Source organism: Artemia sp. Qi Xiang Cuo, chromosome 18, assembly GCF_049724085.1.
Source record: "Artemia sp. Qi Xiang Cuo chromosome 18, ASM4972408v1, whole genome shotgun sequence".
Taxonomy (NCBI): Eukaryota; Metazoa; Arthropoda; class Branchiopoda; order Anostraca; family Artemiidae; genus Artemia; species Artemia sp. Qi Xiang Cuo.
This window is the reverse complement of record NC_142811.1, coordinates 14,871,432-15,015,610: the sequence shown is the minus strand read 5'-3', so window position 1 is coordinate 15,015,610 and position 144,179 is coordinate 14,871,432. Positions and strand designations below refer to the sequence as shown.

At 35.4% G+C, this 144,179-nt stretch overlaps 1 protein-coding gene, 2 non-coding genes and 2 pseudogenes across 3 annotated transcripts; 1 reads left to right on the top strand and 4 right to left on the bottom strand.

The window, feature by feature from the left end:
* Positions 1-990: 990 nt before the first annotated feature.
* Positions 991-1,181, bottom strand: LOC148941240 (U2 spliceosomal RNA). Its single transcript, XR_016143315.1, has one exon. It is a non-coding gene; the product is annotated as a U2 spliceosomal RNA (small nuclear RNA).
* A 4,351-nt stretch (positions 1,182-5,532) lies between these two features.
* Positions 5,533-5,650, bottom strand: LOC148941239 (U5 spliceosomal RNA; annotated as a pseudogene).
* A 17,964-nt stretch (positions 5,651-23,614) lies between these two features.
* LOC148941238 (U2 spliceosomal RNA) lies at positions 23,615-23,805 on the bottom strand. Its single transcript, XR_016143316.1, has one exon. It is a non-coding gene; the product is annotated as a U2 spliceosomal RNA (small nuclear RNA).
* Positions 23,806-27,904: 4,099 nt separating this feature from the next.
* LOC148941237 (U5 spliceosomal RNA) lies at positions 27,905-28,022 on the bottom strand (annotated as a pseudogene).
* Positions 28,023-51,703: 23,681 nt separating this feature from the next.
* Positions 51,704-135,277, top strand: LOC148941236 (uncharacterized). Its single transcript, XM_089104509.1, has 6 exons — positions 51,704-51,836; positions 76,934-77,023; positions 80,629-81,052; positions 100,502-100,624; positions 119,173-120,390; positions 131,424-135,277. The coding sequence occupies exons 2-6, from the start codon at positions 76,955-76,957 to the stop codon at positions 131,657-131,659; spliced, it is 2,070 nt and encodes a 689-aa protein (XP_088960635.1). The 5' UTR covers positions 51,704-51,836; positions 76,934-76,954; the 3' UTR covers positions 131,660-135,277.
* Positions 135,278-144,179: the final 8,902 nt, after the last annotated feature.

Here is a 144,179-nt window from a genome sequence, read left to right as displayed (position 1 = left end):
TTAGTAAAATTTGGTACTAGACTATTGGAAGCAAGCCATCGATTAACTGAAGTAGAAGTTGCAATCAAATTTTTCGATTAATATAGTTGAATCCTTCACTTTAACGGATTTAGCTGGGTCATCTGCAAATAGAATAGCAAGACTAATATTCCCCTGCAAACTTTACCAAAGATCGTTAATATAAATCAGAAATAAGAGCAGACTTAATGTAATACTGAACCTTGAGGGACACCAATATAACTAAGGGGTTTTTAATCAGACAGTTTTCCATCGACATCTACCGCGATTCTATGTCCAAACAGGTATAATTTTACCAAGTCTAGCCCTATCCCTCTTATGCCTATATTTTCCATTTTGTCAGAAAGAATTTCATGGTTTGATGTGTCAAATGCTTTCATGGTTTTCATTAAAAGCATCAAGAACTTCATGATTTGATATAGAAGTTAGAATCAAATTTTCAATTAATGTAGTTGAATCCCTCACTTTAATATATATAGCTATGTCATCAGCAAATAGAGTAGCAAAACTAATATTCCCCTTAAAACTTTGCCAAATATCGTTAATATAAATCAGAAATAAGAAACGACCTAATACTGAACCTTGAGGGACACCAATATAACTAACACCAATATCACCATCAACGCCAATGTTGATGGTGATGAGGTGGTTGAATATCTAAAAATGATTCTCTAAACTTTTTGTTGTGGTAAGTAGATAAAAACAAATTTAATAAGTTGTATAGTTGAACATTATTCATGCTTATTAAAGATTTAAATCATTACGTACACTGTGTGGATAAGTTTCTAAGCACTAGTTAGCAACAACAATAAAAGAACTACAGAACGAGTAAAATCGAAACTATACAAATTATATTTTTAATAACATTATATATTCAAGGACTAGGAAATTACAAGGATGGTTTCTATTAAATTTGAAAAGTGTATTATTCACATAATTGATTTGGTCTCAAATACTTTGGTTTCCCCTCGATAAGGATGCGCGAATCCCGGAGGTACTTCAATACCAGCCAACGCGTTAAGGAAGCGAAGGAAACCCCCACATCCCTCCGGTTTCCAAAAATCAGTTTAATAATCTGGGTCCCATGTAGGGACTGTATCAGATATTAAGCTGATAAGAACAGATTCTACACTTCGATCTTAGTTAAAAGGTCGAGAAACGATAATTGAAAAAGGATTGCAAAGTGTTTATTAGAGTACGAGTAACAAAGTTTCTTGCAAACCTATTTTGAGTTGCAACACTCAATTAACATTCAATAATCTTAACAGTTTGTCTTTAGTTTTTCTAAAAAGCCAAAAACGTTTCCCATAATATCAAAGCTTATTTCAAAATTTTAATGGTAAACGGAAAATTTTCCAATCAACACTTGGACAAAATTACTCAAAAAGTACCCAAGAAAAACACGCTCATTTTCAATGGAAATTGTCACTCCGCCAGTTGCTGCCACTGGTATTGATCAAGAGCGTCAATTCATGGAAATTAGGGGGGGCAAGACCGGATGCAGTGCCTCCCTCCCCCGATATTTTTGCCCGACTTGTTAAAACGTAACGCAATGCATTTAAACAAATTTCTGATGATTTTTCTAACTTTTTTCTTTGTTCTCCTTTCTCCAAACAATATTCTAGACACGGCCCTAGAGGGGGGGAGGGAAAAGAAGTATTCTTCAGATTCCAGGGAGGGGAATTTCGTTGTTTTTTCAATTTCTTTAGCAAACATACGTAAAAAAAACAAGCCTCTTCTCAATGATATTACCACGAAAATATTATTCTTAATCTAAGAGGGGGACTACAGGAAAAACATCTTGTATAAAAATCCCCCTTCTCCAATAACAGCCACCGGTATTTATATATTGTACTTGGTGGCAGTGCAAGTTGTATTGTTAAATCATTAAGTTTGCTTCAAATATAATAAGCTGAATTTTGAATCACCAAAGAAAATTACACAGACACGAAGCAGTGAGACTTTATCAGATAAATTATTAATTAATTTAATTTCATTATTTTGTATCCTTTTCATTATTATATTTACTTGAATAATTCTGTATTTCTATCTTGTTACTAACAATGCAGCCAAAAGATTGTATTGAAGAATAGATGGCCTTCAAATATAGTTAGTAAAATTTGAGCATAAACTTATCAAAGCCCCCTAAGGTTTGAACCCTGGAAGAGCAATAGAAAACGAAAGAAAGTCCTTAAAGATGAACTTTTGGCTACTATGGCCGTGTCGTTTTTGTCGAAAATTGCATTTTATTTAATATTTAAGTTACTATAGGCAGGAGTTTATTCTTTGCATCAATTTTTATTGTTACTCAGGGCTGTGGTTCGTTCTTTACTAGGTTGCAGCTACCACTGCAACCATGATGTTTGTAACCTGTGATTGTGACGTCATGCTCCTCCCACTTATTCATGGATTAGCGGGGTAATCTGTATGCGTCAATCAATGAGAAATGGTTCGAAATTGTATCATTCATAATTGTGAAAGCAGAAAAAAACTTGGTGAGCCAGCCAAGTGGTTTGCAAGTGTTCCATCTCACAGGTATGACTTAATTTATATACAAATTATTAATTAATATATTATTTACAAACAGTGGACTCAACTTATTGGCCTATTTAGTATTTTATAAAAAAGGGGGCGGGGGGTTGATGAAATTTGTGAAAATAAGGAATTTTTTTTCTTCTAATAACTGGTGGAATAGGTGTGATGGTTTCAGGGGCGGATCCAGGATTTTTTAGGGGGGGGGCGCAAAATAGGTTGATCCGATAAACTTACGTTAGGAGCAAGTTTAATTAATGCAAACTTGCATTAATTAGGTAAATTACTGCTACTTTAGACTACTATATGGGGGCCCCCCTCGCCCCCCCCCCTCTGGATCCGCCACTGGATGGTTTATCATTTTTTTTTCACGTCGTGATGTTTATTTTTTTACGATATTTATTTTCTAGATAAGACTACTTTCGTTTTCAATCAATGTTTTCGTATGAAATGGGCAGACCTTTCCTGAACTTTAAACAATAAACACCTCTGTTTGAAAATCTTTGCACTTTGTGAATTTAGATAGCGATAAGGGCTCCTGATTGAGACCAATTTAAGGACTTGGGTTCTAATTATTGGTTGCTATGGTAAAAGTTGCCACAATAGCCCTATCCAAGAAAATACCAAACGTCTGTTAAGAAGTGTTTTTCGTAAAATTCTTAGGGAATTTTCAGAAATTGAAGGACATTACACATTTTAGTGGTAGATCCAGAATTTTATGGGGTTTTACGCTAGAAAAGCTCCTATTATAGAATATTCTTCCAGTTTGTATATATACAGTTTATATATATATATATATATATATATATATATATATATATATATATATATATATATATATATATATATATATATATATATATATATATATATATATATATATATATATATATATATATATATATATATATATATATATATATATATATATATATATATATATATATATATATATATATATATATATATATATATATATATATATATATATATATATATATATATATATATATATATATATATATATATATATATATATATATATATATATATATATATATATGGCACGTACAAACAGCTCCTCTCATTTGATCTACCATCAGCGGTCCAATTACCCTGGAACACGTATTTTGGCAGAGACTTTCTCAAAATGCCTTTGAAACCAACTTGAGACTTCGAAACCTATTTTTAATTCCTAAAAACATCTAATAATAACATTGCACTACTAATTACCGATTTTCATGTATGTATTGGAATAAATTAATTTAAAATTAGTTTCTTCAAAATTAGTGTTCCAACGTTGAAGCCAAGTTTCGCGTTCAAGAGAAATCTGACTTGTCTACCCGTGAAAAGACCTAATGCCGCTTATGTTGTTACGTTCTTCGGAGCACTTGCGCCTCGGTCCGGGTTTTTATAATGGGTGAGATAGGGAATGATCATACTGCTAATTCTATAAACTGTGCTCAGGGCTGTGGTTCGTTCTTTACTAGGTTGCAGCTACCCCTGCAACCATGATGTTTGTAACCTGTGATTGTGACGTCATGCATCATTTTGTTTGTGAAATCATGATGTGTTTGATAATATGATTTGCAATAACAGTTGGCGTAGTACAACGGTAACGAGACGATCCCTATGACATAAAGGATTTGATTTCGAACCTGTCTACGGTAACGGTTCTAATACAAAAAGTACACCAGAGTAGCTAGTACCTAGTTCGGATACGGAACTACTCATATCCAGAGTACCTAGTGTCCGAACTAGGTACTAAGTACTTTGGTGTACTATTTTTGTATTAGAACTGTTACTGTAGACAGGCTTCAGAAAATTTTTGAAACGAATTGAAAACAACTAAAAGACAAAAAAGGAAATTTTATTTATCTGGATATTACGGATTATAATAAAAGAGGAATGAAAAGTGGTCAAAAGGTAACCAGTCCCCTCCCATGTTCTTTTTAGCTGTTCTTCTCCCAAAGAGGGAAACGAAAAAGAATAAATAAAAAGCACTTTTCAGAATCCAGGGAGGCTAAATTTGTTGTCTTTTCAATTTTAATATTCATTCAAACTATTCAATTCTTGAAAATGCCACGAAAAGATATATTTTTTTTTTTTAATCTGGGGCTTACAATGCAAACAAATCTTGCAGAGAAAATGCCCAATCCGTCAGTTGACACTATTAGTATTTATCAATAGCATCAATTCATGGAAATTAGAGGGCCTAGCCCATATCCTGTGCCCGCTCCCCCCCCGCCCCCGATATTTTTCTCTGATACGTTAAAACGTAACGCAATGCATTTAAACAAATTTTTGGTGCTTTTTAATAACTTTTTTATTTCCCCCTCCAAAACAAATTCTGGAAACGTTCCTGGAGAGGGAGTGGGGAAAAAGAGTATTCTTCATAATCCAAGGAGGAAAAATTCGTTTTTTTTTCAACTTCTTTGACAAAAATACGAAAAAACAAAAACAAAAAAAACAAGCCCTTTTTCAAATAATAATAATAATAATAATAATAACAATAATAATAATAATAGCACGAGAAGATTTTCTTCAGTCTGAGAGTAGGAATGCAGAAAAAGATCTCGTAGGAATATACCCCCTCCCCCCAATTGAAGCTACTGATATTCATATATGGTACTTGGTGATAATACAAGTTTTACTGTGATATTATCAAATTTGCTCCAAATATGGACACAAAAGCTGAATTTTTAATCACCCAAGTAAAATAAACAGCAACAAAACAGTGAGACTTTATCAGGTAAATGATATTAGGTAAATTTCTTTAACAAAGATTGAATTTTTGTTCATATATGACCAATTATCCTGCATTTTCCAGGGTTACTTGTCTGACCGCTAATCAAGGTCGTTTTTTCAAGTAGTAATCCTACTGACCTCTCATGTCATTTACGTCTCGTGCAACGCTAAGGGGAAGTAATAGGGCTTGTCAGAAAAGTAATCTTGGAATTTTCAAACTTACAACAAGAGTATAGGCTAATCTGCCTTTCGGTTTTCAAAAAATGTGTTAAGACTCATTAAGTACCCCTCCCCACGGTAATCTTTACTAAAAGACGAAAGATTAATTCTATGTGAGGAGAGGCCAGAGCTATGAAAATTGTTAGAGTTGACTTGAGTATTTAAAAATAAAGCATAGTAAATCCTTATCGGTTTTTTAACAAGGTTTGAAATCAACAAGGACTTTAATGTTCAATCAATTAAATACGGGCAAAAAATCATATGATGAGAAAACATATACAATGAGCAGCAATGCATGGGCAACTCCAATGACAAGGTACTAAAACTACATCCGCAAAAAAATAACAGAAATATTCAGTAATCAGGCTCAAAAATAATTGTAATGTAACTGAGTATTTAAATCTTCCAAAAAGCTTAACAGTAGTGAAAGAATTTTCAGTTTGATATGTTGCAACATAATTGACTTGATGAAATGTATGGTGACCAAAGGGGAATCTATAGCATTTTCATTGGGGGGGCAAGAGGGGTCCATATCCGGCCATTCAAGGAGCATGGGCTATATAATAATTTTTTCTCCACATTATTTGAGGGGCAACTGCCCCCCTTGCCCCTCCCAAACGACACCCAAGATGGTGACCAAGGGCATTTCACTCTTTCAGACTAGCCTCTGTGACTTTATCTAAATTTAAGCAATTTGATTCGAATCCTAGTTCAATTTAAAAGTCGGTATTTAATAATTACAGAGTATTTTCAAAAACAAAATGCATCAGGAATTTAATCAGTTAAGGCAATTTAATTTAATTATGGTGACTGGTCATTGGTACCATCATTTGCTATAACACAAGACTAAGAAAAACAAAATATGTTAATTTAAGAGATTTTTCGGAGAACTGGATTATACAGTATACGCTCAACTCTTTCATATGCTTGGAATTTTAGACAAAATTCGTCAGTAATACCTTAAATATATAAGTTAATCAAGAAATTAATCTTTTCAAAAGGGCCCAATGATCAATTTTTATGTGTCCCATTATTGTCTTTCCAATGTCAAATTGAATACCTTTTCCTTTCAACGGCATAATGTCTGACAGCCTATACAAGGAGCGCAGAGGAAATTACTTTTCAATTTATAGGCAGAGGTCCTCGCAAGCGCAATAGCGCATTTCACCAGCATATCAGTCAGATACAAAAAAATCTTGAACACAGGGTTGCCACCCTGACCTGGAAGAATTTACTAAATTGGAGCGGAAAAATTTACTAGATCGCATCTGTTTTTACTAAATGCTCAAAAAAAATTTTCCGCGTGTGGCTACGCCGCACGCGCACCATCAAGCATCGATTTTTACTATAGGAGGATAATCAGTACGATGTTCACAATTCCTTTTCCTTTTTTTCCTTTTTTCTTCTTTTTTTTCTCTTTTCCTCTTTTCTTTCCTTTTCATAGTATGATTAAAAATTCCGGAAACCTACAAGTTCAAAAAATCCTATTTTGTATATATATATATATATATATATATATATATATATATATATATATATATATATATATATATATATATATATATATATATATATATATATATATATATGTAATGTTACATTTCTACTTACTTTTAATTTCTCTCAGCAGGCTCCTTTTTACTCAATAAAAATTTTCAAACTGAGGAGATTCACCTAATAACCTTGGGTGGTTGGCTTTTGTTTTGATTCCAATAGATTCCCAATCATCACAAATCCAAGTGTCATTATAGCTTCATTTTTAGTTGGTAAGATTTGATACACAGAAATCTGATTTTGTCAACCTTTAGACGCCGGAAGTGAAGTGTATATTTATGAAAATAGGTGACTGCTTGTCTGGCTCTGAGACAGACAAGCAAAATTGTAAATTGTAAAACAGACAAGGAAAAATTGTAAATTGTCATATGTTTACGATAATTTTTTTCCCTGAAATCATGGAATATAAAAAGAAATTTTGTTTACTAGAAATCATGACTTTTTACTAGTTTTTGGGAAATTTACTAGATCCTCTAAATTTACTAGATTTTTTTTTTTACTAGATCTAGTAAAATCCTACTAACGGTAGCAACCCTGCTTGAACACCAAACACCACTGCCTGGGACGCAGACGTATCACCAATTTTTATGATAAAATCACCAACGGTGGCAACCCTGGTCATATTCAACCAAACAAATTTAGTTGGATGAAATTGTTGCTAGCTGAAACCCGAAATAGTTACCATCTTTCAAGGCACGTCAGGTTTTCAAAAATTGTTTATTTAAACAAAACAGAATTAAGATACTTTATTCTTACTTTTCGCAAAATATTTATAACTATTTAAGACAAAAATAGTTTCAAACTTTACATCGTATTTCACTAATAATGATGAAAAACAAATAGTTTAAATGTACGTTTTACAATAACATAATTTTGTGCAATTTTTTCAATCATACAATATTACAAATTCCAGCACATGAAAAGACTAGTAATAAGTAAAACGCATATAATCGAAATATAGAAGCAGAAACAAGGAGTAATTTGGAATTACCATAAAATCCTAATTCCTTTATATGTATATTAAATAAAAAAAAAACTAGATTTTTCAATTGAAAGTAAGGAGCAAGATTAAAACTTAAAACAAACCAAAAATTATTACGAATACGACGGGGGTTGCTCCCTAAATACCTCGCTCTTTACGCTAAAATTTGACGTTTTGTACCAATTATCTAAGAATGTCTCATGAAACACAAGGGCCGTTTAATAAACCTTATATTCAAAATAATAATCTTTGGTACTGTTCTATTAGCTGTGAACCACGAGAGATAGATGATAAAAGAAACTAGTCAAACAGGTTCTTTCAACGGAGTATTGGATTGCAAACAGTGGTTTCTTACTGTGTTTACAATATTTAAACTTTAGTTTTTTGTGGTTTAGGGGGGGGAGGTACCTAGGTTAGGTTACGCATTTAATATATTCTATGCTTTACCCCCCCCCCCCCCCTGACCCCACTGCCACCCCCTAATATGCATATTTGTTTCTAAACTATTATATATTCATCATATTTTGTTTTATTTTATTAGCAATAACCAAACTTCACTTCTCAAGTGGCTTACAGCTAATGGAACAGTACCTAATGTTTTTTTAAAGGGTCACAAAACTTTAGCGTGAAGAGTGAGGTATCGAGGAGGGCAATCCCCTCATATTCGTGATAATTTCTTTTCTTTTTAAGTTTTAATGTTGCTCCTTACTTTCAGTTAAATAAAAAAAAAATTTTTGGTTATCCTGTATCAAACGCACTCTTTTATATACTGCAATGGATACCAGTCACGAAAAACTGGTTTTGACGTGTTAATTTAAGACACCGCTATATGGTAATACAATGTATAGCGTGGTTTTTATTGCGTATACGATATTTAAACTGTTTTTTTTTGGTTTGGGGGGGGGGGGAGAAGGTACCCAGGTTAGGTTAGGTTACGTAATAATATATACTATGCTTTATGCTTTGTGTTAGGTTTTTACGAGTCGGATAAACATTTCAGGGAGTTCAAACCCCTTTACCCCCTGGATATGGCCATGCTCCCATGTAACACCTCTGGAAGAAAATCCCCCCTCCCCACGAAAAGTATCTGTATGCTTCCCAATATCAAATACTAAGCCTATATGTAAACAATGGGCAAAGTTCATAGCTTGTACCCCTTCCCCCGGGGCTGTGGGGGATAAAGTCATCCTCAAATACATAGTTCTTAGATCCTTAGATTCTTTGCTGTTGATCATGAGTCCTCGTGATCGAATCTGTAATCCAGTCGAAATTGATGACCTTCTTTCGGCTGAATTTCCAAATACCAACGATCCTTTACTAAGAGAATTAGTTTTAAAGTGGATTATTCATAATCTGCGTATGCTGAGCAAAATGACTATCTCAAATTTTGATCGGAAGACTTTGGGCGCAAATGGTCGTGGGAGGGGGGCTATTTTACCATCTAATCTTATTGGTCACTTAAAAAGAGCACTAGAACTTTTAATTTCCTTTTGAATGAGTCCTTTCCCGATATTCTAGGAATATTCGTTTGATTCGATCACTCCTGGGGGAAAAAAACAGCCAGAAAAAAATGAAAAAAACAACAACAACAAAGAAATAAACACGCATTCGTGATCTTATTCTGGCAAAAAATACAAAATTCCACATTTTTCTCGAAGGGAGCTTAAAACTTCTACAGTAGGATTTTCGGATACACTATATGTGATGGTGTAAATTTCATTAAGATTTGTTTAACTTTAGGGGGTGTTTCCCCCTTGTTTCAAAAATAAGCAAATTTTTCTCAGGCTCGTAGATTTTGATAAGTAACACTAAACTTAATGAATCTTATATGTTTGGAATCAGCATAATAAGCAAATTCTTTCGATATATTTATTGATGTCAAAATTTCGTTTTTTAGACTGTCGCGGTTACTATTGAGCCACATCGCTGGTTACTTACAGTTCGTTACCACGAACTGTCTGATTGTTTCTCAAAACTTTCTTCTTCCTTGATTCCATGTGTAAATTAAAACTGAAGTTACTAGCCCCTCAAGACATTTTAAAAGATGTATAGCATGAAAACACTTATACCTACAGAATAAACTAATTGATTCAAGTTATTACTTTAAAGCTACCAATCGCTTTTTTATAATCAACCTACTATTTGGGGTGCTGTTAAAAATACAAGAAAAGCAAATAAGTCATTATAAGTACGTACCCCATCATTCCGGGTGACAAAATCTGATTCAAAATTAAATGTTCTTTGCAATTGTATTTTTTAATGAAAAATTTTTGAAAAGCTGACGTGCCTTGAAAAATAGTAACTCTGATTTCAGGTTTCAGCTAGCAATAATTTCATTCATCTAAAAATGTTTTGGCTTAACATGACTAGGGTTGCCACCTTTGGTGATTTTATCATAAGATTTGGCGATTTCACTACGTCTGCGTTCCAGGCAGTGGTTTTCGGTGTTCAAGATTTTTTTTTCTATCTTACTGGTGTGCTGTGTCCATGTTTGCCAACTTTTTGGTCAATGAATATGTCCCTTAAATATCCAAAAATGTGTCCTTTTCAGCCAAATTATGGCCATATTTTGTCTATAATATGTCCATCTAGCTACAGGAAATATGAAATTAAAGAACTCTTTGCCCTAGACTTACAGGAAAATAGTATCTTTAGAATTACAGGAAAATAATCTTCTATATATATTTATTCGTTGTAATTTCTGTTAGTTTTGAGTTTCGTTTGTTTGTTGGTGGGGATTTGTAGGGGTTTACGCTTGGAGGGTGAGCTTACGCTTGGAACTACTTTCGCAGAAACTAGTTTTTTTACGACTGGTAAACCTCTTTCAAAGTGGTCAGTTAACATCGAATATAATGAAAAATGAAAAAGATTTAGTTAGTACATCCATAAAAATGAACTAGTGTGAAAGCACAAGTCATAAAAACATGTAAACAGTAAAAAACTAATTGTCGGAGCTTAAGGTTCATTATCCTACGTGAGTTCCACTTGACAGGTATGGTCGGCATGAGGGTCAGCATTTTCACTTCTTTTGGTAGCTTTTTGCCAATCAGAGTATTTCTTGCGCATGTCATAAGGTACAATCCAGGAGTCAAGCGACGTTGCGGAGCGCTAGGTAATGTGGGTCGCCCTTCAATCAGGGGGGTGATATCCCCAAAGGCATTATTACTGGACCTTTGAACAATGCTGAACAAAATAGATGTATACAAATTCTGATTGTATGCTGATTTTCAGAACTGATAGGTGCGGGGGGGGGTTGCACTCAAATCACTTTTGACTCTTATAAAGGGCACTAAGTTTCAATCAAATGAGCCCCATCTGAAGTTTATACGACTATTCATTCCATAAAACCTTATATGCCCCTGGGACATAACTTACAACCCTTGTCCCAGGGCTTTTATGGGCTATGTAGACGCTGAGGACATTGCTATATGCTCTTTACACCATTTTTAACAAAAGTTTCTAGTTCAAAATTTCTGTTGGATGCATCTAGGGAAAAGAATACGTGTGTGGAGGGGATGGCTCCATCCCTCTCCAACAAGGGTGGAGGGGGGCTTACTCCAAGGGTGGCACGGTCCTTGTGTTTCAAGAATCGTTCTTAAAAAAAATAGACAAAAGCTTGAACATTAGCATAGAGAGGGGGGTATTGAGGAGGGAGTAGCCCCCGTCATATACAGGATAGTTTATGTACGTTCTAAGCTTTAATGTCATTCCTTACTTTCGGTTGAAAGATCTATTGTTTGTGTTTATTTCTGAATGTTTTTCAGATAATCATAGGAAATCCACCCCCTCTGTGGAAAATTTCCCCACTAACAATTCCTCTATATAAAGGTCCTCCCATGTAAAATTTTTCCGCTGGGAAATTACCCCCGGACAATTCCATCTCTGCTATGAATCCTTCCCAGAAAATTTTTGCTTACGATTCTGCCTCAAAAATACTCCTTCCCATACTTTTATTTGAATAAAGAATTGTATTCATTTAGTTTCTGATCCTTTTTAAGGTAATTGGGGACAATCCCTGTTTGGAAAATACCTCTTCCCCCCTGAAAAGTTTATCCCCCAGAAATTTTCCATGGAGAATTTCTACTGGTGATAATTTGACCATGGAAATTTCTCCCGTGGAAAATACCCCCCCACACACAAAAAAAGAAGATCCCAAGAGAATTCCAACTCCTCTCAAAACTTCCCCCTGAGAGTTCCCTCAGAGTGTCTCAACATGTACAATGGGATCAACAAAGAGAAAATAGACAAACAGCAAACATTCTGTATACAAATTCTGGCAAATTCTCCCCATGTAAATTTTCACCCCCAGAAGCTTCCATCCCAATGAGAAATTCTCCCCATAGAAAATCCATCCCCAGAAGATCTCGTTCCTCCCTTTGAAAGTGTCAGTATACTTCCATATAACGAATACTATATGTAAACAATGGGCAAATTTCATAACTTGTAGCCCTTCCTCTCGTGGTTCTGAGGGGTCATATCATCTCCAAAGACATATCTATTGTACCTTTCAACAATACTGAACAAAATGGCTATCTCAAAATTTTGATCAGACGACTTTCAGGAAAAAAGGGCGTGGGACAGGGGCTAGTTGTCCTCCAATTTTTGGTCACTTAAAAAAGGACACTAGATCTTTTTATTTTCGTTTGAATGAGTCCTCTTGCAAAATTCTATATTCTGTACCATTGGGTCGATATGATCACCCTGGAAAAAGCAACAACAACAAATAAACACGAATCCGTGATGTTTCTTCTGGCAAACACTATAAAATTTCATTTTTATAGTTAGGAGCTTGGAACCTGTACAGTGAGGTTCTCTGATACGCTGAATCTGATGGCGTGATTTCCATTAAAATTCTTTGACTTTTATAGGGGTGTTTTTTACCTTTTTCGAAAATTTGGCAAATTTTCTCAGGCCCACTATTGGGTAACACTATACTTAAAACATACTATATTTAGTTTAGTCGGCAAAAGAAACTAATTTTTTGGTACATCTATTGATATCAAAATTGATTCCAGATCATCAAGAATCTATTTTTTTTTTCTTTTGCTAACTTTTCATTTTTAGTTTGTAATACTTGATAAATAGATATATGTTTTGGCCTGACTATTGGAAGCCAGAAGCGATTGTTAACTAAAAAGGTGCCTGATTCCCTATTATCTTGACTGTAGCGTAAAAGCGTTTAGTAAAAGCTTAGCGTAAAAGCGTTTAGCGGAGAAATAAAATCGTTTAGTAGATGAAAGAATACAAACTTGTAAAGAATTTCAAGAGTATTTGCAAATAGTTGTCTGCGGGAAAGTGCAACAATTCCGAAAAATAATAACGTTTGTAAAAAAAAAAATAACTTTTGTACAAAAATTAGTAGAAAATATAGATTTAGTGTAGTTAAAATACTACACTAAATTTATATAAATTAAGAAAATATAAATGAAGTAGTTTTAATACTGATTTTGTGACAAATAACATTTTATTTTTACAAAAATATGTTTCCAGCCGGGAAATATTCTATTTTATGTCATAAATTTGCTAAGTATGTCCCTTTTGTGCCCCAAATTTCTAAAATATGTCCCTTTTTTGCCCTATTATGTCATTGTGTCCCAGCACACAGGAATGACCTCTTGATGTGGCTTTTCTGGGAAAAGCTTTGGAATATGGCCTTATCATGGCTAGTGAAGCTGTCTAGTTTGAAGTACAGGAGACTTGTATGTCTTGAGAGGCTACACCTCCCTCTTCGTCAGGAATTGAGAAATTCATGTTTTCATCTCACGGTTCCGATGTGGGCTCATCCAATGGTCAGTCGATTACAGCTAATGGCGAAATTTGTAATCGACGAAAATGTCATCATTAAATGAGCACAGTTGCTTGAAAACCTTTAGTGATGATCGAAGAAGTGAATGAAAACGGATAGACAACGCCTAAAATACTTGGGGGGGGGGGGTTCATGCAGATAAACTGGAATGCCTGGATGATTCGCCATCCAGAGGCTTTAAGACCAAGTAGATGCAGTTTTTGTCAAGAATGTAGATATGAATGAATGATCTTTATTACCCGTCTATAACAAAGAAAATAAAACGATGGAGTACAATAAAAGAAAGGAAAACAATACAAACATGTCGTAAAGATACATACAAATTACTAATAATACCAAATCTAAAATAGTACGCCCTTCCACGGGTGAGAAGAGGACTGGTTACATAGTTTATGAGACTGCTCATCCCCGGCCTGAACCGGTTTCAGCACACCAAAACGGTTAACGATGTACCTGCTCTTGAACCACCGAGGAGCCTGAAGCAAAAACTTAGCATACTTAAAATAGCACTTTCGCAACACTCGCCTATTAGATTCAGTATAAATGTCCCAAAATGGGGTCAAGTATAGAATATGCTGGAGAGCCACACTATTATAGGTTCACGAAAGGGCTTTCCGTTCCAGATTAAGCTCCAAAGTAACAGCACTAGCATAAGCAATTGCAAAGCATAAGCAAAAGCTTTTGTGTTTTTTCTAATCGAAGACCCATTCCGGAGACCTAAATACGCAAGTAGTGGGTGCCACCTCACTATCACCTAGACAGACACTACCAGGCACATAACTCCCGTTTAAGTTAAAGAAGAGGACTTCGCAGCATTCATACTTAGTCCTATTTGTCGATATCTATCGGGCAGGTTATTGTAGATAATCGGTGATGTGATGGCTCCTTGCTTTATTCCGACTAATGCAGGAAGCTCACTTCCCAAAAGTACATTTCCCAACTTCAAACGAACTTTTAGATGCCTATACATATAATATAACGGAAAAATCACCCGAAGACTCACACCACGGCTATACAACTCCAACATGGCATGCGAGTGTATAAGGGAACCAAAAGCATTCATAACATCTTATGCTCCGAGAACCGGAGTGCTCTCAGATGTTTCTGTATCTCTTAGTATATTACAGAGACTTCTAACGGCATGGCAGCAACCCGACTGGAACCCGAACTGGAATGGTGGCATAATATACTTTTCTTTTAAATCGTCAACTATCATAAGCTCAAATATCTGCGAAAATGCTTGACACACTCACTGGCCTATATGATGAACATGATGATTTTGGTTTATTCTTTTTCAGAATTGGGTTTATCACTCCAATGCATTAACTGTCAGGAACGACATCAACGTTAACAACCGTTTGAAAAAAAATGCAAGGTGGTTATAGAGGAGGTCACTTGCGGCAATAAAATGCTTAGCACAAATACTGTTGGCGCCAGCTGAGAATTTCTTCTTTCTAAGCTTCAGCGCAGCCACCTTAATAAAAAAAACGGTGGTATCATAATAGAATTTAGTTTTTGACTAGAAACAAGCAACATGGACGCCCATAGACTGAATTTTATGGGGGGGGGGGCATACCTGGTCTAATGAGCATTTCCAGTGCTGTATAATTGAAATCTCAAGATAGAATATCATGGGCAGCGCGATAGCGCTTCCTAAGTGAAGAGCGATCCCGTTCCCCCACGTTAATCACTTCCCCAAACACATCCAATCAAAATTTTGAGATAGCCATTTTGTTCAGTGTAGTTTAAAGGTCCAGAAATTATGACTTTGAGAATGAACCCCCCCCCCCCACAAACCTCAGAGCAAGGATTGTAAGTTATGCCCTGTGGGGATATAAGGTTTTTTATAGGAAGGGGGCTCATTTTAATGGTAATCAGAAGTTCTACTGTCCTTTTTAACAGTCGAAAGTGATTGGAGGTCATCCAGCCCCCTCCCGATACACCAATCATTTCCCCAAACACATTCAATCATAATTTTTTAGATAGCCATTTTGTTTAGTGTTGTTGAAATGTCCAGAAATCGTGTCTTTGAGGATAACTCCCCCCCCCCCCATATAGGCCTCAGGTTAAGGATTGTAAGTTACGTCCTGGGGGCATATAAAGTTTTACAGAAATGATGGTCGTATAAACTCTAAAGAAGGTTCATTGTATTGGTAATCAGAAGTTATAGTGCTCTTTTTAAGATCCAAAGGGATCAGAAGGCAAATAGCCCCAGCCCCCCACTCCAACACATCATATTTTCCAGAAACGCATCCAATAGAAATTTTAAGATGACCATTTGTTGTCGTAGAAACTTCGAAAAGGGCACAGTCGGTTGGTAATTGAAAGGGATAGTACCTTCTTTAATAGTCAAAAGTGATTAGAGGGGACCCCCCCCCCCACTTCCCACATTTCCCCAAACACTTCTAGTCAAAATCTCGAGATAGTCATTTTGTTTGACGTAGTTTAAAAGTCCAGAATTTATATCTTTGAGGATGAGACCCCCCCCCATGGTCCTCAGGGCAAGGGTTGTAAGGTATGTCCCGAGGGCATTTAAGGTTTTTATGGAGACAGGGGTCGTATACACTTCGGAGGGGGCTCATTGGATTGGAAATCGGAAGTTAAGGAGCCATTTTTAAGAGTCAAATTTATCAGAGAGCAGGTAACCCCCCCCCCTTCAATATATATTTTCCCCCAATGCATCCGATAGAAGTTCTAAGATAGCGATTTGTTCAAAAATAGTCCAAAGATCTCATAACATGGCTCTTGGGGTTGACATAACCCGCCCAAAGTATGGGGATAAGGGTTTTAAGTTATGCCCCGGAGGGATATAAGGTTTTTATGAAGAGGTGGTCTTGTGAACTTTAGAGGAGGCTCATTTGATTGGAAATGCTTACTTCTAGTTTTATTTTAAGAGTCAAGCGTGATGGAGTGGAAATAACCCCCCTCTCCCTGATATCCTCTTTTACCCCAACAAATTCGATCGAAATGGTGAAACAGCCATTTTGTAGCCAATAGCCCAAAGACAATATAACAATATCTTCAGTAATCAAATATAAGAAATATTTAGGCGAACGTTGAACTAAATCAAAACAAACTATGAGCATGTGAGCTTATAAAAAGCTGACAAAGCAATATCCCGAGAACAATTTGTATTATTAAGTTAGATCTTTAAGAGTAAGTTTTGGGGGATTTTGAACTAGCCAGAAAGCGCTATGTGTATACTTTTAGTACTACAATTACAGTTACTGTAACTAATGACGCTTAGAACATTAAGGTAAAACTTCTAGGAAGTGTTTAGGGGGCGTTCCAATTAAACGAAATAACCGTATACATGTAGTTTTTCAAAAAGACATATAAGCAATATCATAGGCAGCACCACTCTATAATAGCTAGATATATCATTGAAACATTTAAAGAAGCTAATTCGACTAAAAATTAAAAGTTATAGGGTCATTTCTAAGAGTAAAAAGATATTGGAGGGAAATCAGCTCGTCTCTCAAGCCGATTTATTTCCCAAACACATCTAGTTGAAATTTTGAGACAACTATTTTGTTCAGCATAGTAGAACGGTCCAGCGATTATGTCTTAAAAAACTTTTTTCCTCACTTTTTTTTTTACCGATTTTTTATTTTAAGAAATAAACATCAGTATAGGGAAATTAAACTGACAATTCACGGTCATTTGTTTTTTAGTAAAGTCTAAGTTATGTTTTGGTCTTGAGAAGGCATAGGGGTCGTCAGCCCTAGTAATGTTAGTTTTTGCTCGTTTTAAGTTTGACTCGGCAATTTATTATAATTTCTGTTCGTTTTGAGTTTCATTTAATTGTTGATAGTGATTTGTGGTAGTTTTACGCTTGGAGGATTATTTGACTTTATTTCTGCCCATTTTGGATTAATAGATCTCTTTACTTTTCTTAGAAAACTTATTCTGCGGAAAGTTTTTTTTTTAAATTAATACAAATATATGACACCATCATTCAGCCGGGGGGGGGGGCATGCCCCCCTTCCCCCCCCCCCTTAAGGGCGCCCATGTCAAGCAACGAAGCCATCTCACTATCGAAAGAAATTTCTACACTGCTGTTGGGTTTTACCATTTGACTTCTGTAATGGGCAACCCACTCAGACTATGGGATGCTATCGGGACCCTCATGATTCTGCTTCTCAGAAAGAGGACGAGATTTTCAAAGGTAATTAGGTGCATTAACAATCTTCTCGGCAGTAATTGACTTGACCGCCATTACATGCTCCAGTAGAGCATTCCTAAATTTTCTCTTAGAATAAATCCGGACCGAATTTAGAACCCCGGTCCTAGGCCTCTCGCACACGTCTCAGAGCCACAGCCACCACTTCGCAGAAGCACAGGCTGACACTTGAACTGGGTTACTAGACCACCTGTATTTCTCACTCTTGCAACGTATCCACCTCACTGGAATCACCACCTTATCAGCACATTTCAGTATATATTATTATTTGCTCATAGTACATGTTTAGTTGTAACCTTAACTCATTTTCACTTAGGTTGATACTTGGCTGTAACAGATGGTATGGGACCTTCAGTTTCACTAGGATGCAGTCGCAAGACTCACGAAATTCCGGTACGTATAAGTTACTCTACATCTTCTTTAAGAACCACTTGGGTTGAGAGTCATCGGCTTTGGTCCCCACGACGGGTATCAAGACACATACAGGGAGATGGTCGCTGGCGGTCTGATCGTCCATTACTGTCACACATTGGCCTGGGCTGCCTGAATAAATTACATGGTCCAGATTTGACGTAGTGCTAGCCTTTGGTATATAAAGTCCTTGTTCTTTCAGAACGCGGGCATTCAGAACGGGCTAGATCACAATTAAGATCACCTGTGATAACACGTCTATGAAAAGAACAGAGCGTTTTCCTAGCACTCTGACAAGCTTCTGACTTAACTTTGCTAGCCTCTGACAAATGGAGGCGAAACGGCCCTCAGAGGCTTGGTCACCATAGTTAGTAGGTAAGTACACATTTATGACAGCGAGATAATTAAAAACTACGGCGACAAAGCGTTTTCTTGAAGAAATTCAAGAAAGAAAATTTTCTTGAAGGCATACGATACCAGATTGCTCTACCAGTGACTCTAGAAAAAGGAAGCTTCTCACAAACCCCACCATTTATATTCCATGATACAATTGAAATGCCCCCTATTACCCTGTTATGGGTTTTCTCAGACAACAATTTCTTATTTTCAGGGCAGTGAAGTGAATAGCAGTTATGCCTATTCGACTTCCAAGACAAATAGCTAAGGTTGCTTTCGCACAAAGAATCGCACGAGCTCATATTCCCCGGCTGAGGACAGTGAGAACAAATCATTGCGTTCTTACGGTCTTTGGGCAGGTGACTATCAATTTTGTGACACCTGTTCCTTCCTCCTGAGAAGGAACAGAATTCACTCAATACTTCGTACCTTGTTTTTGATTGGTTTGCGTTTGTATGTTCCAAGTCCACATGATCATGGAAGAATACCTTGAAAGTTCGTGAGTCACCACATTTTTCTGCCTTGCCACACTTATGAATGAAAGAGCACAGATCATTCTGAAATTCAGGTGGGATGGGCTTGATAATTCTAACATATTGTTTAGACTCAATACTCAAATCTGCTTCTTGGTAGGATGCCTTGAATGATCTCGCTATCTTTTCAGTTAAGGGCTTGTTGTTTACAAGTACCTTAAAATCAGATCTATTTTGTCTGACCTCGATCGTATTCTTATCCTGAGTTGCATCACAGACGGAGTCAATTATGTTTTTTTGTTGCTTCTGCCGTTGATAATCACCTAGTCGGGTTTTTTACCACTACTGGGTAAAGAAGAGGAGACTTACTTCTGGGTTCTTTTCTGGACCCCTCCTGAATGCCAAGTACAGGTACTTGGTTCAACTTATCCAGGGTCTTATCAACTTTCTTGCGTATTTCTTGAATTTTTGATACTACATACACTCCGGTCAATTCTGAGGGAGCTGGAACCTCTTGAAGTTCTTAAATCGCAAACTTTGGCAAGATTTTCCGGTTCTTCGCACATCTTGTCACCAGTCTTCCTATGTCAATAACATTATCCTCCTCTTTTACTTGTCGAATACATCGCTCATCATATCCGGATTCATCATACAGCACTTTTTTTGCTTCCAAAATCACACCTTTTTCAAAGAACTGAACGCATGATTTAATTAGCGAGTCAGATTTTATACCAGTCTTCATAATAGTTCAGAATAGTTCAAAAAGACTTCATAATACCAGCGATATTATGTTTTTGAGTTTTGTTTTTGAGTTAAGTTTTGTTTTTGAGGAGGGTTTAGTTGCAGCTGAATACGATTATAATTATTATAATTTTGTTGGGTGTTGTTTGGAGGTTCGTTGGTTTTCGGGTCCGGTAAGTTGAGCTCTAATTATGTTTTTTTTTTTTTTTTTTCTTTTTTTTTTCTATTTCTTTTTTTTCTTTCTTTTTTTTTTTGGTTTATTGGTTTTTTGATTTATTAGGTGGGTTTTCTCCCGCACAAGCATTGCTTCAGGGAATCGATGATGTATATATATTTTTTTTTTAAATAAACCCATTGTTACTTAATATAAATAGTTCAGCACTGCGTTATGCAATAATTTGCACTCCATCATAAGCCGAGAGAAAGTCCGTTTCCAGTTTCAATTCGATACTATAAGAACCAGATACCAATAAGCGAAGGAAGCGAGGTTTCTTGCTACCTGATCCCTGCAGTTTAAGGGAGTCACCACTCCCGGCAGGTATAACGGCCCTTACAAAAAAAACTGCCATCTTCTGTTCGCTTATCAGTAAAATTTAATTATATTCAGATTATTAAGTCAAGTTAAAAAGATAACACGATAATACAGTACCTTATGTAAGTGAGCAAAAATATCCAATGGTAAAATAGTCCATAAATATCAATTTGTTATTTCACTTATTGCGAAACTGACGGTCACTGCAATCCACTGTAATGTATTCCAAATTTAATCCGGCTTAAAAATCATATACATTTTCATAGATCAATGCCAAATGAGAACTTATATATACATATTACTAATGTGTATTACCAATGTTTACATTTATACACAACATATATTACGTGTATGTATACCCCCTATATGTATATTAGGGGTCATTTGTAAACGAGTCATTTGTGATAAGAGACACTGAAGAATAATCGCCCCTCCTCGTCAGTTGGTGTACCTGCGAGGCTTAGGTAGAGAGCATATTTTCTTTCTACTTGTAAATGTGCTGAAGGATATCGAAGTCCGAATTGATTTCTTGATTTTATGTGCACTCGATGTCGCAAGAGATTTTGACTCGTACATATTTTCGCAGGTTTTGCATGAGGCCCTTATGAAAGGTGCTGATGCTGAGGTTTGTCTGTCTAAGATATAGAAATCTGAAAGGTAAAATTAAAGATTGCAGTCTGCAATTTCGTATTCTGAAAGGTGTGCGCCAAGGAGCTTTTACTTCTCCAGTTTTATTCAACAATTGTGTTACTTGTGCTCTGGATAAGTTGAACTAAGCAATTGTTTTCAAATGAGCTTATCTCTCGCTAATTATGTTTGTGGGTGACTTACTGAGCCTTTCTTACACTTTTCAAGGATGTTCCTTGACTTTTGAGCTTCTCCAAGAAGAGAATGAACAAATTGATTTGTTCATTCAAATTGATTTGTCCAAGAAGAGAATGAACAAATTGAATGAACAAATTGGTTAACTGTGGCTCTAATATATGTGGCACAAATCGTTGTTCATCTTCAGGAATGGCAACTATAGAAGGTGAGGAGTAGTGTATCTTCCTCAACTATAGATGGTTACTAATATAATATACTAGTTATCGACGGTTACTCATATACTCTTATAATCATATAATCAATTTTAAATAATTTGGGTACTTTACTTTATTCAATATACTTAAAATACAAACTGAGAGCAGACAATAGAGAGCGGAGCTCCTAAGGTTGGGTGTGTAAATAATAGGACATACACAAAACAAAACATCTCGTAATATTAATAATATTAATAGCAAAAATAATTTAATTTAAAAAAAATAACAGCAAAAACCTAGAAAACAAGGAAGGGAGAAAAGAAAGAAGGAAAAGGAAGGGCAGGAGATGTATGGGAGGTCGTCCCTTCGTGGAGAAAAAACAAAACATATAAAGAAAAATATCATAAATTTTTAAAATTCCATCATTAAAGGTAAATAAACAAACATTAAAAAACAAGCTTTAACAATTGCTTCTCAAACCAGGGGGCAAGATCAACAGAGACTTATTATATAAATAATTTTTAGGGTTTTGAATTTGAAAATGCCAAAAGGAAATATTTACATCACGTATACGTTTATAATCCGGCATTTTTAGGGAAAAGAACATCGTTTTTATTTCAGATGTATTTTCAAGTGTTGATGGTTGATGTAAAAAATTTTCCAGTATTCTTACTGCCCTGTTGTGTAGTACCTGTTATTATTTTAAATGCGTCCAAAAGGCATTAAGATAAGCAATTGAGCAGTAATTCAAATGCGAAGCAATTAAAAGAGTGGTAAATTATTTTTAGTATGAAAAAACATTTTTCACGCAGAACATCGACCCAATATTTTGAGAAGTTTAACCCTTAAATGATCAATGTGATTAAGAAAAGACAGCAATGGATCAAGAAAAACTCCTAAATAACAATATGACTGAACCCTACAAATTCTATCCTCACCAACCTGAAGCTCCTGAAAAAAAAGTCAATTGAGTGACGTGTCTTCAACGACCAAATACCATAAATTCAGTTTTAGTAAAATTTGGTACTAGACTATTGGAAGCAAGCCATCGATTAACTGAAGTAGAAGTTGCAATCAAATTTTTCGATTAATATAGTTGAATCCTTCACTTTAACGGATTTAGCTGGGTCATCTGCAAATAGAATAGCAAGACTAATATTCCCCTGCAAACTTTACCAAAGATCGTTAATATAAATCAGAAATAAGAGCAGACTTAATGTAATACTGAACCTTGAGGGACACCAATATAACTAAGGGGTTTTTAATCAGACAGTTTTCCATCGACATCTACCGCGATTCTATGTCCAAACAGGTATAATTTTACCAAGTCTAGCCCTATCCCTCTTATGCCTATATTTTCCATTTTGTCAGAAAGAATTTCATGGTTTGATGTGTCAAATGCTTTCATGGTTTTCATTAAAAGCATCAAGAACTTCATGATTTGATATAGAAGTTACAATCAAATTTTCAATTAATGTAGTTGAATCCCTCACTTTAATATATATAGCTATGTCATCAGCAAATAGAGTAGCAAAACTAATATTCCCCTTCAAACTTTGCCGAAGATCGTTAATATAAATCAGAAATAATAAACGACCTAATACTGAACCTTGAGGGACACCAATATAACTAACACCAATATCACCATAAACGCCAATGTTGATGGTGATGAGGTGGTTGAATATCTAAAAATGATTCTCTAAACTTTTTGTTGTGGTAAGTAGATAAAAACAAATTTAATAAGTTGTATAGTTGAACATTATTCATGCTTATTAAAGATTTAAATCATTACGTACACTGTGTGGATAAGTTTCTAAGCACTAGTTAGCAACAACAATAAAAGAACTACAGAACGAGTAAAATCGAAACTATACAAATTATATTTTTAATAACATTATATATTCAAGGACTAGGAAATTACAAGGATGGTTTCTATTAAATTTGAAAAGTGTATTATTCACATAATTGATTTGGTCTCAAATACTTTGGTTTCCCCTCGATAAGGATGCGCGAAACCCGGAGGTACTTCAATACCAGCCAACGCGTTAAGGAAGCGAAGGAAACCCCCACATCCCTCCGGTTTCCAAAAATCAGTTTAATAATCTGGGTCCCATGTAGGGACTGTATCAGATATTAAGCTGATAAGAGCAGATTCTACACTTCGATCTTAGTTAAAAGGTCGAGAAACGATAATTGAAAAAGGATTGCAAAGTGTTTATTAGAGTACGAGTAACAAAGTTTCTTGCAAACCTATTTTGAGTCGCAACACTCGATTAACATTCAATAATCTTAACAGTTTGTCTTTAGTTTTTCTAAAAAGCCAAAAACGTTTCCCATAATATCAAAGCTTATTTCAAAATTTTAATGGTAAACGGAAAATTTTCCAATCAACACTTGGACAAAATTACTCAAAAAGTACCCAAGAAAAACACGCTCATTTTCAATAGAAATTGTCACTCTGCCAGTTGCTGCCACTGGTATTGATCAAGAGCGTCAATTCATGGAAATTAGGGGGGGGGGCAAGACCGGATGCAGTGCCTCCCTCCCCCGATATTTTTGCCCGACTTGTTAAAACGTAACGCAATGCATTTAAACAAATTTCTGATGATTTTTCTAGCTTTTTTCTTTGTTCTCCTTTCTCCAAACAATATTCTAGACACGGCCCTAGAGGGGGGGAGGGAAAAGAAGTATTCTTCAGATTCCAGGGAGGGGAATTTCGTTGTTTTTTCAATTTCTTTAGCAAACATACGTAAAAAAAACAAGCCTCTTCTCAATGATATTACCACGAAAATATTATTCTTAATCTAAGAGGGGGACTACAGGAAAAACATCTTGTATAAAAATCCCCCTTCTCCAATAACAGCCACCGGTATTTATATATTGTACTTGGTGGCAGTGCAAGTTGTATTGTTAAATCATTAAGTTTGCTTCAAATATAATAAGCTGAATTTTGAATCACCAAAGAAAATTACACAGACACGAAGCAGTGAGACTTTATCAGATAAATTATTAATTAATTTAATTTCATTATTTTGTATCCTTTTCATTATTATATTTACTTGAATAATTCTGTATTTCTATCTTGTTACTAACAATGCAGCCAAAAGATTGTATTGAAGAATAGATGGCCTTCAAGTATAGTTAGTAAAATTTGAGCATAAACTTATCAAAGCCCCCTAAGGTTTGAACCCTGGAAGAGCAATAGAAAACGAAAGAAAGTCCTTAAAGATGAACTTTTGGCTACTATGGCCGTGTCGTTTTTGTCGAAAATTGCATTTTATTTAATATTTAAGTTACTATAGGCAGGAGTTTATTCTTTGCATCAATTTTATTGTTACTCAGGGCTGTGGTTCGTTCTTTACTAGGTTGCAGCTACCACTGCAACCATGATGTTTGTAACCTGTGATTGTGACGTCATGCTCCTCCCACTTATTCATGGATTAGCGGGGTAATCTGTATGCGTCAATCAATGAGAAATGGTTCGAAATTGTATCATTCATAATTGTGAAATCAAAAAAATGCTTGGTGAGCCAGCCAAGTGGCTCGCAAATGTCCCATATCGAAGGTATGGCTTAATTTATATACAAATTACGAATTCATCTATTTTATGCAAACAGTGGACGCAACTTATTGTCCTTTTCAGTATTTTATAAAAAGGTGGGAGGGGGGTTGATGAAATTTGTGAAAATAAGGAATTTTCTTTCTTCTAATAACTGGTGGAATAGGTGTGATGGTTTCAGGGGCGCATCCAGGATTTTTTAGGGGGGCGCAAAATAGGTTGATCCGATAAACTTACGTTAGGATCAAGTTTAATTAATGCAAACTTGCATTAATTAGGTAAATTACGCTACTTTAGACTACTATATGGGGGCACCCCTCGCCCCCCCCTCTGGATCCGCCCCGGGATGGTTTATCATTTTTTTTTCACGTCGTGATGTTTATTTTTTTACGATATTTATTTTCTAGATAAGACTACTTTCGTTTTCAATCAGTGTTTTCGTATGATATGGGAAGACCTTTCCTGAACTTCAAAGAATAAACCCCTCTGTTTGAAAATTTTTGCACTTTGTGAATTTAAATAGCGATAAGGGCTCCTGATTGAGACCAAATTAAGGACTTGGGTTCTAATTATTGGTTGCTTTGGTAAAAGTTGCCACAATAGCCCTATCCAAGAAAATACCAAACGTCTGTTAAGAAGTGTTTTTCGTAAAATTCTTAGGGAGTTTTCAGAAATTGAAGGACATTACACATTTTAGTGGTAGATCCAAAATTTTACGGGGTTTTACGCTAGAAAAGCTCCTATTATAGAATATTCTTCCAGTTTGTATATATACAGTTTATATATATATATATATATATATATATATATATATATATATATATATATATATATATATATATATATATATATATATATATATATATATATATATATATATATATATATATATATATATATATATATATATATATATATATATATATATATATATATATATATATATATATATATATATATATTATATATATATATATATATATATATATATATATATATATATATATATATATATATATATATATATATATATATATATATATATATATATATATATATATATGGTGCGTACAAACAGCTCCTCTCATTTGATCTACCATCAGCGGTCCAATTACCCTGGAACACGTATTTTGGCAGAGACTTTCTCAAAATGCCTTTGAAACCAACTTGAGACTTCGAAACCTATTTTTAATTCCTAAAAACATCTAATAATAACATTGCACTACTAATTGCCGATTTTCATGTATGTATTGGAATAAATTAATTTAAAATTAGTTTCTTCAAAATTAGTGTTCCAACGTTGAAGCCGAGTTTCGCGTTCAAGAGAAATCTGACTTGTCTACCCGTAAAAAGATATAATGCCGCTTATGTTTTTACGTTCTTCGGAGCACTTGCACCTCGGTCCGGGTTTTTATAATGGGTGAGATAGGGAATGATCATACTGCTAATTCTATAAACTGTGCTCAGGGCTGTGGTTCGTTCTTTACTAGGTTGCAGCTACCCCTGCAACCATGATGTTTGTAACCTGTTTTTTGTGACGTCATGCATCATTTTGTTTGTGAAATCATGATGTGTTTGATAATATTATTTGCAATAACAGTTGGCGTAGTACAACGGTAACGAGACGATCCCTAAGAAATAAAGGATTTGATTTCGAACCTGTCTACGGTAACGGTTCTAAATACAAAAAGTACACCAGAGTAGCTAGTACCTAGTTCGGATACGGAACTACTCATAACCAGACCTAGTACCTAGTGTCCTAGTGTCCGGTACCTAGTGTCCGAACTAGGTACTAAGTACTTTGGTGTACTATTTTTGTATTAGAACTGTTACTGTAGACAGGCTTCAGAAAATTTTTGAAACGAATTGAAAACAACTAAAAGACAAAAAAGGAAATTTTATTTGTCTGGATATTACGGATTATAATAAAAGAGGAATGAAAAGTGGTCAAAAGGTAACCAGTCCCCTCCCATGTTCTTTTTAGCTGTTCTTCTCCCAAAGAGGGAAACGAAAAAGAATAAATAAAAAGCACTTTTCAGAATCCAGGGAGGCTAAATTTGTTGTCTTTTCAATTTTAATATTCATTCAAACTATTCAATTCTTGAAAATGCCACGAAAAGATATATTTTTTTTTAAATCTGGGGCTTACAATGCAAACAAATCTTGCAGAGAAAATGCCCAATCCGTCAGTTGACACTACTAGTATTTATCAATAGCATCAATTCATGGAAATTAGAGGGCCTAGCCCATATCCTGTGCCCGCTCCCCCCGCCCCCGATATTTTTCTCTGATACGTTAAAACGTAACGCAATGCATTTAAACAAATTTTTGGTGCTTTTTAATAACTTTTTTATTTCCCCCTCCAAAACAAATTCTGGAAACGTTCCTGGAGAGGGAGTGGGGAAAAAGAGTATTCTTCATAATCCAAGGAGGAAAAATTCGTTTTTTTTTCAACTTCTTTGAAAAAAATACGAAAAAACAAAAACAAAAAAAAACAAGCCCTTTTTCAAATAATAATAATAATAATAATAATAACAATAATAATAATAATAGCACGAGAAGATTTTCTTCCGTCTGAGAGTAGGAATGCAGAAAAAAATCTCGTAGGAATATACCCCCTCCCCCCAATTGAAGCTACTGATATTCATATATGGTACTTGGTGATAATACAAGTTTTACTGTGATATTATCAAATTTGCTCCAAATATGGACACAAAAGCTGGATTTTTATAGGCTAATCTGCCTTTCGGTTTTCAAAAAATGTGTTAAGACTCATCAAGTGCCCCTCCCCACGGTAATCATTAGTAAAAGGCGAAAGATTAATTCGATGTGAGGAGAGGCCAGATCTATGAAAATTGTTAGAGTTGACTTGAGTAGTTAAAAATAAATCCTGGTAAATCCTTATCGGTTTTTCAGCAAGGTTTGAAATCAACAAGGAATTTAATGTTCAATCAATTAAATACGGGCAAAAAATCATATGATGAGAAAACATATACAATGAGCAGCAATGCATGGGTTAATCACATGGGTCAGCCAAAGTCCAAAGGGAAAGCCTCGCCTTCGAGCGCATCCTTTTTGATTAATAAAGCTTTCTAGCCGGGTAATTATGATTTCTTAAAAACAACACTTCGATCTTAGCCAAAAGGCCGAGAAGCGATAATGGAAAGTGATTGTCAAATATTTTATTAGAATACACTTAAAATAGTTTGTGGCAAATTTAAATTCGGTTGAAGCACTCAGATAACATTTAATAAACTTAATATTTTGTTTTTAGGCTTTGCCAAAAAGAAAAAAATATTTCACATTATATTAAAGTTTATTTCAAATTTTAATGGTAAACGGAAAATTTTCCAATCAAAACTTCGACAGAATTGTCCCAAATTTATCGAAGAAAACACGCTAATTTGCAATAAAATTTGTCACACCGCCAGTTGCTACCACTGGTACTGATCAAGATCTTCAATTTATGGAATTCAGGGTGCGAGACCGGATACAGTGCCTCCCTACTCCGATATTTGTGTCCGACTCGTTAAAACGTAACGCAATGAATTTAAACAAATTTCAATTTTTGTTTTAACTTTTTTTGTGCTCCTTTCTCCAAAACAATGGACACGGCCCTGGAGGGGGGGAGTAAAGGTATTCTTCATAGTCCAGAGAGGGGTATTTCATTGTCTTTTCAATTTCTTTAACAAACATACGGAAAAAACAAGCCTCTTCTTAATGATAATACCGTGAAAAGATTTTTTTTAATCTAAGAGGGGGACTACAGGAAAAACATCTTGTAGAAAAAATCCCCCTCCTCTAATTAAAGCCAGTGGTATTCATATATGCTACTTGGTAACAATGTAAGTTGTATTGTTAAATCATTAAGTTTGCTTCAAATATGGACCCAAAAGCTGAATTTTTAATCACGAAACGAAAATAAACACACACGAAGCAGTGAGACTTTATCAGATAAATGATTAATTAGTTTAATTTTATTAGTATTTATCCTTTTCATTATTACATTTACTTGATTAATTCTGTATTTCTATCTTGTTACTAACAACGTAGCCAAAGAGTATGGGAAACTATAGTTTCCAATCCTCTTTGAATGTAGCCCAGAAGACTGTATCAAACAGTTCGTGGTAACGAACTAAGGAGCGACCCGGCTCAATAGTAACTGAAACTCTAAAAAATGGGATTTTGATACCAGTAGATACATCAAAAGAATCAGATTTTTATGCTGATTTCAAATATATAAGTTTCATTAAGTTTAAGCTTACCCATCAAAAGTTACGTGCCTGAGAAAATTTGGCTGATTTTCGAAAAAAGGGGGAAAGACCCCTAAAAGCTATAGAACCTTAATGAAAATCACACAACCATATTCAACGTATAAGAGAACCCTACTGTAGAGGTTTCAAACTCCTATATACAAAAATGTGGAATTTTCGATTTTTTTCTAGAAGAAAGTTCCACATATGAGTGTGCATTTGTTTTTTTGTTTTGTTTTTTCTTTTTTCCCAGGGGTGATCGTATCGACCCAGTGGTCCTAGAAAAGCGTGGGTGAGCTCATTGGAACGGAAACAAAAAGTTCTAGTGCCCTTTTTAAGTGACCAAAAAAAATGGAGGGCAACTAGGCCCCCTCCCACGCTCATTTTTTTCCCAAATTCACCCGATCAAAATTTTGAGATAGCCATTTTGTTCTACATGGTCTAAAATACGATAAAAATGTCTTTTAGAATGACTTGATCCCCCAAAGTCCCCAGGGGGTGGGTTGAAAGTTATGAGCTTTACTCAATGTTAACATATAGTATTGGTTGTTGGGAAGTATACAGACTTTTTCAGAGGAGATTTTTTCTGGTAGGTGGGGGAAGGAGAGGGTCGGGGGCTATATGGAAGGATCTTTCCATGAAGGAAGTTTTCAGGGGGGAAGGGACATTGCTAGGAAGGGGGCGCCGGATTTCCCAGCATTATTGAAGAAAAAGATCAGGAATTAAATAAAAGAAAACAAGTTTTTCAACTGATCAACTGATTGTGATTAAGAGGTCATTTTTAAAGAACTGGAAAAAAAATTCGAACTATAGTTTAAAGAGCAGGGTATTGACTAGGGGGCGAACCCCCTAATATACATGTTAAAATTTTATGAATATAGAAGTTCGTTACGTAAGTTAATTCTAAGTTACGTATATTTATTACTAATAAAAACGTTCGTAAATAAAATTAAACAAGTTTCGAGAAAGCCATTTAACCAAATATAATATGCAAAATTTGTTTTAATTATTCATGTACGGTGAGCCAAAATCAAAACCTGCATTAATTCAAAAACGTTAAAAAATTAAATATAAAAAAACAAGTTTTTTAAACTGAAAGTAAGGAGCGACATTAAAACTTAAAACGAACAGAAACTATTCCGTATATGAAGGGGGCTGTCCCCTCCTCAATGCCTCGCTCTTTACGCTAAAGTTTGACTTTCTCACAACTCTATTTTTCTAAACAATAAAAAAACTTTAGCGTAAAGAGCGAGGTGTTGAGGAGGGGACAGCCCCCTTTAAATACGTAATAATTTCTGTTCGTTTTAAGTTTTGATGTTGCTCCTTACTTTCAGTTGAAAAAACTTGTTTTATTTTTATTTAATTAAAGAAAAGGTGGCCTTCAAGCATAGATAGTAGAATTTGAGCATAAACTTATCAAAGCCCCCTAAGGTTTGAACCCTGGAAGAGCAATAGAAAATGAAAAAAAGTCCTTAAAGATGGGCTTTTGGTTACTATGGCCGTGTCGTTTTTGTTGAAAACTGCATTCTATTTAATATTTCAGTTACTATTGACAGGAGTTTATTCTTTGCAACAATTTTTATTGTTACTAAGGGCTGTGGTTCGTTCTTTACTAGGTTGCAGCTACCCCTGCAACCATGATGTTTGTAACCTGTGATTATGACGTCACCCATCATTTTGTTTTCGAAATCATGATCTGTTTGATCATATCATTTTCAATAACAGTTGGCGTAGTACAATGGTAACGAGACGATCCCTAAGACATAAAGGATTTGATTTCAAGCCAGTCTACGGTAACGGTTCTAATAAAAAAAAAAGTACACCAGAGTACCTAGTACCTAGTTTGGATACGAAACTACTCATAACCAGAGTACCTAGTTTCCGAACTAGGCACTCTGGTGTATTTTTTGGGGGTCTTAACATAACGTAATTGCTTTTGCTATAATTGTAACTTTTCATTGCTTTAATGCTTTAATTTAAGAAAAAAATCCCTGGCCTCAAACAGCTAAACAGTTGTTTTTGCGCTAAACAAGAGTTTGCGTTTCTTGTAAAATTTAGCCCTTTTGTGTTGTAAACTCATGCTTCTTGACGATTTATTTACTGTATCACAATACTTTAACTGAAATTTCGAAAATCTTGGAAAATTTGGAAAATGCTTACAAGCTGAGAAGGAAAAATAAGCTATTTAAGAGGGGGGGGGGCATTCAGTGGCGTCATTTCATTTTGAGCTAAGGGATGGGCTAAGCAACCTCTGTGGGCCCCTAAACTGTCTGGCTCAGAGTTGTTGAAAATCAATTTTTCTTCACCGTGGTTACCACAGGTCTCTCCGAAAATCGACTAATAATAGTAAGAAGCAATTTAAAAGTGTTTAATGAATACAGAGAGAACTTAAGTTGGAAAGTAATTTACAGTTTTATTGCAACCATAGACGTATTATTAAATAGACACCACACCGCATGGGATTTTGCGAGTTCCTTGCGCTTTTTCTTCTTTGCCTCCAGTACACGTGTTAAAGACCGAGAGTTACATGAAAAACAGGTTTTCTCTGCCTTGTGAGGTGTTGCTCACTTCGTGACAAAGATTTAAGCTTTAATTTTTTGGGGTTGAAGGGGTAAGAAAAAGAAACTTAGGTTGGGTTAGCTTAGGTTACATATTTAATATATGCTACGCTTTACCCCCACCCCCCTCATGTGCAAATATATAGCCCAAATTTGTTTATAAACTATTATATTTTCATCTTTTTTCGTTTTATTTCATTAGCATTAACAAAACTTCACTGTTCGCGTACTTACCGGATCCTTAACAAGTTCCAAAACTACTAAAATACAAGGGCCGTTTAGTTAGAATATTATCCCTTTTCAAAAGTTATAAGAAAGTAAAAATTTAGCGTAAAGAAAGAGATATTGAGGCAGGAGCAACCCCCTTTATGTAAGTAATGATTTCTGTTCGTTTTAAGTTTTGATGTTTCTTCTTAATTTCAGTTGAAAAAACTTGTTTTTTTTTTTAAAATTTAATTATATACCAAAGATACATAGTAATAAGGTCAATGTTTAGCAATATAAAAGTGATTTATCAGAAAAAAAAACATGCAGACTACCCCCTCCTCCTTCTGTGAATGAAGGTTTACCATTCTCCTAAAATATTTTTATTAAAGTCTGTGTATTTCCTTTACTGTGAAAATTACTACTGTCGCCAATGCCTTTTTCAAAGAAGATTATCACCACAGCCCTACCATGTCTACGTACCCAGTTGTTTTTGCCACCAAAGACTGTTTTCCGATGCGCTCAGATTTAGCAAGCGGTTTCATACGAGATCGGGTATCTATTTAAAATTACAAATCTATGATTGCAACACTGGGAACGGTCAAGATCTCATTTTTCCAAAAATATCATCATAGCATTGAAATTCAACAATTTCAAAAGAGCCTTTTCACTAAATATCAACATCAGACCACTGAGCCTTCTGTCACTGTTGATCTTAAATAGATTTTAATCAGGCTTAGTGTAGAAAAGAATCTCTCATTACTAGTCATTGTGATAGACAGACGAATGAAGATTTGCATATTGCCTTCAGACAATCGCGAAGTTCAAAGAAATCTTTTGGCTTATTGTTTAATGAGTCTATATATCTTCTCACGTGATCCATTTACAAGGCCGACAGAGTTGTGTCAGTATAAGTGTTTTTATTATGCTGCTACACTAGCTAGTCGGCTAGTATTGACAAAGTGCGCCGAGTCAACCTCTATCTCAGAGATTGAAGCAGCTTTCATGAAAATTCATGAAACATTCATGAAGCAGCTTTCAAACTTGGAGCCCAATCTGTCTGTCACGAGAAAATGATCCCATCTCACTTCAGCAAGATTGCTTTTTTTTAAAGTCCACATTGTTACAAAATCACATAAGCAGGAAGCTACTTGCTGTTCATGCTTTGGTCTTATACACGAAGAATCAAAATTCTGCAAAAGGTCTTCACTGATACTGAACTCACAAGAAAATTCTTTTGCTTTATGAAAGATTTCATCAAAACCATCGTCAGTTTGCATGTCTATAATTTTATCTCGCGTACCTGCAATAAGACCAGTAGCTCAAGAGAAAACTAGGTCTATCTCCCGCAGCTGCTTAGAAAAAGTTTGTGGCACAAAATTTTTTTCCGCTAGATGGAGTATAAATACAAAATTCAAATGTATGAAGTCTGGCTGTAAGTTCGTGGGCCTGAGCTGCCAATTCCCCGTCACTAGATGTTCTCGTAATTGATAAAGCAGCCAAAATACAGTTGTATCTATTCAGTACTTAGCTCACCAATAAATTTTAGTATGTCCATCTGTAGTAGATGGTTTCTCCAGCTGAAGAACAGTTATGCCGGTGGCTTTTTAAGCATAAACAAACAGTTGGTAGCGTCTCTTGCTATTCACAATAAAACAGTATATTTCTTGAAGAGTAGCGATGAAAGATGCCATTTATCTCAAGTTCTGAATGAAATAACCCAAGTCAAGGTATGAGCATGGCAGTTAATGTAAATTGCATGTAGTGCAATTTCTATAATACAGGCTTACCTTACTTATAAGTGGCCGCTAATGACACTGGTTTGGTATTTTCACAGAAAAATTAAAAAACAACAAATTTTCACCTCCTTCTGTATGTTGAACTATAAATTCTCCTCGCCCTATCATAGGTTTTCTTGAATTAACATCAATTGATAGGTCTGAGTTGTTCTTTCATTGCTCAGGTTTTTCTTGTATAGCTCTCATTTGTTATGTTTTTCTCACCATTTTTATAAGTTGGTTCAAGCTAAACCCCCTCCTTTCGATAAAGCCTTTTGTTTGTGAAATCGAAATATTTGGTCTTTTACTGTTGGTAAAATTTCTTTTTAACTCTCTTATTAACAAATCCTATCCATTTTCATATTTTCGTTTTGTTATGATCTTTGGTGTGTGAGATTAAGTACCGTCCTTCAAGATTTGTAATGCTTCTTTGAATTGCCCTTTTATACAATATATTTTCTTGTCATTCTTACCTTTCCTGAAACCTAAAAAAAACTAATGGTCGGAAATTCCCACTTTGATTTTTTTCAAAATTCAAGACGCTAAATTTCAAGACAATTCCATAAACAAAATTCATGAAATAACCATTTTGAATGAAACCAAATTTCAAATTTAACGTGTTGACTGGAGGCAAAGAACAAAAAGCACAAAGAACTTGCGAAATCCCACATGGTCTGGTGTCTATTAACATTAATACGTCTATGGCTGCTAGGTACGCAAAAAGTCCGCCGTCGTAAAAAATGGTGTTTTATTTGCAAAGTCCAGGAATAGAGAAGCCCTCAGTCACACACGACTCAGAAATGAGTCAGAACAGATTCACAAACAGACTCAAAAAAATATAGTATAGTGATATATTTAATTAACAAAAAAAAAAGTTTAAATACAAAAATCAATATGATTCACCCAAAATCAAATGGTTGACGTGGGGTGAAACAGGTAACAAAAAAAATAATACATACATGTAACATCATTCAAATTCACTATAATAAGAAAGAAAGATAAAAAGAGAGAAAAGAAAAGAAAGAAAAAAATAAATAAAGAATAATAATAATAGAACAGGGACAGCAATTACATACCATATTCATGTTGTGGGGCCGCACTCACAAACCAACAAACAATTACAACTTAATTTAAATCAAATGAAATCAAGTCACCTCCAAAACAAACAAAATTAGAATTCATACTTACTTAATAATTTTTCTTTCAATTTTGCTTTAAAACCACTAACATTTTCTAGTTTCTTCATATCATTATCCAAATTATTCCATAAATTTACACCCTTTATAACAAAAGAAAACGTGGACCTGGCAGACACTATAGGTCAAGTATAATAATCATTTTTACCCCTAGTATTTTGGTTATGTATATTCCATCGGCTGTAAAACCAACCATTAAAGCACTCTGGCAGCTGCTTCATATTGTATCTATACATAAATACTAATATATAAAAATGATGAAGACCCGCCGCTGGCAGTATCATAAAATCCCTATAGACTTCTCGAACCGATTCTCTTTCTGATTTTCCTGATAATACTCTAATAGACTTGTTTTGGATAATTCGCACAGGACTAACAATTGAAGAAAATGTACCCATGTATACAGAAGAACAATACAAAATATAGGGATGGATTAACGAAAAATAGAGAAGCCTAAGTATACTAGTTGGAAACATATTTTTAAGTTTACGAATCATCCCCAAATTACGTGATAGAGTCCAGGATAAAGTTTCAATATAGAGTTGAAAACTGAGAGTCTCATCTATAATAATGTCAAGATACTTCACTGCCTATTGACAAGAAATCATACCATCTTCATATGCTATATACTGTATCCATGGATAATAATTCGATACCCTTAAAAAAATGAGAAAATAACTCTTAGAGGGGTTCACCTTTAGCTGATTCACTCTCAGCCATCTTGAAACCTCATTTAGCGATTCTCGTACACTCTCTAGGAGCAATCTCTCTGACTTTGCGATCACCACTAAAGAAGTATAATCAGCAAACAAAGGGACTTTAGCCGTGCTATCCTTCTTGACGATCCCACTCATTCTTGTTTCCAGTTTACCTACAGACTGTGGAAGATCGTTCACAAAAATTAAAAATAATAAGGGTCCAAGTACCGAACCCTGTGGAACTCCACACTCAATACAATTTTCATGGGAACCCATATTACCGATTTGAACATATTGTTTTCTACAAGACAAAAAAGAACGTAAAAACGAAAGAGCTGAACCCCTAATTCCATAAATTTCACACTTCATTAACGGAATATCATGACTGACTATATCAAAAGCCTTTACAATATCTAAAATACAGTTGCCACTTTATACCCATTATCCAGCGCCATATTAATAATGCTAGTCAAATATATGCTTGCTTGCTCAGTAGGCAATTTTACCCAAATTGTGTAGGAGTAAATATTCTCTGGTCTTCCAGATATTGATAAATTCTAACCGAAAAGAATTTTTCTAGTATCCTAGAAATAATGGGTAAAATTAAAATTGGTCTATAATTTTTAACATCACCAGTATTCCCTCCTTTATGTATTGGTATTACTTTCGCTGATTTAAAACAACTCGGAAACACTCCCTCTTTTAGACACTGATTAATTAATGAAACAAAAGTTTGAGCAATCACATCCCAAAGTGTTTTTATTACTCTAATTGAAACAATATCAGAGCCAGAAGCGGTACCTTTCATACCATAAACAATGTAGATTCTTGAACTGGGAGTAGATTTAAAGATATTTCCAACTCCTTATGAAGGTAATTTTTAAAAGCCTGGTCGCCTGGTTTGCTTATAATCGACTCTTTCACTCTCCTTCCAACTGTCGAAAAATGGTTAGCAAATTCTTCACAAATTTCCTCTGGATTTTTAAGGCTGGTTCCATCTTTACGGAATATTTCCTGAGGGATTCCTGCAGATGATTGTCCTAAAGTGCTTCTTATCAGATTCCATGTTTTCGACGGATTTCCAGATGCTTTTTCAAATTCTATTTTATAATAGTCTTGTCTAGCTCTTCGCAGGATTCTGTTTAGGGCATTACGATAACTCTTATAAATTCGCTCATTTATATCGCAGGGATGTCGTACCCTTTTCTCATAAAAATTATTCTTCTTATTTATCGATCTCAATAAACTTGGAGTAATCCAAGGCTTCTTTGAAGGTTCTCTTCTATTGTTGTTAATATTCTTAGAGCATTTTTCCAGGGATTGCTTAATTATTTGATAAAAGACTCTGAACTTAGAGTCGATATCCGCAGAGATTGAAAACTCTGTATTCTAATCCTTATTGGCTAGCCCATTTCTATATTTCAGAAGTGCATCTTTATCGAGTAGCATCCTCAGCTTGAGACTGATCTTCTTTGTGGAATTTTTATTATGAACGCATACCGAGTAACTTGCAAATACACCAAAATGATCAGAAGTATCACTTATAAGAACACTTGGACCACCCGACATATAATTTGAAAATATATCATCCAGACATTTCGATGACGTCCTCGTAACACGAGTACTAATATTAATAGCAGGGATATAACCAAATGAAATCATCAAGTTTAAAAATCGGTCTGTATTTGATCTATTATCCAATAGATCAATGTTAAAATCTCCCATTATAAAAATAGAACTTCGATGTGGGATCTTTTCCAATTGTTCTTCAAGTAATTCATAAAACTCAATAAGAGATCCTGACGGTGGCCTATATACAATCAGAACATAACCACAACGTCCAGACAGCTCTAACTGCAAAATAAAAGACTCAAAAACCATTTCTTTATATATTAAAATATCCTCTCGGACAATAGCCCGTATATCAGAACGTATATACGCTGCCAGGCCCCCGTGTCGGCGAAGTTGACGATTTTTCCTGTAAAGATTATAACCTGAAATATGTAAAAGTTCCGAATTATAATCATTTAACCAAGTTTCAGTCAGTCCAATTACCTGAAAAAGAGATAAACTGGAAATTTCATTTATAAAATCTAAACTTGAATTCAATCCTTGGCAATTCAAATGGAACACATTATATCTGCCCGAAACATTACTACATATCATCTGCATTTGGTTTACAAATAAATATTTAGAATCTTCAAACTGCAACCTATAATAACCACAAGGCCCACCACTTCCATCAAAAATTTCATTATACCTATTTTCAAAATTTACCTTCTTATTTAAAACACCCTTCTTGTTTTAATAGAGAAGATAATATATACATATAGAGGGACAGGACTGTATCCAGGACTTTTTTTCCCGGAGGGTGTTTTAAACAAGGATTATTTTCCGGGGGCAGGGGTTACACAAAACAAAATTAAAAAAACACATAAAGAATTTATTAATTCATTTTAGTTACGTTTTTACGAGTCATACAACAATTTTTTTTCTTTTTTTGGGGGGGGGGGAGTTCTAGCCTAACCCCTCCCCCCCCAGGATAAAGCCATGTAGAGGGGACCACTACTCCAGAATCATGTAACCGACATGTATCATTTTATTACGGATCCTGAGTCAATTACTTGATTGAAATGAAAGTTAGTCTCGGTGGCTGTAACAACAAGGCAATAAAAATGTGTTGCAATATACGAAATACGAATCTTAAATAAATATGTTTGGGAATAACGCCCACTATACATTGTTGTGAAGAACAGTGAAGTACTGTACCAAAAATGGGTTTGTTTTAAATTAAAAAAATTTTTTACTCAGTTTTTTTTTCACAGTTCCAATCAAATTGGCAGAAAATATGACGGTTGAATTGGGGTCCCTCCTATAATCAGGGTGGGGCTATAGCCCCAGCCAGCCCCCCGTAGATGACACCCCTGGGGGCATTTTAAATACTATTCTCCCTATATTTATTTTCGATTTTATTCCAATTCTGATTTGTATCTGGCTACGAGGTAGGGGATCTTATTTTTTATTTTAAATAGAAAAGAAAAGTTGGCAAAAAAAGAAAAAAAAAATTTATACTTTGAACTAACTAAAAAGGACATTGGTCTACAAATATTATTGGATGATCCAGACATACTTGTAACTAATTCCAGAGATATTTGCTGACTTCTGCTGATTATTACCAACTTAAACACTTGGAGTAACAGAGGAGGAAATCCATGATAAGATTGTCTTAGATGTGCCAGCTTCCCAGTTACAGAGAGTATCCCTTGCCAATTGAGGCAAGGGATTGCCTCAATTGGCAATCTTTGCAAATCCCTTGCAAAGAGGTTTATCCCTTGCCAATTGTCGCACACTGTGTTACAATGTGCTATTTTAAGACAGCTAAGAGAAACGGGCTTTTCAATTGGCTGATTCATTCAGTGATTGGTTTGAAAATGCTAACCAAAAATTGATCTTTAGATGTTCTCTGAATTAGCATTGATAATATTATAGATAGCGTGTCAAGTTAAAGTAAAAGGAAGGTACAAGGAATTAAAAGAAAGGATATAAAAACAAGGAATAAATCTTTAATGTTCATCATCTCTGTTTGCATCAATATGCTCATAGACAATTGTTTTGGTTTCTATGATTTCTTTGAAACTTTGTCCATTACAAGACAATTATCAACTATTTTTATTTGATGAAACATTGTAAAGTAATTTTGATGAAACATTGTAAAGTAAACATTGTAAGGTCAAATAAATGCTCCGCAACTACTAGTCCAAGGTTTCTGTTCTTTTTTAAATTTTAGTAAGGAATCTGTCACTATTTTATGTTGTTGGATCTTATTTTGGGTGCGTGTTTTGAAAACATAAAATTTTCTGCAAGAATAAGATCCCACTGGTGGCTCCAGGGGGGGGGGGGGCTCCATCCACCGTGGTGTTTTCCAGTGCCCACATTCCTTTTTCTCTGTTTTGATTCTTTTTTGAAAATAAATCTGTCAATTCGAACAAGTATTGGCACCCTTGTCTCATTGCCCCCCCCCCCCAAGATTTAGATTATTGACGCCCTTGTCACAATGACTATCCCCCAAGATATCGCTCTAGATCCACCCCTGTAAGATCCTGTTACACTCCTATTTACACAACTTTATTTGTATCATGGTGTTACATCATTTCCAGTATTTAGTAAAGACCCTGTTAGGTGAGACCTAAATGATGACTTTCTATTATATTTTCCTATTTCTTATTGATCCACGCAGTCGATCAATAAGAAATAGGGTTACAACAAATAGGGCTTATTGAGTTACAGCAGTTTGGTCTGAAATTACTTTGTTTTTGCATCAAAGTAATGAATTCTGTATAAAAAAAAAAATTACTTTCCCAACTATGATATTCTTTCGTTATTTCATCTTTTTATGTGGGTTTATTTTTTCTGTCTTTTTATGTTATTTTCTATTAGGTTTTAACTGTTTAATTTAGTTATTTTTGCCTTTTGATAAGGCCATCCAGATTCCAAGCAGCAGTATTCAGAATTTTGTTAGTATAGCCCGAAGGGAATGGGAAACTTATAAGACTGGAAACTGGCGTTATTGTCGACAAAAGACTAGTAGCACCATCTAGCATTTGGCTACTCTTTGCGTTTTTCAAGCTTTGTAATCGCTTTTTTTGTCAGGAACTGCGACCAGACACTTATTACTACCATATTTATATCAATTGCAGTAATTAAATTAATTATTCGTATTATTAGACATGAAAAAATGCCACTGTCACAAAAAGCTAGATGGCGCTGAGAGTTTTTTTGTTGACTAATAACAACACACCGCAGCATCAGGCCGCCTAAGGCCAGCACAACTAGGCACGCTTCTCCCCCATCCTAATCTATTCAAAGCTCCCCTCTATCCACCCTCCCAACAAGTTCCCATTTCCCTCAAATCTTTCTTTACGACATCCTCCCACCCCAACCGCGGACGACCTGCTTTCCATTTATCCATATTTATTTTTTATTTTATTGTCATTACAAATAGAAAGGGATTGTAATATTGAGGCGAAGTAGATATATGGCAAAACCGAAAAAACAAAGACTAAATTTAGTTTTGCCTTTTTCTTATTTCCAATATGTTGAGAAATATTGAATTTGAAGGATGACAACTGACAGATAATTAACTTAGTTTTAATGTAATTAATTAGAAAAAGTTTTTCCACAAAATAAGTTTTTCAAAGAAAAGTAAAGAACTCCATTAAACAAAAAATGAGCACAAATATTCTACCAAGCGTGAAACGACCACAAATCAGCATCGATAAATAAATGAAACCCAAAACGAACAGAAATTACAAGAAATAACCGAGTCAAACTCAAAACGAGCAGAAATCAACATAAGTTGGGCGCAAAACCCCTATGCCTTCCCTAGGTCAGAACAGAATTTACACTTTACTGAAAAATATAAATGTTTTTACTTTTATAACTTTAATAAATCAAATAATATAATCATTTTAATACTAAATATCAGTATATGTATATTAAACTGACAATGCATATTTATTTGTATTTTTTCAGTAAAGTGCAAATTTTGTTCTGGCCTTGGGAAGGCATAAGGGTTTTGCACCCAACTTGTGTTAATTTCTGCTTGTTTTGCGTTTGAATCGGTTATTTATTGTAATTTCTGTTCGTTTTGGGTTTCATTTATTTATCGATGCTGATTTGTGGTAGTTTAGCCCTTTTTGAAATTTCTGTAACAGCTTTCTATATAAACTTTATATGCCCCCGGGGCATAACTTACAGCCCTTGCACTGAGGGCTCTGAAGGGGTTATCATCCCATAAGACCTAATTTCAAGAACTTTCAACTACGTTGAACAAAATGGATATCTCAAAATTTTTATTGGATGGGTTTGGGAAAATGGTGGGCGTGAGATGGGCGTTAGTCGCTCTACAATCACTTTCAACTATTAAAAAAGGCACTAGCCCTTTCAATTTCCAATTGAATGATCCCTTTTGAAGTTTCTACGCTTTCAATAAAAACCTTATATGCCCCCAGGGCATAATCTACAACCCTTGCCCTTAGGGCTGTAGCGGGAGGGAGGGGTTTTCATCCTTAACGACCTAATTTCCAAAACTTTCAACTACGTTGAATAAAATTACTATCTAAAATATCGATTGGATGTGTTTGGGGAAATGGTGGGGATGAGAAGAGGGTTCGTTGCCCTTCAATCACTTTTGACTATTTAAAAGGGCACTACACCTTTCAATTTCCAATCGATTGAGTCCTTTTTCAAGTTTCTACGACAAAGATTTCAATACAAACTTTATATGCCCCAAGGGAACAGCTTATAACTCTTGCCCTTAAGACTGTGGGGGGAGTGTCCTGATCAAAGGTATAATTTCCTGAACTTTGAACTGAGTGGAACAAAATGGCCATCTCAAAATCTTTATTGGATGTGTTTGGGGAAATGGTGGGCGTAGAAGGGGTGTTAGTTGCTTTCCAATCATTTTCGACCATTAAAAAGGGCACTAGCCATTTCAATTTCCAATCGAATGAGCCCTTTTTGAATTTTTCGAAAACGCGTCATATAAAAACTTATATGCCCCCTGGGCATAATTTACAACCCTTGCCCTGAGGGCTGTAGGGGGTTGTCATCCTCAAAGGCCTAATTTCCAGAACTTAAAACTACGTTGAATAAAATAGCAATCTCAAAATTTTGATTGGATGTGTTTCAGGAAATGTTGGGCGTGAAAGGGGTGTTAGTCACCTTCCAATCACTCTCGACTATTAAAAAGGGCACAGATCACTCCAATTTCCAATTGAATGAGCCTTTTTCGAAGTTTCTATGACAACTACTTCGATACGAAGTGCCCTGCTCTAAAGGGAAAAATTAGTAAATAATACATTGTGCCAACATCGTTCTTATATGCCCCCCAGGGCATAACTTAAAACCCTCGCCCTGAGGGTTGTGGGGGAGTGTCCTTCTCTTTACTTAGTCCCCCTTTCTTGTCTCGTTCTCGAGTGTCCCCGTTCTTTACTTAGGCAGCGCGACCGCGCTGCCTACGATTTATACAACAACTTTCTATATCAATGTTAAATGGCCCCAGGGCATAACTTACAACCCTTGCACTGAGGGCTCTGATGGAGTTATCATCCTAAAAGACCTAATTTCCAGAAAGTTCAACTACGTTGAACAAAATGGAACGAAAGGTCTGTTAGGGTGTTTGTCATCCTCTAAGACCAAATTTCCAGAACTTTCAACTACGTTCAACAAAATGGCTATCTCAAAATTTTGATTGGATGTGTTTTGGAAAATAATGGACGTGAGAGGAGCATTAGTCGCTATCCAATCACTTTCAACTATTAAAAAAGGAACTAGCCCTTTCAATTTCCAATTGAATGAGCCCTTTTTAAGTTTCTACGACAACGCTTTCAATAAAAAAATTTAAATGCCCCAGGGCATAACTTGCAACCCTTGCCCTGAGGGCTATGGGGGGGGAGGGGTTGTCCTTCTTAAAGACCTAATTTCCAAAACTTTCAACTACGTTGAATAAAATGGCATTCTAAAAATTTTGATTCTATGTGTTTGGGAAAAAGGTGAGCGTGAGAGGGGAGGAGGTTAGTTGCCCTCATATCACTTTCGACTATTAAAAAGGGTACTAGCCCTTTGAATTTCTAATCGAATGAGCCCTTTTTCAAGTTTCTACGACAAAGATTTCAATAAAAACCTCATATGCCCCCAGGGCATAACTTATAACCCTTGCCCTGAAGACTGTGGAGGGAGTGTCCTGCTCAAAGGTATAATTTCCTGAACTTTGAACGTCGAGGGACAAATTGGCTATTTCAAAATTTTTATTGGATGTATTTGGGGAAATGGTGGGCGTGGAAAGGGTGTTAGTTGCCTTCCAACCACTTTCGACTATTAAAAAGGGAACTAGCCATTTCAATTTCGAATCGAATGAGTCATTTTTGAAGTTTCTACAACGACGCGTTCAGTAAAAGCCTTATATGCCCCCAGGGTATAACTTACAACCCTTGCCCCGAGGGTTGTGGGGGAATGTGATCCTCAAAAACATATTTTCTATCTGGAAATCAACTACGCTGAACAAAATGGCTATCTCAAAATTTTGATTGGATGTGTTTGGGGGAATGATGGGCGTGGGGGGCTAGTTGTCCTCCAATCACTTTCAACTATAAAAAGGGCACTAGCCCTTTGAAATTCCAATCGAATGAGCCTTTTTTGAAGTTTCTACGACAACGCCTTCTATAAAAAACTTATATGCCCCCAGGGCATAACTTACAACCGTTGCCCTGAAAGCTATGGGGGAGTGTTCTCCCCAAAAACATAATTTCTATCTGGAAATCAACTACGCTGAACAAAATGGCTATCTCAAAATTTGGATTGGATGTGTTTCGGGAAATGATGGGCGTGGATGGGATGTTAGTCGCCCTACCATCATTTTTTAATATGAGAAATGGTACAATTCGTTCCAATTTCAAATTGAATGTGCCCTTTTTGAAGTTTTTACGATAACTTCATGAATATGAAGTGCCCTGCTATAACGGAAAAAAAAAAAAATAAATGATACATTGTGCCAACATCCTTATATGCCCTCAGGGCATAACTTAAAACCCTTGCCCCGAGGGTTGTGGGGGAGTGTTCTCCTCAAAAACATATTTTCTATATGGAAATCAATTACACTGAACAAAATGTCTATCTTAAAATTTTGATTGGATGTGTTTGGTGGAATGATGAGCGTGGGGGGGGGGGGGGCAGGGTTGGCTAGTTGCCCTTGCCCTCCAATCACTTTCGACTATCAAAGAGGGCACTAGCCACTCCAATTTCCAATTGAATGAGCCCTTTTCGAAGTTTTGTACGACAAATCCTTCGATACCAAGTGCCCGGGTATGGAGAAAAAAAAATAATACATTGTGCCCACACCGTTCGTTACTTAGGCAGCGCTATCGCGCTGCCTATGATTCGTTTATATAATGCAGATGCGTTGTTGAAATTACTGTATTAGCAAGAACTAAGGCAGTGCATAAAATTAAAGAAGGCATCTTTGTTTTAGAAAAACCAAGCTTTCTTTTCATTAGTCAAGCGTACTTTTCTTGTTTAATTTTTCATAGCTACTGATACAAGTGAGGAATCCATCCAAGCTATCGCTGTTCTCATCAAAGGTAAATTTTTTAAGCTCTATTTTCGCATAGTGTTTTAAGGACATAGCGTAAAGCTGATCGACCAATAAAATGCAAGATAACTTTAAACATAGCAAAGAGAATGCTTTCCAATAGGCAATTCATTCAGTGTTTTTTTTATCTGATAAAGGCCTGTATAAATTGGCCTTATAGATTTTCTCAACAGTAACAGAGGCATCTAAAATGAAAATATTAAATTAAATTAATATTATAAAAATTATAAAAACTTAAAAGTAAATTGAAGGTAAAAGGAAGTAAAAAAAAATAAACAACAAAAGAATTTAATCTATAATATTCTTCACCTGGAACTCTATTAAAACCCTTATAGACAATTGTTGATCTCTCTAATTCTTAATAACCGTCCAACACAACTTTAAATTATTCTTATTTTATGAAACATTTTATTATGGTGCAAAGCTCCAAAAAATACTCTGTGAATCAGGAATCGAATGTTTCCGGTATTTTTTACTTTACGGAGTGTTGCTGTTTCTGTTGTTGGATTCTCGTGTCTAAATTTTTTTGTTTTGTTCCAATATGAAATTTTTACAAGAGAAAGTTATTCTGTATACACAACCTTGTATTTTTGTTGATACTACATGTTTCCCAGTATTTATTAAAAATCTTACTGTTAGTTGAGACTTAAATATTTTATTTATATATATTTTCTTAATTTTACGGGCTTATGCAATAATAAGCATCAGGTTTTTTGGATTTGAGTTGTGTTTCCATCTCCACATTGGATTTTGCTTAAAAACAGTCGTTTTTACTTAGGAGATGGGAATTTCTTTCGGTTTTTTTTTGTTCTAGTTTTTTATCGTTTTTTAGTATGTGTTGCATCCTTAAGGATTAATTCCTTATGACTTGTGTTCATTTGGTGTTACAAGGACATAAAACAAAGCTGATCACTCTTTGAAATGCGAGAGAACTGTTTTTAGACAGCATAGAAAATCTGGTTTTGAACTGGCTAAGTGGTTGATTTCATTTGGTTGATTACAAGTATTAACAGAGAAATCTAGCATATAACTGGTAACGTAAATTAATTTTATAGATGGTGTATGAAATCAAAAGCCAACTTTAAAAATGCTTACTCTAACATCAACGTTAGAAGCCAACGTTAGAAACAATAACAATTTAATATTAATATAAATTATATTTAATACTAAACAATACAAATTGGTTGGAATGTTATGCTATCTGTTTTCGCAGAACGAAAATAAAAACAAATAATTAGTTTACTTTTATTGATACTCGATTTCTTGAACAAATCAATGAAGAACACATAACAGCTAACTTTAAACCAATAGAAATTGGCATTATCAAGCGAATCAGGCAAAGACATCGGTATAAATAGAATTTTACATTAGCCCAGTAGAAGTATTCTTAGAAATTATGTACCATAGATGCGTTGTATATTAATCAGTGCTTCTGGAATTTGTTCTTTCATTCTTCCAGTAAAGATATTTTCTGTCAGCAAGACGGAGCTTTGAATGAGATTCTAAGGCTTTACCAATAACCTTGCATTAGTGGGACTAAATGCGTAACCATATTACTTCCAGAAATTCAATAACTTCAAGTTTCTGTAGTTCTGTATGGCTTCAACACCAGCCCTAACATGACAGTCATTGGTGAACACATTTTATTTATAAGAGCTTCTGGAATTTCTATCTTCCAGAGGTATTCTTTAGCTGCATTCCATGTTTATTCATATAAAGATTCTGTCATCACAGTTGAAAATCTTGTTAGAGAATTTAATACTAATTCTTTCCTGATGAAATCATTTGCCTCATTTTTATCAAATAGATTACAACTAGTTAAATACCTGAAGCATTATTTCAATTCGGTCCCTGTCTTGAATGTAGTACTCCCCTCCTTTTCTCAGTCATTATTAACAGCCTGGCTAAGGAATTTCCTACTACTACTACTAACTGGTAATAGCTCACTGCAGAACCAGGTCGCCTGATGGCAATACAGCTACGCACACTTCTCCTCTTTTCCAACCTATTCAAAGCCTCCATCGTTACACCCTCCCAGGAAGCTCTCATTTCCCTCAAATTTTTCATTACGATATCCTACCACCCCAACGACATCTTTGGCAAAACGTGTCCTAGTCATCTCAACATCTGTCTTGTTATAACCCTAGAAAGCGAGATTCAACCTCACTTTTTGCACGGCATACTATTTGAAATACGGTCAGTCAGTTGGGTATCAAAAACAATCCGTAGGTAATTTCTCTGGAAAACATCTAGCAAATCTTCCTCCATTATTCGGAGCACCCATGATTCAGAACCATACTTGACCACTGTCATCACTATAGCTTCTAATATTCTAATCTTGGTTGGCAGACTTATCTTCCCGGAAGATATTTCCTGGCAGATGAAAATTTGTCGATGACCTTTCGGTTGTTGAAACTTGATGAGCAGCCCTATGAGCATCCTCATTAAAACTGTGCAAGATATCTCGACCTTGGACATGAGAATACTCCCTTCTAAATCCATAATAATGTCAATTTGTTTTTTCAAATCCCCGTTTTATTTTCTTATTTTCTTAATGTTAGAAAATAAATTGACATTAAATGTCAATAATGACATTAAATGTTAGTCTTATTTTCTTAATGTTAGTCCTCCTTAAAATTCCCATGTCATCCTTTGAATTACTTGACGTCACAATCTTATCTAATTTAAAGCGGGGTATTCGTATTAAAAATATTATTTATAAGGCTAATGCATCTAATTCCCTCCTTAAGCTTCTAAATAATATTGCTCACCCCCTTCCTATTCTTCTTATTCGCATGCTTCTTTTGTCTGCCCCCATCTCGAACATGCTTGTCCAGCTTGGCACCCTGGCATTTCTAGAAAAAGTCAGATAATATTGAATCTATTCAGAAAATAGCCTTGCAAATACTTTGTCAAAAGAAGGTAAAGTCCCAGAAAAATTTGGGTGCAGGAGAGTTATGTTGTGCCTCCATTAAAAAAAAATAAAAAAAAAAGAAAAAAAAAGGACAAACCCTTGCACAGAACACAAAAAGACACTTACCCCCAGATTCTACCCTCCTCACTCCGTTTCTCAGTCTGCTCCTACCTTGTCTCTTGTTCGTTGCTGTACCTCCAGATATGAAAAAGGCTCTGCCCCTACATTATGGAAAAAATACCCATTAGTTTCGTTCATTCTCATTACTTGGCACAGGCTCTGCAAAACACCCCACTAGTTTCGAAAACACCCCACTAGTTTCCTTTTTCTTGTTACTTGCTACAGGCTCTGCAAAACACTCCACTAGTTTCCAAAACACCCCACAAAAACACGCCACTAGTTTTCTTCTTCTTCTTCGTACAGGCGCTGCCCATGTTTCGTATTTGTCCGCTTGTCTTTTTCTTCCTTTTTTATATTTTTTTTTTGTGCTTATTTTTTTATTGTGTTTTATTTATTGTTTTTTCAACACACTATGACCAAACTCAGTTTAAATTTTAGGTTAACTGAGTTACATCAAGGGCCATGAAACGGAGACCAGCACCACCTGCAGGAATTGTAAAAATCCAATGCCGCATTCTTTACCCCTTTTTTTTACCAGTTTAAACAATAACTAATGAATGGATTTTCAATCTGACATTTTTAACTTTGGCTTTCTTTAGCCAGTTTTTTATTTGTCGGGCTTTCTATAACTTTTTTTCCGTTTTTATTTATTGACATCAAAATTTCAATTCCATCATTCGAGTTTGGTGATAACAATTTTTTGAAATATATTTATTACCTTATGTTCTTTTGTCACAGCATTCATCATTTGTGCTTGAATTTTTGACGAATTACAGCCCCAAATCGAGTCTAGCTGAACTTCCAAATCTAGATCTGGATGGCTTTCTAGATACACATCTGGACAAGCATGTGAATGCTGGTTAACTAGATCTGTCCCACTCATCCCCTAGCATCCTACAAATCCAGGGCGATTCGTCTAATCTTTGAAACTTAATAGTCTAGTATATTTAGCAACGTGTGATCAGCCCACTTGGTATCCCAGATCCCCTCCCCCCTCCTCCATTCTGAAAGAAGAAATTAAACAATCTTTTGGTTAAAACACTTAATTCCAAGGCCAAAGGTAAATCTCTAGCCTTTATAATGTTGAAGGTGGGGAAAAAGAAACGGAATGAATTGATTCAGTAATCAGTCACAGCTACAGGGAGGGTTTAGGGAGTCGAAGCCTCACTTTGAACTTGACAAATTACGAAGGAATTTGTTCTTTGGGATAATGGATATAAAAAGACGCATTCATACATTAAGTCCCTACCAATACATAAATTTGTTAATGCCACAGCAGCAAATATCTTCATAACTATTTTTCAGTTATATGTAACTGAAAACAAACAGGAAATTTTGAGAGAAGATTATTTCACTTAAAAGTTTTATTGTTTAGGAATATTGAGATAAGTCATACCCATAATTGTTGGTTTGTCCTAAAGCCAAAGGGGATTTACCGGGAGGATACCCCAAGAATGATTTTCGGGCTAGGCATCCACATAGTGTTGGCAGGACTAGATGCTTCCCATCCCCCCACCCATACGGCCCTGCTGGTTGGGTCGCTTTGGTATGATCACTTTTGGTTGGGGATATTAGTAAAACAAAAGGATTGGCAGTTATTCTCTATTAATTAAATTAAGTCCAGTTCAAAACATAAACCACTTGAGACTTAATTCGATAAGGAAATGCCGGACGCCAGGAGATTCAACTTTTCTTCAGTAAAAAGAATTTAGAAAGATTAAGTATAGCTCTTCGTACTTTGACCTAAGGTTCAGGTTGACTCAGAGTTTGAGTTCAACATGGGTGCATGAAGTTCAAGTTCAGTAAATCTAAAAAAAAAATGTAAGGTTCGGTTGAAGCGGTAGATCAAAGCTTCCCATCAGTATTTCCATTTTCCTGTAATTTTCTGGAGTTTTCTAAAATATCCAAAAACAAAATTGGGCTCTTCGAAATTTCTCAAAAAATTAGCAGTAACGAAAATGAAATATTTGTATTTCATTTTAATGTTTGCATATTTAAGATATCTAAATTTCGGGGAGATTTTGGAAAACCTGATTTTCTTTTGGGACAATGCAGGGAAACCACAGAAAATTTGAATATAATAGACGCACTAGTTTGCACACTTCCTTCTAGAAATGACTGAAATTGATTTTGCTGTTGAAGCTGCTTCTATTAAAAATATTTTATTTGATCTTATTTTCATTTTCAGCATTGAAGATTTGTAACTAAACCCATAACCTTTTTCTCTTTTTCTTGTTATCTTCATGCTAAAGAGATGCTTTTTTCCCCATTGACAATTTGTATAAAATATCTTTTGCTAAATATTTAGTGATTCAACTCCCCATAAGGATTCATTTTAGAATTTTGGTAACTGCTTTAAAACATTCTAGCATGCTTAGTTTTGTCTTTCATAAATGCCGACTGCTTCACTTTACCCCTTAGTTCCCCTAATGTGCAAACCTACAGCACAAATTATATATGCTTATCAGTGCCGTAATTTCGTCAAAATCCCGGGGGAGGGGCAAAATTGGAGCCAATTTGCTTAAATTGAGTGAAAATAACGGTGGAAACTAAAAAATGAGCCATGTAGCCTAGTACCATAAAGGCAAAGATATACTAAAGAAAACTAACCCATTTTTGCAGATGCTTTAATTATACAGGCTTATCTTAGTTTTGACAACATTTTTGAAGAAACTAAATTTCAGCTTGGGGAGGGGGAAAACTGGGGTATGGTGGGCACTTGCCCCTATCCCTTCCCCATGGAATATTACGCCCCTGATGGTATTTGTATGAAATAGCCCCTACCTAATATGCTTCTAATATATTTCTCTGACGCTCAATCATAATGAAATATAAGTATGATGAAAATATAATACTATAGAAACAAATTTGGGCTGTATATTTGCATATTGGGGGTGGGTGGGGGTAAAGCATAGCGAGTCTGCATGCCTAATGTGTTAGGTACAACTATTCTGCCTATTATGAAGTAAGAATTGTTTTCTAACTTCATATTGTCCAAATAATTTACCCCCCCCCCCTCCCCCAAATGTGCAGATATATAGCCCAAATTATATAATTCCCATCTATTCTGTCATTTCTCTTTGTCATGTCTCACGCTAAGCTGAAATAACTAACGAAAAAAAACGGTTCTATAATTTGTCAATAAATGAACAACTTGAGAGGCAGGGGCTATATCATACAAGTACCCACCTGATGCTTATGTAGTTTCGATAGTGCAAACCTTTTTTCTTATTAATTTAAAGGGAAATGTTAAACAAGCTGCGGAAAAAAAGTCACGTTATTGAAAATACATCACGTACATATAATTTGGGATATACATATTTGCACATTAGGGGGTTGGGGTGGGCTGGAGGTAAAACGAAGCTCTCCGAATTTAGGAATGATATAACTAAGTATTTTAGAACGTTTTATAGTAAATTATAGAATTTTTTAGGATTTCCTCGGAGAAAGTTGAACCACCAAATATCTACCTTTTTCTTTGCATGTTCATGCTTCAAGCTTGGATACCTGTTTGCCCAATTACTTAGGTATATTTGAAAAGTTATCCACTTCCCTATCTACTGTATCCAGTCATCCATTTTTCTCGTACTCGGTAAATGTGTCAGTGTGTACAGACTATGGTCTGCTCTTCTGGTACATTTTGACGTAACTTAAGGTATAGCGGTACACAGCCGGGTTGCTTAAACACCTGTCTCTTCTTATGGACAGTAGGAAAATATAACTTGAGGACGAACATTTGACTTAAAGTTTGGACTTACTAGTGAAAATCACACACGGATTTAAATTTCATAAAGGTGAGCTCAGTTGAACTTTTATGTTCCTCCCTGCCAAGCATGTTCTTCAGCTTCTATCCCCAAATAGTTATCGTCGGCCGGGCACGTAGGTTAACGCAAGGGACAGAAGACCTTTGGTATCATTCCTCCGCAAAATCTGAAGATCTTTCCTGTTGATCCTATTATTCTCCTTTTTATATTTCTTGATTCCTCGATTCTCTGCAAAAAAAGAAGGTACTTGTGTATTATACCAAACACACTCAAGAAGTTAAGTTAGGTTAATAGTAATGAAATATACCAAGACATGATGAAAATACAATACTTTAATTTATATAATAACATAATTTGGGCTATTTATTTGCACATTAGGAGTGAGTGTGGGGGTAAAGTATACCCTACCCCCACTCCCCTCTAATATGCAAATATATTACCCAAGTTATATAAGTCAAATGCATTCTGTCACCCGTCATTTGTCTTTGTGGCTATGAAACCGGTTTTCTCAGATCTTACATTCAACAATTTTTTCGACTTTGTTTGGTATAATACACAAGTACCCCAAAAAATGACAATAATAGAAATATAAATCTGGCGTTCGGGTCTTTCAGGGATGAGGAGGTCACTGGCTAAAACTGTGGTGATATTGGATTTTGAATTTTCACATATCGAAAAGGAAACATCATATGGATTTAATATAGCAGTTTCAATCAATCAGTACAGCAAGCAATGCAGCACCGTCAAAATCGCCAAGCCCAGACACATATGCAAAAGAGTGGGAGGCCTTCAGGCCTGCGATCCTCCCACATAGCCAAAATTTTACGCTTTTAACAATTTTTCCATAATTTTCTAATTAATTCGATAATTCTAAGTTTCCTTGTAAACATGCTCCCCCCCCCCCACCTCACAAGCCAAGGGGTCTAGTCTAACCCAAAATCAGTCTTTTATTTGGAAGACTAGTTGCCCTCAAGTCATTTTTTTAAAAGCTCGTCTAGCGTGTTATGCTCATTTGTTTTTTCGATAGGATTCAAATTTTCTGAGACATATGTTTTTTTCAAAACTGAGATCCTAGGCCTTTTAAGAAATTGACATCTCCGCAATCTATAGTACTTTTATCTAGCATCTGAATTGTAGTTTATATAGTTTCTTAGGTCTTCAATGTCTGCAACCAAAGGCGAATCTAGAACAAAATCTTTTGGGGGCGATGTGACAAGGGCGGCAATAATTGACCAAACTGACGAGTTTATAAAAAAAAGAAAATTCTATGTAATGAGGGCACCAAAAAAATCTTGGGGGGGGGGGGGATTCAACGGCCCCCTTTATTCGCCCTTGTCTGCGACAACATTAAGTATACATCTGCAGTTTTATCAATCCCGTCTTAAAATTTTGAGGAAAATCATATTTTTCTCAAGTAGTTAGTAACAACCTTTGCAAGTTAGAAGTTTTGTTTATATGAGACAGGAAATTGTTAGTAAGTATTGGGTAAGAGAAAGAGGCCAGTGCCAAAATCTCTTACTAATAATACAACACCCTCCTCCCAAGATAAATTTGCTTAAGATTCTAATCAAAAATTTCTACATTTGCAGAATAGTACAGGGGTAGCCTATAAACCCCTTCTAGCGTGCATGCGTGTCTTAATGTGCCGCAATCCTTGCAAAAAAATCGGGATTCAGAATAAAAAGTCCTATTAAGAGCTACTTTTGTGAACTTTTAATGGAGACAGCCCTTTTTTGAATCATGACTAGGCCTCCCTGACTGCGTGGAACATATTTTAATCGTAGAAACGCGTTTACTTAGTATTATCTATAATTTTGGGGGCACAAAATCGGGATTCAGAGTAAAAAGTCATATTAAGAGCTACTTTTGTGAACTTTTAATGGAGACAACCCTTTTTTGAATCAGTACTAGGCCTCCCTGACTGCGTGGAACATATTTTAATCGTAGAAACGCGTTTGCTTAGTATTATCTATAATTTTGGGGCACAAAATCGGGATTCAGAGTAAAAAGTCCTATTAAGAGCTACTTTTGTGAACTTTTAATGGAGACAGCCCTTTTTTTAATCAGGACTAGGCCTCCCTGACTGCGTGGAACATATTTTAATCGTAAAAACGGTTTACTTAGTATTATCTATAATTTTGGTCTACAAAATCGGGATTCAGTGTAAAAAGTCCTATTAAGAGCTACTTTTGTGAACTTTTAATGGAGGCAGCCCTTTTTTGAATCAGGACTAGGCCTCCCTGACTGCGTGGAACATATTTTAATCGTAGAAACGTGTTTACTTAGTATTATCTATAATTTTGGGGCACAAATCGGGATTCAGTGTAAAAAGTCCTATTAAGAGCTACTTTTGTGAACTTTTAATAGAGACAGCCCTTTTTTGAATCAGGACTAGGCCACCCTGACTGCATGGAACTTATTTGAATCGTAGAAACGCGTTTACTTAGTATTATCTATAATTTTGGGGCACAAATCGGGATTCAGTGTAAAAAGTCCTATTAAGAGCTACTTTTGTGAACTTTTAATGGAGGCAGCCCTTTTTTGAATCAGAACTAGGCCTCCCTGACTGCGTGGAACATATTTTAATCGTAGAAACGTGTTTACTTAGTATTATCTATAATTTTGGGGCACAAATCGGGATTCAGTGTAAAAAGTCCTATTAAGAGCTACTTTTGTGAACTTTTAATAGAGACAGCCCTTTTTTGAATCAGGACTAGGCCACCCTGACTGCGTGGAACATATTTTAATCGTAGAAACGCGTTTAATTAGTATTATCTTTAATTTCGGTGCACAAAATCGGGATTCAGAGTAAAAAGTCCTATTAAGAGCTACTTCTGTGGACTTTTCACGGAGACAGCCCTTTTTTGAATCAGGACAAGGCCGCCTTGATTGAATGGTGCACATTTAAATAATAGAAACATACTACATATAGAAATGTGTACCATCCAATTAGGGAGGTCTGGTGCTGGTTAAAAAAAATGGAGCGTCACAACTGTATCAAATAATTGATACGCTTAAATTCCACATAATCTTTCGAAGTACCTACGTTTCAGAGCGATTCGACTACTCCCATTACCGTGGCTTCCTAAGTAGGCCTATCAAATTATTCAATTGTTTAATTAAAATAAGTTAGGGACGCTGAGCTCCCACTAGTTTTTTCCCTAAGAAATTAGGGCAAAATCAGTTATATTTTAATTAGAGTAAACGATTTCACTCAAATCTGAAACTTAATTATTGTATAAACATAATTTGCTGCTCGGCAATTAACTTGATAATTAACTTATAATTAACTTATAATTAAATTATAATTACATCATTTAGTATTTAAACTTCAAGTATTTTGATAAATACTAATTACGACTCTTACGCATTTCGACATGACATCACTTTGCTTACAACGGAGCTTTTAGCCCAAAACATTTCATGATCTAAAATATGAACTTGAAATAGAAATGACATAATCGTTATTCATTTTCAAAATCCAAAGTCTTTTTTCTACATTTTCTGCTCGTTCTCATATCATTCTGAAACAAAATTATGTACGTGTGTACCTGGGTGGGGGATGGGTGGGTGCATGGCTCCCTGGAATTCGGGACCTTTTTTCTGGCAAAGAACAAAGAAATAAAACGTAATGAAGAAACAAACAAAGCGACATTACGGCCGGATATTTCGCCTGAATAAAAACGAGGCGTCTTCAGCCAAAAAGAAACAAAGATTAAAAAACTAAAATAAACTAAAAACACATGGAAACCAACACCGATATTGAACTACAATTGTCGTAACAGATCCACATAGGTCACTATCACTAATAGAGTTACTTCGATGAGAACACCAAAGCAACTGGATAAAAATATATAAAATGGAAATGAAGTTAATTATTCTATTACGAAATAATCTCGTTTTTAACTATCATTGATGCAATTCCTCTTGGTCTCGTATTTAATCTCATTCCTACATGATTTTGTAAAATATTAATACCCTTGTTTATGTTTTTTTGTGAGCAGTTGCTCAGAGCACTTCCTATCTGGGCTAGAGTAATCTAAAGAGCTCTTTGTGACATTATTCCCAAAAAACTTGGGTTTAAATCCCGGGTTATTAAACAAAGAAATTAACATAGAAATTTTCAACTTGATTTTTATATCTGGCATGGTTCCTAATATGCTTCTAAGTTTCAAAATGTGTTTTTTTCTCTTGTTTTATTAAAGTAGCTAGAAATTGGAGATATTCCTGTCGTAAGTGTTTTATTGTAATTTGAATGGCTAAAGAATCTGTCTTGACAGACTCTTGCTTCTTAATAACAGCAACAAAAAGAAAGAAGGTAAATACAAAAATAGAAAGAAAAATATAACAATAGATTTCATGCTGTGTGACAAACAGCATTTTGAATTGACACAACCCGCTGTTTAACATTATCTTCAGCCCGAAAGGTATTCTTCTATCTTTTTGCTCTTCTGTGAGCTCTTCTATCTTTTTGCTCTTCATGTCGTTTAACGTACTGGCTTTTTAATTCCCATAGTCCGTTGTTTAGTCTTATCTTCATGCTAAATAAATGTTCTGTATCTTCTTGTATATACAACGTTTCGCCAATAACAATCGAAAAGCAAAATGTGTTTTTCGTTTCCCCTGTAAATTCACGTTGTTTAGCATACCACCTTTTGAATTACCACAACTGTTCGTTTAACAGGATCTTCAAGGTAGATATTTGTACGATATCTGCTTGTACATGCAATCGCTTGCCATTAACAACCGACAAACTGAAAATGTATTTTCTTGTCTTTCTGCTCTCATGCCAAATTTATGCTGTACGACGTACGGCCTTCTGAATTACCAGACTCTGTTGTTTAGCACTATCTTCATGATACATATTTGTGCAATTTCTGCTTGTACATACAATTGCTTGTCATTAACAACCGAAAAACCCAGAATGCATTTTTCTTTCTTTCTTTTGTCCCGTAAAACTCTTGAATAACGTACCACCTTTAGAATTACCACATTCCGTTATTTAAAATTATCCTTATGATACATGTTTGTGTAGTATCTGCTTGTACATACGATTGTTTGTCATTAACAATCGACAAAGCCAAAATATATTTTCTTGTCTTTATTCTCTACTGTAAAATTCATGTTCTATAGCCTATTTGAATTACCTTAGCTTAGTCCATTGTTGTCATAGCATACGTCATAGCATGACGTCATGGGGCAAACTCGGGCTGTATCATCTTGTACATACAACGGTTTCTCAGTAACAATAGGAAAACACAAAACGTGTTTTTCAATTTTTCCTCTCTCCTGTAAAATTCCAATTTTGTAACATACCACCTTTTGAATTACAACAGTTCGTTGTTTAGAATTATCATAATGGAGCGTTCCGGTGCAGCGTCTTAGTAGAACCCTATCAGAAGGTACAGAACGAACACCCTGCTGCCATCTACAATTTAGTTTAATGCTGACGGGACATAATTTATTCAAGGATTATCGATCGAGTCTAATGGTGGTCAAGGTCAATCGATCTGTTGTTGTTGTTTGGCCACGTGTAATGGCATGAGGGGTGATTTACATAATCGATGGGGGAATTATTGATTCACGTCTGGGTGGAATTATGAAACAATATGGTCATAGAGTCCCTAGGGAGAAAGATTACGTAATCGCTCAATGACCTCTTTTTCCAAGGTCGATTTATTTGATGTTTTTCTCGGATGTCAACATCAAATTATGGATGTTTTATGGTTTTGTCAGTGAGAATTTGAAAAACAGGAACTTTGTCACATTTATGGATGTCAACAGCAATTCATGTCTGTTATATGGTTTTCTCAGTGAGAATGAAAAACAGGAATTTTCTCACTTGGAAAAACAGGAATTTTCTCACATGGAAAACCATAAACCACGTGGTCCTGTCACGAGTAGCACCTGTGAACTTGATTTACATAATCGCTAGGGGACATTATTGATTCACGAAGGGGAGAATTAAGAAACATTAAGGCTTCTTTAATCTTAGGTCTGAGGGATAAACGTTCTTTAGGTCAGAGAGAAAAATTAATATTCTATTTTTAAATAGGGCTTCATTGATCTTTAATGTCAGGAATTATAAATGACATCACTTGTTATCTTGGAATTATGCGGGGGTCTAAAGAGATAGAAATTCTATTTTTAAATACGGCTTCACGGAGCTTTAAGTCGGAGAGATAAATTGATATTCTAACAAAACCCTAATAGTTTAGCTAGGAAAATTTATGAGATGAAGAGATTAACGTAGGAAAGGGTTTCCTAGAAATTTGAAATGCGTTAGCGCAGAGATGCCAAACAAAAGGAACACGCTGAAATTACGTTTAGGGATTATTTGGGCGAAACCGTTTTATCCATTTTATGGGATTATTTCGGCGAAACAGTTAGAGACATTTTGAAAGAAGATTTTAGGAAAGGTTTTAGAAGAGAATTTGAGGGTGAAACTCTGTGGTCGTTATAATACACAAGTTCCATTTGAACAGTGTTGTGAGGTCCTCTACCCCAACCCCAAAGGGTTCCGATCCCCCACCACAACCCCGAAGGCAGCCCCCGGTACGCAAAGGTCCCCCCAGCACCCCTAGAGCCCCAGCCCCCCACACCCCCTCCTCAGACCCTCAAAGGCCCTCCACAGGTCCTCAAACGGCCCCCCCGCCCCCCAAAGGACACCCGGACCCCAAAGGCCCGCCCCCCGGTCCTCAAAGGTCCCCCGGGCTCCCAAAGAGCCACCGGCGCCCCCAAAGACCCACCCAGACCCCCAAAGGCCATCCCCGGGCCCCCCAAAGGCCCATCGAGCCCCCAAAGGACCAACGGGGTCCCAAAGGCCCTACACCGGTCCCCAAATGTCCCCCAGGCCCCCCACGGGCCCCCCCGACCCCCCCAGGCCCTCCCCCGGCCCCCAAAGGGCCAACCGGCTCCCAAAGGACCAATCGGTCCTCAAGGGTCCCCCAGACTCCCAAAGACCCCCCTGTGCCCCAACGGCCCGCCCCCGGTCACCAAAGGTCCCCCCGGGCCCGCGAAGCGCCGCTGGGATGCGCCGGGGGCCAGGAAAGCGCCGCTGGCTGTGCCGCAGGGCTGTGCCGCGGGTCGGGAAAGCGCCGCGTAAAAGTCATGTGTGGTATTTTCAAACTTCTGAAATAATTGACAAAATTGTTGGCTGTTGGAAATATTGTTGGCTGAGCTATCCTTAGAGGAAGGATTAGAAGGGCTACATATGTTTAATCGCACTTCGATCCTCTTACGGTACGTAAAATCACTGATATTCCCACTGAGAGCTGCTTAGAAACAGGACGTCAATCTAAGGGAGTTTACTCCTCCTAGATTTTTGTGGTCCCCCCTAAGTTTTTTAAACCATGTTTTTAGAGTATGTCATTGAAATATCCTTTTTTTGGTATTTTCATTGAAAAAATTTTCTTATAGATTTAAAAATAAATTTTGCCCTCCTCCCTCCTATATGCTCACCGTAATTGCTTAGAAAAGGGGTTTAGTGAATTATTTTATATTACGGGGGGGACTAGATGTTACCCCTATGTACGTTTAGTCCCTGGGTAAGACCTTAATCTGTCATTTACAGAAGGACAAGAATTTTCTCCCTTCAAAATCCATAACTTACTTCTTAAGGTGGCCACCCTTAAGCGACGTAATATCGATCCAAGATTTATTATTTTTATTCCAACCTTTAATTTGTAATGCTGACCCAAATGCTCAAGGTTTGTATATTATTGCAAAGCCATTAAAAAAAGGGTCACTTGACCATTAAGGAAGATCGCCTAAGTAAAACAATCATAAATATTTTGCGATATTTGTCATGGTCTTTGACATGCAACACTGCTTAAATATGCTTCAATTAATCTGAAACTGACAGTTATTAAAAGTGAAATGATAATCACATTTTTTGTCGCTTGAATTAGATTGCTTGATTGGCCGCATTAGAAGAAAAAGACACAACTTGAATCACACTTAGATATTAACAAGGGTAGCCTACTTGTTAAGAATCCGGTAAACACGCGAGAAAGACCGAATCGAAATCTCAAAGATGCTTTATGAAAAATAGGTTTTTGTTGCCTTGTTAGGTATTGATCACTCCGTGACAAAGATCTAAGGTTTAGTTTTTTGGCGTTGAAGGGGCAAAAAAAAGTACATAGGTTAGGTTAGGCTACGTATTTAATACATGTTATGTTTTATCCCCCCCCCCTAATGGGCAAATATATAGCCCAAATTTGTTCATAAATTACTATATTTTCATCCTATTTTGTTTTATTTCATTAGCATCAGTCGCACTTCACTTCTCGCGTGTTTGCCAGATTCTTAACAAGTGCCTTAACAACAACTGAATCCTGAGTGATTCATGAATAGTGATTCATACCAAGTGATTCATACCAACAAGTCGTTTGATTTCATTAGTCCAAGTTTAAGCTTGCTTTTTGCGTTGGTTGGAAATTCAATATTGGTATCAGGGCCTTATACAGGATTTTTTTTCCGGGGGTTGGGGGCGGGTTTACATGTAATTTTGTCACTTTTGTAGGAGTTAGTCAAAAATCTCTCGAAGGGGGGATTAAACCGGGTAGCCCCCTGTATATGGACATGATTAATATCGTGACGTACACTCCTTTCACAAAGTCTTTCTCTTGGTTTTTCCAGTATGGTGAAAATAATAGGTTTCATTCACAATGTTAATACACCGTCAAGCTCTCCTACGTCGCTCTTAAGGAATGTGAATAAATTGTTAAAAATGTGTTATTTTAGAAATGTATCTTGTTAGAAACGTGAATAAAAGTGAACTCTTCTGCTCTGTGGTGCCAATTCACAGAACTGCTTTGGGAGGGGGGGGGGCAAAATTTAGGGGAGAGGGCAATTTTTTCAATTTTTATTCCAAGGAAAATTCCAAAAAAAGTATTTTTCAATGGCAAAGAATCTAGGGAGGGACAAATACCCCCTTCCCTAATTAGCGCCACTGCTTCTGCCATATGTAAGTCGTGTTTTTCTGGATAGCTTAGGAATAACCTAGTTACTTGGCAAATCAAAAAGAAGACTTGCGAAGCAAATTTAAGTCACGAAACCAGTGTCAAAAACCCTCCTCCATTCGGTCACGATTCCGACACCTCTGGACTAAGGGTGGAACAGGAGTTACACACAAGAGTTTGGTTGTCGCGGTTAGACACAGTGGTTGGGATTATCAGCTCCTGGATAAAGGTTGGAATAGCCTGTCTCCATGCTGGTTATTTAAAAATTGTTTCCTCCAAATTTCCAAGGCCTAAGTCCCAATCACAGTGAGATTTTACTAATACCAAGATTTAGTTAGAGTTAATTTCAGCCAATCAGATTTTTCGTAAATTTTTTTCATTGGCGAAAAAATTCTGATTGACTGAAATTGGCGCTATGTATGTAATTCTCATTATTAGTAAAATCTCAGTATGAATGGGGCTTTAGTTATTCATGCAAGCCACAAACAGACACACACTTCCTTGTCTATGGGTGCATTAGCCGTATTTACTGGTCCTTAAATATGCATGCAGAAGAGCCGGTTTGGGGTTAGCAAGAACCGTGCTTTGTCGAACAGGCTGCCTCACTTCGATATTGTGGGGCTGAAGGCTCATAGATAGATCCTTCCGCAAACTTCAGTCGGAAGGTGACAGTGACACTTAGACAAGGTTGCCAGTCTTACTGATTTATCACTAGTTGTAGTTATTTGTTTCTTGTCTAGCGAGTCTGCTTTGTCAAGTCATTTTTCAAAAACGTTTTACTGATGTAAACTAAATGTTTTTTCTAGAACCGTTAGTAGTGCGAATATTCAAATAAAAAAATTCATAAATAAATACAGGAATCTATATATGATTCAGAATGAAATTGCTGTTGGCATTTTAGCCCTGAGGAGACACTATGCACGCAAGCAAGCATGTATATTGCCATAGGAGATACAATGGACTTTTGTTTTCGTTCACAAAGCTTCTTTATTGAATGCCTTACGTCTGTTTTCTTACTCCAGCTCTTAAGTTGGTTGATTCGGTCATCGAGATTATTCAGCCAGGTCGAAAGAGATAAGATATGATACTATTTGTATTTTTGTACTTGTTGGGGGAATCAGGTGTTTCCCCTTTGCCCAGCATCAATGATCTGGGAGACTTTCCTGGACCCTGCTGAGGGATCTTCTAGCAACTGCTTTGTCAATACGAGCCATTGAGTCAACCATCTGCAACTAAACTTTCTGAACCCCCCAATAGGTTAAAAATATGACTTGCCCAGGTTCCACCAGTTCTTCCTTTGTACTCCTTGGCATCCCTTGCAGGTGCTAACAGGCTCGACTACAAAGATTAGGCGAGGCAGACAGTCTGGCAGTTCCAATAATACATAGCTTAGCCAATTCAAACGGGGTTCAATAATAGTGAGCATAATGTCCCTGTAAATATTGCACCTTCCACCACATAATATCATTTATTTCTGCCCAAGCTGGGATCACATGAAGTATTGGATCTGACATATCTTGATCTGCACTATTTTGCAAGCATGTCACTAACAATGAGCTTACTGCACATAATACGTTCCAAACCTAAGTTTTGTTCCCCTGCCTGTTGACATTGCTATTTTCCCGTAAGGGTGTCCCTGCCATCAACCAGCACGGGCTCTCTTGGTCTCTGTAGATTGCCTCCTATACAGTGTCATATAAAAACGACTTAGGCTAGTTCTAAAAAATTTCGTGATTTAAAATGATTACCAACCACATTCAAGAATAAAGCCAGTAGATTTTTTGTTCTTTCAGAATTTTTTCCCTGTACAAGTTAGTGATTTTATTTCTTATTTAGTGGCGACCCTGCACTTACCTTCAGGAAGACCCAGAAAATAATAAAATTTAAATTTTATTTTAACAGAGAAGGATGCAAAAACTATGTTGAAGAGACTGTTCAAATTCAACTAAACATCTTCAAAGAGAGTACTTGAGCGATAAAGAAGATAGATGTAAATTTAATGTTTTTGCAAAATATTTAGGCATTTTGGCAAAGTTTTAGTTGAAACTTTATTGTTTTAAACCATAAACCATATGATTTACACATGGTCGTATCCAGGGGGAGGTTTGGATACCCCTCTTCTTCTTCGCTAGTTTGCATTTTTATGTAATTTTGGCCGATTTTGAGCTTCATATCCTTCCTAAAAATGGACCAAAAAAAAAAAAAAAAAAAAAAAACGAATAAAAAATCCCCCCTCTAATATGACAAAGGTAGCCTACTAATAATTGACCGAATTGGCAAATTTATTAAAAAAAAACAATAAAAAAAAGAAGAAAAGACAAGGAATGAAGGCAACATAAAACATCATGGGGGGGGGGGCTGTCCCCTGGATCCACCACTGGTTCAGGTATTCTTCTTCGCTAGTTTGCTTTTTTTGCAAATTTGACCAATTCGAAGCGTCATATCCTTCCTAAAAAAAGGAACAATAATAACAATAATAATAATAAAAAAATAATAAAGGAATAAGAAAATCCCTCCTCTCCCGAAATGTTTGCTCGTAAAGACTTAACAAAAAGGAATATAAACAAATTTTTGATGAAGGTTTTTTTGTGTGCCCCCCGGGAAAAATCCTTTTTAATCCCCTCCCCCGGTAAAAATTTCGGATACGACCCTGGGTGAACACTATTTACTTTATGGTTTAATAATTATTTTCGCTATAATTACGTTTCTCTTCATGTAGTATAGATACGGTTTTGGAGGCATACCCCCTTATCGGTAAAGCTAAATAGAAATCAATAGCTACTTGTGTACAATCTATGCACTTATGAGAAAATAAAATGCAAAAATATAGGCTAGGAAACAGAAGTAATTAAATAAGAAATTAAGTATAAATACATATAGTAAATATGAAAAGCTCAACGTTTCTCTTCATGCAATGTAGATACGATTTTAGAGGCATAAGCCCTTATTTTTGAAGCTAAATCGAAATTAATGGCTACTTGTGTACAATCTATGCGCTTATGAGAAAATTAAATGCAAGAAAAAAAAGCTAGGAAACAGAAGTAATTATATAAGAAATTAAGTATATAGGAAATATAGTAAATACGAAAAGCTCAACGTTTCTTTTTAAATACGGTTTCGGAGGCATGCCCCATTGTTGGTAAAGCTAAATAGAAATTGAAAGCTATTTGTGTACAATCTATGTGCTTATAAGGAAATAATATACAGGAAAAAATAGATTAGGGAACAAAAATAAGAAAAGAAGTATAGATAGATAGATAGATTTATTCACACGAAAGCCCAATTGGGCCATGGTTACTTACACAAAACAAGCAACAAAATACAGCAAAAAACATAAACTGAAAAGATACTAAAAACTGATTATTTAAGAAAATCCTCACGATACCTCATACCTACCCGGACGAACTTTCTAATTTTATTTATACTTAAGCAACTACTACTCAAAATTTCCAATCTCCAAAATTTCCAAAATTCAATCAAAATTTCCAATCCAAAATTTCCAAAATTCAATAAAGTGAATAAGAGACGCTCAGAAGAGATATTGGACAATTTGTCTATTCATCAATGCAATTTTCAGTAGATTCGTTTACCAACGTACTTTTTAACTATTTTTTTTGTAATTAATCTTATATTTCATTTTCTTCAATTTAATTTAATGTGTATTTTTACACATTAAATTAAGGCAGCGCCCACGCGCCCCATGCCAAGAACGTGCCAAGAACGCAAATGCATTGCCCCATGCCACGCGCCAAGAACCATGCCACGCGCCCCATGCACAAGGCACATGGATTAGCTTGAGCTAGTTGAGTCTCCTCTGGCCAATAAGTAAAAAGGCCTTTGGGCTTGGCCCCAAGTGCAAGGGGAGGTGTACCTGGGTGTTGTTTCCTCAGTGTACTTATAAGGTCGTTCAAGACAGGAGCAGATCTAGAGCAAAATCTTAGGGAAGGCCCAATGTGACAAGGGCGCCAATGAGCAAAATCTTGGGGGGGGGGCCAATGTGACAAAGAGGCCAATAATTGACCAAATCGACAAATGTTTTAAAAAAAGATCAAAAAAGAAAAAAAAAACAAGGAATGAAGCGCCAGAAAAATCTTGGGGGCGTCCCCGGCCCCCTGGATCCGCCACTGGTTCAAATATTCTTCTTCGCTAGTTTGCTTTTTTTTTGCATATTTGGCCAACTCGGAGCGTCATATCATTCTAAAAATAAGAATACTAATAATAATATCACAAAAAATAAAAGAATAAAAAAAAATCCACGCATGTTACTGGTTTCATTATAAAACTGCTCAATTTTTTTCTATTCAGAAAATATTTAAAGAACATATTGAAAACTGATCGAATTTTAAGGATGAGTCCTCAGCACTACAGTAAAAAATTGACCTTGGCAACCATGGACGCAATCATTCACTTATGCAACCCTGGGTGCAATAATTAACCCTGGCAACCATGGACACAATTAAAATTCAGCCCCAATGTCTCAGAGCAGCATTCCACTTGTTTGAAACTGACTGTTGGTATTCTTATCAAGCCCACTTCGGCACTTATTGGCATACCAAACTCATTCAGTTATAGAATTAGAGGGTAGTTTTCCCGAATCATAGCTGAAGGTATGACCAAACAGGTGGTAAACAATAAACCTCAAGACGGTAATATTTAGGTCAGCTTTGTAGCATTCTGGCAATTAGTGTCAAATGAATGAATCGCCAGATTCATAAGACCCTCAGGAGTTTTTCATTCGTTATAATCCATCTTCATACCGATGTCCAAATTTGCATGAAAATTCCTTCTTACTAGCGTGTCTTTGTTAGCTAGGAGGCGATTGTTGACCCGTATTCTTTGCGAGGAAGAAACTGAGGAATTTTAACGACCATGTAAACTAAATTTTTAGAGTGTTTTCTCCGGAAATATCCTTTTTATGCAATATCATTCTCTTTGGATATGCTTGAATGAAACCAATGTGCGTGTGGTCAATTACAAAGCACTTTAAGAATATTGAAAACTCAAGGCTGTATCCAGGGGTGGGGGTTAAGGGGTTTGAACCCCCCCCCCCGAAATGTTTGCCCGACTTGTGAAAACGTAACAAAAATGGATAGAAAACAAACTTTTGATGCCTTTTTAAAGTTTTTTTTTGTACCCCTCCCGAAAACAAATTTATTTTATAAAACCTCTCCACTCTTGAAAAAATCCCTGGATACTCCTGGATACTGTTCTAAGGATATGTAGGAGCTCCTTCAAATCCCATTTTCTATCTCTAATAGCATTGATTTTTAAAAGTTGAAAAAAGAAAGTACCAAGGGCAGTGAAAATGCGGTGATATTCAGAAACTTACATACCCATATATATGTTAAAGAATTAGTAAAAATTTGAAATTCAGTTTTAAACCTATTGATTTATTCATGTTTTGATAGCAATGGATGCCAGATTTTTAAAAAAACGTGGGTGAAAAGTCAGCAAAAAATAAACTGGTATTTGTCTATGATATAAAACACACTCGTGGAGTGAAGTTTGGTGAATGCTAATGAAATAAAACAAAATATGATAAAAATACAATGCTTTATTAATAAAATTAGGAAAACTATCACAGAGAATTATAGAAGGGGGCTGCCCAGAGTGCCTAACCTAACCTAATCAAAATACCAACTAAATATTTAATTTAAAAAAATGCTATAATTTGGTTTCTCAACGAGCCGAAGGTTATTGTCTGGTATAGGGACCGTGAAAAACCGGTTATTCGCAAGACAAGTTCGCGAGTGTGTTTTATATTTTAGACAAGTACTAATAAACTAAATATGACACAAGCTGCACGTTTGAAGGTGTAGCTGTCTTTGGAAATCAACATATTGTTGATGTTTGAATTTACACGGAAGAAAATATGTATATTCGTTGTAGACTCTTCACAAAAGCACAATAATAAATATTGTCACAAAAAACGGGTCACATTGTTACTCTACATATTGACGAAACAGACAGCTCTGGGAAATTAATATAGCATACGACCTCTTCCTATCCTCCTCCTCTGAGAAAGGAGGAGGATAGACTTTCTGCTAATAAATAAATGATGAAAACTCAAGTTTCCAAAATGTTCATAATTTAAGAAATAATTGTTGTTTCAATTAACTAAGATTCGACATTACTTTTTCAATGGTCCTAACAACAACTTTAAGTTTAATATTACCTCTATTTCAAAGATTCCCTAAAAAAGCCAAGATTTCCATAGATAATCCAAAACAAGAGATTTATCGTTTGAAATATTACTTAATAAAAAAGGGGGAGATTTTAAGACAGATGCCTTTTGGAGTTTTTCTATTAAAAAATACAAAAAACCCAAGGAATGCCCTTTTCACGCTTTCCTGCACTGTGACCCTGGACGGGTACCTAAATGACTCCATTAAACCTAAATGACTCCTAAATTTGAATCCATTACTTTTGGTTATAGATTTGCAAAATCAGCAAACAATTTTAAGGCCAGTGTGGCATGATAAGTTAATTTTCGGTTAAAATCTAAAGATCAGTATGTGCATAAAAATGTAGACATTAATAAAAAACGAAACAAAATTAATAAATAAACAAATGAATCAACAAAAGTAAATTAATAAATAAAATTAAAAAACCAAAAATTGTAGTAACAAAAATAAAATAATGTCAAAATAATAAACGAAAAACTAAGTCAGTTATATTTGGCTCACAGTAGGGAGTCACTCCTTTAAATTATTACAATTTCAACTGGGGGGGGGGGGGCTTGTATTCATTTAGCAAATTAGAAGAAAATACCTGTGTTACGGCTTGCAGGGGTATCTGTAGCTTACTCAGGAAAAATGCTCCTTAGTCTACATTTAGTAAATATATTTAAGATTTGGATAAACTGTTTGTCGGCAAAAAACAGTTTCGCCAGAGTGAGCCTCGGCAATGACGCCCCCATATGTTTCTGCTGGGAGAGGAGGGAGGTCAAGCCAAAGCTTTTCTTCAACGAAAAAGAGGGGGGGACAAAACTTTGAAAAATACAGAAAAATATTAGCTGTTTTTCCAAAAAGGTTATATTTTTGTCTTCCACGGGGGAGGGGACATGACCCCTAGCAAAAATTCCAAATCGACAACGAATACGTACTTTTTGACCATGAAATCATCTTTGCCTTAAAAATTTATGCGTGCGATCTCCCCCCTCCCATTAGTAGATCTCTTTATGGACGTAATTATGGTTAGATTATGAACCACAATTGTTCGACAGGCAAATTAGGAGAAAATATCTGTCTTACAGCTTGCATGGGTATTTTTTTCAGGAAAAGGATACTCCAATTTTCTACATCAGTAATATCCACTGACCCACATATTGACTATTATTTTTGCCAAATTTAGAAACAGTCCTTCATCATACATCTGCTTCCTTGACTTGATCACGAATCTTGTGGGTTTATCACAACCAAGATTAGGTATGGAATCGTATATGATAAACCATATTTAGAAGCCTACCGCTAATTATTATTGCTTTCTTTTAGAAGAAATGTTGGTGAAACTCTTGATCCATACGGTGTTGCTCACAAAACCGGTTGAGCGTGGAACAAACGACAGGTTTGGAGGCTGGGTTAAAGGTACCGGAACAGAGTGGGGGGCACGTTCAGATCCAGCCAGTTCTGCAGATTCACAACAGTCAGTTCAAAGAGTATGAGTAACTGATATTGGCTACCCATACTCTTTGAGTCAGTTGACAACTCTTTGGATACATTATAATTTTTTTTAAATAAGATCACATTAGACTAGTATCATTGATGAATCAAGGAAGGATATATCAACTGATTGAAACTTACAAGAAATGACAAACTTGCAAACCATTTGATTAGTTGCTTTGTTGGCGGTGAGGTAAAACCCGACGGAGTTCAATGGCGACTGAATCATATCCCATAGGCATACAAAACCAAGGAAAGATGATTTAAAGCTAGCCTCTGGATAGCGACCACAAATTGTTATTGACGGTACATTTCGACGAAATAGATCCACGAAGGCATATCTATTCTGAATTTAGTAATGCTGAATTGAAACAGATTCTGGGAAGCTTATGGTCAAACAAATTCCCAAGTAAAATCTGAAATCCGTGCGAGGTCGAAAAACAACCGGTCCTACTGCAAGAACAAGAGAAAATGAAACGGTTTGCAACAGAGCTTCTCAGCATGAAATATAAGCAGCAGCAAGCAGCAAAGCAGCAGCAAGCAAGAAACCAACTTCGTTTTCTTTAAAACTTTGCACTTTTCCTTGATCTTAGTGAAAACCGTGTCAATCTAATAGCAATAAATGCCGAAACAGTTCTTTACTTTAGCAGGGTTGATGCAATTTTTACTACATTTTTAGATTGATCAGTGACAGTTCTGGCCTCTCTTGCGTCCGGGGCAAAACATTGATTAGCTCCCCACCCTGTTCCTCAAAAATTTGACTTTTAACAAAATTTTAATTTATTAACAAAATTATTGCAATTTTTTAATTAGTTAATAATTTTTTTTATTATTATTATCTTAATTTAATTATGGCACTTACGTTTTACAGCCACCAAACTTTGTTCTTGATCTGTAATGAAATCGGTTTTCAGTGTCCACTCAGAGATAATCAGCTTAGCTGAAACGAAATAAACTACTTTGCAGGTATATTTTAATTAAATATTTAAAATATAGAGGTGGTTAGGTACTTAGAGAAATGCGTTTTGGGCCGCCTGCTTTCCGTAATTCTCTGTTGTATTTTCCATAATTTTGTTGCTAATGTTTAATATTTTCATAATATTTGGTATATTTCATTAGGATTAACCTAACTTTACTTCTTTGGCGTGGTCGCTATCACACGTAAGTAGCTTAATTATTATTAATATATTGATTAGCTACTTTCTTAGTTACATTTCTTAGTTACTTCTATTTATAAACTGCGCCCTCTACTTTATTTTTACAGAAACAAAATTTCAAAAAAAATACAAAATGAATTGTAACCATTAGATTATGTATTTGAAATTTTGCGTCCCTAAAATTTCTGCACCTGGGGCCAGTGCCCCCTATCCCCCTTAAAACCGCCACTTGATGGACATGAGCATAGACAATGCTAATCAGGTTTATTCTGGTGAGCCAGTGTGCCTATTTCCAGTATATAGGCCTAATTGTATGGAGGCATAATCAACAGTTAGTATTCTGTATTCCTTTGACGCTCTCGCAAATTAACCATAAGCATGCAATGCAACGCATTTCTATGGTAGCAACACACTATTTCTGAAAGTAGGTCAAGAGCTGCTAGGATATAGCTGCCAGCTTAACCTAGGCTGCTAGGATATGGGCAATAAAATAAATAGCATCTGTTATAATTAGGAAGCAGGTGCTTCGTAGGAATTTGCTTTAAAAGATTGGGGGGGGGGGAGGCAAATTAAGAAACTGCAAAAATATGCTACTTATATGGAAGCAGTTAAGACATTATAGAACTAGGACGAATCGTAACAAATCTTAAGATTTCAAGGGGATGATGGATCTGAAGTTCCAGAATGTGCGTACTTGTCTTAAGTATTCCAATTGTGATTCAGCTCATGTGATATGTACCATATACCATTTTTCGGGTTTTTTTTGGGAAACGGGTCAAGAGTCAAAACGTTTTCCTTGGGGGAAGGGGGCAAGGTTACAAAAAATTATCTTTTTTCGAATACTTTAAGTCTTTTTTCAAAAATGAATATATTAAGCTTGTTTCAGTATTAGAGACGGACTGGCTTAACTGACTTTCCTCTTAGATATGTCCCTGATAAAGACCTAACTTTAATAAACCAGGACAGAGCCTTAAGCAAAATGGAGGCCTTAGAGCACGAGTCCTTAAGCCCAAAATCCTAAATTTTTCTGAAGTTCTGGACACTTTTAATTTGGATTGTCAGATCATTTTTATACATCCCCTCCTAACAAATTTCTGTGTATGTGGCTGTCTGGTAGGACACCCGATTCCACCGCTAGTTATTTTCATTAATCCTGAATTTAAGGGTGTTAAGAAGGTATCAACCACCAACATCACATCATCTACCAATGTTTTCACCCATGTATAAAAGCCTTAGTTCCAGGATGTGGGGCAATTACAGGACAGCGAAAAACAGCAATAAGACAAATGATAAACCAAACCAGTGGCGGAGCCGGGGGAGGGGCGAGGGGGCGGGCGCCCCCCTAACGTAGTCCAAAGTAGCGTAATTTACTTAATTAAAGCAAAATTGTGTTAATTAAACTTGCTCCTAACGCAAGTTTATCGGATCATCGGATTTGCACATCCCTAAAAAATCCTGGATCCGCCCCTGAACCGAACAATGTGGCTATGGAACAAACAACTGAAAACCACCCGGATGTGGAAATACGAAAGGTGTTCAGTGACACTTTACAAAATCTTCAGTAGAAGCAAAAGATTGTTTTGGAAAATATGCCTCCATATCTCTCTTGAGCGCCAATCGTGCCTTTCTGGTCATCTTATGGCTGGCCTTATGTGACAATCTTCATGGCTGTGGAAGAGCAGTGTACTTAACACTTTTTGTTCTGCAAAACTGGTTGAAATTCGGTTATAATACGTTTTGAGGGGATTATAAAATTGAGAATCTCAAAAATAAAAAAGAAAACGTGTATTCTGATTAATGTATCGATCGGGTGTGACTGAGTTTAGTAGAATCGATATAAGACGGATTTTTTACTGATTTTTTTTGCACATTTCCAAAGCCGTATGGGATATCAGGATTCGTAGCAAACGACGCACCCCTCTGATAATCTGATTACGTTTTTAGTTTTGCCTTTCCAAAGTTTTTCAGTGAGGTGAATTATTAAATAAACAGGTCACAGAACGAAGAATTTATCAGCAAAAAAAAAGGTGTTTTCATGAAAACCTAATCATAATTTAACGGTAAGCAAATCGAGATAAGCAACCTGAAAAAAGACACGGGAAAAGTCAAAGAAGATTAAGATGTGAAATGGGACAGGCTATCCTAATGAACGGGTTTGGTTGGTTTCTTTCAAAATATTTGATGCAATACTGGGTTTTCTTAGGCAACCTGTTTTGTGGACATGGAATTCTTGGATGATCCATTCCTACCTTGGGCGAAAGTCACCTTTTTCGAAGATGGTATTTTATACCATAGATTGTTTAAGAAACAGATATGGCACTACTTATTCCCGTTGTATGAGAAATCTGTGCTTAGTTACGGTATGTTAAAAAGATTCACTATGCTTTGATTGGTATGGAAATTTATATCAAGCATTGAGATTCAAAAATGGGCAAGATATTACGTCAACTACACACTGGCTATTTTTGTTAGGTCATTCAAATTACGTAAGGACAAGCAATTGAAACGAACATATACAAAAACAGGATTTACTTTCAATAAAACAGTAAAAAACAAAAACCTTTATAAAACAAAAATGATAGTCCGAATATTTCGGCTTCACATCCGGAAACCTTTACCAACGACACTAAAACCCCCGAAAAATTAGCAAAATAAAATATATAAAGAAAACAACAGACGCACAAAAATAAACAAATAAACCCAAAAAGAACGGAAAAGAAACTCACATTCAAGCAAGATTCAACGTGGTAAAACACCAAAGCACAAACAATAAAGCAAGAAGGTAAGCTGTCTACTATATGGAAACAAGGCCGTAAAACGGGGGTATTTACCGAGTCTGAGCCCCCCCCCCCTCGAAGTTCTTGTCCAACTTGTAAAATCGTTACAAAAATACAAATAAACAAATTTATGATGCGTTTTTTGAAGTTTTTTCATGGACTCCCCCTTCAAAAAATCCCTCCAGCAAAATCGTGGATACGCCCTTGGATATATGTATACTATTGTACGTCCGAATTATTTTCTAATTTGGAATTCTATAAAAATGTTTTTTTATGGACTCCCCCTTTAAAAAAAACTCCCCAGCAAAATCCTGGATACGCCCTTGGATATGTGTATACTATTGTACGTCCGAATTATCTTCTGATTTGGAAATCTATAAAAATGAAACAGTTTTTTTTTGTTCAAAAATCTTACATATGCCCTAGGTTAAAATCAAAAATAGGTTTAGGAACTAATTAAATGTAAACGCAGTGTGGTTCAAGAAATTATTTAAATTAAAACAGGCCAGGACGCATGGGTGTTTTAAGGGGAGAGGGCATATAATAACACAAGAATATGTGTATGAAATGAGAACTATAAGATAGCCTATTATGCTAAAAATCCTAAATCTTTGCGTAAATTTTGAGGAAAGTTGTGTTGCACGCCAAGAGGCCAAACTTGCATACGTCCCACCATATAGGTATATATTAGAGCTCACCTAAATATACAGAGCTCAGATTAGGTTAATATAAATTAAATAGTTCAAATGTTACAGCTGCCTTATGGTGAAAGTGTGGATATTCTAAGATTTATCACCTTCGGTCTTATAAACATGAGCATTAGCTTAATTGAATGATATATGTACAAGTTACTGAAATCGTGAGGCTCTTAACCTTATTTTGATTCGACTGTTAATTTGCCCTTTTCTTATTCATTTAGAGATAATTAATCATTTTAGCAAGCTTTACATAAAACACACACACACACACACACAAATGCTTCTGAAGTCATTGTAAAGCAGGGAGCGAAGGGGTTCTTTGGAATGTGGCTCTGACTCTTTGTAATTTTGTCTTATCTGTTGTTCTATTTTTGCATTATATTTGGCATAAAATATAAAACTTATTTATTCCAAAAAAAATAATGGGTATTTTTGTGTATATCTTTGACGTTTTCAGGGATTAATTTTTTTTACTTTACAATGGAAAAGTGACATAAGACTCAATGTTGTCACAATTGAACAAGAGCGATTTCGATTTATTTTTGTCTCTACATCGAGCCGAAGATTTTAAGACCCAGTTTTATCAAAACCGCATAAACACGTTTTTTTTAGATTTTAGCTTTTATATTTGTTTTCTCTTGCTAAACACTGTGCTGTTTGGGACGGATTATATTAATATCCAATTTAATTATATCTAATAGCATTTAATGTCTAATAAATAAGTAATATCTAATATAAAAAAATCTTGTGTCTAATTGTATAAAAATGTCTCATATTTAAATGACTAATTTAATATCTAATCACTACTCAATAACGTGCCACACGTGCCACGGTGCCACAAGTATTACAGCTGTAGTACTCAAGTACTACAAATTTTTTTTAAAATTATCAATTACAACAGTTAAGTAAAAATTAGCTTGATAAGACTTAAAACACGGTTCAAGTTTGAGTCACGTTTCGAGTCGAATCACAACATTAGACCATTCGGGGAGACACATCAAGCTTGGGCTTGGTCCGACCAGAGTTGAACATGACTCAGGTCCGTTTCGAGCAGATTCAAAATTCAAGATCGTCCATATTGAGATTATCCTTCCTTAGAAGTTACTGCAAACGAATCCTTCCTGAAAATGCATGGTTTTTGAAAATAAAACCTTTAAAGTCAATGGAATGCCTTTGCATGCAAGGGGGGGGGGGTAGTCAGCACGCGATTCTCTGGGTTCAAACCTTTCCTCAAATTGGAGAGATTGGAAAATAAGATACTTTCTAGTTATTGCTAATAATTATTTCAGCTTCTCTCTTCATGGGCCGAAGCCTCTCTAAAACAGAATCCTGGTAATATCGCTGTTTTCAATCAATCAAAACAATTTTTTGTACGCACAGAAAATTTCCACACAAAAATTATGGGAAAAAAATAACCACATGAATCTTTGCAGGTATTCAGGTTAATCAATTAGCTACCTATTGCAATCAATTTTCCTTAAGGTTGGTATGCTTATGAACTCTCTTCCGTTGTGATTTTCAACATAGTCTGCAAATAATCCTTGAGCTTGCCTTACAATCTCTAATTTCTGACTATGGTCTATTGTTCTAAATGCTGTAGACTAAATTCTTGGGGGCTTCTAACTCCCAAGATAATTTCCAGGAAACTCCCTGTAAGGGTCATGGGCCCACCTCTCACAGTTTAAATTTTTTACATTATTCCAGTTTAAAAAAAAGTTCAACAAGTCCACAATTTATGCTAAAACATATTTGCGAAGAATGTGTCATGTCTCCTATGGCAGATACTTTGGACCAGATAATTTGGACCTTTCGATCACTCTGAATAATTCAATTTTTCTGAGTAACCCAATTAGTGGTTCTCGTTTCCCTAGATCTCAATTACTAACTCCAGAGGAGATGCGCTTTGTCTCATATGTCCACGTGAATTATACCTCTCACCGTACTTCCTCACCTCGACCCTCAAGAACTGTCTCCCAAATTTCGGACCCTGTACCCGGGTTAGACTTCAGACCCGCGTACGCCAAGCGCCCTTGTTTCTAAACCCTACTGAAGCCAACATTCTCCTTTTCGAACTGGATTCTAAATAATAACTATGTTGTGGGTTCTGTTTTAAAATAGATAAGTGGACTTTTGGTATTGTCGAAGCACCAGTATTCCAATATACGCGAAAATTAAATTTGTGCACTTGTCGATGCACCTGAACAGTCGCTGAAGGAATATTCGTCAACATTTCAGCAATTCCCAAACCGATAGATTAGGCATGATAACTGAGCATTACTTTAACGGTGGGATAATTTGGGGAAAAACGCTAAAAACAGGCAGGTTAAAAAAATACATGAAATATTGAGGAACTCATAAAATCCTTTAGGTTTTAAGATGAAGGATGGGCCCTAAGGTCATCCCCTGTATACGCGCATGTGTCAGCAGTGGCGCACTCAGAAAATAATTATAGGGAGGTCTGACCAGGGTCCCTGGACCAACCAACAGAAACCTTTAAAAAATTCCTTGGAAAAAAAAACGGTATTTTAAGGCATTACTTTAAGTTTATTTTTGCTCTTTGAATGCAAGTTTTGAACGGGGGCTAAGGAAAGAATGATAAAACCGAGAAGATTCAATAAGATTTAAAACCAAAATATAATTATTTTTATTCTTGGGGGGAGGGGGCTACAGCTCCTTTAGCCCCCCCCCCCCCCCTGGGTGCGTGGCTGTGTGTCTGAACAGAGTATAATACAGAGTATAATAGTGATTTAAGATCACCCTTGAAGAAAACAGGGCCAAGGATCACTTAATTTTTTGTCAGTATGTCAAGAAATCCGTTCCAGTAACATAGGTCCGAATGTTTGTATTTCTTTTTATTCTAATTCAACAAATAATCTCATTGCAAACATCTATGTTTCCAATTGACGTCTTTCTCTATTCAATTCAACAAACTTGTTCACCGGATTGATTTTCAATTTGCTAAATTCCTTTTGCATATGCCCCTTGGACTAGTAACTCTTTTTTGTCCCAAAAATTTAAACTCATCTTTCCTTCTATAATTATTGATAAAAGAGTGAAAGATTTTAAATCTTCCGCCAGTAAACTTAATCATGATTGGTCTTCTTTATTTTTATGATTTTTATTTATGATTTGGTTATGTTTTTTATGTTTTATGAATTATGTCTTATGTGTTTTCTATTATGATTGTGTATAAATTTTCTTCTCCTTCTCTTTTTTCCCCTAATGTTGTACTCTGTCATTTAGGGGATCTGCGCCCTTTTTGGTTTTGCCTGGTTATAAATAAATTGAATTGAATACCAATCTGCCTAAAAGTGATGTGATATGTGAAACTCAGAGAGGAAAGAAAATAACAAAATGAAAAATAAAATCAAAAAAGGTGAAAAGACGAGGATTTTGTCAGCCAGTGGTGAACACTTCGCTACTTCGCCACTGGCTGATAAAATCCTCGTTTTTCGCCTTTTTTTATTTTATTTTTCACTTTGTTATTTTCTTTCCTCCTCTCTGAGTTTCATTTGTCATGTATAGCCAGTGTGGTCTAAGAATGTATTGATATGATATGTTTCAGGATGGCAAGCTTGCGTGAGTGGATTATTCAATAGACTTGTACAGACTAAACGTTAAGATCCTAAAGATTTTCCAACACATTTTCTCTGAAGGCAATTAGAATAGTAATATTTGCAATTGCCAAGAATCCGTTGTGGCTCAGAACGACTTTTTGATTCAAGCAGTAGAGGTTGCAACTTGAAATCTCATTCTTTTTCTCATTTTAACCGTGCTTATTTTATTTCCATTTTATTTCCATATTTTATTTCCATTTTATTCGTTTCTTGCATTTTGCGACGCATGATTTATACAAGATTTTTTTTTCTAGGGATATTAGCCAGAGGTCGTTATGGAAGATGCAGGTCATCGATGCCGAAAAAGAATGTGGTTGATGTTTTCTTTGTTTTTTTGCTTTTCGGTTAGTAAACTTTTATTTTTAGATATTTTTTTGAGACATTTTAAGATTTATTAAAATTTAGATTTAAAAGCGTTAATATATTTTAAACAAAGTACATTTCAACTTGCGTCTTATTTTATTATGCAAAATGCTTAGACAAAGGCCACGTCTAATATTTCAAACTTATTTTTATAAATAAATTTCGAATTTATTTATATAAATATTTCAAGTTCATTTTATAATTTATTATAATGATTTCAAATTTAGAAATAATTCTAGTGGTTCAGCAAGAACTTTCTCAAAAATCCGAAGGGACTGGAAAGGTAATATAAGTAGCTAGTCGAAGTGAATTCGGCAAAGGCCACCTTGGCTCAGGGCCGTTCAAAGGGCCACATTCCGCGGTCAAAATCTTTTTCAAAAGGGGAGTGCATTAGTCATTTGGGTACTTACGTGTTATCCCGACCACACTCAAAAAAGTTTGATCTTTTTAAAACTGTTTATCCTGTGGAAACTCTCAGATAATCAGCTTAGCCTAAGTGAAATAAACTATTATGCAGGAATATTTAGTTAAATATTTAACATATAGAGTTAATTAGGTATTTAAAATAATGCGTTCTGGTGGCCTGCTTTCCATAATTTTCTGTTGTGGTTTCCATAATTTTGTTACTAAAGTATTATATTCTCATCATATTCAGGTAGATTTCATTATGATTAACCTAACTTCACTTCTTGATTGTCGTCGAGATAACACGTAGGTAGCGTCGTCTGCAAATTCACATTGAATTTGCGGGTGGGGGAAGGGATAAGATCTATTTTATCATGGGTACCAGGAACTGCGCTTGTTTTAAGACTTAGGCTATAATCGATAAACATTTCGTCTGAAATTCAGCACTTTCTTGTGCGGAAGACGTGCTATGTGCAAAACATTTCACTTGGCATCAGGTTTGCCAGATATGGTACATTTACGCGTATTGACCTTTCGAGGTGTTTCTATATTGGGTTTCTTAAATCATCACACTTCTCAAAAAGCTTTTTTTTTTAATTACAACTTTTCAGATTTTCGATCGAAAAATAACACCTTCGACGCATTTTTGCTTTTATGGCGGAGCTATTTTATGCCAGACATCGGGTATTCGGAAATGGAAATATATCGTATGGAAATAGGCATCGGGTATATCGTAACTCCTTAGTGCAGTAATTTTCCCGTCACTTTAAGGGTATTCGATACCTTAAAGGATCCCCCTATCAGCCTCTCGGCCATTATAAACGTTTTTAGTTTGTATGGCCACACTATTTAAAATTGATTGGACGATCTTGCCATAACCTGTTGAGCTTGGATAAGAGATCCAAATAAATGACAGAAAACTAAAAGCCGACCCAAAGAATAAGCTATATTGAACGTGAGGATAGTTTATTGCAGTACCCTCAATTGGAGCAAGGGAGAGGCCTGTCCTCCTAGACCATGAAAAACACCTTTCTTGGGGGTATTTTCATTGATAAATGCCGTTTTTGTATTTTTTCACCTTTCTTAAAAAAAGAAAAAACAGAAAAAACAACAGATGTCCCCCTCCCCTAGATATTGAAAATACATTCTGAGCCACTCCCCTAAGTTTTTTGAATTGATGCTACTGGCTTATTGTACTCAAATATAGTGTTCAGGAAAGAATTGTTGTTATCGTCAGGATATTAAATGTAAAATATAGAAGTTACACGAAATATATATTGCAAAATTAGAGCTAAAAGGGCGCAGGCAAAGAAGTGGAGCCTAAGCCAAAGCAAGATAAGGTACGAGCACAAGAGTAAAGGCTTTGCCAGAGGTGTAGGATCGTGTGTTAAAATCATTGATGGTATCAAAATTAAGCAAATATATTTCACATCACCGAAACCTTCATGAACTTGCCTCTACAGGCGTTATTGACACACACACAATTTAAGCCATCCAAAGTTTTAAATATCTGAACTTAACGGCCACGTCATTTTTTTTAACGGCGTACCTTCTGTTGAAACCATCAAAATCAGCTAACCGTATGGCATATTTGAAATGTTGATTGCTCATCCTGACCAACATTTTGAGATATGCGAGATCATGTTATATCATGCGAGATAATTGTAGCTAGAAATGGCGAAAAAAGCTGTTTGTTACACAAAACCAGATTTGTTGTAAGAGGAGCTCTCTCTTTTTTAAACGAGTTAATTATACTTAAAAAAAGCAATAAAGCAAAATAACAAGCAACCACCTTGTTTTGATTATAAAATAATTAATTATAAAATAAATCATATATATATACATATACATATATATATATATATATATATATATATATATATATATATATATATATATATATATATATATATATATATATATATATATATATATATATATATATATATATATATATATATATATATATATATATATATATATATATACATATATATATATATATATATATATATATATATATATATATATATATATATATATATATATATATATATATATATATATATATATATATATATATATTATAAATTATATATATGAATATATCATATATATACATATTCATAAATATAATTTATATAATAATTTATATAATTATATTTATTTTATAATAATTATTTTATAATCAAAACAATGTGGTTGCTTGTACCTATAAATTACCTATAAGTCATATATAAATAATAAAAAATAAAATTATATAAATTATTATAAGATATTGTTTTGATTTTAAACACTTATTATAAAATAAATATTTTAATTATAAATTTATCAAAGGCATTAATGTTATTTTTAGATTGTTATGTCTACTCCCCCCCCCTCATTAATTAAAAATACATGTGCAAAATATACATAGTGGACTGGACTCCGATACCCGAAAAGGAATGAGCTACCCCCTCCCCCTGATCTTCACCAATCTCACAGAGTGGACAAGTACGCTGAGGTATCTGAAGGGGCAAGCAGCCTACTCACAATCGGTTCCAAATCGTAACAGAAAGGACTGATAGAACCAAAAGGAGTTTTCACCAGCTTGCTCCAAACGATTGTTGATGAATGATTGATTGTTTGATTTTTTTACTCAAAAATTGATTGGTTCTTTTGTATAACGTTTTAAGCGAACAAAAAGAGTGAAAAATGTCTGAGTCACAGCAATTTCACAAGTAATCTCCCTGTTTCTCTGTGTTTTCACTCTGGTTAATCTAATTAGTTAATCTCATTAGTCTGGTTAATTTAATTTTTTTAATTTAATTTAAGAAGCTATAATAATTTTCGACAAACATAACAAGTCATGAAGTCATTTATTTTTCTCATATTCCCAGTATATTTGGACTTAACGGTCAGCAGCATAAGAAAATAGAGTACATAAATTTGTTTTTAATTTAATATTCGCTTGGTAAATAATTTCAATTTTACATCATGATGTCTAACGGAATTGATATATTGAATTAATTGATATAGTTTATACAATCTATGAATTTATTTAATATCTCGGTACCTGAGCAATCGGCGGCAAAAATGTAGAACAATTCTCATATTGGAAATGGGCTTGTTGGATAAATTGATCTTTTATTGAACTATGATTCATTTGATTACTTTATTAAATTGTATTATCTTTTCTCAGACTGTTGAAGGTCAGCAAGAGACATGGAAGCAAGAACGACCAGCGAACATGCCACGAATATCAAATCTAGAAGTTATGTGTGCTAAAAATCATATGGAAGTTCAGCTATCTTTCGATCGACCATTTAATGGTCTGGTGTTCTCCAAGGGTGCATTCGGTGCCGGCGAATGCTCTTATGTACAACCAAAATCTGCTCAACAAAGCTTCAGGTTTTCTATCTTGTACAATAGTTGTGGGACAAAACCTGACATGAACGGAAAGTTTTATGAGAATACAATAGTTGTACAATATGATGAAGAGCTGATCGAAGTGTGGGATGAAGCAAAGAGGTTAAGGTGCGAGTGGTATAATGACTATGAAAAAACAGCGACAAAGCCGCCGATGGTTATATCAGACTTAGAGGTTGTGGAATTAAACTTCCGAGGTAAGAATCTGTTTTTCCCATTTCTCCGGCAACTAATCATCAATATCTTTTTTTGAAAGGCTAAGTTGGGGTGCTACCATTTCGAACAACCGTCATAACATCCAACCCTCAGAACCACCAACCGTCACAACATCCAAAAAAATTTATAAGTTTATACAATAGTAATAAGTATGTAATAGTTTAGAAACAAATTTGAGCTATATATTTGCAGATCAGGGGGGTGGGGTACCCCCCCCCTAAACTCCAAAAAACTAAATTTTTAAAATTTTGGATGTTGTGACGGTTCGTGGTTCTGACAGATTTTTTTGTCGATGTTATGACGGATTTGGTGAATGTTATGACGTTGATGTCCTGACGGTCGGATGTTATGACGCCTTCCCGGCTAAGTTTTGGAATTCGTTAGATGGGGATTTTAAAAGTGGTTGTGGTGTAAATGAATTTAAAAGGCTTTTGGAAAATGGACTATTTTCTAAATATGATTTTAATGCTTGAGGTGATGGTATATCTAATTGATGAAATAAAATGATATTAAATCATGAATATTGGTATTTTTGCATTTTTATTTTGATTGATGTATGTCAAGAAAGGAGTTGAGTCTTGAGTGTTAAGTTAGTGGTAACAGGGCATGTAATATTCCAATTATGCTTTCTTTTTTTTAAACCCTTCTGAGTTTAATGCAAATTATTTTTTGGGGGGGAATGTGTTTGATTATCCCTCTTTCGTATCTTGCCGTGGCATTTGGAGGGAATGCGGTTGCGTTAAGCTTTTTGTCAATAGTTGGTGTTAAATAAATAAATAAACAAAATAATTTTGCATATAGAAAAAGAATTAGAAAGGCTATTGTCACATACTTCCATGTTAAAAAGGGTGCCTTATTTCTAGCAGTTTTTTTTCGTTAAGCATTTTGTAAGCCAAATACATTATTCCTTAAGCAAAATCCTTTGTCAAAAAGAGAAGCTAGACAATCTTGTATTTATTTACCTGTTGCTGTATTTATGTGATGTTCCAAGATCAAGTCTTGCCGCATCAAATGTTGCCCCTCCACAATACCTCACTCTTTATGGTAAAGTTGTTTTTAGAAGTTAAAAAAGGTTCTTATTCTAATTAAACGACCTAAGTGTTTCATGAGTCATTCTTAAGTAATTGGAACAACACAGCAAACTTTGGTGTAAAGAGCGAGGTACTGAGGAGGAATTATTACCCTCATATGCGTAATAATTTCTGTTCATTTTAAGTTTTAATATTGATCCTTATTTTCAGCTAAAAAGAAACTTATTTTTAAATTTAATAATAGGCAGCACAATAGTACTGCCTAAGCAAAGAGCGATGTGGGAACAGTGTTTTTTTTTAGACCAGTGCACTTTGTACAGAAGAAGTTGTAAAAACTTTAAAAGAGACTCATTTGATTGGAAAATGTAAGTTCTAGTGCCTTTTTTAATAGTAGAAAGTGATTGGAGGGCAGCCATCCCCCCCCCCCTTACGCCCATAATTTTCCAAAACACATCCAATCAAAATTTTGAGATAACGATTTTATTCAGTGTAGTTGAAAGGTCTAGTAATTATGTTTTTGAGGATGATACCCCCCCCCCCCTCCCAAAACTCTCAATGCGAGGGCTGTAAGTTATGCCCCGGGGCATATAAGGGTTTAATGGAAAGGGTGGTCGTAAAAACTTCGGAGGAAGGTCTTTGAGTTGAAAATTAGAAGTTCTAGTGCCTTTTTAAGAGTCAAACTGATCGGAAGCCAACTAGCCCCTCTACCTCATGTCCTATTTCCCCAAATGCATTCGATAACTATGTAATTCCACCAAAACCATTAATAAGCATACTTTGAATTTCTAATGTTTCCACATCAGAATCGAGTTTCTCCACTTTAATATTAAGTTTTTGAACAGAACGGATGGCCGGGCTTCTTCTTTTTCTTCTGTTCTTTTTTCTCTATTAATGTTTTTACCTAACTTTCCTTTTTTCGTATTTAATTCCTTGTTTCTTGATTCATCTGCATAGTTTTTACTAGCCCAAAAAGTATTACAACTTTGTTTTCCTTTTCATTTTAATTTTTTGTTTGATCGCATTCTTGTCGTCTTCTTGGTTTTTCATGTTACCTTTCTCAGATTTTTACCATATCTACAGTTTCTTCAATGTATTCCTGTTTTCTTTACATCCTTCAGTTTTTTCTTTCTTTATGAGCTTCAATTTTTCTTCCTCGTCTTTTGCTTAAACTTTCTCTTCAATATCGTTCAGCGGTATTTTGTCTTCTTCTTCCTTATCGCTACCCAGGGTTGCTGCCCGGTGAAAACAAAAATCACTATATTTTAGTGATTTTTAGTGATTTTCTTCAATAATCTACTGTTTTATGTGCTGTTTCAGTGTTTGGTTTGGTTTAGGCAATATAAGAAATCCCTAGAAATAGTGTCAAACCACTAGGGGTGGCAACCTTGTCAGTACCTAATTTCACCAAAACCATTGATGAATCATATGACGATACTGACAGATTGTCAAAATCTGGGGGTTTCAGCATCAGAAACGAGTTTCTCCATTTTAAAGTCAAGTTTTGGGACAAGAGCTGATGGCCTGGCTTCTTCTTTTTTCTTCTGTCTTCTTTTTCCTCTATTAATTTTTCGCTTAATTCTCCTTCTTTTCCCGTTTAATTTATTCCTTGCTTTTTTCTTCATCTTAGTTTGTTTTTACTAAACCTAAAGCTTCTTCAACTTTGCTTTCACTTTCAACATTAAATTTTTGCTCTACGGATTGCAATTTTTCTTCCTCTTCTTTTTGAAGTATCTCTAGTGACAGATTATCAATTCCTGGTGTTTCCACATCAGAAACGAGTTTTTACCACTTCAATATCAAGTTTTGGGACAAGAGCTGATGGCCTGGCTTCTTCTTTTTTCTTCTGTCTTCTTTTTCCTCTATTAATTTTTCGCTTAATTCTCCTTCTTTTCCCGTTTAATTTATTCCTTGCTTTTTTCTTCATCTTAGTTTGTTTTTACTAAACCTAAAGCTTCTTCAACTTTGCTTTCACTTTCAGCGTTAATTTTTTGCTCTACGGATTGCAATTTTTCTTCCTCTTCTTTTTGAAGTATCTCTAGTGACAGATTATCAATTCCTGGTGTTTCCACATCAGAAACGAGTTTTTGCCACTTCAATATCAAGTTTTGGGACCAGAGTAGATGGCCTGGCTTCTTCTTTTTTCTTCTGTCTTCTTTTTTCTGTATTGATCCTTTCCTGAATTTTGCTTTTTTCTCGTTTTTTTTTTTCCTCCTAATCCAATTACACAGCAGGAAAACCGTATTTTATTTTCAAATCTCTTGTATTCTTTAGGCTAGATTAATTAAAAACAAACTGCGGATCAAGACACTATTGCGTAAATTTAATTAAAAATTTAATTGATTAGTAATTTAATTTTAAATTTAATTAATAAATTTAACTAATCTTCCGTGCTGTTAAACAAGTTTATTGACTTTTTCAAAGTTTATTTTACCGTATATTACAAAAATAAACTTATATGAGGCTGAATCTACAAAATAAATTGATTTTTATTTACTATTAATTAAGGTTTGATTATTTTTAAAAAGCTTCTTATTGTTCTAATTAAACAACCCTTGTCTTTTTTAAACATTTTAGACAAAAAGACAAACTTTAACGTAAAGAGCAAGGTATTTAACAAGGAGGCAACCCCCTCAAAAACTTTCTTTTATTTAATTTTGGATCGTTTTTATTCAATAATTTTAAAAAATCTGGCTCCTCCTCTAGGAAAAGATCATCTAGGCTATTCAGCCGTGTTGAAAATTCACCCCGGACAATTACTATTAACATTTTGATATGTAAAATTGAGTCGGAAAGAGAAAATAAGACATATAACAAGAATTTTGTATAGGAGTTCTGGCAAATTCCCCCAGTGTAAAATTTCCCCTGAAAAATTCACCGCCCGGAAACTTTCTTCACAGTGAAGAATTTTCAACGTGGAAAATCCCCAAGGAGAAAATTCACCCCCCCCCTTCCCGAACAATGTATGCATACTTCCCAATAACAATACTGCGTAAACAATGGGTAGATTTCATAACTTAAAGACCTGTCTCCCGGAGCTGTGGGGAGTCATGTTATATTCCAGAACATAGGTATTGGACCTTTCAGCTGTTCTGAACAATATAGGTATCTCGAAATTTTTATCGAACAACTTTGGCGAGAAAACAGAGTTCGGGAAAGGAGCTAGATACCCTCCAATCTTTTCTTCGTCATTTAAAAGGACCCTAAAATTTTTAATTTGCGTTCGGTACGATCGCCCATGGAAAAAAAATAATTGAACACGTATCCTTGATATTTCTTTTCGCAAAATGTGTAAAATTCCATATTTTTAAAATTAGGAGCTTGAAACCTCTATAGTAGGCTCGGCTTCTCTGATGCGTTGAATCTGATGGTGTATTTTTCGTGAATATTCCTTGATTTTTAGGAGATGTTTCCATCCTTTTCGAAAATCTGGCAAATTTTCTCAGGCTCGTCACCTTACACGGGAAAAACTAAACTTAATGCATCTTTTGTATTTATAATCAGCATAATACGCCGATTCTTTCGACATATCTCGTGATATCAGTTTCCATTTTTAATAGTTTCAGTTACTATTGAGCCGCGTCGCTGCTTACTTGCAGTTCGTTACCACGACCAGTTCCACTATTATAAATTGAATTTAATCGACATTCACATACATCCGTATTTATACTAACTCCGTTATTCATAATTTGTTTTATCTTATAACTTATAAGATATCTTATAAAAAAATATTATAATAAATTATAATAAATATAATAAATTATATTTTATAATAAAACTCATATAATTTCACAAAGACTTTGTAATAGCCTAACACAATTTCATTAAACATAACATTAAGATACAAAAGATCAAATAGATGTTCCACAACTGATGAATCGGAAATTTCTTCTGTTTTTTTTTCTTTAGTTATTTTTTAAGGAATAATATAGTGTAATTTCGTGCTGTGGCTTTTCATTAATGGGTTTTCCCAACATAATATCTTCCACAAGAATGAGATATTCTATTTAGACCACTTTGTATTTCTGTTTGGAATTACATTTTTGAAATTTACTTTTTGGAATTTTCCAGAGTTTACTAAGGATCTCGTAGTTACTTTGGGTTTGAAAAAAGCTATAATATTTTGTGTTTTAATTCTTTTGTTAATTATTGGGATAAAGCTAAGACAAAAAGGTAAAGATCAGTAAGGTAAAGATCAAAGGTATCAATTTCGTTAATTTTTTTCAAATTCTCGCTGGTGTTCCAGTAATCATAATGGTTCATTCAGAGCAAAAAGACACTGGTTTCTAAATGGGATTTTAAATGGACAGTCGAAAATTTCTAAAAATCAAAATTAAACATTTTGGTTAAAATCCCGCAAGCCACCATTCACAAATAAGCCAAGGATTTCAATTCAGAAAAATGTGGGAGGTAAGGATTTTTTTGATTATTTTTAAAAGGGTACAAATCAATATATGATGGAAATTCTTGCTTAGAAAAAAAAAATGAAACACCAAAATCAGGATGTTTTTCAAATCTGTAGGGATAATTGAACAATCTCTCGACTGGTTTCCTGTGTTGAACATAATAAAGAAACAAGTTAATCATATTGATAAAACAGTGTTGTAGATAATTTCGGAGACCACACTGCCTTTCCATGACGATAAAATAAAAGTTCAAAGCCTGTCAGGGATTTTACATCAGATCATGGGGGTGGGGGTGTTCAAATGGATTTTTTCGGGGGGGGGGGGGGTACAAAAACTTAAAAAAACTTATTAAAAATTTGTTTATATTCATTTTTGTTACATTTTTACGAGTCAAACAAACATTTCGGTGGGAGGGGGGTTCAAATCCCCTAATCACATCCCCTGGATACGTTCTTAGGTCAAATATAAAAAAGTTGACAACATCGTGGCTGGTGAAAGACTATTGAGAGCCACATATATTAGTCTCATATTTTTTGCAGACTGCTTGAAGACTTTCCAGCTCCTAAGAAATCAATTTTATTTACTAAGTCTTGGGTTTAGTGCTAGTGTTTCATAATTATACAAATATATACTGCGAGTCAGTTGTTTTGAGCTAGTTTTGAGGGTGTACAGGGTGCAAGAACTGCGACGCTTCTCTTCGAACTTATAACTTAGTTTGAACTTTGAACTTACTCTTCACTTACATCAGAAAAACTCCTTTTTAAGTTAACAAGAATAGATACAGCTTTGACGTCAGTACAGTAAGATTAAAAAATTCATTTAAAGGGTTTTAAAAACCTGGCTAAGGTCCAAATCGGTTTCATTTTCTACCTTTGTCCTACCTGTCCTACCTGTGATTTTTGATCCCGTTATTCCGTGTTTTTTTTACGATATATTCAATGTAATTGAAAGTGAACTAGAATTTGAAAGTGAATTGCATCGTAATTGGAATTTTGTTTAATGTATGAAAATATCCTGTCATTCCTGGATCTTTCCCAATCGCTCAAGTAATTTGTTGTATTTGTAATAGAATCCAATTTTTTCTGATAGTTTGTTGTTAAACTTTCTCGGTTTTTTTTTCACAGTCCTGACCGGCATGTACACAGGATTTTCATTTTTCGAGGGAAGGCGACAATAATACAAAAATATTTAATAACTGAAATAAGTAATGCCCAGAACTTAAAGTAAAGTTTGAATTTTGAACGTGGAGATAAACATCGAGCACCCCCTCTCCCTGCGTGCTTCCCTGGATCTTGAAATCCCTTACAAATCCTATACAAGGCACCATCCATCGGTTTTGACTAATATCCCTCTAGAAAGGTGTTATGCAAATGAAATTTATGTTGTGGAAAGTGAAGTACTGTTAGAAAGTGAATTTTGACGTAATTGAAATTCTGATGAAAATATGAATATATTTACAGAATTTTGATGTGTTTCCAAATTTGTTTCAGTAATTTTCTATAAGTTTCCAAATAATTTAATATTCTTTATATTTCTCCATAAAAATTATGCCCGGGTGCCATCTTTGTTTAAAAATTTTTTATCTTTACTTACTAAAAAGTACTCCGAGAACTGAAAAAGCATCTGAAAAGGTGCTGAAAAGTATTTTGATTGCGCAAGAAAAGAATCCAAACGTAATGAACCCGAATTTTTGTACTATCAAAATGATTGATTTTTCTTTTTGATTTCTTAACCACAATTGGCGTGGTGGTTCCAAAATTCAATTCTTAGTAATATGATTAACTATTTATTATAATTTTAGCTTTAAATATATATATATATATATATATATATATATATATATATATATATATATATATATACATACATGTTATATATTTCCCTTCAATATTCAAGCACATCTATCTATATTTGAATTTACACTCTACAGTTTAAAGCACATCTGCTTGTGGCGTTGATAAATTAATAAGGCTGCAATTTATAACTGCTTGTGGCATTCAATTATTATGAATTCAAAAACTGAAGATCGTGCCTCATTTAATTTGTCGACGTTTATAGCCTATAAGAGAAGAGAATATTTGAAAAATATATAAAGTGACATTTCCTAAAAAACAAAAACAACAAATAATCGATAAAAAAAAAAATCTATTTTATTCAAGCCCTTCTATTAGTTTTCTATTTTTATCAAGTTTGTTTTGTCATTGTTTTCTGCTAAAGCAAGAAATATTTTAAAGTATTGTAGAAATCGTCTAGTCCTGGAAAATCTACAACAATAAAGTACAAAAGACAGTGAAAATAAGGTCTGTTTTTTTAATTGGTTTTGTAAAAACTTGCGCCACCATAAACATCTTAAAAAATTAGAAAAAATTTTGAAATTAAAGTTTTGATGAAAAAGACTTGCGCAAGCAGCCATGCAGGTTTTGGTAGTAGTGGGCGCAAAAAAAAAAAAAATGGATTAAAAAATTTGAAATTTTTGAAAAAAAAAATGAAAAAAAAATTTAAAAACATAATGTGGAAGAAAATCCAAGAAAGAAAAAAATTAATTATCTGCAAATGAATATCACCAAACAGCTTAAGAAGGTGTAGCTTTGCTTCAAAGGTGTAGTGGTTTTGGGGAATCAATAGATTGTTCAAATTTGAATATTTTCGAAGCGTCGTTGAATTTGAGTAACTAATCTTAATTATTTGCTTTCACGGTTTAACCTGGCAACACTGACAAATACGTAGTTCTGCCATTAAAACTTCATAATCTTGAAACAACCAAAAGAAAAATATAAACCAAAAGATGGGTCCATAGAGTAAAAATGTTTTATGTTGTTGTCCCTGATCAAGGGTGCATCCAGAACTTTTTCAGGGGAGGGGGGCTACAAAAAAAATTGAAAAACGCTTCAGAAATTTGTTTTATGCACCTTTGTTACGGTTTATGAATTTGACAAAAATTTAGGAGGGAATCAAACCTAGTACCTTCCCACTGGATACGGCCTTGTCCTTAGAAGTTTCGCCCATGTTTCCTGCCAAATTATTCACAATAAAATTGCCGGCAGATAACATGTAAGTCTGTCAAAATGGAATCAAATTTAAATCTGCATTTCATCTGCAATTTCATAATCCAACTGCATCCAAAATAAGCTTTGTCATATAAAAGGTTATAACGGCACAGAAGGAGGGGATGGGGATCCCCAGCAATATTTACCCGTAATACAATCTTCTTCACTTTCTCCTGCCCTTTGTTCCACTTTTTTCTTTATAAATTCATGTGCGCGGTCCTATAAGTTTTGTATAGATCGTCTTTATCTTAGAACTCACCCCTTCTTTCCCCACAAAAAATTATTTGTTCTCTCACCGCAAACAAATTCCTGCGCATGCGTTTGGTGTAAATGTGCATTAAGGCTACTTTTCAGACATCCAGATCTTCATATTCCTGCTACCTGCCCCTATGACCTTTTAACGAGTGAATATTTTGTTCTCTGGCTTCGTCAATTTCGAGGCAAAGTCATTATTATCTATAAAGAGAGTCACGAACTACTCTTTGAATGAGAGGCGTGGAAAAAAGGAAGTATAATTAATATTCTTTAAATTTATCTTGTCCCGTTACTAATCCGAGCCTTGCGGTCGAACATATTTATAAAAGTAATCAAGTAATTTCGTTGTACATACTCTGCAACGCAACATACGCCCAATACTTCACTAAAACGATGTCAAGGGAAGAGGGTCATATTGGACCTTTCCCCCTCTCTTGACATTCCTCCCTCTCTTGCTAAATCAGAGTTAAATACAAAAGAAAAATTATGTACTGTTAGAATCAGTATGAAACGTTAAAAGTAAAAAAGACTAGTCAAACCTTTGCCTCTTCCCCCACCAGAATTTATATTTTTGCCTCCCCCCTCCTCAGTAAATGATCGGTGAATGTCCATGCAACTGTTTGTTAGTTCGAAGCAAAGACTTTAGAATACCATTACACCCCTGACGCTTTTTAAAGGATTTCCACTCGTCTTTTATTTTGTGAGGGGCTAACACTTTATATGACAGTTTTATATGACATTTTTAATAGTTTAAATTACTGCTATAAACGCCTGTTACTGTTATAACTAAGAACCGGGTTATGTTTATGACTCAATAGTGATACCCGACGCAGCTAAAATTCTATTCTCGAACGTTTGTAAATTCCCAAACTTTCTACCTATGGAAAATCTACATCGTCCCGTACTTCTTAATGTAACTTTGAAGAAAATTAGATTCTTAGGATATGAGTTCTTTGGCAAGAATTCTCAGGGTTCAATTGAGCCTTGAAGTGAACAAATATAAGATGAACTGATACCCCGAATAAACCAAAGACTGGTACCCCCAAATAGCTAAAATTCTACCCAAAAAGACTCGGAAATTCCCTGACTTTCTACCCACGAGAAATCTAAATCGTCTCATACTTCTTGATGTAACTTTAAGGAGCCTTGTTGAGGTCTTGTTGAGCCATATGAAGTCTTTTGTTTTGGACTGCTTAGAGTTCATTTGAAGCTTGAAGTGAAGCAATCAAAAAATTAACTTTAAAGGATTCTTGATGACTAAAGTGGAGTGTCTGAAAAGGTGCCTTTCATGGGATCCTGCACTTTAAGTTGTGATTGTGTGAGAATAAGTGGGTATATCACACTTATTTTATTTTCAATTTTTAAGATTAGGCTTCAAGAGACGCTACTCAAAGCTATGCCTCTAGTCTTGGGGACTTTTGCTGTGGCAACCGTTCTTTTCTTTCATTTATATGTTAATCATACCGTAAAGCCTCTAGGAGAATATGCTGCTACGGCTTCAAGGTGCCGTTACCTAAAGTTATGCTTCTAGTCAAGGCAACTTTTGCCATTGCAACCGTTTTTTCTGTTATTTATATGTTTATTAAACCTTCCCTTGAAGCATCTAAGAGAGTATTCTTTTGGGATAACTTATGCTGGAAGAAGCTTCTACACAGTGACGGCATGTCGGCATAATGACGGCATAGTGACGGAAGCTTCTACATAGTGACGGCTCTAAATGACGTGTTCCTTGTGGGGAATTCTCTGTTAAAGGTAGTCAGGACCAAAGCACTACAGTAAGTGAATCCCAATGGATTAGGTCTGCCAGAGGTGAGCTTAGACAGATCTTGCGCTAGAGGATAGTACATCTGTGTATGAAGCACTCAAAGAGACGTCATATTCAAACACCCCTGTCACGGTTAAAGGGTTCTGGTAACATATTTATTAGACGGTGTCGCTTTTATATGGTATTAGGTAGACTCCATTTACTTTAACGCTCGTAGGCACGTACACAGAGAGGGGGAGGTTCTGGTTCCAATTCACCACAACCACAAATTTTAAGTTCAAAAAATGAATCCATACGTGGTTGCACCAATATTATGGAGGGAAGAGGGAGAGGAAAGAGGGAGAAGAGGCTTTCTGATCGTTTTTCAAAAAAATGCCGGTAAACCACGCTCTCCCTTCACGAAAAATTTCCTCCCCTAACGGGAAACTTCTTCCCACGTAAGATACCCCCCTCCATAAAATACCCTCCTGACAATTCCATCCTCGCTGAAAAAAATATTATACGTAAACAAAAAGTACAAAAAAAAAAAATAAACACGCATCCGTAATCTTTCTTCTGGCAAAAAAAAAAGCAAAATTCCACATTTTTGTACATAGGAGCTGAATCTGATGGCCTGATATCATTAAGATCCCTTGGCGTTTTGAGTGTGTTTCTCCCCTTTTCCAAAAATTAAGGAAATTTTCTCAGACTCCTAACTTTTGGTGGGTAGCATTAAACTTGATGAATTTTATGTATTTTAAATCAGCACCCAAATTTGATTCTTTTGATGTATCTATTGTTATTAAGACTGTTTCTTAGAGTTTCGGTTACTATTGATCCGGTTCGTTCCTTACTTACGATTGGTTATCACGAACTGGTTGATTCATTGCTTATAGTATCATCTATCATGATAGGCTACATGTATAGCCTTAGATCCGATCCATTTTTTTTTCGGTTGCTTTATTTTTGAGCTATAAAGGTGATCGCCACCCTTTGAACCGAAGGGTCACTCACTCGTCGCCACCTCAGGTACATTTAAGAGCACCGCTTGTTCCATTATACGTGCCCCACCTCCTCTCCCCTTGTTACTTTGCGCTACGCATGGCAAAATTCACTTCAGGAGTGGCACACTTCCATCAAGCGTTGTGGGTGCCAACATGTACACACGATTTCCGAAGATTGGCAACCCCTCACATTTAACCCAATTACTAGCAAAGGTTTATTGGTATTTTATGGTAAAATATAACGGTTGATTCCTTGATGAAAGTATTTTCTAGTCCTTGCTACTACTAATAAAATATATAATTAATTAGCATATTCGTATAAAAGTTGTATTTCCGGCTTATAGTCGTGACCTATTAAAGTATGGTATGTATACATTGTGATTTATTACCTTGGTGATATTCCAAATAGAAACTTTAATCCTAAAGTGCCAATACTAGTTTTTCGAGATACAACTTCAATTCGCGTTTTTCCAGATTTTCCATATTAGTTTTCCAGATCCGTTTTTCCAGATTAGTTTTTTCCAGATAGTGGCTCCAATTCGTGAAAATGTATGGGATAGGGCAAAGATTTGTTTTATTAAAACTAAAAACAAAGGCATTTTCATAAATTTGGGAGGATTTTAATGAGAGTTCCACAAAAGCTATTTTCCAAAATCTAGGGGGGTGGCTACCCCCTCTCGAACAGCATATGAGAAGTGCTTTACATAGAAATTGCAAGAAACTACGGTTTAAGTCAAAATCAACCATGTCACCCTATTAGGCGTAAAAGGCACCCTATCAATTCCCCCAAATATATATTCTGAATGAAAACTTGATAGCCAAAAAGGTCCGAACTTTTTTGAGGAGGAATCTTAAAAGTCCTTAAACTGTAGTTACGCCGCAGGCAGAATCTTTCAAAAAGATTCGCTTTCAAAATACTCTTATTTGGTGAATTCATTGTGCAGCGTCCTAAAAAAAAATGCCCAAATGCAGATGTGTATAGGACTTTAGGCATTCACAATGAAACTTTACTAGTAAGAAGATTACTAAATAAGGAGCTAGGGCTAGTTCCAGCTAATCAGAATTTTTAGTCAATCAGAAAAATCTGTGAAAAATCTGAATGGCTTAGATTCTCTGCATTAGTTAAATTTCATTGTAAATGAGTCTTTAGAAAATCCGTTATCTGCGGTATAAGCAAGGTTGCCACCCCTAGTGATATTTTTACATTACCAAAATTAAAAAATTAAAAAATTTGCACATAAATCACTAGATTATTGAAAAAAGCCACTAAATCAACCAGAAATCACTAAAATCTAGTGATTTTTTTGTCACAGGGTGGCAACCCTGGGTATAAGTGTACGTTAGCTGGACTTAGCATTATAGTAAACAGTAAGAACAAGGGATAGTATCCATAAGGTAAAACCGGGTTTCAAAACAAGCAGAATCTAACCCCTTATGGAATGGGTCAAGTTGCAAATTATAAGGATCGCCATTTACATTTTTAGAAGAAGTATCTTTAAACTCCCATTGAAAACTTTCTATACCACCGTGCACGAATTGAAATTTCATCTTCTTTGTTTGTAGGTTTGGGCTGAGTTTTGCCGCAAAAAAAGCAACTTGTATTTTGGTTCATTTAGCTAATTGGAATTAATTGTAACTACTTATTGAATAAGGGCAGCTACTGCACTCTATTGAGCGCAGTTCTGGTAGATACAGGGGCGGATCCAGTATTATCTTAGGGGGGCGCAAAATAGGATGATCCAATAAAAAAAAATTAGGGGGAGGGCGCAAAATAGGTTGATCCGATAAACTTGCGTTAGGAACAAGTTTAATTAACGCAAACTTGAGTTAATTAAGTAAATTACACTAATTTAGACTATACTAGGGGGCGCCCCCTCCCCCTGGATCCACCATTGGGTATATAATCATACAAAGAATTTTTAATAAAAAAGTCTGTGGTAAATATAATAGGTAAGGAGTGACTCGTGCTAATAAATTAGTAACCTAAACTCTAATAAAATAAGTTTACAATATATGCATAAAAAAATTGGTTTTCATGGTAACTCTAAATATATCCATTAATCATAAAGCCACCCACCAAAATATACAAGCCTGAGAAATTCTGCCCAATTTCAAAAGAGGAGGTTTACACCCCCAAAAAGTGGAGTGACATTGATGAAAATTACACCTTCAGATTCAGTATATCAGCGAGCTCTACTACAGAGCCTCAAACTCTTATCTACAAACCTGTCCAATTTTGTATTTTTTTTTCAAGACGGATGTTTGTTCAAATTTGTATGTTCATTTTGTTTTCGGGAGCCGGTGCTCATTCCTACCTCCCCGGAAAATACTCCCCTTCCCCGTGGCTGGTTGGTCTCCAATCACTTTCAACCTATAAAAAAAGACCAGAACTCCCAATTTCTGATGTAATGAGCACCCTCCATGTGCCCAAGTTTCTGCGACCATGAGGCGTAGGTGGGGATGATGGAGGGGTAGTCCCCCTCCTACATGGAATAAATTCTGCTCATTTTGGGGTTTAATGTTACTCTTTACATTCATAATAACAGCCTAGACCAGAAATATTCCTAGAAATCATGAGGGATTAAATGCCAATTTCAGATTTTGATGTGTTTTTGAAGGTTTTCCTGTCCCCTCCCCAAAAAAACACCTCTTGGATACGGCCCTAGGGACTATATATAAATTATACCTCCACACTCTCCTCGTCTCTCCCTTAGAATTAATTCTGTATTTATCTGAAGGCTCAATAAAAGTTGGGATGCTTTGGTATTAAAACGCACACTTTCAAAGGTGCCAAACGAGGGGCAACCTCGAGCCGAACCAGGAAGGGGCTAAAGGACTGAGAGCTAAGGAGTGTAGAGCTTTGCTATAAGTGTTAGGAGGCTGTTTAAGAAAAAAAGGATAATTAGACATCCAAATAACTGGGCAAAAAATATACATAAATCAAGAGTGCGTCCAGGAGTTTTGTTTGGTGGTGAGGGGGGGCGAACAAACACATCTTAAAAATGCATCAAAAATTTGTTTATATGCATTTTTGTTAGATTTTTACGAGTTGAACTTTTTTTTTAGGGAATTCAAGCCTAGAAACCCTCCCGCCCTGGATATAGCCTTGCGTAAAGCTGAAAGCTGACAGGCATGTCGTGTTAGAAAAAAAATAGGTGAATTTAACGTTACTTGAAGAAGCCAAAAAAAAAAAAAAAAAAAAAAAAAAAAAAAAAAAAAAAAAACAACTGACAGACAATTGATGATAGCCCTAGGTTACGGTACCGACAGTATTTGTCAATACCCAAAGATTACATCCTATTGACCCAAATTGGCAATCATTTCCGTTTATTTTGGTCTTAGCCATTTAGCAACCATTTAAGTTTAATCATGCTATCGGTGGCACTTCTCCAATAAACAAAAAAGTTAATCAATCTGCTAATAACATATAATTGCACCAAGTATCAAAGCAAAAAATGAGGAAATTCATGATCGATTCAATCAAGCTCTGACATTTATGTAACCAGGAAAGTGTCGTGGCCTAGCCACTGAAATCTAACGAGTTTTATAATTCATAAAACAATATATATATATATATATATATATATATATATATATATATATATATATATATATATATATATATATATATATATATATATATATATATATATATATATATATATATATATATATATATTATTTTCAATATATTTTCAAATAGGGTGAGTTTTTAAGGGGAGGAGAAATTCTTAAAGCAGGGTGTATTTTCTGTAGGAGGAAATTTCCAAGGGGGGATTTTCCTTGAATTTTCTTTCTGTTGAGATTGCAGCAACACGCGATGGGTAAGCTAGTGATTCATAAAACAGTTCCCTATTTTACGTTTTATGTCAGGGGCGGATCCAGGATTTCCTTAGGGGGGGGGGCGCACAATAGGTTGATTCGATAAACTTGCGTTAGGAGTAAGTTTAATTAACGCAATCTTGCGTTAATTATGTAAATTACACTACCTTAGACTACGTTAAGGGGGGCGCACGTCCCCCTCGCCCCCTGGATCCGCCACTGGTCTATGTAGTTCCTATTTTAGCTCTCTATGTACTATGCTTTTACTGTCTGTTACAACAAATAAGCCCCCCCCCCCGTACGTCCTGTAAAAAACTGTCTGTGTTCCTAACTTGTTAAGGTAAGTAGTGATTTGTGCGATTTTTTGGGTGGGGAGGGGCTATCATGTACATATGCAGAAATTCTTTAAAGAGACAAAATATTTGATAATTTGCATGAAAAGCATTCAGAAATTTGGGAAAATTTAGGATTTTGGGGGAGGGGGATTTACCGTATCTAGTGGGGCGGGTAGTGTTGCTGCGTTTGACCTCCCTCTCCTGAAATTTGTGTCTAACTCGTAAAAAAGTAACAAAAATGGATATAAGCAAATTTTTGATGCGTTTTGGCAAAGATGACCCTCAGTTTTTTCATGAATATGCAAGAAACTTTAAAATCGAGGGTTTATTTTTTTAATTTTTAGGCAGAAACTACATTTTTTTGTATCCTTTTTTTTACTTCTACTTTAATTTTTTGCACAAAACTAAAAGGTCATTTTTTTCAATGAAAATTTCAAAAATATATTTTTTTAAATGTGTATGTGTGTGGAGGGTTGGGTTGGGGTGGGTAAGTTCACGCTGACACCCCCCCCCCCCCCGAATAGGCACCCTTGACCGTAGGCACTGTGCTTTTTTACAGTGATTGCTCCAACGAACGATTAACTTAATTGTTATTTCTGTATTATCCCGAACACACTCAAGAAGTTTGCTCTGTAAACCGGTTTGACTGTCTGCAATCGGTTATAATTAGCTTAGTCTTAGTGGGGAAAACTATGATGCAGTGATATTTTAATTAGACATTTAATATGTAGATGTGGCTAGGATAGGTATTTAATATAATTAATTAAAAATCCTTTTTCCACAAAATAAGTTTTTCAAAGAAAAGTAAAGAACTCCATTCAACAAAAAATGAGCAAAAATAAAATCAAATAATCTACCAAGCGTGAAACTACCACAAATCAGCATCGATAAATAAATGAAACCAAAAAAGAACAGAAATTACAATAAATAACCGAGTCAAACTCAAAATGAGCAAAAATTAAACAGAAGTTGGGCTCAAAGCCCCTATGTCTTCCCAAGGCCAGAACATAATTTGCACTTTACTGAAAAAAAATATAAATGTTTTTACTTGTATAACTTTAATAAATCAAACAATATTAACATTTTGATTACTAAGTATCAGTATTTGTATATTAAACTGACAATACAGATTCATTCGTATTTTTTCAGTAAAGTGCAAATTTTGTTCTGGCCTTGGGAAGGCATAAGGTTTTTGAGCCCAACTTCTGTTAATTTCTGCTCGTTTTGAGTTTGACTCGATTATTTATTGTAATTTCTGTTCGTTTTGGGTTTCATTTATTTATCGATACCGATTTGTGGTAGTTTCACGCTTGAAAGATTATTTTATTTTATGTTTGTTCATTATTTGTTTAATGGAATTTCTTTACTTTTTTTTGAAAAATATTTTTTGTTGAAAAAGATTATTAAATTAATTTCTGTTCGTTTTATATTGATATAGTCGTTTCAGAGAAAAAGAAAATAATACCTCAATTCTTTTCGTTTTCTTAAGAATTTATAGTTTGGCCTGCTATTTGCATGCTGGAGAATGCCTTATTGGGAATTAGTATTAACACAGTGCATTTTGATTTAATCTTAAGGCAATATTTAGTTTTTAAACATGATGGGCAAATGAGAGGATGGGCGTGGAAGGGGGATTAGTTGCCCTCCAATCACTTTCGACTATTAAACAGGACATCAGATCTTTCTATTTTCAATCAAATGAGCCCTTTTCGAAGTTCCCACGATAACTCCTTCGATACGAAATGCCCTGGTCTAAACAACAACAACAACAACAAAAAATAATACGTTATACCCACATCAATCTTTACTATAAAAATATTAAGCCTTCCAATCACTTTCGACTATTAAAAAGGACACTAGGAATTTCGATTTCCAATCGAGTGAGCCATTTTGAAACGACAACACTTTCTATAAGCACCTTATATGCCCCCAGGGCATAATGTACAACCCTTACCCTAAGGGCTGTTAAGGTGGTTGTCATCCTCCAATACCTAATTTCCAGAACTTTCAACTACGTTAAACAAAATGGCTATCTCAAAATTTGTATTGGATGTGTTTTGGGAAATGGTGGGCGTGAGAGGGGCGTTAGTCACTCCCCAATCACTTTCAACTATTAAAATGGCACTAGTCCTTTCAATTTCCAATCAAAGGAGCCCTTTTGAAGTTTCTACGACAACACTGTCAACAAAAACCTTATATGCTCCTAGGCCATAACTTATAACCCTTGCCCTGAGGGCTGGGGGCTCAAATCACTTTCGACTATTAAAAAAGGCACTAGCCCTTTGAATTTCCAATCGAACGAGCCCTTTTTCATGTTTCTACGGCAAAGATTTAAATAAAAAACCTTATATGCCCCCAGGGCATAATTTATAACCCTTGCCCCGAAGACTGTGGGGGAATATCCTGCTCAAAGGTATAATTTCCTGAACTTTAAACTGTGTGGAACAAAATGGCTATCTCAAATTTTGATTGGATTTGTTTGGGGAAATGGTGGGCGTGGAAGGGGTGTTAGTTGCCTTCCAATCACTTTCGACTATTAAAAAGGGCACTAGCCATTTACATTTCCAATCGAATGAGCCCTATTTGAAGTTTCTACGACAACGCGTTCAATGAAAACCGTATATGCCCCCAGGGCATAACTTACAACCCTTGCCCTGAGGGCTGTGGGTGGTCTGTCATCCTCAAAGACCTAATTTCCAAAACTTAAAACTATGTTGAATAAAATTGCTATCTCAAATGTGTTTGGGGAAATGGTGGGCGGGAGAGGGTGGTTAGTTGCCTTCCAATCACTTTAGACTATTAAAAAGGGCACTAATACTTTGAATTCTCAATCGAATGAGCCTTTTTTAAAGTTTCTACGACAACGCCTTCTATAAAAACCTTATATGTCCCCAGGGCATGTCTTACAACCCTTGCCCTGAGGGCTGTGGGGGAGTGTCCTCCTCAAAAACATAATTTCTATTTGGAAATCAACTACGCTGAGCAAAATGGCTATTTCAGAATTTTCGTTGGATGTGTTTTGGGAAATGGTGGGTGTGGAAGGGGTGTTAGTTGCCTTCCGATGACTTTCGACTATTAAGAAGGGCACAAGCCACTCAAATTTCCAATTGAATTGAGTCCTTTTCGAAGTTTCTACGACAGCTTCTTCGATACAAAGTGTCCTGGTCTAAAGAAAAAAAAATACACTGTGCCAACATCGTTCTTATATGCCCCCAGGGCATAACTTAAAACCTTTGCCATGAGGGTTGTGGGGGAGTGTTCTCCTCAAAAACATGTTTTCTATCTAGAAATCAACTACACTGAACAAAATAGCTATCTCAAAATTTTGTTTGGATGTGTTTGGGGGAATGCTGGGCGGGGGGGGGGCTAGTTGCCCTCCAATCACTTTCGACTATTAAAAAGGGAACTAGCCACTCCAATTTTCAATCGAATGATCCCTTTTCGAAGCTGCTATGACAACTCCTTCGACAAGAAGTGCCCTGCATGGAAAAAGAAAAAACAAAAAAATAATAATATATTGTGCCAACATCGTTCTTTGCTTAGGCAGCGCGATTGCGCTGTCTATAATACGTTCTGGGCGGCATCTATTCATAATTATCTGTTTTAGTTTCTGTAATTTTGTTACTAAGTCTTATATTTTCATCATATTTTGGTATATTTCTTTATGACTAACATAACTTCACTTCTTGAGTGTGTTCGGGATAATGTACACGTATGCTTTAATTTTTAAGTGTTCCCTTCTCCGAAATTTTTTTTTCAAATTTTTACTTGTATTTGTTTTTTTTACAGGGGACAACGTTGACTGTTGGATGGAAATACAAAATGGAAAGGGGCCATGGGCTAGTCCTGTCACAGGAATCGTACCTCTTGGCTCAACCATGACAATGGTCATAGCTATAAATGACTATGCCGGTAAGTGGATAATTTGTCAATGTTATATATGGAGAAATTTGATTTTGAAAGTAGAGGCAACATTTTTCAGGGGAGGAGAAAATATGAAAATCTAAACAAATATAAATTATTTGTATTTTGGGAAGTTTTTCCTAAGCCACCTGATCGTTAAAGGTAAAGGTAAAGGATGCGGCACTAGACCCTTAAGGTCCAAACCGGCGGTGCTGATCTCCGTTTCGTGGCCCTTCAGCCAGGAAGTGCAATGGTTAAGCTTCAGTTTAACTTGTGTATTACAGATCTTCAGAAATACCCTCTCTAACATCCTAAAGCGCATTCAAGGACAGGCATGAGACAGTTTAGGGTAGGCTAAAAAAGGAACGAAATCGCAAAATGCTAGTAGGCACTAATGGTTTTTTATTTTCGATACTAGTGGCAGATTTCACCCTTATTTGAAATCTCGGGTACGTAAAAATTTGAAATCTTAAATTTTTTTGGGTGGGTGGATGAATCGAAGAACCAAACTCCTGTGTATTTGCTTAGTTAAGGTTTCATATCAGAAAAAAAAAATTGGTATGTAAAACAGAATAACTTAAAATGAATAGCTTAACTTTGTAGTCAATTCACTTTCTTGGTATTTGAAAAGAGCAGATTTAAAATGAGGGGAATTTTGATAAACCGAGAAAGTGTAGAACAGTGAATAAATACGACGTTATTCAACAGCCAGTGAAAAAAGAAGCAAAATGCAAATATTTCGTTCAGAATATTAATAAAGGCACAGCCAGTTTTTGAAAGTTTTTTTAAGGTTTCTCTTTTATATTTTCTCAAGGACTATTATTTCCTTCTTATTCTTTCTATTTTCGCTGAAAACGGCTCAGCAAAGATTATGGCTGTTTTGGAGGCTGAAAATTATACCCGATACCCTCACCGAGGTTCTTCATGTGATTCAGGTTTAAAATCTTGTAAAATGTTGATGCTGAAAAGGTCGAACTTGACCATCTTTGTCTTAAAATGCACCTGTTTTGATGCTTCTATTAAGCATGTCTTAAAACTGCAATCTCCACAATTATGTGCAGGGTTGCCACCCGGTGACAAAAAATCACTAGATTTTAGTGATTTTTGGGATGATTTAGTGATTTTCTTCAATAGTCTAGTAATTTATGTGCAAATTCAGTGATTTTTTAGCATTAGCAGTATAAAAAATCCCTAGAAATAGTGATAAATCACTAAGAGCGGCAACCCTGATTATGTGTCATCTTCCTTAGAGCTGAACCCATCATGCAACCCTGTGGCATACTTTTTAAGCTTTCTGACCATTTTAATTAAAACACCTATCTTAAAATTTTGATTCGATACAGTGGAGCTACATACCTGGGGGCGCAAGTGGTGTGGCTCCTGGTGATTCGCTTTTGTCACTTCGAAAAGCTATACATGTCAAGATTCGCGCTTAAATGGGGCCATTGTCAACTTTTTTTTCTATTTCAAGTTATTTTCATTTATTTTATGCTTGTATGACAAAATGAGGAGGGAGGGGTAGTCAAGAGAAAGATACATCAATCGTTACTGTGTCTAAGTTAACGCGTAGACTATTAAATTCAAAAATCCATAAATGCAAACTTTGATGGATCTCAATGATCATATGCGAGATATTCACTTACTTTGTTTTGCTTGTGGAATGAATGTTACAATATTAGCCTCGGATTCTCTGATAACAAATGTCATGGAAACTTGGAAAAGTCGTGGAAAACGTGTGCTACATACATTGATTCATGTGAAAAAGCACACTAGACCTCATAACTTATAATTGAAGAAGCCCTCCCACAACTTTGAACGATCACCGATTCTTTATAATAGGATCGTAAAAAAACAACACTGGAGTTACTTCACTATTTACTAAGTTAACGTGAAAGCACTGACTATGGCACTATGACAGTGTCAATGTTAAATAATTGTTATCACGATCTGCATTAAGAAATCGACCATTCATGATAAAAAAAAGGACTAATAATATTTTCAAAATAGACTAGAAAGTAGAAAATAAATTTTTTTCTCAAGAATCATAAATATAAGTAAAAAAGAAGGGCTCAAAACGAATTGGGTTTTAAATAATATGTATGTCAAATTGGTCTTAGTTATAAATGATGTGTAAACGAAAAAACTCGGCGAGTTTAGGAAGACTCGTTTAAGATTTGTGTAAAGCCCAATCCGTTTTGAACCCTTCGTTTTCACTTGTATTCATTGACTCACGAGAAAGAAACGATTTTTACTTTTTAGTACGTTTTTAAAGCAGGTTTAAACAAATTATTTTTGACTTATTACTCTTCTTTAACACTAAAAAGCCCTTAATAAGTTTTTAACTAAAATTCGTCTTATCTGACATTCGGAACAAAATTACCAGGGCCATAGGCGAGTGTTTTAACGCTGCACCATCAAGTCTTGTACATAGGTGCCCAGAAGCTGAATTTTAGGTGGGGGCTTACCTGATCAAATCGGCACTTCCAATGCTGGATAATAGAAATCTCAGAACAAAATTTAAAAATATAAGGCAATGTCATTCAGACAGGGGAGAGCTGGCATTCCCCTGCCCCCGCCCCCTTATGGGCGCCAATGTCTTATATAAATATGTTTGTTGTATGCTCTCTCATGTGCCAAATGACCTATTTGTATTGTTCTATTTAGACCCCGGTGCCGCGCCAATGAGGGAAGACCGGCGGCGGCGGGGCCAAAAACAGCAGCGGCTGCGTGCCGCCGGCGCGATCAATGTTGACAGCAAACATTAATGTTTTCAGTAGTCTTTCTCAAATCACAGCTTGAATTTACAAATTTACTTTCTCTACTCATTGACAGTACACTTTCATAGGATATTCCACCTAGTAGCTACTGGTAGCAACCAAACTGTCATATTCCTGTAGAAGTCGCTCATCTCCCTTCACACTCCCTTTTTTATTTTTTTAAAGCAGCCATTTAATGTTCTATAAGATCCATCTCTGCTTTAAATTAAAAAAAACAAAAACAATTTACTTTTTGGCATCCCTGCTTTCAATAAAAAAAAATTCAAGATATGATCATTTAAATATAATACTTCCCTAACCACCCCCCCTCCCTCTGGAAACTACCTTGATAGGATACCGTCTCTGCTTTAAATTAAAAAATAATTAACTCTTTGGCAGCCCTGCTTTAAAAAATCAATTTGAGATATTATCATTTAAATATTATACCTCCCTAACCCCCCCCCCCCACTCTGGATACCACCTATCTTGATACCATCTTGATAGGATACCGTCTCTGATTTAAATTAAAAAAATAATTAACTTACTGGCATCCCTGCTTTCAAAAAACAAAATCGCGGTATTATCATTTAAATATGATAGCGCCCTACCTCCCCCCCTCTGGATACCACCATGATAGGATACCGTGATAGGATACCACCATGATAGGATACCGTGTCTGCTTTAAATTAAAAAAAAAAAAATAACTTTTTGACATCCCTGCTTTCAATAAAAAAAATCGAGATATTATCATTCAAATATACCTCCCTACCCCTCCCCCCTCTGGATACCAACTTGATAGGATACCGTCTCCACTTTACATTAAAAATATAATTTACTTAATAATTAACTAGGTCACCTTATGGTTCAAACAAACACGCGAAATTCTAGGCAGCGCAATCGCGCTGCCTAAGTAAAGAACGATGTTGGCACAATCTGTTATTATTATTTTTTTTTTTTCCATACCATGGCACTTCGTATCGAAGGAGTTTTCGTAGAATTTTCGAAAAGGGCTCATTCGATTGAAAATTGAAGTGGCATGTGCCCTTTTTAATAGTTGAAAGTGATTAGAAGGCAACTAACACCCCTTCCATGCCCACAATTTCCCCAAACATATCCAATCAAAATTTTGAGATAGACATTTTGTTCAGCGTAACTGATTTCCAGATAAAAATTATTTTTTTGAGGAGGACACTCCCCCACAGCCTTCAGGGTAAGGGTTGTAAGTTATATCCTGGGGGCATATAAGGTTTTTTTTTATAGAAAGCGTTGTCGTAGAAACTTCAAAAAAGGCTCGTTCGATTGGAAATTCAAAGAGCTAGTACCCTTCATAATAGTCGAAAGTGACAGGGCAACTAACTCCCCTCTCGAGCCCACCATTTCCTCACACAAATCCAATCGAAAATTTGGGTTAGCCATTTTGCTCTACGTACTTGAAATTTCTGGCAATTACATGTTTGAAGGTGACAACTCCCCCCCCCCCCCCTACAGCCCTCAGGGCAAGGGTTGTAAGTTATTCCCTGGGGGCATATAAGGTTTTTTATAGAAAGCGTTGTCGTAGAAACTTCAAAAAGGGCTCATTGAATTGTTAATTGGAATGGCTAGTGCCCTATTTAATAGTCAAAAGTGATCGGAAGGCAACTAACACCCCTTCCACGCCCACAATTTATCCAAACATATCCAATCAAAATTTTGAGATAGCCATTTTGTTCAAAATAGTTGAAAGGTCCAAAAATTATATCTAAGAGGATAACACTCCCCCAGCAGCCCTCAGGATAAGGGTTGTAAGTTATGCCCTGGGAGCATATAAGGTTTTTATTGAAAGTTTTGTTGTAGAAACTTGAAAAAGGGCTCATTCGATTGGAAATTGAAATGGCTAGTACCCTTTTTAATAGTACCCTTTTTAATTTGAGGCCAACCAAACCCCCTCTCACGCCCACCTTTTCCCCAAACACATCCAATCAAAATTTTTAGATAGTCATTTTGTTCAACATAGTTAAAAGTTTTAGAAATTAGGTCTTTGAGAATGATAACCCTCTATGCCTTCCCAAGGCCAGAACATAATTTGCAATTTACTGAAAAAAATACTAATGAATGTGCATTGTCAGTTCAATATGCATATACTATTATTTAGTTATCAGTATTTTAATATTATTTGAATCGTTAAAGTTGTGAAAATAAAAACATTTATAATTTTTCAGCAAAGTACAAATTTTGTTCTGGCCCTGGGAAGTCATATGGCGTTTAAGCCCTACTCCTCTTGATTTCTTCTCGTTTTGAGTTTGACTCGGTTATTTATTGTAATTTCTGTTCGTTTTGGGTCAACTGCAAAGCTCTGACTTCGCGGTTGACGCAGTAAGGAATTGCCGCAAAATTAATTCAAAGTCAGCTGAACGCCGTCGCCTCTGCCGGCTGCGGTGCTCCTGTGGTGCGCCGGCGGCGTAGCGACACTTGGATGGCGCTTAACCAGACCTCTCATTCGCGGCGTTCGGTCGGTCCGGCGCCGCGCCGGGGTCTAGTTTTATTGATATAAGGAGGAGAATACAAGAAGATAAAATTTTAATTTAATTTATTACTGCATTTTTTAAAATTTTAATTAAAAAAATTTAATTTAATTTATATTACCACACTGTCATGGAAAGTGGATGCACTGAAAAAATTTGGAAGCAATTGAACATTCGGAAAAAGTCAAAAATGGCTCGCAAATTCAACAAATTTAAGGGACAAAGAAAAATTGATGAGTTGAGAAAACGACTTAAAAAGAAAGAAATGGGCTAAGGTAAATAGCGTCGATGGTTATACCTTGTCTGCATACAGGGTTGCCACTAACTTAAGAAAAGAGCGTTAAGCAAGTCTTACAACATTTCTAAAACAGAGAAAAATTCATTTTCCTTTGGCTTGTCTCGTTGATAGAATTGTAATAGTTATTAGAGTTTTGATTCTCTACAATTATAAATATTTTAAATATTTATAATTTTAAATATTTCCTTTCACAACAATTTCTTTGAACCTAAAAGGGTTCAAAAGACAACGAAATTAAGAAAAAAACCGCAGACTGGACAGCATTGATAGTATGGATAATGTAAAGAAAAATAGTTCGGTCTGTATGTATCTAGGGGCGTCGTTTGGGGGGGGGGGGGCAAGGAGAGGCAGTTTCTCCACCAAAAATGTGGATAAAAAATTATTATATATCCCATGCCCCTTGACTATCCGGATATAGACCCCTCTTGTAACCCCAATAAAAATTCTGAAGATTTGCACCTGTATGTCTCCCGTTAAATATTTTGCTCTGATAATGATTGGTCGCTCCTATTGTATTCAAACCAGTTCCAAATTCTAAAGCTTGTGTTCCGCAAGTCTAGCTGGTGGCTTTGATCAAAGAGAAAGATACACTTATAGGAGTTTAATCTTTTGAGATTTAACGGGGAAAGATAAGGACTCGAAACCATTTGCTCCACTGACAGTTTAGCCTCTGGTAACTTCATCCAAAAATCAGAAAAAAAATTGATAATTGCTGCAACGAATATGTAATGTCATAGAATAGATGCTGAATCCATAAGTTGCGACCAATCAGCACTTTTCGTTTTCATTAATTATTTTAAGTCAAAATTCATTTTGCACGAAATAGGTCTAGGAAAATCTTGACAAGTGGAATAGGCTTGTTGGTTTTATGCTGGTAGGCCTAGTGGTAAAAAATCCTTTCTTCTGGTTTTTTCTAGACCTCCTCTAAAATTCAAAGGACCAGAAAAGACAACAATGTGGAAGTTTCGGGTAGGCTTTAAAGGGAACCAAATCATAGGTGTTAGATGGCGTCGGTGAATTTTCTTCTCGACACGCACCAATTTCCAATTTTATAAGCTCTTGTACTCTCTGGTTTTGATGTTATATATTTAATTTTTTTAGCTAATTCTAAGCAAATTTTCACTCTGATTGGTCAAACATAAAGATTACAAATGAAAGTTGAATATTACTCAACTCCCCAAATTACGCACAGGATGTATTATTTGCGCTGTAGTCGTGCGCGATTTCGTGCAAGTGTGGCTAAACTGTAGCTCGGATGTAATGGCTAAACTGTCATGAGTTTAGGTTGTTTGGCCACAGCTATTGGTAAAGCAGCTCATCAAAGAGCTTAGAAATTTAGTATCCCTTATTTAAGTATCAATTTTTTTTGTTAGTATCAAAATTTAAGTATCAAAATACCCGTGTATTTAGGGTATTAAAATACCCAGCTGTGTTTGGTTTGCCAATTATCTTAGTTTTATGGCAGCATTTCTATTTGTTTATTGCACCATTGACCTTTAATTAGAGTAATCTCATAATATATACTTAAAATAACCGTTTGACAGTCCTTTTCAAATAAATCATAAAAATTAGTGTTTTGTCAGTTGCTTTGAGATCATACCTTTGAACCAAAGGATAAATTCTACGCATGAACGCATGATTTAATAATTGTTTTGACAGGGGGTTTAACCCTTGCACTTCACATTGTATAAGGTTTAGTATCTGACAACATGTTATTACTTTGTAGAAACACTGGGCAAAGTGTAATTCAGAATTTGTACACAGCCTTGCATTTATTTTATATATAATATTTATATGTAATTGCATAAATATTTGTGTATATTTTAACAAGGGATTACAACAATTCAAAAACCTTGAAAAATAAAACCAAAAGTGTGAAGCTTATTAGAAATCGTTGTTAGAAATCGGACATGCTGTAATAGTCAAATATTTTTGAATACTTCAGTATGAAAAGACATTTAAATGAGTAAAGAGCAAAAAACTGGTAATTGCAAAAGTATTTGTATATATTTTAGCAAGGCCGGTTAGGGAGGTTTGAACCCCTCCCCAAATGTTTTTTTGACTCCCTAAATGTTTTTTTTATGTACCCCCCCCCCCAGAAAAGAGTCGTTGAGTAAAAAAAACCTCCGAAAAAAAATCCTGGGTACGGCCGTGTATTTTAGCAAGGGATTACAACAATTTAAAAATCTTGAAAATTAAAACCAAAGGTTTTAAGCTTAGTAGAAATCGTTGTTAGAAATTGGACTTGCTTTAACAATTCAATATCTTTGAAAAGACACAGTATTGAAAGACAATACATTGCGTAAAGAACAGCAAACTGGTTACTGGAAAAATATTTGTATACATTTTAACAATGGATTACAGCAATTCAAAAAACCTTAAAAAAGAAAACCAAAAGTTCAAATCCTATCAGAAACCTATGTAGGGGATTCAATTAGCAGTAACAGACAAAAATCCTAGAATAGGCATCTGTATGAAAATACAAATTGTCTGCGGTTAGAAGACAAGCGACAATGAGAATCCATATATAGAAGCATACATCTTTTTAAACGAGCAAACGAACAGAGAAATATGCGGGTACGAGACATGCAACAACGAGAATCAGAACGAATCAAAATAAAAGTGAAGAACAAAGAGATATGTGGTTAGAAGATAAGCGGCAGCAAGAATTACAAGCGATAGAGGAAATCAGAAGGTGTTCTAAGGTAAAACTGAAGAATAACGAAATATGCGGTTAGCAGACACGCGGAAGCAAGTATCAGAACTTGTCAAAAATGGAAGGGAAGTACAAATAATTGTGCTGTTAGAAGAAAAGAGACAGAAATGTATTCGCTGTCAAAATGAAGTAGCTGTCAGTTTTAAAAATGAAAGTGAAGAAGAAAGAAATGTTTCGTTAGAAGAGTAACACCATTACAATCTTCGACGCTAACAAACTGTTGCATATAACCCAATATAAACCTGCAAAGAAGCCGGAAACTACGCAAGCGTTAATTAAAAGTTATTGAAGCCCTTCAACGATGTGTGTATTCACTGTGGAGCCCTCCGTTTCCCCGAGGAAAGAGTAGCAAAAAAAGTTATCATTTGGAGGTTGCTGCTTGCTTGGTTGAATTGCATTGTTACCTCCACAATTTCCAAATGAATTGGTCTACCTTTTTTTAGGACGTCGCCTGTTCTCTAAACAGTTCTACGAACAAAGCTGGAAGTTACATGAAACTTCATTTCACTTAAGCGTTGATCAAACCATTAATAGTCAAGATAAGATAAGGTTCATTACTGACTTCAGCTTCAAAGTAGTTGGACAAATGTATCACCAAACTAGTTTAGCAGCACATGCATTACAAACCCCTGAAGGGGATTTTCAACCGCCTTCATATGGCCAAAATGTACCTTTCAGACGCTGATGCAGCTGTTGAAGAACGCCTTGCACATCCTTTAAATTATGGGACCTCTTGTAACCTAATGGATCTCTTGAAAGAAATAGTGCAAGGTACACACAGCTATGCCAAAGGTTAAAACCTGTTTCTGCTCGATGTTAGGGAAATTCAGAACTGTTGTTAAAGATATGCGAAAAATTTCCTTAACTTCTTCTCTACAGTCGCAACGCTGCATGTCACATTGTCTTCGTGATTAAACAACAAGGAGAAATTTATAACTAACTTTAAAAAGCTTGTTGTAAATTTACTAATTTGACTAAATTCTATTAAATTTTACTCAATATTTAGTCATAGATAAAAGCTGTATCAGGTGCTCAAGTTAAATTCTCCTTCACCCCATCTCTCTAGCGGTATGATCCAAGGCCGTCTCCAGGGGGGGGGGGGGGTCGGGGGTTTAACCCCTCCCCCTGAAATGTTTGTCTGACTCGTAAAAATGTAACAAAAATGAATATAAACTAATTTTGTATCCGTTTTTTAGAGTTTTTTTTGTGTAACCCCCCCCCCGAATTTTTTTTTTAGTAAAACCCCCTCCGAAAAAAAAAATCCTGGGTACGGCGTTGCTATGATTTGTGGTGATTTGAGGTGGTTGCATACTTATTTTGCTTCAATGTGTATGTTGTCAATAGTAAATGTTTAAGCTTCAAATAATAAAAGAGAAGAGAATATAAAAAAAAGGCAAGTTTCCCAGGCACTGTAAATGAAGCTGTTTATGTTAGTATGTCACTTATTTTATTTTTCTCAGACCGCAAATACTCTTATGCAGAAAATCGGAAGTGTTATTTCCTCTACACAATGAGACTTGGTAATTTTCTTACAGCCTGTGTTGATGATTCCTCAAAGTTCAGGTTTTTAGAGAAATGTCATAAGAATTATGAATAAATATTTAACGAAAGATTTCGGTATCATCAACAACTAACATATAGAAATAGTACAAATATAATATATATTCCCTCAGCTTTGTAAACAAGTAGCCTAATTTGGAGTGGGGGTTGGCCGAGAAAACACCAAAATAGGTTAACTATGTGGTACATGTTTTTTTTCGAAAGATTTTAGTATCATCACTAACTAACAAATAGAAACAGTACGATTATAATATGTATTCCCTCGGGCTCCTAAACATGTAATCTAATTTAGTATGCGGATGGAGGTTGGCCAAGAAGACACCAAAATAGGTTAACTATATGGTACATGGTTTAAAAAAAAACTAAATTCCTAAACTAAAAACTAAAAACTAAATAAGAAGTCTTGAAACAACATTGTTTCGAAAGATTTTGGTATCATCAGCAACAAACATACAGAAATAGTAAGAATATAATATATATTCCCTCAGGCTTGTAAACGTGTAATTTAAATTAGGGGTGGGCTGGGGATTAGGCTGAAAAGCTCTGGAGCATAGCTGGAGGGCTATATATAATAGCTTTTGAGCAAAAAATGGCAAATAACTGAACATTTGATAGTCTTTCATATTGCTGGACCTCTCCCTTTCCAAGGTAAAATAATGCCTTCATTCTCATACCTCAATATCCCTACAAATGCAGGAGTTCTTAACAATTACCCTTGAGCGAAGGAAAAGAAGTTTTGCGACACTTACCCTCCCTATTCATCTGTGCCTGAAACCATTTAAATAAGCTTATATTTAGTCATATGACAACAGTGACCAAATAGTCTGGGTAAATTAACATAGGACTGACTTAGCCTCAACTTTTCAACCAATTAACTAAAAAAAACAAGTTTTTTTTAACTGGAAGTAAGGAGCAATATTAAAACTTAAACGAACAGAAATTATTTCGTATATGAAAGGGGCTGTACCCTCCTCAACGCCTCGCTCTTTACACTAAAGTTTTTTGTTGTTTAAAAAAATAAAGTTGTGAGACAGAGTCAAACTTTAGCGTAAAGAGCGAGGCGTTTAGGAAGGAACAGCCCCTTTCATATACGGAATAATTTCTGTTCGTTTCAAGTTTTAATATCACTCCTTACTTTCAGTTAAAAAATCTTGTTTTTTTTTTAGGTAATTTCTGAACGTTTTTGAATTAATGCAGCTTTGATTTTGGCTCACCGTACATGAATAATTAAAAACGAAATTCGGTTATTAATTTTCCTTTTTTTGGCTAATTGGCTTTCTCGAAATTTTGTTCTGACGTAACTTACGAATTAACTTACGTAATGAATTTCTATATTCGTATGTTCTTATTACGTATATTAGGGAGTTCGCTCCCTAGTCAATACCTCGTTCTTTACGCTAAAGTTTGAATTTTGTTCAAATCACAAACCCCTGAATCACAAAGGCCGGTTAATTAGAATAGCTGTTTTGAAATTACTAAAAAAACTTAGCATAAAGGGTGAGGTATTGACGAGGGGGCGAACCTACTCATAAAAGTAATACTTTTTGTTTGTTTTCATTTTTTATGTTACTCCTTGTTTTCAGTTGAAAGAAACTTGTCTTATATTAATTTAATTTCTGATTGTTTTTTAAATAATGCTGTGAAATCTGGCCTATGCTGAACAATATGGCTATCTCAAAATTTTGATTGGGTGACTTCGGGAAAAAAATGAGTGTGGGAGAGGGCCAAGTTCCCCTCCAATTTTTTTGGTCACTTAAAAAGGGCACTAGAACTTTTAATTTCCGTTCAAATGAGCCCTCTCGGGATATTCTAGGACTACTGGATCGACATGATTACCCCTGGGAAAAAAAAACAAAAAAAGAACACGCATCCGTGATCTTTCTCCTGGCGAAAAAACACAAAATTCCACATTTTTGCAGATAGGAGGTTGAAACCTCTATAGTTGGGTTCTCTGATATGCTGAATCTGACGGTGTGATTTTTATTAAAGTTCTATGACTCTTAGGTGATGTTTTCCCCTTTTTTTCGAAAATAAGGCAAATTTTCTCAGGCGCGTAACTTTTGATTGGAAAAATTATACTTGATGAAACTTATATATTTGAAATCAGCATTCGTTTTTTAGAGTTTCGGTTACTATTGAGCCGGGTCGCTCCTTACTTACAGTTCGTTACCACGAACTGTTTGATATTCTTAGGTTCATTTTTTGGTGAGCGATAAAACTATTTCTTTTATATTTACATTGACCATACAATCTTTGAAACTATTTTTCGGACAAGTTAACTATACATTAAAAAACAACATAGCAAGTAACCACACGGAACTCCAGAAGTTAATCGGAACTCCAGATTTAAAAGGATTTAATCGCAAATAAAAAAGGTAACTTTTTTGGTCGTCGATTTTTCGAATATGTGGATTTTTTTTTGGTTGTAGTATAATTTTTCGAAAGATCAAGTCTGGTCCCCCCCCCCATAATATCAGAAAACAATACAAAACATAACACAGTGGGCTAGACATTGATGCATTGAAAAAACTGAACTACACTTCACCCCCTCTTCACCAATCACACAGAGTGGACAAGTATGATGGCTTTCTTTTCAATTCAAGATGAACGAAAATTACAGAGACAAGATTTCAGAGACAAGCAGCTTGCTCGCAGTGGGGTCCAAATCCTAACAGAGTGCTGTGAAAGCAGGGTTACCACCCCTAATAATTTATCACTATATCTAGTGATTTTTTATGTTACCTAGTGATTTTCTTCTAGCTAGTGATTTTTGTTCCAAAACTAGTAATTTTTTCCTAAATCTAGTGATTTTTCAAAATATAGCGCGTAGATTCATGATTTAACCGTATAAATCATACAAGCTGCTAATTAATAACAAAAAGCGCAAAATAGTGATTCACTACAGTTCCTAATACGTTCCAGATTAGCATTTATGCAGATATACCGCCTTTGAAACTTCGATTTCCCACCATGTGTCTATATTAGATATAGTAGTGAGAGACCCAACTTAAAATAAAATCTAAAACCAAAAGCAGTTTGCATCTGCCTGTTCCAAATAATTGTTTACGAATTGCTCTTTTTACTGTATTTCTGCTGGCGAATTACATTTACAAAACTCTTAACTTTTTGGATGTGACTTTTATATTAATTCTATTATCATTTTATTTGACCTTGGTTTAAATTCTAAAATTGTCTGGATTGGAACATATAATAATCTATGTGAATAAAGCAAACGCAATTTTTCTGCCCTTAATGCATATGAAGTATGATCGAACTTGTGGTGATATCCGTGTAGGATAGCCCAAAATCTGTTCTGTGAGCTTTTGCAAGGTTTGTGTCCTTTTACACAGCTAGAGAGGAAAGTAGAAAGAGCATAAAATAGCAAAATAACAAGATTGTCACAAAAAAAGCATATGAGGAATTCAAGCAAGGCAGTAGCCAGGGAGGAGGGGGTTAAGGGGTTTGGCCCCCCACCTAAATGTTCGTCTGACTCGTTAAAACGTAGCAAAAATGAACATAAACAAATTTTGTATGCGTTTTTGGCCCCCCCCCCCGAAAAAAAATCCTAATGTAAAACGCCCCCCGGTAAAAAGTCCTGGATACGGCCCTGAATACAAGTCAATATCAAATAGTAGCACGCATTGTGGAAAATTCTAAAGCCCTAGCACTTGACCTAGGTCAAAAATAGTTGCTGGAACCTCGTTTGTTTCCAAAAAAATTAAACTGTGTTAGTTTTTAATTATTACTAAATTATTTAAAATATTGCTATTTATTATAATTACTATGTTATGCATTGTTATGGTATCGTTATTAGATAACAGTTTCAATTGAAGTAAACCAGAGAATTTTCACATTACATAGTAAATTATTACAAAATAGTTACAAAGCAATCAAATAAACTCTCCCTTTGATCGCTGCTACTAGATGACCGAAGTACTAAATTAGAAAATTCTGAGAAGAAATTTTAAAGAAAATTTTCACATTGCATAGTGACTTATTACAAAATAATTACAAAGCAATCAAATAAGTTCTCGCATTGATCGCTAGTACTAGATGGCCACTAGTACTAGATTACGGAGCGGAAGCTCCCTGAAATTGGTCGAACTGGTCCTTTTGCATGAAAATACTAGCATTTGCAATCTACATAAAATCAGTATATAAATGCTTTAAATATATCATATGTATAATATTATATATATACTAAGAATAAAATCTATACTTTCTGGGTTTATCTGACGTATTTTTTTGCAACGAGTGTTTTGCCATTTCGTAACAATAATTTGCCATTTTGCCATTCCGTAACATTTTGCCATTTCGTAACAAAAATTTCATATTTTGTAACAATAATGGTAGTAATGTGATTATAAACGGCTACTTTTATAATGACATATTTTAAAATGGCTCTTCGCGCTAACAGCTAACATTTGCAGGATATTACTTGAGATAGACTATTTACTTAAATTGGACCATGACAACATGAAATAACGATAAAATTGGATTCATTCAACCATTGAACATCACTTATATAGATGCTCTAATACACCTTCTTCAAGGGTCGTGCTTGCTTTTTACCAAGATTAAACAAAAAAAAAGTTTTTTAAACTGAAAGTAAGGAGCGACATTAAAACTTAAAACGAACAGAAATTATTCCGTATATGAAAGGGGCCGTCCCCTGCTCAACGCCTCGCTCTTTACGCTAAAGTTTTTTATTTTTTAAAAAAATAGAGTTGTGAGAAAGTCAAACTTTATCGTAAAGAGCGGCGTTGAGGAGGGGACAACCCCTTTCATATACGGGATAATTTCTGTTCGTTTTAAGTTTTAATGTTGGTCCTTACTTTCAGTTGAAAAAACTTGTTGTTTTTTTTTATTTATTTTTTGAATGTTTTTGAATAAATGCAGGTTTTAATCTTCGCTCACAGTTCATGAATAATTAAAACAAAATTTTCATATTAATTTACTTTTATCTGGTTAAATGGCTTTCTCGAAACTTGTTTCATTTTATTTACGAACGTTTTTATTAGTAATAAATATACGTAACTTACGAATTAACTTACGAAACGAACTTCTATATTCATATATTTTTAATACATATATTAGGGGTTCGCTCCCTAGTCAATACCTTGCTCTTTAAGCGAAAGTTCAAATTTTGTTCCAATTCTTTAAAAATGGCCGCTTAATCACAAAGGCCGTTAATTAGAATAAATAGCTCTTATGAAAGTACTAAAAAATCTCTTGCTTAAAGAGTGAGGTATTGACTAGGGGGTGAACCCAATCATATATGTAATATTTTCTGTTCGTTTAAAGTTTTGATGTTGCAGTTAAAAAACTTGTTTTTTTTATATTTAATTTCTGATCTTTTCTTAAATAATGCTGGGATGTCCGGCGTCCCCTTCATAGCAATGTCCCTTCCCCCATGAAAACCTTCTTCATGGAAAGATCCTCCTACATAACCCCCGACCCCAGGCATGTACACAGCAATTTGTTTGGGGGGGGGGGGCAAATCCTTCAAACCCATTATTCTGAGAGAAAAATCAGAAAATTATGGGAAAATGAAATAAATCGAGAGATTTCGGGGGGGGGCCGGAGGCCCCCCTGCGTAAGTCCCTGCACGACCTCCCCCCCACTACCAGGAAAAATCTCCCCTGAAAACGTCTGTACTGTATACTTCCCAATAACCAATACTATATGTTAATATTGGGTAGAGTTCGTAACTTTCATCCCTCCTCCCGAGAACTTTGGGGGATTAAGTCATCCTAAAAGACATAATTATAATGTTTCGAACATGCTGAACAAAATGGATATCTCAAAATTTTGATCAGGTGACTTTGGGAAAACAATGAGCGTGGGAGGGGGCCTAGTTGCCCTCCATTTTTTTTGGTCACTTAAAAAGGGCACTAGAACTTTTAAATTCCTTTCCAATGAGCCCTCCCACGATATTCTAGGACAACTAGGTCGATACGATCACCCCTGGAAAAAAAAAAAAATAAAATAAACACGCACCCGTGATCTTTCTTCTGGCAAAAAATGCAAAATTCCACATTTTTGTAGATAGGAGCTTGAAACCTCTAAAGTAGGGTTCTCTGATACGCGAAATATGATGGTGTGATTTTCATTCAGGTTATATAACTTTTAGTGGGTCTTTCCCCTTTTTTTCGAAAATCAGCCAAATTTTCTCAGGTGCGTAACTTTTGATGGGTAGAATTAAACTTGATAAAACTTATATATTTGAAATCAGCATTAAAATCTGATTCTTTTGATGTATCTATTTGTATCAAAATATCGTTTTCTAGAGTTTCGGTTACCATTGGGCTGGGTCCCAATAACCAATACTATATTTTAACATTGGGTAAAGTTCATAACTTTCAGCCCTCCTCCTGGAGGCTTCGAGGGATTAAGTCATCCTAAAAGACATAGTTATAATACTTTCGACCTATCTGAACAAAACAGCAATCTTAAAATTTTGATGAGATGACTTTGGGAAAAAAATGTCCGCGGGAGAGGACTTTGTTACCCTCCATTTTTTTGGTCTCTTAAATAGAAAACTATAGTTTCTATTTTCTAATTAAATTAGCCCTTCCAATATATTCTAAGGCTATTCGGTTAGTACGATCACCCCTGGGAAAAAGAAAAAAAAAAAAAAAAAAATAAACACACATCCGTGATCTTTCTTCTGGTAAAAAAATGCAAAATTCCACATTTTTGCAGATAGGAGCTTGAAACCTCTATAGTAGGTTTCTCTGATACGCTGAATCTGATGGTGCGGTTTTCATTAAGGTTCTATAAATTTTAGGGGGTCTTTCCCCCTTTTTTCGTAAATCAGCCAAATTTTCTCAGGCGCGTAACTTTTGATGGGTAAGATTAAACTTGATAAAGCTTATATATCTGAAATCAGTTTTAAAATCTGATTTTTTGATGTATCTATTGGTATCAATATTCCGTTTTTTAGAGTTTCGGTTACCATTGAGCCGGGTCACTCCTTACTTACAGTTCGTTACCACGAACTGTTTGAAAATGCATGTAAGGCTAGCCAAGAAGCCTGTTGGAAGATACTCAAAAAAGAAAAAAAGGAAAACAATACTCATTTGTTTTGATTGTACAAATAGTTTGCCATTTCGTCCAACCACAAAATATAAGTCACCCAGGGCCGTATCCAGATTTTTTTTTTTTGGGGGGGGGGGTGTTTTACACAAGGATTTGTTTTCGGGGGAGATTTTTTCTCTCTCTCTTTTTCCGTTGAGGAAGGCTCCTGGACGTGGGCTCGAAATATTCGGAGTGTTTTTTAATTAAGTGTTTATTTTGTTGTTATTTATTCACTGCTCTAATAAAATTAAAACCCGTTTTTCTTGCTTAATTTTTCGCAAAAAGAAAAGCAGAGTGGTCTAAGAAATTATTTACGCATAAAAATTTGTTTATATCCATTTTGTTACATTTTCAAGAGTCAGACAAACATTTCGGGGGGGGGGGAGAGGGTTCAAACCCCCTACCTCGCCTGGATACGGCCTTGAAGTCACCCTTCTCTAAAAAAAAAAAAAAAAAATGGAAGTTCCAACTCAATCTGTAACATCTGAGACAAAACAAATTTTACTTACCCAACTACAGGTAGAATTCGGTACCTTTTTATGAAAACTACTGGCTGATAATCTCTACAATTAGATATACTCGCTTGCCCTAAGGCTCCTCTAAAAATCCAAAAACCAACTCTGATTGTAAAAATAATACAGAAAAGCCGTTAAAGGTTAAACAGCATCATCCTATTATTTTCATATTAGCGATTGGCAGGTCATTATGTATAATTATTATTTATATAAAGTAAGATAAGATTTTAAGAAAATTTAGTAAAATTTCTTATACTTGCAGCTGAACCAGGCATTTTTCCGCGTAGAAAAATACCAGACTCAGATGCAGCAGAACACATGTAATTCAGGTGTCATGTGGAACAACTATGTCTGCTTATTACATGACATATAATAAGCAGATAACTATGAATGCCGGTGTAGATGCTGCGTGACACCGTATTTTTAATAAATGTTGACCTCAGGATTTAAGTACCTAAACTCTCAAATTTAAAGCCTTAAGTGGGGGTAGTAAGGAGCCTTAGTTGGGATCCCAAATGAAGGAGCTAGAACCAGATGGAACCCCTCCCACAAGGGATGCCGATTGGGAACAGGGGTAGGGGGTCAATTGTCCAATAGGTTTGAAAAGCACCAGTTTTGTATTTTGATTTAAAATAAAAAACATATTTAAAATCGCGTGTTATTCTATCTACACCTATTGTCAAGAATAATTTTTTCCTTTTCTTTTGTTTCTTTTACTTTACCGCCTATGAGAGGTTTCCACATGTACATATAACAATATGATGCAGAAATGGCCCTTTTTTGTTCCGTTTACTTCTTTGATATTTCATAAATAGTTTATGCCAAAAAATACGACCAGAACAAATTTTTACTTTTAGCCTTTATATTTTGTTTTATGTTTTTTTTTTTCACCATGGCAAACATAATTATTTTGAGAGTGTTTTTATTAAGCAGAAATAAAATCATAAAGAACATATGTTAGAAAATCCATTACTTTTTTATCTATTTTAGCTATGGGCTAGGTTGCTCTTGTTATTGGCCAGTCATCTTTTCTGTTTAATCAAAAACAGTGTCGAATTATGTTCTTAAAACTTCACCCATTGTTTTTATTTTTAAGTTTACATATAGTTACAAAATGATTTTTTTCTCTAGGTGAGTTTGACATGAGGGTTAAGTCGTGCGAAGCTTCAGATGGGGTAAACAGACCTATACAACTTACAGATCAACATGGTTGCGTTCTCCGTCCAAAAATGGTATCAAAATTCTTGAAGCTTCGAAATAATGATGGTCGTGCAACTGTAATGTCATACGCATTTTTTCACGCATTTAAGTTTCCAGACTCTATGCATGTTCACATTCGTTGCAAAGTAGAGATCTGTCGCTTTGGATGTCCAGAGCATTGTGAACGGATTGCAGCCGGTGCTCGAGTAGACACTGACGTCAATGCTACTTATTTCCGTGACAGTCTGAATGAAGTGCCGCGAAGTCCTCCTAAGCTTCCTCAACCTATATCAATACCAATACCAGTAAAACAACCTCCACAGCCTGCTTTAGCGCCAGGGGCACAACCTCCATATAGACCTGGATTACAGCGCTTTCCACCTCCTCTTCAATCTCTTGAACCTCAACAGATTTCTATACAACAAAGAGAAAGTAGCTCCAACGTCAAAAGGTTTTCTAATAACCTAGCCCCACCAAGAAAATTCATTGATGCAAGGATAGATAAAATTCTAAGTAAAGGAAATCCAGTGGCTCAGGCACAAGTAGCAGAGGACCTTGAAGCCATGGAACAAAAATTACAGCAAGTTTTGCAAAAACGCTCAGATTCTTCCATTGAGCGAGACCAGCGACATATACACAAGAAAAAGATTGAGCAAGAGCTGTTGCAAGCCGCCCCCACAATGGAGGACTCTCCAAAGCTTGTTTTTGCAAGTGAGCCACGCACACCTCAAAAGCTAGAAATAATGAGTCATTCAAAAGAATCAACACCTCAGAGCACTTTTTCTGAAAGAAGTGATGAAAGTATTATCAAACAATCTCGTTTTCCCTTTGGACCTCGAAATATTAACTTCGATAAATCTCACCTTCTCTCCCGAGATGAAAAGGCACGAAGGAAAAGAGAGGAAGTTAAACTCGGTATTATCGAGAATTTGCCGATGTTCTTTAGTCTCCCAGATTTCGACATTTTCGGTGATACTGCTCCTCGTGCTCCAACCATGGAGAGTTCGAAGCCTAGAAGACGAAGAGAAGCTGTTACTGAAGAAAAGACTAAAAATGCTGATGTTGGAGTCGAAGTTGGCTATGAAGTAGTATCAGCTGTTGATCTGGCATTTACACCAAATAGTACAGAAGGAGTCACTGTTTTCCAAGGTAAAGCTCTATAATATTTTTTTTACTTGTTAATTCAATGGAAACTAGAAAATCAATGTTAAACAAAAAAGAATTAGAAGCACTATTTGAGCGTAAAAATTAAGTCGACAGTGAGATTATGCGGCATCAGTAAATTAGTAAAACAACCTTAGCATATACACGTATATAAATCCTAAGGATGCTTTCAAGGAGTGCTTTGCATGAATGCAAGCTTTGAGACAAACCATTAAGGAATTATATTTTCCCTTAGATAGGCATAACACAGAGGAGGTGCCTTCGGGACCGTACATCCTTCCCCTTCATATTCCTGATACTTTTGTGATTTTCCCAGTGATCCTCCCCGTGTTTCATATAATGCGTATGCTTTTTCGTTTTTGAATTAACCTATTATTGAGTAATGAAAAATCAATGAATTGATAAACGTTTCATATCTCTCGGAAATTCTATTATCCCCTTGGCAGGCATGTAGGTATAAAAGACCTTTGGAGGCATACACCACCTCAATATTACCAACATTTTTACGTCTGTGTTCTGGGGTTATTCAAAATCTTGGGTTCAAAATTGTAAAGCTAAAAAAACTTTAAATAAAAAAATACTTCAGAAATTCTGGTACCAACTTGACAGGCATGCATCCGAAAATCACGGTCGGTCCCAGACGCCTCCACTTTACCTCAATAAAAAAAACTCAAATATGAGTCCAAAATTTGTGTATAATTTACCTGATCTTATGGTTTATCGGATTCATCCCTAATTAAATCACCATAAACCTTATGTAAGGTAAATACTTATTAATAGGGCCCAGTTGCAACAAAATTCAAATTCCATAGTGGCGTCAATGAGGGGGAGGGGAGTGTCTTCCCCTATAGAAGGCAACGATTTTTCTCCCTCCCCCTCTCCTAGATTTTACGAAATACCCTTTTTTGGTATTTTTATTGGAAAAACAAAATCCCCCTTCTTAAATTTTGAAACATGCATTCTCTCCCTCCCTCACTACATTTCCGTGAATTGACGCTGTTCCAGTTTTAGCTAACGTACAGCAGGTTTGGTTGTGTCAGCTTAACACATACAGGAGAGCAACACGAAATGCCACAGACCTCTTCAGACAAAAAAAAAATCATAAAACAAGTAGCAAAAAAAAGGAAAAAAAAGAAAAAAAAGAGCAAAGGCCAACCCAGTGCGAATATAATTCAATTCAAAATCAAAACTACATCAATCATTCGTAAGTCACAACATCCTGAGGAGGAGTACTCTCCAAAAGACATTTTTCAATTGAGTGAAGAAACCTTCTTATTTACTGAATAAATTCCAAACAAAAATATAAAATAAAAAAATAGTGTAAAAAGGAAATACAGGAAGAATATAACTATTTTGGTTACGAAAAGTCTTGTAACATCCATACAGTACAAGTACATAAGTACAAGGCTGTACCCAGAGGGGGGGGAGGTTTGAACACCCCCGCCCCCCAAAATGTTTATTTGACTCGTAAAAACGTAACAAAAATGGATATAAACAAATTTTGTATGCGTTTTTTTTTGTTTAAACCCCCCCCCCCCTCCCCGAAAAATTCTTTGAGTAAAACCCCCTCCAAAAAAAATCCTGGGTAGGGCCTTGCATAAGTACATAATTGCCAAGTTGCTTCAAAATGTGGTTTGATTTACTGAGTTTTTCATAAAGGGTATTAATAGGAAAGAAATTTTTTGTCTTTTCTTTGCTACACACCCGAAATACGGTTGAAGAATTAAAGCACGCACCGATTGTGTGTTAAAATTTTTCCAAAGCTCCCCCCTTGAAATCCCAAGGAAATCATATTTTAGCAAGTGTATCACTGATATGAACTTCGAAAAGGACCTTTATGGCATGCGCTTTATGAAGTTTTCAAAAAGGGCATTAATAGGAAAGACGTTTTTTTCTCTAATAGGAAATAGGAAATAGACGAAAGACGTTAATAGGAAATAGACGTTAATAGGAAAGACGTTTTTTTCTCTAATAGGAAATAGGAAATAGACGAAAGACGTTAATAGGAAATAGACGTTAATAGGAAAGACGTTTTTTTCTCTAATAGGAAATAGGAAATAGACGAAAGACGTTAATAGGAAATAGACGTTAATAGGAAAGACGTTTTTTTATCTCTTCGGTGCTAAATGCCCGAAGCGTGTATGAAGGATTAAACCACATGCTGACTGTTTGTCAATACTTATTGGAAGGTGTCAGACTCCCCCCCCACCCGCTTAAAAACCCTCCCAGGAAGTCCCATTTTACATGTTGGCAGGAAATAACTATATTTTTCTTAACGCAACAAAAGCTGTGACTATTTATTTCAACTTTTGGCCATTTCTGAACATAATATATGTAAGCTTTAAAAATTTTAGTAAATTATGAGAAAAACCACACCTCTTAAGTTTTGCTAAATGTCACTGCCAAAAACGGTGTTTAGGTTGTATTGAGCAATATGATAATTTGGGTTAGTGAGCCGTTTTTGTCTTCATTGCTTGAGCTGGCCAACAAATTAATGGCTTTGTTAGAGCCAAAATGTACTGCACAATAGGCTTTTATGACGTACTTTTAAAATCACAAACAAAAAACTTGAAACTTTATGCAATAAATGCAGGAAATTTATCAGAGTGAAAACTAGCGCTAGTGCCGAAAAGAATAATAATCAGCACCATCTAGCCTTCGGCAACTTTGGTTCTTTTATAACTTATCCTAAACAAGATTAATTTACTTATGTTAGGTTTTTTCACAATTTTTTTTTTAAATACACTTTATTACTATTCGTCACTGCCATTTCTTTCATCACGAATAACACAACTTTCAAAACAAATTTATGCAAAGACAAAATATGTCTCTCAAAAATAACTGAGAGACCTTTTCTTTAAGAAACTTACTTTCATGTAATATTTGGTTAAAAATATTTGGCTTTAAAATTATAAAATTTGGCTTTCATCTCATATTTGGCTAAAAGCGTAAAATCTTGTGAAGCGTTTTGCAATTTCCAATAATAGTGACGGAAAAGGGCTAAACTGAAACTGAGCGGTTACTCACTTTAAAAAATCATGTACACCAGGTGGCAAGTGGCATATGGTGGAAGTGCACAATGCGGGGCGTGGTAAATGTGTGCCACTAGTAGCTGACCAATTGGCGCTCCAGTATACATATCACTTGCCGAAGAGTAGGCAGCCTCTTGATCCTAACCTGATTGTCTGAAATAGGGGGCTCTGGGACTCGGTTTTTATCTTTCCTAATAGCTAAAGGGCTGGACACACGTAGCTGATTTCGGGAACTGATTTCCAAATCAGCGCCGATTTCAAAATAAATCGGCGTCAATTTGAGCTTGAAAAATTTTCTAGTTTTCGGTGCTGATTTACAAAATCAGCGCCGATTTTCATCATGATCATCCCAAAAAAAATAGGGAAACAAACAAATAGTCAGCCAAAGATGTCTGTGATGAAAGATCCCTCTACTGAGCTGAGAACTAAGCTGAGATCAATCATACATCTGTAAACAAACTCCAGTTGACTATTTGCGTTCATGACTCTTTGTTTTGAAAATCTCGCGCAATATATTTTTCTTTCAACAAATTTTTCTTATCGCCATCGTTTGTCCGCTGAAGCTGAAATTGGTTCCCGAAATCAGCTACGTGTGGCGAGCCCTTAAGGATTAGGTAAACTACTACACTTGTATTTTATAAACGGGATCAGCATCAATAAAAGGGATATCCCGATGTCCGAAAAGACGAAATTAAATACCATTTATCCTTGCTCATTGTGCTCTATATTTGATTGAAGAAAATATACCTGTTGGGAAATTTCTTTTGGAGCCCAGCAAGGCCGTATCCAGGGGGGGGGGGTTTACCCGGTTTCAACCCCCCCCCCCTGAAATTTTTGACCGACTCGAAAATAAGTCGAAAATTCGTAAAACCTAGGTAAAAATCAGTAAAATTAGTCGAAAACTGAGTCAAAAATTAGTAACCCCCCCCCCAAAAAAAAAAGTCAAAAATTAGTAAAACCCCCCTGAACAAAAATCCTGGATACGGCCCTGGAGCCCAGTGTTTGTAAGAACGGTAACATTTCCTTAGTATTTATATTTCGGGGTCATTGCAAGTATATGCAACATCATCATCCAGCCCAGCCTCCTCTGTCTGTAAGGTTCTGCGTCTGCGTCAATGCGTCAATGATTCTGCGTCTGCGTCTGCTTCTGCGTCAATGATTCTGCCAAGTGCCCTTTTTTGCCAATGTAAATAAAAATGATGTTTGAAGTTGCGTGTTCATCGAACTCTGTAGTCGTCAAAATGCCCTTCCTATGCATTTGCAAACCGTAAGTCATTCCAATTAGCACGAACAAAATTGTTTACATAAAAGAGTGAAGAGTCTCAAAATCAAAAACTATTTGTATTTTTTAATTTGATTCATCGTGTTGCTTTGTGAGGCTGCCTTGGCATCTTATTTTTCTGATTAGTTAAAACAGAATAGGACTTAATATAAAAAAAACATTTTGTATTTTCGCAAATAGCCAATTCTTGGAAACGGCTTTGTGGTGGTATTTATGGTATGCCTACCCAAACGAAGGAAGTTAGTTTGATCATATCTTCATACCAGGGCCGTATCCAGGATTTTTGTTCAGGGGGGGGTTTTACTAATTTTTGACTTTTTTTTTTGGGGGGGGGTTACTAATTTTTGACTCAGTTTTCGACTAATTTTACTGATTTTTACCTAGGTTTTACGAATTTTCGACTTATTTTCGAGTCGGTCAAAATTTCGGGGGGGGGGGGTTCAAACCGGGTAACCCCCCCCCCCTGGATACGGCCTTGCTTCATACCTATCTGAAGACTCATAAACATTTTGTTTGGGCATAAATTTGCCCTTTTCAGTTTCTAGACCCCCCCTCTCTTCCCAGATAGTTTTTTTTACCGTCATTTCTGACCAAAAAATATAGTAAAAAACTTTCAAACTCCGCTCTTACTCCTTTGAAGGGTTTGGCGTATTTCCCCCACCCACAGAAAATTCCACAGAGAAAATTTTCCTCTCTCGGAAAGTCCCCTCCTTCTGAAAAATACCTGCCGGAAAATTCCCCTCAGAAAATTCCCCCCAGACAATTATCTCCTGGAAAGTTCTCCTCACATGTAAATATATGTAGCCAAAGAGAGATTAAGACTAAAATAACGACGAAGACCACACTGCCTTTCCTTCGTACAAAATAGAAGAAAATAACGAGGAAATTTGTGAAGACGGTGAATAACACCCTTTTCATTACTTTTATTAGTTTTTTATTACTTTAAAAAGCAGATTTTTGACAAAGAGTCAAACTTTAGCGTAAAGAGCGAGGTATTGAGGAAGGGGCAGTCCCTTTCATATACGGAATCTTTTCTGTTCGTTTTAACTTTGAATACAGCTCTTTACTTGCGGATGAGTTTTTTTTCGTAAAAAATAGAAAATTAACTCCCCTAGATTTCAAAAACTACATCTCCATATACAATTATGCATCCCTTGATAGTTGGGGGTATAAAAAATAAATAAATGTGAATAAAAAATTCAAAAAAACAACCTAAGAACTTTAGCGTGAAACACCTAAAAAAACACCTTTTTTTAACTATAGCTAGTACAGTTTGTGAAAGTTTTCGAGAACATACATACATATATACACAATTATTGCTCACTTATAAAAAAAAGGATACATATGCAAAGATAAAGATATATAAAGATAAACATAAAGAATTATAAAGATAAATGCATAAAACCAATTGTCTGCGTTTAGAAGACAAGCGTCAGTGAGAATCTATATATAGAAGCCTGCCGCGTGCCCCATACCTTTGTTAAAAAAAAAAAAGGTTCGGCGATGTGATTTTGAAACATGATTTTGAAGAAAAGGATTTTTTTTTTATTCACAGTCTTCTGGACCCAAATACGCCCAGAGAGCCAAAAATCTGTTGATTTCCTCGGTACTTTAATTAGTAATTCTAATTAGTCATCATAGGTTATTCTAATTAGTGTGTTTAAAGCGATTTACGTGTAAATATAAACAGATGGAAGATTGGAGTTAAATTCAAGACCAAAACTATTTTTCTATTTCATTTTTGACTTTGACTGCCTGGTTAGATTATATTTTTTACTATTAGTTAAACATGCTATAACAAAATTCGGCCAGTAGACATATGGTCACTGGCACCATAAAATGATATCCCATCTGTTATATGCATGCTTAATTTTCCTTTCATTGAGATTTTCAATTATCAAATTATTTATAGCATTCACCATATCACTGTTAAAGGCTTGAACTTGTCCTAATTTATCCGGACGTAATGTTGTAAAATTAGGATTTTTTTTTTTTTACTATAGCTTGTACAGTTTGTGAAAGTTTTTGTATTTTAGTGAATTTAACCTAAAATGCAAAGCTATTCCATGAAAATTGAGGAGCAAATTAAAAAAAAACGAGAAAAAATAGCTTATTGAAGAAAGCAAACTTAAAATACAAAATTAGGACAAGAAAAATAAGAAACTTAAAAATTCTTAGTAAAGAAACTCGAATCCCTATGAACAAAGACATGAGACCTAAAAAACAGAAATTACAGCGTTCAACGAAGTCAACCTTGAAACAAACATAACATATATTACCACAAATGAATACAGTGCCCCCCCCCCCCCTGCAGATTCCAAACTAGTATGTCATTTCCGCTTTGCTAAAAATTGAATAGATTTCTGAAAGTTTCGCTAACCTCATTAATTTTTCGATTATTTTAAGGGAAGAAAATAGTACCATATTACCATATTATAATACCATATTATAATAACAGTAAACCCAAATTATTTATTACAATCTTTTTCGTATCGGGAAATTTTTCCCTTAGAAACTTGATAAGTATTTTTTTTTCTTTTTAAAGCTGACAAATTAGTTCGACTTTTGTATTCCTTAATTGCACTCAGATATTGCTTCAAATATTCTCTTTCCATGTGTCCGGAACAAGGTTGCCAACTTGCACACTATTCGAGTGAAATGCACTCTTTTTTTTGCCTCAGAGGGGATGTGGAAGAGCGAAAATCATTCTCTTTGGGTGTTAGTTTTCATTCCCTTTGAACGTCAGTAGTTGACAACTTCGTCAGAAGTTCATTAACCCAAGGAACAGGGTTACCAGCCTGCACACTTTTAGTTTGAAATGCACTATTTTATACCCAAAGGCGATGCGCAAGCAGCGGCAGCCCTGTGCATGCAAATTTTCTTACTTGCACTCTTTTTGAGAGAGAATCACTCTTTTTGGCCTTGATTTGCACTCTTTTGGACGTCAGCAGTTGACAATCCTGGTACGGAAGTCCTATTTAGCAGTACAAATTATTATGCATTTGAAAGAAGGAAAGTGTTTAGAAAAGTTAGTTCCATCTTAAAACAGTAAAACGTAAAAGGAGTGCAACAAGAAGTCCTAAGCTCTAAAAATTATTAAGCATTTCAAAGGGGTAAAATGTTCACAACGTTAGTTCCATCTTAAAACAGTAAAACTTAAAATAACTGCAAAGAGAAGTCCTAAGCTATCAAAATTATAAAGTATGTGAAAGGAATAAAATGTTAAGGACGTTAGGTCCATCTTAAAACAGTAAAACTTAAAACGACTTGAACAAGAAGTCCTAAGCTATCAAAATTATTAAGCATTTGATAGGAATAAAATGTTCAAAACGTTAGTTCCATCTTAAAACAGTAAAACGTAAAATGAGTGCAACGAGAAGTCCTAAGCTATCAAGATTATTAAGTATTTCAAAGGGGTAAAATGTTAAGGACGTTAGTTCCATCTTAAAACAGTCAAACGTAAAATGACTGCAACGAGAAGTCCTACGCTATCAAAATTATTAAGCATTTGAAAGGGATAAAATTTTAAGGACGTTAGTTCCATCTTATAACAATAAAACGTAAAATAACTAAAACGAGAAGTCCTAAGCTATCAAAATTATTAAGCAATTGAAAGGGATATTCAGTACGTTAGTTCCATCTTAAAACCGTAAAACCTAAAATGACCGTAACGAGAAGTCCTAATCTATCAAAATTGTTAAGTATGTGAAAGGGATAACATGTTAAGGACGTTAGTTCCATCTTAAAACAGTAAAACGTAAAATAACTGCAATGAGAAGTCCTAATCTATCAAAATTATTAAGCATTTGAAAGGGATAAAATGTTAAAGATTTTAGTTGCATCTTAATACAATAAAACGCAAAATGACTGCAACGAGAAGTCGTAAGCTATCAAAATTATTAAGCGTTTGAAAGGGATAAAATGTTCAGGACATTAGTTCCATCTTAAAACAGTAAAACGTAAAATAACTGCAGCGAGAAGTCCCAAACTATCAGAATTATTAAGCATTTGAAATGGATACAATGTTTAGGACGTTAGTTCCAGCTTAAAACAGTAAAACGTAAAATGACTGCAACGAGAAGTCCTAAGCTATCAAAATGTTTTAAGCATTTAAAAGAGATAATGTTCAGGACGTTAGTTTCATCTTGAAACAGTAAAACGTAAACTGACTGGAACGAGAAGTCCTTTTAAGCTATCAAAGTTAATAAAACAAAAGTGCTCAATTTTGCGAAGAACCCATTAACTACATGCTTTCAAGATTCTTTTTTTAATTTTGTAACTCGTGACCTTTGGTATTTATATTTGTAAATATTGTTATTATTTTGAATATTTATAAATAAATAATATAAAATAGTCTCATAAATTAAGGAAATTAAGAATTAATTCAGTATAATTTGATGAATATATAAGCAGTTTAGTGTTATCACTTATCAGACATTGATCACGTTATTTGTTCTGCAGCTCTTGTCTGCTCGCCAGTTACGGTTCATTTTGACGAGAATGATCTTGATCACCTTCCGCTGTCTTTTTGTTTATCAAAGTATGTTGTTTGTTCTGGGAGTGTGTCTAAGAGTCGTGGTTTACGTTCTAAATGGTTTTATAAGCCTGATTGGAATGATGCGAATTTTTCTGTTTATCTTATAACATTGGCTTCACTTCTAAGAACGATTTATGTTCCTTATCAGCTTTTGCAGTGTAGTCAGAATTTTATTTATGCTAAATATAAAATAGACCGATATTATTATTCTATCCTCTCTGCTGTGAAAGAAGCTGGAAAAAATTCTGTCCCAGTAAAGCGAATCCGAAAGAATACTCAAAAGCCTCTTTGGTCACTTGACCCTAACCTTAAGGCCTTTAAAAATAAAGCTAAATTTTGGCTAAAAATTTGGATAGATTGTGGTCGGCCTAGGTCCGGTAATGTTTTTCTTATTAAACAGAAAACTAAATTAGAATTTAAGAAGTATCTAAAAAGTATCCGATACCGAGGGTTGATTTTCCATCTTCGCCTAAAAATTGGAGGAAAGTAATTAATTCAAGTAAAACAGATGATTCTGATGTAAGTAGTAATGCTATTCCACCAAGTTCTTGGCATGCATATTATTCGAAGATTTTCTCTGTTTTGAATTATTCTGTTCATAGAAAGTTTTGTGAAACGTTTGTTAAAATTGTCCCTAGATTTCTAAGTCAGCGCTTTGTTTGGCCTATATTGCGTTGTGAAGTTTTGAATGCTTTGAATCATCTTAAGTCGAAATCTATTGATGCTGATGGTATTTCTAAAATGCATCCAACTCCCCAATGTGCTGAACTTGTGTCACATCTTGCGCTTTTGTTTCAAATGTGCTTGGCATCTTCTGTCGTCCCGGAAAGCTTTTTGTGTGGCAGCGTGACTTCAATTTAAAAAAGAGGTAAACCGCCAAAAGATTGCTCTTCTTACCGTCCAGTTTCTGTTTCTTGCAATATTAGCAAGGTCTTCGAGTATATTCTTTTACCTAATTTAACTCGAAATATTTCTTTCTTTGGTGAAAATCAACTTTGTTTCAGACCTGGTGTAGGGTACCAACATGATCATTATGTCCTTTCTTCTATTTTAATTTCTAATTTTTCTAAGGGTAAAGGCGTATATCTCTGTACACTTGATCTTTTAAAGGCTTCTTATTCTGTTGTTCATAACCAGCTTCTCTTTTCTTTGGCTTCTTCTGGTGTTAATTTTTCGGTTATTTACCTTCTACGGTTTTAGTATTCTAATTATTACCTCCGCCTAAAATCTTCTCCAGAAACAACTATTAAAGTACTTCGTGGTGTTAGGCAGGGAGGTGTTTTATCACCAACCCTGTTCAAAATTTGTATTTCTACTGTTCTGGAAAAGATCTCAGGCACTTATTTTTCCGGTTCTACTGATATTTCTTACATTGCTTATGCTGATGACATTCTGTTGATTAGTCGTACTAAGTCTGCTCTTTCTGTGATGGTTTCCTTAGTTTCTCAGTCCTTCCTAAATATTGGTCTGTCCCTGAATCTTGACAAGTGTGAATTCTTATCTTATAATCTGTCTTCGTCTACTCCTCTGGTATGTAATGAAGTTTCTGTACTTTCTGTCTCTTCCTTCGGTGGCTTGGTATTACTGTTTCTAATTCTCTAGCTCTCTTCCGTAAACAGATTCTTGCTGATGCAGTAAGAAAAATTCAGTTCATTTATTGAAAAATTGTAGCAAACCGTTGAAAATATAACAGAAGAGCTCTTGAACGCTTATTCTCGACTTTTTCTGATCATTTTGTGCTTTATTTTTCGGGTGTTCATTCTGTTCTTAAGCTAAAAGGATTTAAAAAAGATTAAAGTTACTTATTTCAAATTTTGCAAATTTCTTCTTTCTCTGCCGCCATGGACTAGAAATCGGTATCTAGTTAAAAAATTTTATGTTACGGATGTAACTCAAAAGCTCGGTGACCTACACAAAAAGATTTCTGCAGATGCATTTTGTAAATTTGGCCCTGACCACGGCTTTTACAGTTTTTTTCTTAGTTTAATTCAATTGCTAGTGTTTGCCGAGTTCTTTTTTGTTTTTCTTTTTTATTATTGTGTACTCCACTTGTACTACTTTTTGTTAGTTGTGGGTAATAAATGATTGGTTGATTGATTGATTATAGAAGTGTAAATATTTTTAATATTTATATTTTATAGCTATTTAAACCTTTATTTTTTTGAAGGGCGAATCCGGGAAGAAGTGATTTATGGAGTCTGTCTACCCTCAGCAAGTTTTACAGCACTATTTGTTACACTCACAATGTGTGTTTTAATATCAGTCATTGTGGCAGGATTTTTGTGCTATCATCGACAAATTCAGAAGTCTAAATCAGAAGCTGCACTTCCCAGTATACCTGTTCAGTTTTTACAGGACAATATGGACTGGCGGGTAATTCCCTGCAAAGCTGGACTCCATTAGTGCCTTTATGATTGTTTTTTTTTTGTGCCTTTCTATGATCTGCCATTAATTTAGGTGCTGTAGTGATCTTTCCACATTTTCTCTAAAACACCCATCGCAAGATTTTATATGTATCTGAAATTTCTTCTGCTAAAAATTATCATTGATTTCAAAAATTCAAGACGACGTTGAGATACTATACTCAGTCTTGGACTAAGTTATCAACTCTTTGAAACATGAACCTGACTGGCTAAAATTTCAACTATGTTGAACTTTCGCACGATCCAAGACGGAACCCAACAATCTGAACGTTGCTTAAATTATTTACAAGTTGGATATGATAATTCAAAGGGCATCATGTTTTGTGACATGACTATTACTAGAAAGTGGTCAAACTGAAAAATTAATTTTGGGCTTTTCAATTCTTAAAGTGGATGGCTAAGTTATGATAGAAGTGGCAAATTTGGTCAAGGAAAACGACCAAGCGACGTCTCTAGACGAATTCCGGCTGGTAGCATATGTCTGATCGAAAGCAAAATTCTTAAAAATTTTCCAAGGAAGTATCTTAAATAATCCTTTCACTAACTGGAGAAGAATATTAATAGTATGTTCTTTTATTCTGTGCATTCTGTCTTCGTGATATACTGCGTATTCTTCTGTTATTCGAGTGCTTATGATAGTTTGTGATTCGTTCATTGAATCACAAATTTTAACGACAGGAAGCTTTCTTATTTAAGTTAGAATTTTACCGGCCGAAAAAAATTCAAATTTAATCGGAAACAGAAGTAAACCGAATGTTCGCGTGTGAATATATCTTAAGACGACGTAAAATCAGGCCACCGAAGTGAAATTTAACTCCTACCAAAAATTATCTTAATAGCTAGCGTAGCGCATCGTAGAGAAAATTAATGTTGAGCCTCCAAGTTGCAACCAGCCAGTTTGTATATCAAAGACTCAGGCGTGTCAGCAATATTTTTCTTACTGGGGGGGGGGAGGGTGCTTGATAATGAAAAGCATTGTGTTTTTTAATTTGAATTTCTTGATTCAGGATTTTCTGGGATTGGGTGCAAAGGGCTTCCCCTCATTTCGTACGCCCTTGCAAAGGTTCCGACTCCTCACGATATCTCCGAAAAAGAATTGAGATTGAAAGAACTTTTGAAAAAACTAGAAATTTGTAAATATCATGAGAACAAAATCACGTATGGAAAAGTAGATTGCATCAAAAGGGTTTAATAAATAGACTACTATTCAAAGTTTGAGAAAACCTTTACCAATAATCATAGAAATTATTATAGCCAGGCTGTGGACCAGTGAAAAGAGGTGAAATAAGGTATAGGGACGCTTTTTAGCTGCCCTCAATACTTGGCAGAACTCATATCCTTTGACAATGGGTGCATTGGCATAGCTAGGGGGAGCAAGGGCAGTCCCCAGGTTCCTCTGAGGGAGTGGGAATTTGAGTTTTTTTCCGTCATTGGTATGATCTTGGTTGATTGGAATTGAAAATGGTATGATTTTGGAATTGAGGGGAGGGGGGCAAAAGTCGACATTGTCTCCGGGCACTGAAAACTCTAGCTACGTCTCTGTTTGGGTGTGTTTGTGTTTTTCATTCATATTGACTCTGCTTAATTTGTTTGAGAAAATTAAACGTTTTTTTACTAGTTTTCGGGAAACTAGGTGAAAAGTTTTTAACTACTTTTTTCGAGGCATATTAATAAAATTGGGATGTTTGTGCTTTCTTATTGGATAGCTGAAGGATGCTATTAAATGTTTCCTTTTTCTTAGTAATTTTGAGGGTTGACGTTAAGTAGATGACAACTACCTAAGATTCCGAATCTGAATATACCCGAAGGGTCCAAGGCCGTATTCAGGGAAAAGGTTAAGGGTTTGAACCCCTCCCCCCAAAATGTTTATCCAGCTCGTAAAAACGTAATAAAAATGGATAGAAACACATTTTGGATGTGTTTTCTGAAGTTTTTCACCATATCACCCACCCCCCTCCCCCCGCCGAAAAAATACCCCCCGAAAGAAAATCCTAGATACGACCTTTCGAAGGGTATTCAGTTTCTCCGAAATGCTTGGTTTTGCGTAGAAAATAATTTTATCCTTATTAGTAATATTGTGTGAACTTTATTTAATTCGAGTATTTGATGAATTTCAAGTCAAATTATCAAATATTCGGATTCGACGAAAAAAATACTTACGAATCTGGTGTTCAGATTTGGCGAAAGCCCATTTTGCAAGCCCATTACCTTTAAAAGAGCCATTTGAGAGAGTCCATTTAATGGAAAACCATTTAAATATGGCATAATAGGGAAGTTCAGGCCATTGTACATATATAGGTGAACAAATATTAATATCATAGGGTTAGAAAGTAGTCGAAAGGCAGAGCTAACAAGCCTAGAAAGGCGAAGGAAAAGGAAATATTCAGGGGAACACTTTGATATTACAACACTGTTTAGGATGATAAATTATTCATAATAAACATGAGAAGAATTAGACAAAACATAGTTGCTAGATCCTGTTAATGATAATTAGATATTATTTTGATTTCGCTAAATCCGACAAAAATGCGTATCAAGAAAAGAAGAAACTTTAAACAAAAGAAATATTAAGATATTTTAAAATAACAAATTGGTAAATATTGACATTGGCAACTATACATAATTTTGTCAATGATCTAAACAACTGTTTTTAATCAAATAAAAAACTTTTCATGCTTAATTTAACATTTTTCTTTTACTATTTCAGTTTCAATTTTCTTCTAACTTTATGTTCATTTTTTAGATCTAAATTTCATTAGATTTTTAGTTTAATTATTAATCTATTTGCAAGCAATGTAAATGTGACAATTCTTCTTCTCATATATTACGTTTAGCGTCTAATTTTAAGTGAATCGGCCTTAACGGTCTATACATCCCATTAGTTTTAAATTAATTAAAAAATCTTCAATTTCAATATGTTTATAATTTTGTTGTCCTGACCTCTTCAATAAGATGAAAATTCTTCAAGTTCTTCTTCTAATATTTGGAAAAAAACCTCATCAATTTTTTTACATACATTTTAAATAGCTTAAAACAAGATGCTTGAACCCCTAAATATGCTAGTGTGTAAGAACCCCATTAATTCCTGAGAGGTGGGAAAATCCCTGAGAATCATTTTTGAGCTGGAGTTTGACTAAAAAAAAGAAAGTCTAGTTCCAGCTCAAGGTCATGTAAAAATTTATAAAAATCTTGTTTTATTCTCTCATTCTTTAAAAACAAAACAAAAAAATATGTTAGTCTAAATTTAGGTGTTTTTTGCCTAAAGAGCTATTTAGAATAAAAAGAAAGTAGATGGGGGTGAATTTTCTGCGCCGGGCCTTTAAGGACTCTGGGAAGAGTGTAACAGAGGCCTAGGAATTGTATTTACCCCGTTCCTCGTCATGGCTCTCGTTGGCCCTAAAGATGATAACTTCTTTTAGCTGATCTTGTGCTCAAATTTATGATATTCCTGCACAGAATATCTGGGAAAAGGTTTTGGGATTTAACTTTTATTAGTTTTGTTTTAGTTTATTTATTTGTAATTTATTTATTGACCATTGTGTAAAGTTGTGAGATTTTTCTTGTCGATTGTATAATAAAGTCTTTTTTAGCTTAACAATTTTGTTTCTGCAATATTTCTATTAAGCCTTGATTCAGAAAAAAAGCCTGGCAAAATTGTTTTAAATAAAAAAAAAAAAAAAAAAATAAAAACGGCGTGTATTAACAGTAATACTAATAATCAGTTCTCATAGTTGGGCCTCACTTCGCTCTTGTGGCTACAACTACTTATGGCTGTGACTGCAATCTCTTACGACTGAAAATATTCGCGACTTTAATTACTTGCAACCAGGTCCGTTTTCAGTATGTTTCTCGGGGGGTGGGGGGATGTGTTAAATTTTTTCGGGAGGCTTTACAAAAAAACGTTAAAAAACGCATCAGAAATTTGTTTATATTCATTTTTGTTACGTTTTTAGGAGACGGACAAACATTTCTGGGGGGGGGGGGGAGGGTTCAAACCCCCCAAACTTCCCCCTGGATACGGCCTTACTTGCAGTCAAGACTGTAAATACTTACAACTGCAACTATTAGGGACTGGGCCCGTTTGCGACTGTGACTACTTGTAATGAGACTGTGACTGCGACTACATGCAATTGTAACTGTTGTTGGTTGCGACTGCAACTGCGATTACTTGCAACTGTGACTTTAATTACTCACATTTTTGACTACTTGTAATTGTAACTACTTGTGACAGACTAATTGTGACTGCGGCTGGTTTTTAACTGCGACTGTATCTACTTTCGACTTTGGGGACTTATGAACACGACTACTTTTGAATATTTGTTAGGAGGAGTGGGGCTGTATCATCAAAAATTACTTACAGGGCAATCATTTCCATGGTTTTAAAAACGAATTCCTCAAACGAAATCTGTAGACTGTGGCGACTTATGGCTGTGACTACTTGTGAATATTTATTAGGAGGGTGGGGGATTGGAACTTCAAAAATGATACTTACAACTACTTGTGACTGTGACTGCAACTACTTGTGACTGTGACTACTTACGAGTGCGACTACTTGCAACTGTGATTTCAACTGGAAATACTTGTGATTATGCCTACTTGGGACAAGTACTTCTTATGTTTGTGACTTCAACTACTTACGAATGTGATTGAGACTACTTGCAACTGCAACTGTAATTACTTGTGACTGTAGCTGTTAAAAACATACAACTGTGACTGCCTGCGTTTCTGACTACAACTACTTGTCACTTCTATTGTGACTATTTGCAACTTTGACTGTGACAACTTGTGATTCAGACTGTGACTAATTGTGACTGTGACTGTGACTGCTTGCAACTGTGACTCTTTCTTTACAGATGCAACAGCTTGCGACTGCAACTACTTTCGTCTGTGATGATTCACGACTGTAATTACTTGCAACTAAGCCTGCGACAAATTACAACTGAGTCTTAGACTTCGACTACATATTACTACGACTACTTCCAACTGTGACTACTTGTGGCTGCGACTACTTGCAACTGCAACTGTAACTGCTTGTGCCTTTGACTGCAACCATTTACAACTGTGATTATTCCCAACTGTAACTACTATGCAATTAAGACTGTACCCACTTAAAGCTGCGACAACTTGGGACTGCGACTATTTACAACTGCGGCCGATTGCGACTGGGACTACTTGTTAATGTGACTGTGACTGCTTCTGACTGAGACTACGGCTACTTGCAATTGTGACTGTGACTGCAGCTGTGACTTTTTGCGACTGTGACTTTGAATACTTAGGTCTTCGAATACTTCTGACTGTGACTGCTTTTGTCTGCAACTTTCGCTCACTTGCAACTGCGACTTTTTTTTTGCTATAACTACTTGCGGATGAGAAGGTGACTACTTGCAACAGGAACTGTTATCTATTGTGATTGTAGCTGGTTTTGACTGCGACCGTTACTACTTTCAACTGTGGCGACCAGTGACTGCAACTAATTGTGACCGAGACTACTTGTGACGGAGACTGTGATTAAGACTGCTTATGACTTTGACAACTTGCGAATGCAACTGCGACTACTTTAAACTGTGAATTTGACTGCTTGCGGCTGTAACTACGTGTAACTGTGACTGCAATAACTTGTTGCCGCGACTGCACCTAATTCTGACTGTGACTGTAACTACTTGCAACTGCGACTTCTTGCGACTAAAACTGTTTGCAATACTGACTACTTGTAACTGTGACTCTGACTACTTGCAACTGCATGTACTTGCAACTGTGATTACTTGACAACTTGAGATTAGGACTAATCTAGACTATGACTATTTGTGACTCCAACTATTTGCGACTGTGGCAATTTTAAAATAAAACTATTAAAGTTATTTGTAATAAAATAAAAACGTTCGTAAATAAAATTAAAAGTTCTAGTGGCTTTTTTAAGGAGCCCAAAAAAAATGGAGGGCAACTAGCCACCCTCCTCCACTCTTTGTTCTCAAATTCGTACGATCAAAAGTTTGAGAAAGCCATTCAGCCAAAAAAAGTAGAATGAATATGCAAATTTCGGTTTAATTATTCATATACGGTTAGCTAATTTGAAAACCTGCATTAATTCAAAAACTTTCAGAAATTAAGCAAAAAAACAAGTTTTCTTAACAGAAAATAAGGAGTGACATTAACACTTAAAACGAACAGAAATTATTCCGTATATGAAGGGGATTGCCTCCTCCTCAACACCTCGCTCTTCACGCTAAAGTTTAAATTTTCTCCCAATTCTTTAAGAATGACTTCTGAAACATTATGTTCGTTTAATTGGACAATGAGAAGCTTTTTTTCAAAAGTACTAAAAGCTTTAGCGTAAAGAGCGAGTTTTGAGGATGAGGCGACCCCCTTCATATACGGAATAATTTCTGTTCGTTTTAAGTTTTAATATCGCTCCTTACTTTCTGTTAAAAAAAACTTGTTTTTCTTTTATTTAATTGTAAAAAGGGCTGCAATGTTGAACAACTCGTCATCTTCTGAAACTGACATAAAAAATCGGAATGGCAAAGAGAAACAGAATGGAAGTGGAGAATAAGTAAGGCCTTTCATAGGCAGCGCAATAGCGCTGCCTAAGTAAAGAACGATGTGGGCACAATGTATCATTTATTTATTTTTTTTTGTTAAGACCAGGGTACTTCGCATCGAAGGAGTAGTCACAGAAACTTCAAAAAAGGGCCCTTTTTAATAGTTGAAAGTGATTGGATGACAACTAACCCCCCTCCCACGCCCATCATTTCCTCAAACACATTCAATCAAAATTTTGAGATAGCCATTTTGTTTAACATAGTTGAAAGATCCGAAAATTATGTATTTGAAAACGACAACCCCCCTACAACCCTCAGTGCAAGGGTTGAAAGTTGTGCCTTGGAGGCATATAAGGTACATATAGAAACGGTGATCGTATAAACTTTGGAGGGGGCATATTGGATCGCTAATCAGAATTTTTAGTGCCCTTTTTGATATTAAGAGTGATGGAAGGGTGGATACCCCATACCCCCCACACACCTCGTATTTCCAGAAATGCTTCTGATGGAAATTTTGAGATGGTCATTTGTTGTCGTAGAAACGTTGAAAGGTCTGGAAATTATTTCTTTGACAACCCTATACCTTCTCAAGACCAGAACATAATTTGCACTTTAATGAAAAAAATGGCTGTGGATTTTCAGTTAGTATATATATACTGATATATATTCCTTAAAGTTTTTATATATTTTTATTTATTAAAGTTAAAATGTTGAAACATTTTAAACGTATTTTGTCGTTTAATGTCGTATGATGAAATGATTCGAATGGCTTTTGAGTCTTCAACAGGAAAATTAACGCAAAACAGAAATTTTTGTTTAAAAAACTCAAGACAAGATAAGTTTGCTCTAAAATAATATTAATAACTGATAATTATATGTTATAGGTATTTTAGCTATTATATTAAGAAATTTATATTTTGTATGTGCTATATTACTGATATTTTGACGCTATCATTGTTGACCAGAAACATTTATTTTTTGATCAGTCTTTCTCAAATCCCATCTTTAATTTACAACAGATATGGGTCTATTAATGCGGTAGAAACTTCGCGAGTCGCTCTCTGGACGCTGTTCTTCTTCGCTATTCATCAAGAGAAGCAGTAATCTGGTAGAAACGAAATGGCTGCGGCATTTCAGAATCCTTGCAGAGTGGTTGAAATATCTAAGAGCTATGTATTCCTAACAGAATTAATTATCAAAATAAGTATTATTTTTATTCGTCAAAAATTACTGCATACAAAAAGTCGAAAAAAACTCCTTCAGGCCAACTTCAGAAGCATATGAGAAATGCGGGATCTGGCTATAGTTATCGGGAATGAAAATCAACTTATCCACTCTGTGTGGCCTGAGGCTGTTTTTCCTCTACGTCATTATCATAGTCACTATCAAACCTACCACCAAAAATAGTCTTTTTGAGGTCCCACTAATCGCAGGAATAGAAAATAACTTAAAGTTTACCTTAACAGTTCATTCGCTTGGATATTGAAAAGGCCAGTGCCCTTTTTAATAGTCGAAAGTGATTACAGGGCAACAAACACCCCTCCCACGCCCATTATTGGCCTAAACACATCTAATCAAAATTTTGAAATAGCCATTTTGTTCAACGCAATTAAAAGGTCCGGAAATTATGTCTTTGAGGATGACAACCATTGAAAGGGCCAGTACCATTTTTAATAGTCGAAAGTGATTTTTGGACAACAAACCCCCCTCCCACACCCACCATTTGCTCAAAAACATCTAATCAAAATTTTGGAATAGCCATTTTGTTCAACGTAATTGAAAGGTCCTGAAATTATGTCTTTAAGGATGATATCCCCCCCCCCACACACACACACAGCTCTCAGGGCAAGGTTTTAAGTTACGCTTTGGCAGCATATAAGTTAGACATAGAAATGGTGATCTTTTAAACGTCGGTGGGGGCTAATTGGACTGCTAATCAGAAGTTCTAGTGCCATTTTTAAAGTTCAGAGTGATTGGAGGGTGGATACCTATCCCTACACCTCAGGTTTTCCCGAAATCCATCTGATAGAAATTTTGAGATGGATATTTGTTGTCTTAGAAACTTCAAAACAGCTCATTCGATTGGAATTGAAAGGGCGAGTGATCTTTTTAATAGTAAAAAAGATTAGAGGGCAACTAACCCCCCTCGCAAATCCACCATTTCCCCAAACACAGCCAATCAAAATTTTGAGATAGTTATTTTGCTCAGTGTAATTAAAACATCCAAAAAATTATGTCTTTGAGGATGACAAACGCTCCCCTCACAGCCCTCAGGGCAAGAGCTGTAAGTTATGCCCTGGTTACATATAAGGTATATATAGAAAGGGTGATCGTAAAACTTCGGAGGGGACTCATTGGATTGGTAATCAGAAATTCTAGCGCCCTTTTTAAGATTCAGAGTGACTAGAGGGTGGGTACCCCTCACACCTCATATTTTCCCGAAATACATCTGAATTTTGAAATTTTTTAATAGAAATGTTGAGATGGCCATTTGTTGTCGTGGGAACTTCGAAAAAAACTCATTCGATTGGAAATTGGAAGTACCAGTGCCCTTTTTATTAGTCAAAAGCAATAGGAGAGTAAAAATCCCCCCCACACCCATCAGTTCCCAAAATACATCCTAATTTTCTTTTAGATAGCCATTTGGTTCAGCATAGTTGAAAAATCTAGAAATTATGTCTTTGACAACCCCCATACCTTCTTATGACCAGAACATGATTTGCACTTTACTGAAAAAATAAAATGTTTTCACTTTGTTTTTACTTGTTTATAATGTTTTTACTAGATATATGGAGGGGGAAGCCTTCCCCCTTGCTTTCCGATTTCAGCGCGAGTGTCTGGTGCCCTGTTTAAGAGTAACAAGAAATTGGAGGCCGAGCAGCATTTTTAATAAATTTGAAATAAATAAAAAAAAGTATACGTTTATCCAGGTTGTCAAAGGGCATAGATAGAATCTCTTGGGAATGATATTAAGTTTTATTTTTCAGGTCAACTTCAGAAGCTATAAAATTAAATTTAAAATTATGCTGTTTGTATGAGGATTGAAAATTGTTGAAAAGGTCTCTTCAACATACAAATAGCAACCCAAACTATGGGCTCTTACAGAAAAAAACTGAAAAGATATGCAATATTATTTTTTTTTCATGAAAAAGCGTATGTCAATAAAAAACGAACAGAAATTAATTTAAAAAACTTTTTCCATGAGACAAGTTTTTCAAAGATAAGTAAAGAGCCTCATTAAGCCAACAATGACGAAAAATTAAGTCAGATGATCTTCCAAGTATCATAAATCACTATCTAGAAATAAATGAAACTCAAAACGAACAGAAATTCCAATGAAAAACCGAGTCAAACTCAAAACGAGCAAAAATTAACATGAGTAGGGTTGATAGTCCCCATGCCTTCTCAAAACCAGAACACTATGCGCGCTTTACTGGAAATAAAATACGCTTGAAATGGTTTCACCTTTTTTACTTTTATAAATACAAAATTCGCAAAACCTTAAGGAAGAAATGTCAGTATCTGTCAATTAAACTGACAATCCATAGTCATTTGTTTGTTGTTGTTCTTTTTTTTTCAGAAAAACGCAAATTGTTTTATGATCTTGAGAGGGCATGGAGGTTTTCTGCCCTATTCATGTTAATTTTTGGTCGTTTTGAGTTTGACTCAGCTATTTATTGTAATTTCTGTTCGTTTTGAGTTTCATCTATTTGTTGATATTGATTTGTGGTAGTTTTGCACTTTGAAGATCATTTTACTTAATTTTTTGTCATTTTTAGCTTAATGGAACTCCTCACTGTCTTTGAAAACCTTGTCTTGTGGAAAAAGTGAAAGAAGGCACAGAGGAACAAAGCTGAATTCAGGCAAAGCTTTCAGTACCTCCCTGGAAGGATTGCTGGCTAAGAACAACTCTTTTGATAAAAAGGTTTTCTATTCGTATTGAAACCAGTCCCTGTGCTTTTTTAAATAGGAATTTCGAAGACATGCCAAAAGTGTAAAGCACAATGATGGTATAAAAAAAATTGAGGCTTTAAGAAAGCTCAATAAAAGGACAGATTTTGGCCTTACCACAGACAAAACCAAGAAGAGAGCCTGAAAGCCAAGTTTGCTGCTTTCATTGTCGAAACATTTTACCTTTGGAATTTAAAGATATGCGCGTCCCTTTTGTGAAAAGTCTACCATACAAGGCTGCTGTAGTACTAAACTGGGCAAGTAGAATGTGACATATATAATCAAACGGTTTTTGCAATCAGTTGAGAATGACATTAATTTGCAAAATTATTGATAAGACAGTGTCATGACCGTGAAAAATTAATTTACTGTTGTAGTTTTGCTTTTCGTAAGGAGTCAAAATACATTTAGTTCTAGATGTGGTTGAATGTTGTGACGGAATAACAAAAACCTTTTTCGGCCTTATTTGAAAATTTCGTTAAGGTGAAAATATTCTTATAAATAACTTGGTTGGACTCTTTGGGGCATGTGTAATACTGTGCTGGCGTGTGATAACTCAGTTGCAGTCACAATAAAGAATACCATCGGTGATATGTTTCCAGTACAGCACAAATTCAATCACTTGGTTATTTCTTATGCTTGCAAACAATTGCCAAAGAAACTAGATGAATTGTGTCGCAATGTATAAGATCAGTTTATTATGGGGTCCAAAAGGTGCTCTGAATTTAAATATCATCAGTTACTGACATTCCAGTCTTGAATGTCCTCTCATTAGATGAGATACATATCTCTTCAGTTTTGCTTTGAGCTACAATTCCTTTATTGGGATGCACTTAATCATTATCAGGGAGTAGCAGCAGAAACTCCCACTCACGAAAATAACAGGGCATCACAAGTCCTAAAGAGTTCAATGTTTCAGATTCAACTTGAGTTGCTGCTCTATGTACTGGGCCTTTTTTCAAATTTCATCTCCTTATCTAAAGTGAAAACCATTCTTCCCCAAACTGAAATTAGATATTTCGAAAAAAACTATCCATTACATTTGTGAGGATTAGCTACATCAGATGAACATCACCTTTGAATCTTGACCCTGAAAAAGCTAGTACATACTTTGAAGATTTGTACTTTGGGGTAGCATTTCACGAGTCTATTCAAAACTAGCATTCAGATCCAACTACAAATGTAAATGAACAAATGTTTTTCGTCTATGCAAAACTAGCATTCAGATCCAACTACAAATGTAAATGAAGCGAAAGTCATTTATGAATTTGCTCGTAAAGTGAACGTGGAGCCAGGAAGCAAAAAAAGCATTGATTCTGGTTTGAAGACGTATATTTTACGTTCTTTGAATGCCTTGGCCCAATAAAAACTTTGCATATAGGTGCAATAAAAAGTTTCCGTGAAGTTATTTCACAGATGTAACGCACTGTCATGGGAGGGAAGGAAAATAGTGGAAAATTGGTGAGGTTTACTTCATTTGTTCTCCCAAATGCGTCAGATCTCTGTGAAATTTGGCACCATGTGATTTCTCTTACATGGCAAGCAGATGATCTCTTATATGGCCTGCCATATTTGGCTTTGTACGGTCTCATCTGACTTAGCCATTTTTTAACGCTGCTGTAGATTTTTTCTTTTCAACTTTAAAATATGCTAAAACAGCTCAAAGTACTGGGCCTGTTTTCAAATTTCATGTCCTTATCCAAAGTGAAAACCATTCTTCCATAAACTGAAATTAGATATTTTGAAAAAACTATCCATTAAATTTGTGAGGATTAGCTACATCAGATGAACATCACCTTTGAATCTTGACCCTGAAAAAGCTAGTACATAATTTGAAGATTTGTACTTTGGGGTAGCATTTCACGAGTTTATTCAAAACTAGCATTCAGATCCAACTTTAAATGTAAATGAAGCGAAAGTCATTTATGAATTTGCTCGTAAATTGAACGTGGAACCAGCAATAAAAAAAACATTGATTCTGGTTTGAAGACGTATATTTTACGTTCCTTA

Excerpts from the sequence above, each read along its gene's own strand:
- LOC148941236 (XM_089104509.1), top strand. The coding sequence starts at position 76,955 with ATGGAAGATGCAGGTCATCGATGCCGAAAAAGAATGTGGTTGATGTTT. Across the intron at positions 77,024-80,628 it reads CTTTGTTTTTTTGCTTTTCG|ACTGTTGAAGGTCAGCAAGA; the intron begins GTTAGTAAACTT and ends ATCTTTTCTCAG. Across the intron at positions 120,391-131,423 it reads AGGAGTCACTGTTTTCCAAG|GGCGAATCCGGGAAGAAGTG; the intron begins GTAAAGCTCTAT and ends ATTTTTTTGAAG.